At 43.0% G+C, this 121896-nt stretch overlaps 1 protein-coding gene across 1 annotated transcript; it reads left to right on the top strand.

Moving 5' to 3' along the window:
* Window positions 1–6609: 6609 nt before the first annotated feature.
* On the top strand, window positions 6610–111257 carry LOC115478721 (putative serine protease K12H4.7). Its single transcript, XM_030216277.1, has 9 exons — window positions 6610–6804; window positions 10075–10253; window positions 16093–16325; window positions 22898–23033; window positions 71030–71144; window positions 91912–92113; window positions 102492–102582; window positions 105775–105983; window positions 110815–111257. The coding sequence occupies exons 1-9, from the start codon at window positions 6631–6633 to the stop codon at window positions 110919–110921; spliced, it is 1446 nt and encodes a 481-aa protein (XP_030072137.1). The 5' UTR covers window positions 6610–6630; the 3' UTR covers window positions 110922–111257.
* The last annotated feature ends 10639 nt before the right edge of the window (window positions 111258–121896 follow it).

The raw sequence follows: 121896 nt of genomic DNA, 5'->3' as shown, positions 1-121896 counted from the left end.
GTGCTCCGACAGCCTTTTCCTGCTTGTGATGTGGCTCTGGGGTGAGTGTGACACCTTTTCTGTTATTTGCACTGCAGAGTCACATCAGCAATGCATTGTGGTGGGTGTAGGTATTGGTAGTTGGTAGGCTCTACTCCCCTGGTGCTTTCCCCCTGCTTACTGAGTCAAAGTGTGCCCTGTTTTGTTTCCTGTTGTAGTCCATGCGGTAGTGCCATTTTTGTAAGCCAGTTTTAGTTCCCTCTCCTGTGTTACCCACGTTAGAGAACTTAGTTATTACCTTGAATGGTGCTGAAAGAGAGCATTGTACACCATTGTGCCAGCTCTGACCTACTGCTAATCTTAGTACCAGGGAACTCTTTGCCAGTGGGGCACAACCTCTGATCTGCAGTTAACTGTGAGTAAACGTGCATATTTCAAGAAAGGACTTTTTCAGAGAGATTAGTCTTCAGGTGTGAACTGGTGTGCCAAAGTTATACAGCAGCAATAAGTCCTAGAGGCTGTATGCAGGTCCCTGGAGCAGTTTTAGTGGGTGCAGTACATTTGTGGGTAGTGGGTTTTGAGGGGGGGTTGGGGGGCTCAGCTCCCAAAGTAAGGGAGCTATGCATGTGGGAGCTTTTCTGAAGTCCATCGCAGTGACCCCTAGGGAGCCCGGTTGGTGTCCTGGCATGTCAGGGAGGCCAGTGCACTAAAAATGCTGGCTCCTCCCACGGCCAAATGTCTTGAATTTGGCCGGGGTTTGAGATGGCCGACATAACTTTCCATTATCGCTAAAAAACGACGCCGGCCATCTCAAACCCCGGCCAAATCCAAGGCATTTGGCTGGCCAGAACCGTATTATCGAAACAAAAGATGGCCGGCCATCTTTTTCGAAAATACAGGTCTGGCCAGCTGTTTGCGGCACTGCCAAAATACATCTCCAGCCATTTATTTCGCCGGCGCCGTTCAATTATTCCCCTCCACGTCACCTCACTAACTCACTCAATTATGAAAACCTACCATCCTTAACTACCCTAATCACTCTCTTCCTTCTTCCCTATTCCCGTCCTTGATCGCTACACATCACTAACTGTATCTGATATCCTGATATGACAATGTTAACGAATCTATGTAAGCCACATTGAGCCTGCAAATAGGTGGGGGAATGTGGGATACAAATGCAATAAATATATAATATATAAATATATAATAAATATTTCAAAGGAAAGCCTTCTTCTTCAGATCAGAAATTTAGAAACCCTACCACTTCACAACAAGAATGTATAACCCTTGGTATTATGGGGATTTAAAATGAATTATTCATCTTTTTTTTTTTTTTTAAATAAAACCCCCAAGATAGAACTCTCCATTGCTTTCTGATTTTGATGAAACTGAGAGTCCAGCAATAAACACTGTAAAATAACAGTACACTAGCACCACCTTATGGCTAAAAGTGTTGAGTCTAAAAGTCATTATGGCCCTTTTGTAATTTGTGCTCTGTTAGAATGAGTCATTTGACAAGCAGTACTGATGCCCAAGCATGAAGAATTCTTAAGATCAGACAACACTGTTTATAAGCTTTGTGCCCCTGATTACAAAAGAATGATAAGACTGTTAAGATTTAAATACTACTTCATCATATGCATGACTGCAAACATTGATTACAACCTGCAAAACTGCAGTCAAATCTTATACAGATTTTAATCAGAAATAAAGTCCTTCCCTCACCCCCCTCACCCCACAAATAAAAGAAAAAAACCTGTAACTCATAAAGAGAGTCTCTAAGCATTCTGGATATGCAAAACAGGCAGCGTACTCAAAAAAGATGAGTGTTAAAGAGAAAAGTGGAGCGGAGTGGAGGAGTGGCCTAGTGGTTATGGTTAGAGTGGTGGACTTTGGTCTTGGGGAACTGGGTTTGATTCCCACTGCAGGCACAGGCAGCTCCTTGTGACTCTGGGCAAGTCACTTAACCCTCTATTGCCCCAGGTACAAATAAGTAGTACCTAAGCCACATTGAGAAAGCGCGGGGTACAAATTAAAAAAAAAAAGTCATATCATTTAGGACCAAGATTCAGTCACAACATGGAGGGATTTTTATATACCAATAATAACTAATTTATAGGGGCAATTTTCAAAATCATCATGGAGCTTGCAGGAGCTTTAAAAATACCCATGAGCAGCAGCTCATTTTCCAAGGGAATCTCTCCATGGAGACTCTCCCTGAAAATTGGACGTGTTCATATATACCGTATGTTTGGAGTCAATATTCAAAATCTTGCAAAAGAAAATTCAAAACAATTGGAAGGCAAAACTCTAGTATACTACATATTAAAAAAACTGTGTTTACCACGATCCTACTGGGATAAGGTAATACTGAAGATAATAAAAAAAACATTATTAAATAAAGTGAGCCTCAACCATCCAGGGTGAGATTATAATCATAATATCAAGCACCACTTATTGGACTTCTCATCATTGGTTCCCACAGATCAGAAAAACAGCAGTTCTATTCCTCCTCCTGAGTCAGGGTATCGAAATAAGGCAGCCAAAAAATCCGCTCACCACCCCAGGCTGAATATCCACTTCATTTATTGTTAACTGCCTTGAGCCATGATGAGTGAGCAGTCTAAAAAACAGGGTAACTTGCACCTTCTGTTTCTGCAGGTCCTCTGATTTGCTCCTCCCCCAAGAACATCTCTTCCTTCCATGGGTAAAAGAATGTACACTTTTTCACCATGCACACATTTAAACATCAAACATGCGTGGGATAAACATAAAGGAATCCTGTTCAGAAGGAAGGGATCCTCAGAAGCTTAGCCGAGATTGGGTGGCAGAGCCGGTGGTGGGAGGTGGGGCTGTTGGTTGGGAGGCGGGGTTAGTGCTGGGCAAGACTTCAACGGTCTGTGCCCTGAAAATGGCAGATACAAATCAAGGAAAGGTATACACAAAACGTAGCACATATGAGTTTATCTTGTTGGGCAGACTGGATGGACCGTGCAGGTCTTTTTCTGCCGTCATCTACTTTGTTACTATCCAGCTTATTTTTAAAAGAGAAAGACGCCCATATTTCGACCCAAATCGGGAGATGGGCGCCTTTCTCCCTTGGGCACCCAAATCGGTATAATCGAAAGCCGATTTTGGGCGTCTCCAACTGCAATCTGTCACGGGACTGGACAAAGTTGACGGGGGCGTGTCAGAGGCGTGGTGAAGGCGGGACTGGGGCGTGTTTATCGGCCGAGGAGAGATGGGTGCGCTCAGCCGATAATGGAAAAAAGAAGGGCGCCAGAAGTGAGAATTTGGGTCACTTTTTCTGGACCCTTTTTTTTCACGAACAAGTCCCCCAAAAGTGCCCCAACTGCCCAGATGACCACCGGAGGGAATTGGGGATGACCTCCCCTGTCTCCCCCAGTGGTCACTAACCCCCTCCCACCAAAAAAAAAGAACTAAAAAACTTTTTTTTCCAGCCTGTATGCCAGCCTCAAATGTCATACCCAACTCCATCACAGCAGTATGCAGGTCCCTGGAGTAGTTGTTAATGGGTGCAGTGGACTTCAGCCAGGTGGACCCAGGCCCATTCCCCCCTACCTGTTACACTTGTGCTGGTAAATGGGAGCCCTCCAAACCACCGCCAAAACCCACTGTACCCACATCTAGGTGTCCCCCTTCAGCCATAAGTGCTATGGTAATGGTGTAGGGTTGTGGGGAGTGGGTTTTGGGTTTGGGGGGGGGATTTTGGGGGCTCAGCGCCCAAGGGAAGGGAGCTATGGACTTGGGAGGTATTTTATTTTTAAATTGTTACAAGTGCCTCCTAGGGTGCCCGGTTGGTGTACTGGCATGTGAGGGGGACCAGTGCACTACAAATCCTGGCCCCTCCCACGACCAAATGCCTTGGAGTTGTTCGTTTTTGAGCTGGGTGCCTTTGGTTTCCATTATCGCTGAAAACCGATACCGCCCAGCTCAAATCCGCCCAAATCCAATGCATTTGCCTGGCACCAACCGTATTATCGAAACAAAAGATGGACGCCCATCTTTTTTGAAAATACGGTCTCTCCCACCCCTTCGCGTAACCATCCTCGGAGATAGGCGCCCATGGAGATGGGCGTTCGCGTTCGATTATGCCCCTCCATGTATGTTACTATTTACCCACAGTAAGGCTGGGCAGTTTTCAAAAGTCTGTTTTATGTGGGCAAAATATATTTACATTTGTAAACATTTGCCTACCCATACTTTTATATTATTTAACTAAGAGAATTTGTATCTGTTTTATTAATTTTAATAACACTGGGTAGACAAAAAGGACCCACTATTCAAAGTTTTATTTATTTGGATTTTGTTCACACCTTTTTCAGTCATAGCTCAAGGTGAATTACATTCAGGTACAGTGGATATTTCCCTATCCCTGGAGGGTTCACAATCTAAGGGGTCTTTTACTAAGGGTCGCTGGTGTTTTTAGCACACACTATAAATAGGCGCATGCTAAATACTAGAGACACCAATGTATTCCTATGGGCATCTCTAGCATTTAGCGTGCACCTATTTTTAGCGTGTGCTAAAAACGACAGCGCGCCTTAGTAAAAGACCCCCTAAGTTTGTACCTGAGGCAATGGAGGGTTAAGTGACTTGCCCAAAATCACAAGGAGCAGCAGTGGGATTGAACCAGGCATCTCTGTCAAGACCAGTGCTCTAACCACTAGGCCACTCCTCCACTCTAATTTCAATGGGCAGTTGAGTAGAAGCTCCTGCCCCCTTAAATCAAGCACAGCAGTAAAGCTGCAGATATTCAGCGGTACTTAACTGGTCAGTGCCACTGAATATCAGCACTAACCAGCCATTTTAAAAGTGGGCAGGAGCAGAGTGTTCCAGGGTCGGAGTTGAGGAGGAGCCGGGAGTAATGTGGGTGCTGGCAATATTCAGTGCTGGTATACAGCATAGCTAACCAGGCATGTAGGATCGCATAAATAGCAGTTGTAACTTTGCCTGGTTAGCTATGCAGGTGCTGGCACTGAATATCGCCTGGCACCCAAACTGTTGGGCTGCAGCCTGAAGTCGTTCCCTTCCCTCCCATCCACTTGAACAAAGAGTGATACCCCTCCCTCCTGCCCCCGAATTAAGTCAAATCCACCTTCTCTTTTACCCCCTCCCCTGAACAAGTCCAATCCCCCCTTCTGGCCCTTCCCCCTCAGTCATAGCAGGCCCCCTTAGGCCTACCTTTACGATCAAATTCCACTTGTTTCGGTTCCTAATTGAAAATGGCCGCTGCAATCTCTAGTGGCAGTCTTGTAGTACTACTGCTAAGTGTCAGCCTCTAGCGGTACTACTGCAAGCCTTCTGTTAGAGGCCATTTTCCATCAGAAGCTGTGAGGGGCAGGAGTGAGTGGGATTCATGCCTGCCCTGACTACCACTAGACCACAAAGTCTGGAAAAGTAGGCCCAGGGGGACCTGCTGTGATTTTGTGGGAAGGCCGGGATGGGATGCTGGACTTTGTTTGGCAGAGCGAGAGGGAGGGAAGAGAAGATCAAATTTTGTTCAGGGAAGGAGGAAGGGGGATTTGACTTGGTCAGGGGACTGAAGGGGGAGAAATTTGAATTTCTCTTATGTATTACTACTACTACTTAACATTTCTAAAGCGCTACTAGGGTTACGCAGCGCTGTACAATTTAACATAGAAGGACAGTCCCTGCTCAAAGAGCTTACAATCTAAAGGACACGTGAACAGTCAGTCTGATAGGGGCAGTCAAATTGGGGCAGTCTGGATTTCCTGAAAGGTAAGAGTTAGGTGCCGAACACAGCATTGAAGAGGTGGGCTTTAAGCAAAGACTTGAAGATGGGCAGGGAGGGGGCTTGGCGTAAGGGCTCGGGAAAGTTGTTCCAAGCATAGGGTGAGGCGAGGCAGAATGAGCAGAGTAGGACCCAGCCAATATTCAGCCGGGACCCACATAAGTTCTAGTGGCCAGAAGTCTGCTGAGACCTGGATATTCAATGCTGATGCCCTGACATGGCCCGACATTGTATATCAATGTCTAATTTAGCTGGCAATGATCAGCACTTATAAAAACCACTAACCGCGACTGTAAACATTTTTGGTTCATTTTCAGGACATTTTAGATTGTATTCCTAATTTTCAGACATTGTTTTCAGTGTATTTCAAACGTTTTTGTTACTAAAAATCATTTAACGTACATTAGAGCTTTGTAATGTGCAAAAGTTAACTTAATGCTCATTAATTTATAGGCTAAATTGATTTCATGTACAAATTTTTAATGTGTATAACAAACTGAATTCTTGCTAACAAATCCACATACCTATGGGAATCTGACACTCGTGCCTTGGATTTTTAAGTAAGTTATAAAGTTATACAGTAACTTGGCATCAAGTCTCAATAAATACGTGCATCTAAGCATGGAATGAAAACTTTCAAATGGATAAATCATGTTAATCTGCATGAGTGTGGATTTTCTGATAGACAGAAAAGACAAGTGCTCAAGGGCAGCCACTCTAGTAAGGCAGCCTGTGTCAAAACAAAAACACTGTCAGCAACAGACCCCATTGCAGACCTTGAAGCTTTGCTGCCCCTTGATCAGCTGATACTTTTCCTCATCAGCTGAAAAGTCACCTGATCGCACTTCCAGCAGCAGTGTCTGCTTTCTGTAAGCATGGCTTCTACGCTGGCTGCGTTTCTGCTATGTGCAGGGCTGTATTTATCATCGGCATTTCTTTCTCCCAGGCTTCACAGAAAGCCTGCTCCTCTTCTCCCCTCTGTGGAACAGCACTGGTTTGATCAGAAACTTGATCATTTCAATGGCGCAGAAAGCAGAGTTTGGAAGCAGGCAAGTAAACTAAAGGAAGGTTTTGTGCTCTGGCAGTATTGGAGTGCAAACAGATTCTCTTTCCTTTCCTGTACTCAGTCTGCTTTATTTATCTTTCTCTTATTTTGCCTTCCTTTGTGGTAATAATCAGTACTATGATCATGAGGCAGGAATCATGTATTCTGCATCTTTCCTGCATTGTATTTACTGTATCATACCAGACACAAAAAAGCATCCGAGGGAGACAAAATGTTTTGTTTATTAAAATTGCTATTTCAAACTGGGAAAGAATATCAAAGAAACAGCTGTAATTTTTTTTTAATAATAATGTAATCCCCTATTAGATTGGGGATTACTGAGAGAGTAAGTCCTTGTGGAGAATCACTGGGGGGGGGGAGTGACTGGAAGGTCCCTGGGTGAGAGGAAGCCCAGCCCAAAGGGAATAGTTTTGAAATAAAATGCAGAGAGATACTGCCCTGGTACTGAAGAGTGCAGGGGAGGGGGAGGAGTAATTAAACTCTTAAATTTGTTGCCAGAGAATGTGGTAAAGGTGGTTAGCTTAGCGGAGTTTTAAAAAGGTTTGGACAGCTTCCTAAAGGAAAAGTCCATAGACCATTATTAAAACGGACTTGTGGAAAATCCACTGCTTATTTCTGGGATAAGCAGCATAAAATGTTTTGTACTTTTTTGGGATCTTGATAGGTATTAGTGACCTGGATTGGCCACTGTTGGAAACAGGATGCTGGACTTGATAGACTTTTGGTCTGTCCCAGTATGGCAATACTTACGTACTTATGGAAGGAGATAAAGCTAGAGTTTTTCCCTTTTGGGGGGGGGGGGGGAGGTCTTTGGTTACCTGATGGTCCCCTGCCACAGACCTGGAGGAGAGAATGGGAATCCCAACTGGTGGAAGTGTGATTATTGGCTGCAAAGGGATTTGTGACTCAGCAAAGCAGCAATTGAAGAGTAGTGGGGCTACGAGTGGGCCGAGGAGAGACCCAGCCCAGGAGCCAAGGAGTGACCAGGGTGGATCCTCCCGTTGCGAACAATGGTGGCTGAGACCAGGAAAAGTAAAAGACCGAAAGGGTCGATTCTGTGCAAAGAATGTAACATGTTTTTAAAGGAGCATTTATTTAGAGTGAGAAAGTAGTTTGGATTAGCCGTTGGGTAATTGTCGCCGTTGTTTGCACTAGCAAGTGATCAGGAACAGATTCACGACAATGGCAACAGCCATGGTGATGGAGTATATTAATAACTCAGCAGTGAAACTTTGAATGGCTGGTGATAATTTACAGGATTTTTTGAGAGCAAAGCTAATCTGAACAAATCCCAAATGCTCCTACTGGTGGCTTGTGGAACAACTGATGGGTGATTTTTAACATTATAAGAAACATCATATTGGAACTGTTGAAAATAAGTAATTTACAATATGTAATGACTGCTGTATTTGTAAGCTGCATCAGAGGCTGTCACATTAGTTTAGTTAGTGTAGAAGAATACTTAGTTTAGTTTTTATATGTGTATTTTTTTTTTTAGTTTCAAAGTGTTTATTCAGAAAGCAAAAATTACAGATACACCAACATGCAATGATACATAAAAGCTAGAGCCTACAGAACTGGACAATAGTAAAATTCACAGAGAAACATCCCGATTCATCATGAAATCACTTCTTTTTTTTAATATATTTTTGGTTTTTGTCTTGAAACCCCCCATCCCCCCACCCCACCAGACCCTCCAACCAAATTGATTCATTTTCATGAGGGAGATTTGCATGTGCTTCCTCTGTTTTATTCAGATTTCTCTTATGCTTATTCATTAAGGATATCCTGCCCCCCCCCCCACCCAATCACAGTTTGATACCCTTGCTGTATATAATATATAGCTACTGTACATAATATTATGCCAGATCCAATAATTACCAGCCTAGGTCAGAAGGGCTTACAGTGTAACAGATCAACATCATGGAAATGCACATCAAACAGAATTGGTGGCATGTGTGGAGGAGAAGGCAGTTTGGGGTATGTGGAGTTACTGGGAGAGTATGATTTGGACAGGTGAAACATTTTGTCAACATTATCAAGTTTGGCTCTTCCCAACATGCCTTTAGACAAGGGTGGGCAACTACAGTCTTCAAAGGCCACAACCCAGTTGAATTTTCAAGATTTGCACAATGAATATTCATGAGATTGATTTGCATGCACTGCTTCCATTGTGTGCAAATACCCATAGATTTCATGTATATTCTTTGTGGAAACGTTGAAAACCTGATTGGGTTGTGGCCTTTGAGGACTGTGGTTACCCACCCCTGCCTTAGGTGGTTTCTGCAATGAGGAACTGCAAATTGAGGTGGTATTGAATACTGGGCCCTCTTGGGAGGTGGGGGAGGATCATATTGAGAATTTATGCAGTCCTCAGAGCTCGATATGAGAAAACACCCCAATGTATTAAAAAATGAGGGGCAGATATAGGGTAACCAATGGGAGAGGAAAATGGAAATCAACATATAAAATGTTACCTTAAAATTTTACTAGCTAGCAATTTAGTTGAAAATGGTTAAAATGTTGTATTGATGGTGTTATATACCTGAGATGATGATCTATTTGGTGGTGGTGGGCAGGGGTTAATATAAGTTGCTAGTGACAGTGGACAGGGGGCTCTCCTTTAAGCATATTTGGTAGATATGTCCAAAAACAAGGCAATTTTGGGATGAAATAATGGAACTGGTGGAGACAATTAATAAAATTTAAATTACTAAGTTGATGGGCTTTTCTTTGTTAAATTGATCATCCCAGGGGGACCAAAGGACATGGCCATTTTTATTAGGCATGTGCTAACTGCAGCTCAGACATTAATAGAGTATTAGATGCAACCCGGTGCTGAGTAACTTATGTCTGAGCTTACTACACAACATCAAAATAAGATGGAACGGTTCAAGGAAGTGTGGGGAGCTTTTGGGAACTAGAGGCAGTTGACTGATTGAACTGGAGGGAATTATATATTATAATTAGTGTATACGAACTTCCTTGTGGGATAGTGAAAATTTCTTCATCTTGCAATAGAAGGGAATTGGGGTAGCTCTGTAATAGGAGTGGAGGAGAGGAAAATGTTTAAGCCATTCATCTTAGTGCTAGTGGATACCTGTAGGATATGTTATCACATTTAGATGTGCACTGAAGGAACCACAGCACATCTTGTGTACCTGTAAGTTTATGTTGAAAATAGAGAGTTAAATAAGTGACTGTGTATCTTGAAGATTTTATGTTCAGTGACAGCCTGCTCTTCTTTTGGCAGAGATTTTTCATCAATGACACCTTCTATGATGGTGGGCCTGTTTTCCTGATGATTGGGGGAGAAGGACCTGCAAACCCAGCTTGGATGGTGTCAGGAACCTGGTTAACGTATGCTGAGAAGTTGAAGGCTCTCTGTCTGATGCTAGAACATAGATTTTATGGGAAAAGCCATCCCACTAAGTAAGTGTTACTGCAAACAGATGGGGCTAGATTAACACTTTATAAATCTCTGTCTTCCTTCTCCCCAGTGATCTTCCCTCTCCACTCTTCTAAAAATGTTTTCAGATCTGATTCATATTCAAGACCTTTATGAATATCCAGGCCCTATGTTCAGTTCACATTTTCTCCTATGAGGGAATTAATTGGTGCATTTCCAGAAGCTTAGCCGGTGGTGGGAGGCAGGGCTGGTGGTTGGGAGGTGGGATAGTGCTGGGCAGACTTATACGGTCTGTGCCAGAGCCGGTGGTGGGAGGCGGGGTGGGTGGTTGGGGGGGCGGGGTTAGTGCTGGGCAGACTTATACGGTCTGCGTCCTGAAAAAGACAGGTACAAATCAAGGTAAGGTATACACAAAAAGTGGCACATGTGAGTTTATCTTGTTGGGCAGACTGGATGGACCGTGCAGGTCTTTTTCTGCCGTCATCTACTATGTTACTATCAAGCTCATTTTCAAAGCACTTAGCCTCCCAAAGTTCCATAGAAACCTATGGAACTTAGCCTCCCAAAGTGCTTTGAAAATATGCCTCTATGTAACCCTAGTTCTGAATGACAGATTAGGATGATTCTCTAAACTAGTTTTTTTTCAACTCAGTCCTCAGCCAGTCAGGTTTTCAGGATATCTACAATGGATATGTATGAGAAAGTTTTGCATGCACTACTTCCTTTTTATGCAAATCTATTTCTTGCTTATTCGTTGTTATTATCTTGCAAGCCTCACTGGCAAGGAGTATCCCGAGGAGGACTGGATTGAGAACCACAGCTCCAAGCAATGGTATCCTAGCTCTTTGAACTATTTGCTGTAGAAATGATACATTGTGCCATATACCTGAATAATCAAAATGGAGTTCATTTATTGCACGTTGTTACACACCAGCATATAATATTTATTGTGTGGGATAATAGGGAAGGTAATAAAACCTGTTTGACAATTCTTCACAAAGACAATGCATTAAAGTGGTTTACAATACTAAAGGAAAAGAAGAGGGCCCCTAACGGGTCTGGGATGGGAAAACCACATCCAGTCTATTAGCCTGCTGTAAGATCCAGGTTTTAAGTTTGGACCTCAATCTGGCTTGAGAAATTATAGTTCTCAGGGATAGAGGTAGCTGATTTCAAAGTGTTGGGGCCTGGGAGGCAAACACTGCCCAAGGTGTATTTTCTAACTGCACCGAATGTATCGAAGAGATTGACAGAAAATACTGTTGGTAGAACTGAATGAGATGCACTGGAATGTGTGTGTGTGTGTGGGGGTTGAGCCAGTCAGCTAAATAATTTGGTATGAATTGTGTGAAAAATGAGAAGCAGAATTGTAAATATAAAATCACTGGAACCCACTGGGTTGACACCAGAAGTGGAGAGATGTGACGAAACCTACATGCATTGTACAGCAGGTTCATAGTTACAATCTGAACTAGCTGAAGAGCATAAATCCGCTGTTACACACACACTTTAAAGGCTTTTCAACTACACCTGTTACTATACTGAACATCTATATAGCATTACAGGGTGTACACAGGCTCCAGCTTTCATTTTGTGCTATGTCAAGGAAGAGTTCATCTATATCATTACACACCTTATAAAGTCTTTATTGTGCTTAATGAAACATTACTTCCCTCATGCTGCCTTATTTATTTATTTATGTATTGCATTTGTATCCCACATTTTTCCACCTATTTGCAGACTCAATGTGGCTTACAATAATATATCATCATAACAGCGCCAATCAAGAGTAGATAAACAATTGGTTACATAAAGAGCAAGTGAAACATAATGGATATAATCAATACAATAAATCAAAAGGCAGACAGATTATCAAGTAATTGGTGATGTGTTGGAATTCCTATTATTGATTATTATGGGAAGTCTTATTATAAAGGAAATGGATATAATCAATTCAATAAATCAGAACGCACACAGATTATCAGGTAATTAGTGATGTGTTGGATTTCCAATTATTGATTATTATGGTAAGTCTTGTTATAAAGGAAGAAGGCAACTTGTTTAAGAAGGCAACTTTATTAAAGAAATGGGATATAGCTTACATTAAAGCACATTAAAGTGAGTATGAAGGTAGTAAACCTCCAGCAAAACACAAGAAAGCATAGCATACCTTCAATTTTACAACCCTCACTCTGTCTTTGAGCAAGTCATGTAATCTCCTCATTCTTAATTTAGAACTCTTGTCAAAACCTGGCAGGGCAATATTCGAAGCTGCTTTTCTAGGTAACATCCACCATTATCCAGATAAATGACTTAGTTGGACCTATATGTAGATATTCAGTGGTATTATCTGGAGAGTGCCGCTGAATCCTTACAGACCACCTCGGCACTGTCCGGAGAGTTCCACTGAATATCCTTACAGACAGCCTCGGCATCGTCTGGAGAATGCTGCTGAATATCCTTTCAGACCACCTCGGCACCATGCCACTGTATATCCTTACCAACCACCTTGACATTGTCCAGAGAGTGCCACTGAATATATTTACAGACAGCCTTGGCACTGTCCAGAGAGTGTCGCTGTCATAGCTCCACCATGCCCCTCACCCAACTCGCCTTTTTCCAGAGTAGGTCAGCCTTTTCAGGGCTCTTCGGGCCCGCGGCTGCTTTGCAGTGGCACTTCTGACCCTGACCAGCATCAGCGTTGGGTGGATATGCACGCACATGCGCCAGGAGGATTTTGCTCAGCTGTCAGACTAGGATGCGAGTGTTGGCCTGGCTTTCAGTCAGGGCCTTAGCAACAGGTCTCCAGAAGCTGTACCTTGTCTTGTATGTCTCCCATTCATGCCTTACCTACCTTGTTCCAGTTCCTGCCTTGCCAGGTTCCTGTCCATACATTGCCTGCCTAGTATCAGCCCTGTCATTTCTTCAGCTGATGCCTAGTTGCTGTCCATGCCTTGCCGTGTCTCCAAGTTCCAGCCTTGCTTTATTTCCGAGTTCCTGTCCAGTCTTGCCTTGTCTCTGAGTACCAGCCTTTCCTTGTTTCCAAGTTCCAACTTTGCCATATCTCTAGTTCTAGTCGTCTTGTCTCCTGCTCCTGTCCTGCCTTGCCCTTCTTGGTCTTGTCTGGATACAGTTTTTGCCTTGTTTGCCTCGTCTGTCTTGCCTCATGTGGGTCCAGTTCTAGCCTTCTCTGCCTTGTCCTGTCTAGCCTTGTCTTCAGCCAAGCCCTGCCTGTCTTGTCTGTTTCCAAGCTGAGCCTGCCTTGCTAGTGTTGTTCCTAGCCTGAGTGACTCGCCTGCCACTAGTCAATACCCAGCTACGGGCTATAGGCTCATTTACACCGAGTCTATGACAGATTGCTAAGCCCATGAGCTCCAATGAATCGTGTTGGGAATGCAAGGACACCATGAATCTCCTACTGGGAGGGGGGCTTCCCCAGAGTAAGACTTGTTCACTTTCTGCATTCAAGATTCAAGTTTTGGCTAGGAATCTACCTAAGGAATTTCTTCAAGCTTCGTTGTCACGTGCAGTGCCTGAAGAACCGGACCATGGGTAGGTGGTCCAGGACACCTCTGATTCCAGAAGGGCCTATGGTTTCAAGAACAATTAATGGAAGCCTGTTCATCTTGTTCCTGCACTCTTGAGAAGGTTCTATCATTGGTCTCCTGTGACACTCCACCCTGGACCGAGAGGAAGAGGCCCTTTAAGAAGGGGGTACTGTCCTGGTTCTGCCATGTCCCGTGCCCAACTCACCTTTCTCCAATGGTGGTCAGCATTTTTGGGGCTCCTTGGGCCCATGGCCACATCGCAGTGACATTATGGGCCCTGACCTGTGTCAGCATTGGGGTATGTGTGCATGCACATGTGCCAGGAGGACTTTGCTCAGCCACCTGAACTGGAACACAAGATACCACATTTTCCACTTCCAGCCTGGGGAGTAGTTCAGGGGGCTCCTGGCTTTCAATCAGGGTTTTTGCAACAGGTCTCCAGGTCTCCAACAGCTGTGCCTTGCCTCGTGTGTCTTGCCTAGTGTGTTTTCCTTTCAAGCCTTGCCAACCTTGTTCCAGTTCCTTTCTTGCCTGCCTAGTTCCAGCCTCGCCTGTTTCCAGCCCTGCCATGTCTTCAGCTGCTGCCCAGCTTCAGCCTTGCCTTGTCTCTAAGTTCCAGCCATGCCATGTCTTTGAGTTCCTGCCCAGCCTTGCTTTGTCTCTGAGTTTCTGCCCAGTCTTGCCTCATCTCTAAGTTCCAGCCTTGCCATGTCTCCTGCTCTAGTCCTGCCTTGCCCTACTTGGTCTTGGCTGGATCCAGTTCTTGCCTTGTCTTGTGTGGATCCAGTTTTTGCTTGTTTGACATACTTTGCTTTGTCTTGCCTTGTCTGGGTCTAGTTCTAGCCCTGTCTGCCCTTATCCTGCATAGCCTTGTCTCTAGCCAAGCCCTGCCTGCCTTGTCTCTAGTTCAAGCCCTGCTTGCATTGTCTTCTGCAAAGCCTTGCCCGCTTTGCCTGTTTCCAGCCTGAGCCTGCCTTGCCTAGTACTTTGTCTAGTGCTGTGCCTAGCCCAAGTGACTCACCTGCCATAAGCCAGTTCCCAGCTATGATCCAAGGGCTCACTTCCTCTCAGTCCATGACATCTGCTAAATATCCTTACAGACCTTCTTGGCACTATCCAGAGAGTGCCGCTGAATATCCTTACAGACCATCTTGGCAGTATCTGGCTAGTGCCAAAGCAGTGCAGGGGCAGAACTTTGGTGAAATTTGAAGTTTTCTGGTTAGCAGTGATATCTGTCCATGAACCGGGTAACGATCCAGATAAAGTTATGATAGCAAGAAGGCTGTCCTAACTTTAACCAGTTTGCTATCTGGATTGTGATTTCAATATCATTGCTATCCAGACAGTGGCGCTAGACACCACTGAATCCAGATATTTAGCAGCAGACACTACCCACATAGCAGTTCTGAATATATGGATTTCATTCAGCTGTAGTGGCCGGCATTAAGAAAAACAAACAAAATACCTCCTGACTGCCCTGGTTGAATATTGACTCATGAATATGTGAATATCTTAATTCTTAAGAGGCTTTCCTTTGTCAACATGGTAGAAATGTACTTTTCAGCATTTGTAGTTCTTCCATTAGTATAGTATATGTGCTTGTTCCCTTTGATAGATCTGGGCTTGATTGTATCTGATGAGTTTAAGGTGACCATAAGATAGATAAAATGACAGCAAAAGCTTGAAGGATGCTTAGGTGCATGTAGAGAGGAATGGCCAACAGGAAAAAGGAGGTGATAATGCCTCTTATAAGTCTCTGGTGAGACCGCATTTAGAGTACTCTGTGTGGTTCTGGAGATCACACTTTCTAAAGGATTTAAACTAGAAGAAATCATTCCAGAGGATGGTTACTAAAATGGTCAGCCATTTTCTTCATAAAGCATATGTGTGCTTTTGATGAAAGGCAGAAAGGGGAAGCATGTAAATACCTCCAAAATATAAATTCACAGGAGGCAGGCCTCTTTCAGTGGAAATGAGGCTCAGGAATGAGGGAGCATAAGATGAAGGTGAAAGGGGATAGACTCGAGAGTAATGTAAGGAAATACTTCACAGAAAGGGTGGTGGATGCACGGAACAGTTTCCTGTGGATATGGTACAGACAAGGACAGTATCTGAGGTCAGGAAAGCAATGGACAGTCTGAGAGAATCTCTAAGGGAGAGGAAGGGATTGCAGAGCTGAACTGTTGGTGTGGGTGCGTAGACAGGATAGGTCATATGATCTTTTTTCCCCCATTGTGTTCCATATTTCTATGGGTCTTGGTTTTGGATTCTGACAGCACAAGTATGCTGTGACAAAGAATATTTTGTTTTTTAGTGATATGCAAACAGTGAATCTCCGTTACCTCAGTAGCAAGCAGGCCTTGGCGGACCTTGCCCACTTTCAGACGGTGATGACACAGAAGCTGGAACTGAGCAATAGTAAATGGGTTGTCTTTGGTGGTTCTTACCCAGGATCCCTTGCAACTTGGTACAGACTCAAGTATCCCCACTTGGCCCATGCTGCTGTGGCCACTAGTGCACCAGTAAATGCATTAATCAATTTCACAGGTGAGTTTATGGGATCTCCAGAATGGAAGTGAAACACAAACTGTTATTAAGGCTATACTAGGTATTATAAGTTGTTAGAAGCTATCCTCACGATTTCACTGGCCAGGAATGGCACCTGGCCGGTTAAATGGTTCTTATATGGCTAAGCGCTAATATTCAGCGCGAGATAGCCACTTATCTCGGCTGAATATTAGCACTTAGTAGCTAGCTGGATGACCGACTATGTTGCGTGACATAGATGGTCAGCACCGATATTCAAGGTCTGGTCGGCTATGTTTGGCCAAATAGGAGGAATATCTTTGGGTGGTTCCAACTTAACTGGCCAGTGCTGAACATTGGCTTGGCTGGTTAAGTTTAAACCGGCCAAATATAAACCGGATATTCAATGCCGGTCACCAGGAACAGCCCGGCATTGAATATCTGGGTTCAGCACAAACTGTGGGAGTCAGCTGGGCTAAGTCCTACAGCCTGAATATCGGGCTCTATATATTTCCTATTTATGTATCTGATTAGGATGCACATGTGGAGCTTTGATTGGTTAAAGAATGGCCTAGTGGTTACAGCAGTGGGCTAATAGCCAGAGAAAGCAGGGTTCAAATGCCAATTTTTTCCACCAAAATTCCTTTGAGCCGATTTATTCTGAAGTTGTACATTTACTGGCAGCCGATGAAGATATAAGTTGTCTGTCTATAAGATTTTTAAATCTTATATGGATAGTATCATACTGAAAATATATGGATAGTATTGCTTTATTCAGACATAGGAAAGAACAAACAGAAATTTTCCACATAGCGACAATATCCAGCTGCTAAACAAATAAGTTGTTCATTTACATTAAGCCTGCTGAGTAGTGGCGTTCTCAGCAAGCTTAAAGTGAATGGATAGGGACCGACACATTGACAATGTTGTATGTAAATTCAGCAGCACTGCTTATAAAGGCGGAGTGGCATTTTAGAAAGAACATACATTCAGGTCAGGATCCGTCAGGCAAAATGGTAGATACTATTATAAAGAACAAAATTACAGAGCATATTCAAAAGCATGGATTAATGAGACAAAGCCAACATGGATTTAGTGAAGGGAAATCTTGCCTCACCAATCTACTATATTTCTTTGAAAGGGTGAGCAATCATATGGATAAAGGTTAAATGGTCAGCATTCTCAATGGAGAAGGGTAGATAGTGGGGTTCTCCAGGGGTCTGTACTGGGATGGCTGCTTTTTAACATATTTATAAATGATCTAGAGATGGGAGTAACTAGTGAGGTAATTAAATTTGCTGATGACACAAAGTTATTCAAAGTTATTAAATCACAAGAGGATTGTGAAAAATTACAAGAGGACATTACGAGACTGAGAGACTGGGCATCCAAATGACAGATGACGTTTAATGTGAACAAGTGCAAAGTGATGCATGTGGGAAAGAGGAACCTGAACTACAGCTACGTTTCGCCAAGAATCTGCGTCAAAGGCAAAACTGTATCTCCATGACAGATTTGTGCGTTAGCAGGAACTTCTATAGTGTTTTAAAATTTTATTGTGTAAACCACTCTGATATGGCAAATGAAGGACAGTATAACAAATGTTTCAAATAAATAAATGTCGCACACTTACAGTACCTGTGTAACTTACACCCATTCTGCTGCATTTAGGGCAAATGTAACTGTTGGCATCTAAATATAAGGTGCGCCGGATGCAGTGGGGCAGGTTTCTGTGTCATGGTTTCATAAGGCATTAGGGGAATATAGACCACGACGGGATGTTAAGGAGGTGTCCGAGCATTAGAATCAGGAAGTGGGAGGGAGAGTAACAGAGGGGAGAATATTGGCAGCGCTTAAGGGGATCATACGGGTAGTACATAGTGCTGAATTGCAGGAATGCCATTTTAGGACCGTACACAGGGCCTACTTCTCGGCTAAACTGGCATGGTATGCAGGAGTAGTAGAAACAGATGAGTGCCAGAAGTGTGGAATGGGAAGCGCATCGCTTGCTCATGCTGTGTGGCAATGCAGGGACATTCGGGTGTTCTGGTCAGCTCTCTCCCGCTTTCTGTCATGGGTTTTGGGAGGTCGGATTGAACTCTCCTTTGAACGGGTAATGTTTAGTTCGGTGGCAGTATGGGATAGGCAGGGGATCCCAGGAGGAAAAAATTTTTCTTAGTAAATCCTGTATCTTGGGGAAAAAATGTATACTAAACCATTGGATCTCAGACCAGGCCCCATCATACTGGTATTGGAGGAATAGGCTACATGAGCTTATGCTATGGGAATCGCGTGGAGCTCGTCTCACGGCAAAAAGAAGGCAACAATTCATTAGGGTATGGGGAGCTTACTTGAATAGAATTTCACCTAAAGCACGCAGTCAGGTTTTGAATGAGTTGGGATGAATGTTCAAGAGTGAATGGGGTACTGGTGGGGAAACCGAGTTGGAGACTAAAGTGGGGACCACGCATATGATTGTGACATGCTAACCTGAAGGGAAGGGGGTTTGGGGTGGGGGGGAGGATGGAAGGGAAGGGGGATAAGGTAGGATTGATGATGAGAATGTTGATAAACTGTCAACCTACCATGCTTGGTTTAAGCGCACTGTAGTATAAGGGACAGTTTGTTTATTCACTAAGCTAACATTAAAGACAGATTTGTTAACTGGGGAGAGGGAGAACCACTTTAGAGAGACTGATTGTAGCGAGGGGGAGGGAGGCAGGGTATAGTTTATTGAACGGGTTTTAAGTGGTATTGACTACATAATTGTTTAATCAGTGTTTGCATAAGGGGATGTTCATAGCTAAGGGAGGTGACTAATGTACATTGAAGGAAGAGAGGGTAATAGGATGGGAGTGGGGGGGAAGGAATGTGTGGCAGATAAAACTGGGAATCGCACTACTCTGTTGTTGTTGAAATGTTATGCTGTAACAATCAGTGAGATTTCATTGCATATTGTTGAATAATACTTTATGTATAATGGTGTATGTTTCCCAATAAAAAACTGTTCAAGACTAAATATAAGGTGCGCCAATACTGGGTTACACCAGTCTTCTATAACAGAATCTAGTGCCCAGAAGACATTTTAGGAAAGGCTTAAACTGCGCGACATGGGGCCTCCCAGTAATAGAATGACCTCCATGGGCTTTTATGCCAGTCAGTATTTTGTAAGAGCCTGTTTGTGTGTTCTCCTAATTCTATAAAGGGCACCTTGAGATGAATGCACAAATTTGGGAGTGCGCCCAAACTGCATGGGATATCTTAATTGAATAATTAACCAAATTAGCACCAATAATTGGCTTTTTAACAAGCTATTATTGGCACTAATTGGAATCAAGATGTACGTGCATAAATTTAGGTGCATGATCAACTCCTAAATTTTACGTGCCTCCCAAAAAAGGAGGATGCAGAAATGGGAGGGTCATGGGTGGGGTGTAGTTTTTGGTTACGTGTACAATTATAGAATAAGGGGACTCCCCCATGCCTAAATTTGCACCATGTTTTTGTTGGTGCAAATGGACATGCCTAAATTTAAGCGTGACCCCCAGGACTTAAGTGTTGCTCTATAAACCGTGCCTAACTGTAGGCGTGACTTACAGAATAGCGCTCAGCTTTTTTTTAAGCGCTAATTTTTTCAGTGCCATTTATATAATCTAACCCTTTATCTGTAAATATGATTTTTAATATTACTCTCTATATGTAAATGGTGACTTTTGAATACTGAAATTTACACATGTAGAAGCCATGGGATGCACAGATTTAAAGGGGATTGGGCAGTCCAAGCAAATATATGTGTATTTCTATTTGTGAAAGGGAATACACATTTATTTTTAAAAATTGCCCCATTGGCATGTGCCTGCTCCTGAGGCAGGCGTGTCAGCTGCCTGCTTGTTTGGAGCTGGGGTCTTCACCAGTAATTAAGAGGACAATTCTGCTTACCTCCATGGTTTCTAACACCGTTTCCAACATTAGAAAAAAAAAAAGAGTTATTTCACTCAGCTTATTAATTGGCTGTGCTGGCAAATCCACATGTATGTTGTACGATCAATACCTACATCTGTATTTGCCAGTGCTTACACATGTAAATCTCCATGTGATCCTGCTCTTTTTTCCCCCCAATGTGCATCCTTCTAAAATGACTATTCCCAGTGGACATGTCAGTAAATACACAACTATTTTCTGGTGTCCTTATATGTATTTTACAATGTTCAGCAAGAGCTTTTTATAAAATACTAGTAAAAGAGGCCCGTTTCAGAGCAAATGAAATGGGCGCTAGCAAGGTTTTCGTCGCCAACACCCCCCCCCCCCCCTCCCTGGCCAACCCCTTCGTTGTTCTGCCATTGCTCCGCCCCCAACGTCATGACGTTTGACACGAGGGCGGGGCCCGGAGCGATTTCCCACCCACCCCCCCCCCGCCTCCCTGCCTCCCTCCCTGCCAACCCGTTCGTTGTTCTGCCATTGCTCCGCCCTCGAGGGCGGGGCCCGGAGTGGTTTTGGTGGCTTCACCACCACGAACCTTCAAACCTTTTTAAAGGAAGCCAGGGCTTGGCTTCACTGACGTCAGTGTCCTCAGAACGTTGAGGGTGAGTTTTACTATAGTAGATTTGGGGAATTGTAAGCATCCCAGTCTGGATGTCCCAGTTGCTGCCTAGATGTCCTATGCAGAATCAAGCCTCATGACTACTAAAATCTTTGAATGGCTCATGGTATTACCATACAATTTTATAGGGGGTAGCCCAAGGGTTAGAGTAATAGATTTGGAACCAGAAGCAAAAGTGTTCAGTTCTGACTTCAGCCATGGATACTATTATGATCTTGATCAGGTCACTTTGGGGCTTATTTTCAAAACAAAAATGTCCAAAAATCGGCACAAAGTGGCAGATGGACTTTTTTTCTTTTTGCCAAAATGTCTAAATCACTATCTTCAAAACCCTTTTAAGATGTTTTTCTATGCAGTGCATCCAAATTACAAGGGGGTATGTAGAGGGTGGGATTTGGGCATTCCAAAAACTTGGATGTTTTTCTGCCATAATGAAATAAAACAAAAACATCCAGGGCTAAAAGTTAGATGTTTTGGTATAGACCTGTTTCAATCACGACTAAGTCACAAAATGTTGCCCTAAATGACCAAATGACCAATGGAGGGATTAAAGCATGATCCTTCCTTACTCCCTTAGTGGTCAATAACCCCCTCCCACCCCCCTAAAGATGTGAATGAAACAGTACATGCCAGGCTCTATGACAGTGTCAGATGTTATGGCCAGTTCTATTCGAACAGCAAGCAAGGCCCTGGAGTAGCCTATTGGTCGGTGAAGTGCAATGTAGAGAAGGAAACCCAGGCCGATATCCCACTCTAACTATTACACTTATGGTGGAAAGTGTGAGCCATCTAAAACCCACCCAAAAATTCTGTACCCACATATAGGTGACACCTGCAGCCATTAGGGCTATTTCAGTGGTGTACAGTTGGATACAGTGGGTTTTCGGTGGGTTTTGGAGAACTCATCATGCAATATAAGGGGGTAATGGTATGATGTATGCTGGGGACTTTTATGTAAAGTCCAATGCAATGCTCCCTAGGGTGCCCCACTGCTCTGCTGGGATGTCTGTGTGGCCAGTCTACTAAGAATGCTGTGCCCCTCCCCCACACACCCAATGGCTTGTTTTTGTGCATTTTTCCCTTGGACTTTTTTTTTCTTTCAAAAATGGTTCAAAAAAACAGATATACTGAGCAAAAAATATCTAGCAAATGTCCATTTTCGAACCAGAAAAATATCTCTGTTTGCCATTTGATTTTTGGACATTTTCAGCAAAATATCCAAAATCGGATTTAGATGTCATAGCAACATGTCCCTCTTTATCTTCTATTGCCGTGGAACTCTTTTGGATTGTAAACTCATCAAACCTGCGATTTAATTTTATGTAGCCTGAAAAATCATAGGAAGTATACAACGAACACATCACTAACCAGAGTTTTGATGATTTTAAAGTTATCAATAGAAATCAAACAAAATAAAACATGGAAAAGAAAATAAGATGATACCTTTTTTATTGGACATAACTTAATACATTTCTTGATTAGCTTTCGAAGGTTGCCCTTCTTCGTCAGATCGGAAACTTTTTCCAAAAGTTTGTTCATTTGCTTCGAAATGCAACCTTCGAAAGCTAATCAAGAAATGTATTAAGTTATGTCCAATAAAAAAGGTATCATCTTATTTTCTTTTCCATGTTTTATTTTGTTTGATTTCTATTGATAACCTTAAGAGTGGACTAACACGGCTACCACACTCCTCTACTTAAGATAATTTTAAATAATGTGCTTCACAAATATTTTCATAATAGCCACTTTAACAGCTTATTTCCATGGTTTTTAATTAAATTCCTACCTATTTATTTATCACAGAAGGTCTATGGAGCACTAAGCATTTCTGACTCCAACGTTATGAAATGTTACAACCCGCTAGGGATAGAACTGACATTCCTGTGGTTCTCTGTGTGTAAAGGTTGCCTACCCTTGCATTAGACCCATATGTAATGGGTTGCAAAGTGAACTACATAAATTAATGAATTAATGAATATTTTTGTTCCTCTAGAATATTTGGAAGTTGTGCAGACCTCTCTGGCTGACTATAACCCTGAGTGCCCTAAAGCAGTGAAAACTGCTTCAGACACGCTGGTGAAAATGTTGAAGAACAAGGAGAATTATGCTGAAATTACTAAGGACTTCAAGTAAGCAATTTTTCCTTCTTATAGATCATTAAGGGCCCTGTTAGTATTTTTAGCACGCCTACACTTAGCGCATGCGCTACCCATGTAGGCGCTTATAGGGATATTGTAGGCAGTAAAAATGTTAACGCACCTACAACGCTGCTTAGTAAACATGGCCCTAACTCTGCCTTAAAATATGTTGCTGTTATTAATCATTTCTATAGCAGATACGAGAGACAATCTGTACCTCTTGGTGCTTCACCTGCTTTTTTTAAAAAACCCACAGAAAATGGGAGAAAAACAAAATCTTAGCTGAAGGGTCAATTGGGGAAAAATATGTACTCCATTAACCCAAGTCCAATGACTCTATGCAAAAGAAATTGGGTGGATGCAGTGCGTTTTTTCTAGCAAAAAAGGTGACGGTACTCAAATACCAGGCCACCCTTCAGGGGTGGGGTGATCACTGAGGGACCTACCCCACAATAGCCAGGCCCCCTGCAACTAGTCATAGAACCTATGACAAGGCAGAATTGGTGTGTAGAGCCTGAGCTCTTTCATTAAAACTTGGGGACCATGGGTCAATTTTAGCAGACAATGGAAAAGGTGCCGGTACTCAGTACCCCCAAGTACCCCCTCAAAAAAAGCCCTGGGTGGATGTAACATTCATCTGTTAAGACACATAAGATAAGCATAAGTTTCTTTTTTTCTGTGAATGGTCTTTAAAGAATCACTGTAGGAGTTTTTGGTTCATGATGGAGTGATATTTGTTTACAAATTATTTTGAGTGGGATGATTCAAACAATAGTTGAGACGTTCTATCTAGCTTTACATTGTTTGGACAAGGTCTCAACATATATGAACACATGTTTAAAAAAAAAAAAAGAGAAGTTACATGGATTTTTGATTTGTGATGCTGCAGGGTTAATACATATATTTTCTTGATATATTTTTTCCCAATCACCTGTTTTTGGCAATCAATCTAATAATTAATTTTTAGCCAAATGTGTTGATTTAGAAATAAGCAACTACCAACTGTAATTTATCATAGTTATCTCAATGTGTCTGGGCTGTATCTTAATTACTTCATTGCACAATCTGTGCCGCCCGAAGGCAGGTTTTACATATTGTCAAGGTCTACTAATGACTGTTAAAACAGCATGGTAACATGAGCTGTCTGCCTGTTTTAATATTAAGAACATAAGAGTAGCCATTGTATCAGGGTTTAATGCTGGATGTATAACACCTATTGATATGCAGAATGCAGCAGTGTTACCATGACAGTGTGGCAACTACTATACACTATATATCTGGTTTCCCCACACTAACTGGCCCAAAGCAAATGGGCTGGTTAGTACGTTCCTGAAAAAATGGTGTGTCTTAGCCCCCCCTTACCACATTCCTCTAGAACACAGAAACCCATTTCAAATTCAAGGTAGGTGAGCCCTTAGACTACAGCTGGAGCTGTGATAGACAAGTCCCGTGGGCTAGCACAGGGCAGGAGTTAGAACAAGAACCAAGACAAGACTAGGCAGGGCAAGACAAGACTAGCCAAGCCAAGCCTAGAATTAGCCAGGCAAGACAAGACTGGGCTGAGCTAGGCAAAGCTAAACAAAGCAGGGCAGAAATAGCAAGGTGCCAAAGACAAGACAAGGACAAGATCCATACAAGGCAAGGAAAGCTAGACAAAGGGCTAGAACTGGAACCCAGGCAGAACAAGGACTGGATCTGGACAGGACTGGACAAGACAAGGCAAGGCTAGATGCAACAGGAACAAATAGAAGCAAGGCTAGATGCAACAGGAACAAATAGAAGCAAGGCTAGATGCAACAGGAACAAATAGAAGCAAAACTAGGCAAGGCTAGATGCAACAGGAACAAATAGAAGCAAGACTAGGCAAGGCTAGATGCAACAGGAACAAATAGAAGCAAGACTAGAGGACAAAGCAGGAACATGCTGAGGCAAGACTAGAGGACAAAGCAGGAACAGGACTTGGCTGGAGCAGAAACCAGGATCAGAGCTTGGTTGTATCAGGAACAGGGCTTGGCAGCAGCAAGAACCAGGAACAGAGCTTGGCAGCAGCAAGAACCAGGAACAGAGCTTGGCTGTATTAGGAACAGGGCTTGGCTGTAGCAGGAACCAGGAACCAGGAACAGAGCTTGGCTGTAGCAGGAACCAGGAACAAAGGAGCAAGGATTCAGGAACAAGGTTTGCAGGAACAAAGCTTCAGATGCAAGATACACAGGAACAAACCTTCAGGAGTTGGACTCACAGGAACAAGACAGAAACTTGGCAATGTTGGAGCTGGAACTGGAACAAAGCAGGAACACAAAGACAAGGCTAAAAGACCTCTTGCGAAGGCAAAGCATGAAAGACTCAAGATTCCTTATAAAGGTCCTTAGTGATGATGTCACAACTTGGAATGCAGCTTAGAACACACTGATAAACTCAGCAGGGCAACAGAGCGAGGCTAAGATACTGGGACATTAGGCTGAGGCTTGGATAGACTCTGGAGTGAAGCTTGGATGCAGGAACATCAGAGTGAGGCTTGGATAATCTCTGGAATGAGGCTTGAGAAACAGGGACACAGGAAACAGTGGTTTCAATGCAGGGAGAGGCCAGTCTGGAGAAGCCATACAGCTTGACCACCAGAAGAAAAAGGTGAGTCTGGACACAGGGCATGGCTGCAGCCGTGACATGAATATCCCTATATAAAGCCTTGTGAATCAATGTAGCTCATTTGAACTGTATTTGGGCCACAATCGGCAGCCAGTGGAGTTCACAATAAAGAGCAGTCACATTCTCAAATCTAGATACTGCATAAATCAAATGAACAGCAGTATTTTGCACAGTTTGCAGATTTTTCAAAAGAGAGACAGTACAGGCCAAATAAGCTACATTGCAATAATCTAACCTTGGTAAAATCAGTACTTGCACTAAAAGATGAAAACAAAAATGGCCTGAAACCATTTCTTGATATGCCTTAATTTCCACAGTGTTGAAAAGGAATTTCTAATCAGTAAGTTGACCTGATTTTCCATTGTAAACATATTATCTACCTGTTTAATGCAAGGAGGTGCCTTTCAAAATTGCTCCCATAACTGGCAGTCTCTACTTCTTGGAACTTATAATTTAGTCGACAGGCAGATAAAATGCGAATGAGAAACAAATAAAAAGCATTGAGATAAGATAACCAGCCCATGACTGAGAAAAATTGATATGTGGTGATTATAGGCAATGTTAATCAAAAAAAAAAAAAAAGAAAAAGGTATCCTTCACTGAGTAAAGCTGTAAGGAATGAAGCCTCACATGCATCTTCTGTATATATATATAAAAAAAAAAAAAAGAAGGTTGAAAGTAGCCTCTATGTCTGCCTGGGGGGGGGGAAATAGATGTCAGGCAGGGTTATGTAACCTCCTCTTGTGGATTTCTTTGTTTACCTCTTGGGTTCTAATTGGACCCCAAGCCACCACATATGACTCTTCACGCCACACAAATTATACACCGTTGGTTCTATCCTTTCGTTTAGTCAGATTCTCTTCCTAGTAATTGTGGTCAGCAAGGCTGGTGTTAGACATTCAGGGCCCAGGGTAGAAACCAGGGAGGAGGCTCAAAAGCTGGCCTTCAGCCTAGGCCTTCTTTAGCTTGAGGCAGATTTGCCCTGTTTGCCACCCCCTAACGCCGGCCCTGGTGGGCAGTTGCAACATTTCTCCATTTGTTACCAAATAAAGAAAAGAGAAAGTCTCAGTATTACAAACGCATTTCCAGCAGACACCAGTAACCTGATTGTCTGTGCAGCGTTTTCACTGTGCAGTGTAACAGAGGAGGAAATGAACCATCAGCTAGTAGTCATGCTGTGCTTTTTATGGGCTGTTGAAAGAACAGGACGTATTGCAAGACACCACAAAATTATTAAACTAAATGTAATCAGATGTGTTCCACAGTGATTCACTTCCTGAGCAGTAAGTGACACCATCTACATTGGAAAGTAAAAGAACGCGTACCCTTCCCCCACCCAACTACAATGCTTTTCAGTCAGGGCTTTCTGTGTGAGCTTGTTTTTCCTGAATTTTAAGTACTTTCTGGGCCAGAGAATGAATTTCCACACTAATGTGCATGTGGATGGCTCATTTTATGATATAACCAAAATATGGACTGTGATCAGAAAACCACTTCTGCTTGCATGATTACTTACAGGGACATCCATTAACAGAAATAGGAATCCATATTAGGTTTAAAGGTAAGGGGTCGCTGTTGATTCAGAGAGACCACAGTTACATTTACTTTTTGATTGGAACTGGCCTGTGTAGCAGTGTCTCTCACCCAATTATTCAGCTTGTCAAAACTTGAGGTGTTAGATCAGTAAGAATGTTCAGAGTATGACATTTCAGGTGGAACCCTAAAATACATGTTCACTAGATTAACTCGTCCTGAAATTACCATGTTGGGGAAAGAGGAAGGCACTTCAGTGTTTTATAGTCAGGATATACTTTCATTTGAAACTATATACAAAATGTTAATAATATGTCTTAAGTCATTTTTGGGCTCATTTTTGAAAGAGAAGGACGTCCATCTTTCGACATAAATCGGAAGACGGACGTCCTTCTCACAGGGTCGTCCAAATCGGTATAATCAAAAGCAGATTTTGGTTGTCTTTAACTGCTTTCCATCACAGGGCCGGCCATAGTTCAAGGGGGCGTGTTGGAGGCGTAGCGAAGGCGGGACTTGGGTGTGCCTAACACTAGGACGTCCTCGACCCATCGAAAGAAACAAGCCTGACGAACACTTGGACGACTTTACCTGGTCATGTTTTTCTTACGACCAAGGCACAAAACTGTGCCCGAACTGACCAGATGACCACCGGAGAGAATCAGGGATGACCTCCCCTTACTCCCCCAGTGGTCACTAACCCCCCTCCCACCCTCAGAAAACATCTTTTAAAATATTGATTGCCAGCCTCTATGCCAGCCTCAGATGTCATACTCAGGTCCATCACAGCAGTATGCAGGTCCCTGGAGCAGTTTTAGTGGGTGCAGTGCATGTCAGGCAGGTGGACCCAGGCCCACCCCCCCCCCTACCTGTTATGTTTGTGGAGGAAACAGCGAGCCCTCCAAAACCCATCAGAAACCCATTGTACCCACATCTAGGTGCCCCCCTTCACCCGTAAGGGCTATGGTAGTGGTGTACAGTTGTGCGTAGTGGGTTTTTGGGGGGATTTGGGGGGCTCAGCACACACAGTAAGGGAGCTATGTACCTGGGAGCAATTTATGAAGTCCACTTCAGTGCCCCCTAGGTTGCCCGAATGGTGTCCTGGCATGTCAGGGGGACCAGTGCACTACAAATGCTGGCTCCTCCCACGACCAAATGGCTTGCATTTGGTCGTTTCTGAGATGGACGTCCTTGGTTTCGATTATCGCTGAAAATCAGAAACGACCAAGTCTAGGGACGACCAAATTTAAGGATTTGGATGTCCCTGACCATATTATTGAAACGAAAGATGGACCCTGGATCGGGACGTTCTGCGAGGACGTCCAAATCGAAACGAGGATGTCCCTTTCAATCATGCCCCTCTTTATTTCCTTTTCTAAGCAAAATGACAATAAGCCATAACAAATGTGACTGTCTCTGGGAAAAGGTGACTAAAGTCATCAGAAACAAAAAACCGTGTTTCCCCGAAAATAGGACCTACCGGGGTTTTCCTCCAAATTTAAAATATAAGACATCCCCCCAAAAGTAAGACCTACCAAACTTTTTTTTTAAGCAGGGCCGCCGTGAGCCACCCGAGGTCGCCCCCCCCCCCACCTGAGGTCGCCGGGCCCCCCCTCCGTCGCTCCCGGAACTAACTGGAAGCTCCTTTCACCTTCGCAAGTTCGTATTCGAAGCAGCAGTGCAGACCTCTCCTTCCTTCCGTGTCCCGCCCTTGCCTGACGTTACGTTATGTCAGGTGAGGGCGGGACACGGAAGGAAGGAGAGGTCTGCCCTGCTGCTTCGAATCCGAACTTGCGAAGGTGAAAGGAGCTTCAGGTTAGTTCCGGGAGCGACGGTGGGGGGGGGGGCGACCGATGTTTCCCAGAAAATAAGACATCTCCCCGAAAATAAGACCTAGCGCGTTTTGGGGAGGAAAAATAAATATAAGACAGTGTCTTATTTTCGGGGAAACACGGAAGAGCGAACAATTTGTAATACATCAGTCCAAACCACATCCTTGTTTGTGAAAAAAAAAAGCTACAGAAGTTCAAACATGTAACTTTTTCAGACTGCTTATGGACCCATGACATGAAAAATCAGCCATTCTCAACATTTTGGATCCGCTATTTTAGTTATCTTTTCTTAGAGACAGTCACAAATGTCATGCTTTTCTGTGTCATTTCAGTTATAGCCAGCAGCCATTCCCTCACCCCCATGTTGCAAACTTAGAAAGAATTTCTTTCTGGCTTGCCTCTTATCACTGCATCACCACAATTTCCCCTAACTGTTCTGAGCCCAAGGGTTGAAGGGGGGAGAAGGCGTGATCCCTAGTTACTGCTACCCCACTGGTGCTGTATTTCAGAATGGTGCCAGCTAGTCACCTGGCCATTTCAGAGTACTACAGCAGTTGGACAGGAACAGCTGATCACTTTGGTCTACTTTGCATACCAGGGCTTTGTTAAATGCTAGGGGGTAAGGAGCTTGAAGGGGTCATGTTTAATTAGCAGGGTCTGAGCTGGCTGTCATAAGTGCATAAGTAATGCTACACTGGGAAAAGACCAAGGGTCCATCGAGCCCAGCATCCTGTCCATGACCGTGGCCAATCCAGGCCAAGGGCACCTGGCAAGCTTCCGAAACGTACAAACATTCTATACATGTTATTCTTAGAATTGTGGATTTTTCCCAAGTACATAAGCACCGCCATACTGGGAAAAGACCAAGGGTCCATCAAGCCCAGCATCCTGTCTCCGACAGTGGCCAATCCAGGCCTCAAGAACCTGGCAAAAACCCAGCTCTTAGGAGTATGCCACTGGTGAATTGAATGCATAAAAAATGAAAATAAACAAAATTCTGAAAAGTGAGCAGAAAATGTTTCACCTGCATAGCCCTATTTTCTGTCATGTGGACACCAAGCATCTTATCTGGCTTTTCTTATACATCGCTTGTCTTCTTTACTGTTTTTCCTCTGCACCAAAGGCAAATGTTGCCTTTGAGCTCATGTCCTGCTGCTTTGAAACATGAAGTTTGCATTGGTGGAGGAGAGGGAGATGTGGCAGGTCTTCTGTATGTGCATATACTTAAAAGCCTTGTGCTTACTTTATGTTTTTGTCAGGGCTTTTTTTGAGGGGTACTTGGGGGTACTGAGTACTGGCACCTTTTCACTGTCTGCTAAAATTGACCCATGATTCTCATATTTTAATGAAAGAGCTCAGGTTCTACATACAAATTCTGCCTTGTCACAGATTCTGTGTCTGGTTGCAGGGGTACTGGCTATTGTGGGGTGGGTCCCTCAATGATCACTCCATCCCTGAAGGGTGTCCTGGCATTTGAGTACCGGCACCTTTTTTGCTAGACAAAATGCACTGGTTTTAGTGGTGCAGCAGGTACAGGGAGATATAGCAGTGCTGTTATAGAGTGGAGATGCTGCTCCTTGAAGGAAAGTAAGATGGTGTAAAATATTGGATATGGGAGGAGAGATGGAAATTCGGGGGGGGGGGGGAGGGGAGGAAGAAAGGAGAAGATGCTGAACATGGGAGTAAGCTAATAAGCAAATAACTTTTTCCGTTGCACCTCTTCCAAAGATGTTAGAATGGCCCAAATGTTTTTTTGTGGCTATGTGACCCCTTACAAATCCCACCTGGGACTCATCAACCAGGGAAGGGAGGATTTATGCTAGACGATTAACCAGCACCTTTGCCAATAATTTATATTCATAATATATGTTTAAATGTTTTTTATTGAGATTTCAGCATATTGACCATAACAATACATTTCACTGAACATAGCGCACCAGCCAATCAGGCAATATACATCTAACACCTCATGGAACAATATCCAAAACCTTTTTGTTTTTTCCATTTTCTCCCCTGTCCTCTGATCCCCCTCTTTCCCCTCCCCCCTTTATCTATAGACATTCCATTGGAAAACATATTTAACCTTTTACAAACATAATTCAACATGTCATAACCTGTTATGGTCGCCAACTGTCTTATAAACTCTCATACTAATACAATGTATTTCTGTTCCATTTATCCATATTCACAGCTCTCCCATCCCATCCCTGTCCCCCCTCCCTCTCTCCCCCAGCCCCCCATCACCGGAGACATTCATCATTTTCGAAAAAGTGGAAATTCTCTCCTTAGACAATGCAAATCCTGCATCCAGGCTTCAGTCCCTAATTAGGTCTTTGATATTTAAAGTCATCTCTAGTGTTATTATGTTTATGGAAACACATTGGTAAACCAGATAACCAGTTGCTCAACAGTAAACCACCTTATCGTCTCTTCTCTTTATATTCATAATTTAAAAGGGAAATGGGATGATAGGATTGTCTTCAACAGTACTATCATCTCTGCCCACTTTAGAAACTCTGGTAGGACTCTAGTTTGAATGATATGGTTAAAAGGTTTACCAGCATGCGTCCCACTGCATCTGGCAATAACCTGTAAAATTTTGCCTGATAGCTATCAGGACCTGGAGTCTTACCCAATACAATCTGCTGTAATGCTAATGTAATTATGTAAGGATTTTTTGAGTATCGCATTAATGTTCACATCTGAGTGAATCATTTAAGGGGTCCTTTTACTAAGCCACGGCAAAAAGTAGTCTGCAGTAGTGTGGGTGCATGTTTTTGGTGCATGCCGGGCCAGTTTTTACCGCATCTGGGAAAAAAGGGCTTTTTTTCAATGGGCCTGGAAAAGGGTCTGCGGTAAAACTGAAACTAGTGCACGCCTATTTATGGCCTGAGCCTTTAACTCCACCCATTGATCCAGTGGTGAGGGCTTACGTGCTACACGTGTGGTGATCGGTCAGCGTGTGCCAACTGCCAATTAACGCTGGAAACGCCGTAAGCAATAGGAAATAAAAAAATAATTTGTCCTGGCGTTATGGGTTTGCGTCAAATCCGAAATTACTGCCAGGGGGCACACTAGCCTGGCAGTAGGCTCATTTTGACATGCTGCATGTACATAGAGCCTATCGCATCTTTGTAAAAGGGCCCCTTATTCCCCTTGTCCACCATTATACATTTTTGTTGGACCCTTCCAAGTTTTAATCAACTGAACCAAAATACAGCCCCCCCTTATTTCCATTTTATATTTGGGATTTGATTGCCCATTGATGAATGAGTTCATTCAAAGCAACTTGTGAGACCAACAAAGAAACCTTAAGTTGTGGCGTAGGATGTTTCCCATACATAACTTACTCCCTCCTCACCTGTTGCTCTAACCTCAAAAATGCTTTATCCCTCATTTTCTTTTTATGATGACAGTATGCTATAATCTCCCCCCTGAGGGCCACCTTAGCTACTTCCCAGCATATCATAGGTTGATCAACATATGCTTGATTATGCTCTATATAATTAGTCCATTTCACATGCAGAAATTCCAAAACTCTCTGGGGTAAAGGTCCACTGGAAATCTCCATTGGGTCCTCCCCATATACACCCCTCTGACAGACATTTGAACCCAAATCAAGGCATGTTCCAAGACCTCATAAGGTCCAATCTCTGCCAGGGGTATTTTTGAAAATAAATTCTGTGGTATGAAACTGTAATCTATTCGGTCTTGAGTTGAATGTACCATAGACAGATGTGTATAGTCTCTATTAGTAGGGTGGAGGGTTCTCCAAACATCTACCAAATCCAAGATATTATAAAATCAGGGTAGATAGACCCTGTGAAAGATTCAGCCTCTCCCAAGGAGGAGGATGGGACTTGTCAAGAGCTGGGTCATAGACCATATTAAAATCCCCACTAATAATAAGATGTTTCTGGTGGCAAGCAAGCAAGGTATCCATTAACTTAAAAAAAAAACCCTTCTATTCAAGACATTTGGAGCACAGATGTTACAGAGTAAAACTGACTGTCTTTCTAGTGTTACGTGAGCAATAACATACCTCCCCTCTGGTCCCCAAACTACATCGTCCCCAAACTACAGCTCTATGCTGTTCAGCAGGGGTTTCCACTATCCATCCAACCCACCATTTTGAAACTTGTCTATTCAAAGCTTGTAGTATTTGTTGTCTTTTGATAGGCGAGGACACTCCTTCCACATTCCACAAAACAACTTTAAGATTTGCCATACCCATTTTGTATGATGTGCCTATCCATAAAGGTAATTTGAGATAAAGTCAGGGAGGAGGTCATCCCAGTAATAATCATAATTCCTCCTAGCTAACCCTGTTATTACCCATTGAGGAGCATTTTCGAAAGAAACATGTAAGTTGGAATTTGGACGTCTTTGTAAAATGTCCAAATTCGAAGGCGGGGAAAAGGTCATTTTCAAAAAAAAAATGGACGTCCATCTTTGTGTTCAAAAATACCATGGACGTCCTTGGATTTGGACATCTTTGATTTTCGCCAATTTTCAAAACCAAAAACATCCAAGTCTAAAACATCCAAATTCAAGCCATTTGGACATGGGAGGAGCCAGCATTTGTAGTACACTAGTCCCCCTGACATGCCAGGACAGCAATCGGGCACCCTAGGGGGCACTGCAGTGGACTTCATAAAATGCTCCCAGGTACATAGCTCCCTTACATTGTGTGTTGAGCCCCCCAACCCTCCCCCCCAAAACCCACTACCCCCAACTATACACCACTACCATAGCCCTTATGGGTGAAGGGGGGCACCTATATGTGGGTACAGAAGGTTTCTGGTGGGTTTTGGAGGGCTTACTGTTTCCTCCACAAATGTAACAGGTAGGGGGGTATGGACCTGGGTCCACCTGTCTGAAGTGCACTGCACCTACTATGAAACTACTCCAGGGACCTGCATGCACTGTCATGGACCTGAGTATGACATCTGAGGCTGGCATAGAAGCTGGGAAGTAATATTTTTAAAGATATTTTTTGAGAGTGGGAGGGGGTTAGTGACCACTGGGGGAGTAAGGGGAGATCATCCCCGATTCCCTTCAGTGGTCATCTGGTCATTTCAGGCACCTTTTGTGCCTTATTCATAATAAAAATAGGTCCGGGTGAAAACATCCAAGTTTTAGTCATGGATGTCTTTGCTTTTTTCCATTATGGCTCAAAGACGTCCAAGTCTTAGGAACGGCCAAGTCCCGCCTCCACCATGCCTCCGATATGCCTCCTTTGTGATTTGGACGTCCTTCCGACGGACTTCTGAGAAAGACGTCTAAAATCAGGTTTCGATTATACCAATTTGGACGTCTCTGTAAGATGGGCGTCCAAGTGTCAGCTTATGTCACTTTTTGGACATCCATCTCTTTCGAAAATGAGCCTGATTATGTATGTTCTTTGCTAGTTGCCAAAAGTTGGAGATAGAACAAGATAAAAATTTTGTATCCCATGCTGTTTGTGCTCTTCATATGCAAAACTCAGTTTCAGCAGGAACCTTTTAGATCAGCCCTGGTCTTTAGCTTACATCCTCAATGCAGGGTGATATTTGTTGTCCAAATTCTACCCATGTAAATCAGTGCTGCAGGTGTCATAATGCACTCATGGTGAGCTTGACAGAAATCTTACAGGAATTAGATAGGTGGATAGCTATGCAGATACGAGAAGAATGATGTGCCCAATCTTGCTCAGCCATTGGGCTCAATTTTTTAAAGTTTGATCCAGGCAGTGCAGCAGCATCTTTACTAGTTTCAGATGCCGGCTGAACTGGAATTGCCAGCTCTGTGTGCAGATCCATGTGAGAAAATGGGACTTTGCGGGAACAGGTACATATGAGGGACTGCGGGAAAGGGGTAGAAGAGTAGAGAAGAGATGGAAGAGAAGTCTTCAGGAGAAGGAGATAAGAGTACCACACACTTTATCCCACTTACTTTTTTTAGATTTGATTCTTTGTTCTGATGCGCTTCCACCCAACTGAAAACACCATCAGATGTTTTTCTGCAATGTAAAAGAATGAGCCCTGTTTTTATAGGCAGAAATAGTAATTTTCTATGTTTGTGGCAATTACCGTAATAGTGGTGGATATTTTGTTTAAAACAACCTAAAGTGACTCATGGAGATGGGAATAGCTGCAAATTATAATCATACAAATAAACATTTAAAGCAAAATTAAACATATTTACAGTGACTTTCTTTTCGACTCATGATCGTTGACCTTGGGAGCTCTGCTCAGCTCCTGATAATGGCTCCCAAATGATGAGGATATACATAAAACAGGATGGGAAACAGGGCGAACCTCTGTGGAACACCTCATGCTACAGCAGTGGTTCTCAACCCAGACTTCGGGACACACTTAGCCAGTCAAGATTTCAGGATACCCACAATGAGTATACATGAGATACATTTGCATGTACTACCTCCACTGTATGCAAATCTATCTCATGTATGTTCATTGTGGGTATCCTGAAAACCTATCAAAAGATAGCACCTCAAAAGGGTGGAGGTGCACTAGTTTCCTAGGTCAAAGGATGCAGAAAGCAAAAAATAGGAAGAGTAGCTCTTCTGAAATACCGGAGAAGACTTAATGATGGAAATAAAGTCTTTATTGTAAAAAACGACGCAACACAGCAGCCGTTTTTCGGCACGCAAGCGCCTTCTTCAGGACTTTTATGATATATAGCTGATTATGAACAATATGTCTTTAATAAATCGAGGTTCAATGGAATAACACCGGACTATCGAAACAGCTTAATTGAGTCGTGTTGAGTCATTTTTTATCCTGAAAACCTGACTGGCTAGGTGTGTCCCGAGGTCTGGGTTGAGACCTCCTATACTAAGGATCCAGGCTCTGAGGACTGATTATTCCCTGTAGCAGGCTCACCCAAGTTCAATCTACAATGGCCACAAACAGGCAAGATTTTCAGGATTTTCCTAATGAATATGCATAAGATTTGCATAAATACTACTTCCACTGAATGCAAATCTATCTCATGTATATTTGTTATATATTCACTACGTAACCACTTTATATATATAAATAATTTTTTTCTTTTATTATGTATAACTTAAATACGTGTTATCACCCTATATTCCACCTCTTGTTCTATCCTATTTATTTATATATATATAAAGTGGTTACGTAGTGAATATATAACAAAATATAGGGAGTGACCTAATTGAGTTTATAGAGCCTAGAGTTAAAGGTAAATGCATATTTGTTAAGGATATCCTGAAAATATGTACTGTTTGTAGTTTTCAAGGACTGAACTTGGACAAGCCTGTACTGTAATTAACTCTGACCGCCCAGATAAAAAGGATTTAAACCATTTCTTTGAAGGCAAGAATAAACATGTAGATAAAAGTGAGCCAGTTGATGTAGTGTATCTAGATTTTCAGAAACTTTTGACAAAGTTCCTCATGAGAGGCTCCTGAGAAAATTAAAGAGTCATGGCATAGAAGGCAATTATTGGCTTTTTTAACAAGCAATTATTGGCACTAATTAGATTCAATTAACATATACCTGCGTAAATTTAGGTGCCAATTGGAAAAGGGGGTACAGAAATGGAAGGGCCATGGGCAGATCGGGGGTGTGACATAGAGGGAGATAATCAAACAGCGCTGGCCATCTCCGGGGCTGGCTCCGCAAGTGGGTAGAGCCAACCGTATTTTCAAAAAAGATGGCTGGCCATCTTTTGTTTCGATAATACGGTTGGGGCTGCCCAAATGTCAGAGATGGCTGGGTTTGAGATGGCCGGCATTGGTTTTTGCCCAAAATGGAAACTGAAGTCGGCGATCTCAAATCCGGCCAAATCCAAGGCATTTGGTCGTGGAAGGGGCCAGGATTCGTAGTGCACTGGTCCCCCTCACATGCCAGAAGTGCTAGGGGGCACTTCTAAAAAGTAAAAAAAAAAAAAAGCTCCCAGGTGCATAGCTCCTTTACCTTGGGTGCTGAGCCCCCCCCCAACCCACTCCCCACAACTATACACCACTACCATAGCCCTAAGGGGTGAAGGGGGGGCACCTACATGTGGGTACAGTGGGTTTCGGGTGGGTTTTGAGGGGCTCCCATTTTCCACCACAAGTGTAACAGGTAGGGGGGGTGGGCCTGGGTCCGCCTGCCTGAAGTCCACTGCACCCACCACAACTGCTCCAGGGACCTGTATACTGCTGCGATGGACCTGAGTATGACATTTGAGGCTGGCATAGAGGCTGGCAAAAAAAGTTTTTAAAGTTGTATTTTTGAGGGTGGGAGGGGGTTAGTGACCACTGGGGGAGTCAGGGGAGATGATCCCCGATTCCCTCTGGTGGTCATCTGGTCAGTTGGGGCACTTTTTTGGGACTTGGACCTGAAAAAAAAAGGGTCCAAATAAAGTGGACCAAATTCTCGTCAAGGCCGGCTTTCTTTTTTCCATTATCGGGCGAAGCCAGCCATCTCAACGCACGCCCCCATCCCGCCCCCGTCCTGCCTTCGCTACTGTTCTGACACGCCCCCGTGAACTTTTGCCGGCCCCGCGACGGAAAGCAGTTGGAGCCGGCCAAAATCGGCTTTCAAATTTGGACGACTTCAGGAGATCGCCGGCCATCTCCCGATTTGTGTCGGAAGATGGTTGGCAATCTCGTTCGAAAATCAGCTGGATAGTTATGTGCATAATTATTGAATAAGGGGGCTTTGTGTCTAAATAGAGGCGCTGGCATTTGCACCACATTTTCATTGGTACAAATGGCTACGCCTAAATAGAAACTATACAATAAATGGGGGAAAGAATCTAAACAATATATAACCATATATCAGACCGTGGTCACGGTCTGATCTGTGGAACAGCTGGAAGAAAGAGAATAGATAGCTAAGTATTCAGCGCAGTTTTATGATAAGCGTCTGTTTGTTGAATTTGCTATAAGCTTTCTCAGGGTGTTTTTTTCTGCCTATGATGAAGAAGTCCTTTAGTTATTAACTAGGAGCTTCTTGAGGCTTTTCCCTCCCTTTCTTCAATTTTTCTCACTGCTTACTGATTAATAGTCAAGGAATCCTTTTTTGTTTTTTTGTATTTTTATGCCTAAACGTTGACATGTTCCCTGGGCTTAAGCACTATTCTATAAACAGGGCCTAATGTTAGGCATGGTTTAAAGAATACCGCTATGTGCTTTTTTCAGTGCCAATTTGTTTTTTTTTAGAAGTCATTTATAGAATTATCCCCAAGCGCACATCTTTGTTGTACCTACATTTAGACCCCACTTCATAGAATTACCCCATATTTTTTTAGCTGTTGCCTGACATCAGGCTCTATTTAAATAATCTGGAAACTGCCGTGGGGATAGTGAGGCTTTAATATTTAATGTCAATCAGGTCTAACATTATTCTGAATTGCTTCAACAGCCAGGCTCGGCAAGGAGCCAGAAACCCAGGGCCGCTGAGAGGGGGGGCAGGGGGGACAAAATTCCCCGGGCCCGACGCCAGGGTCTCTCTGCTTCTCCTGCTCCCAGGCTGCCGGCACTGCAGTCCCCGGTCTCACCTGCCTGCCCTCGGCTCCATCGATAGCCCCCCCTCTGTCCGCCACCGGGCCCCCTGCATTCAAATCAGCAGCGCCTCTCCTCCGTGTGAAGGAGGCAGATCTCCTCCCTTCGGGGCTTCCCTCACTATGTCCCGCCCTTGTCTGATGTAACTTCCTGTTTCTGCGAGGGCGGGGCACAGCAAGGGAGGGCCCGAAGGGAGGTGATCTTCCGCTTTCACACAGAGGTGAGGCGCTGCCGATTTGAATGCAGGGGGCCCAGTGGCAGATGGAGGGGGGCTGTCAACTGGGCTGGGGGTGGGCAGGTGGAGAGCGGGGACTGCGGCGCCGGCGGCCTGAAAGCAGGAGAGGGGGGCGATTTGGGGGGTGGCGGCGGCAGCAGGAGCCCCAGGCCCGGCTCAGTCTTTCAGCAGCTCTGCAGAAACCAGTTGCCTATCCCCAGGTGGTAAAACAGTTTCCTTACCGTAGTTATACCGTAGCTACTGCTTCAAAAGGATCTAAAATCTCAGATTCTAGAACTTCATCCTTTCCTGTTAACGGACAATGAGACCTCAAATCTGAATTATTCTGTGAAGAACCAGAGAGAAAAGAAAGAAGAAAAGGCAACAGGAGCACTGCAGAGACCATGATTTTAATCTTTTCCAGGCCATAACTAACATTTGAGCCAAATTCCAGTCTTTAATTCTATCTAGAAGTGTTCTAAAAAAGCACAGCGCAGACAGATGTCTGTGTGTTATCTATATCAGTCACTAAAATTTAAAGCTTTTTGTAGTCATATAAACAAGACAGCCTTAGTTCTGTTTTACTGCTATCATTAATTTGTATATGGCTATACGATTTATGCAATCTTGTACAGATACACATAAAAGAGAGCCTCAAGCTAGTCAGAGAAGGCAAATGAGACAAAAAAGTGTTTGGGGAGAACCAGGGAATAGATTTATAATCTCAGAGGGATTAAGTAGGGATTAATTGAAGACAGAGATGACTTTATTTGAGTAGAGCTGGAAAAAACAAACAAACTTGTGGACAATCTATATAAACAGATTAGAAAATAGGGTGAATGGATCTGGAATAGGGAAGTTAGGATTCAGAATAAAATCAAGGTGTTTGTCCACTGCAACAATTTACTTTCTGCCCTATAACATAATCCACTCTCTCGAAAGAATTTAGGAACTGCTGTACTGGATCAGGCACTGTATCCTGTTTGCAATGGCAGAAATCCTGGTCGTAAGTATCTGGCAGGATTCCAAAAAGTACTACTACTACTAACTAGCATTTCTAAAGCGCTACTAGGGTTACGCAGCGCTGTACAATTTAGACATAGAAGGACGGTCCCTGCTCAAAGAGCTTACAATCTAAAAGACAAGAGAACAATCTAAAGACAAGTGAACAATCTAGAGGACGAGTGAACAGTTAATCTGATAGAGTGGATAGATAGGGGCATTCTGTCTATCTAGAGCGGTTAGGCGCCGAAGGCAGCATAGAAGAGGTGAGTTTTAAGCAGAGATTTGAAGTTGGGTAGGGAGGGGGCATGGCGTATGGGTAAAGGAAGATTGTTCCAGGCATAGGGTGAAGCAAGGCAGAATGAGCGGAGCCTGGAGTTGGCAGTGGTGGAGAAGGGTACTGAGAGAAGGGCTTTGTCCTGTGAGCGGAGGTTACGGGCGGGAACATAGGGGGAGATGAGGGTGGAGAGGTAGTGAGGAGCCGCAGACTGAGTGCACTTGTAGGTAAGGAGGAGGAGCTTGAATTGTATGCGATATCTGATTGGAAGCCAATGAAGTGATTTGAGGAGAGGGGTGATATGAGTATATCGGTTTTGGCGGAATATAAGACGTGCAGCAGCGTACTGAACTGATTGAAGGGGGAATAGATGGCTGAGTGGGAGGCCGGTGAGGAGTAAGTTGCAGTAATCAAGGCGAGAGGTAATGAGAGCGTGGACGAGAGTTCTGGTGGTGTGCTCAGAGAGGAAAGGGCGAATTTTGCTGATGTTGAAGAGGAAGAAGCGACAGGTCTTGGCAGTCTGTTGGATATGCGCAGAGAAGGAGAGGGAGGAGTCAAAGATGACTCCGAGGTTGCGGGCAGATGGGACGGGGAGGATGAGGGTGTTATCAACAGAGATAGAGAGTGGAGGAAGAGGAGAAATGGGTTTGGGAGGAAAGACGAGGAGCTCGGTCTTGGACATGTTCAGCTTCAGGTGGCGGTTGGACATCCATGCCGCGATGTCGGATAAACAGGCCGATACCTTGGCCTGGGTCACCGCGGTGATGTCAGGTGTGGAGAGGTATAGCTGAGTGTCATCGGCATAAAGATGATACTGGAAACCATGAGACGAGATCAGCGAGCCCAGGGAAGAGGTGTAGATTGAGAAGAGAAGGGGTCCAAGGACAGATCCCTGGGGAACTCCAACACATAGTGGGATGGGAGTGGAGGAAGATCCATGGGAGTGTACCCTGAAGGTGCGGTGGGAGAGATAAGAGGAGAACCAGGAGAGGACAGGGCCTTGGAATCCAAAAGAGGATAACGTGGCAAGAAGTAAATCATGGTTGACAGTGTCAAACGCGGCGGAAAGATCGAGGAGGATGAGGATGGAGTAATGACCTCTGGATTTGGCCAGGAGCAGGTCATTGCAAACTTTAGAGAGTGCTGTTTCTGTCGAGTGCAGAGGGCGAAAACCGGATTGAAGTGGATCGAGGATGTCATGAGAGGAGAGAAAATCAAGGCAGCGGCTGTGAACGGCGCGCTCAAGTAATTTGGAAAGGAAGGGTAAAAGAGAGATGGGGCGGTAGTTAGAGGGGCAGGTAGGGTCAAGTGAAGGTTTTTTTAGGAGAGGTGTGACAACAGCGTGTTTGAAGGTGTCAGGGACAGTTGCCGTGGAGAGAGAGAGGTTGAGGATGCGACAGATGGCGGGGGTGACAGTATGGGAGATAGTGTTGAGTAGGTTGGTGGGGATGGGATCAGAGGAACAGGTGGTGCATTTCGAGGAGGAAAGAAGGCGGGAAGTTTCATCCTCGGTGATCTCAGGAAAGGAGGAGAAGGAGACCTGGGTAGGTTGGTTGAGGGAGAGGGTTAAAGGTTGAAGGGGAGGTGGAGGTTTGGTCGTGAACTCAAGGTTGATCTTTTGCACAAAAAGTAGCTAGATTTCATGCTACATAAGTACACAACTGTGGAACGCATTGCCTAAAACCGTGAAATCAATTCATAACCATCTTAACTTCAGGAAGTCACTGAAAACCACCTTGTTTAAGAAGGCCTACCCCTCAGACCCAACTTAATTTTCTACTTCCTGTGATACAGCAAAACTATGGACCGTATTGGACTTTTTATCATATCTTTGTTGCCTTATACTCATGTTATTTATAGGTTTACTACTATTTTGTGTATTTGTATTTTACCAAACTGGAGGCTGCCTCTACGGTATTATGTAAGCCACATTGAGCCTGCAACTAAGTGGGGAAATGTGGGGTACAAATGTGTTAAATAAATAAATAAAGGAGAGAAAGAGATGACGGAGAGGGCTGGTCTTAGGCCGAGGCGACCGAGGCGGCCGCATAGGGCCTCGCGCTTAAGGGGGCCCCGCGCGGCGCGCCTTGGTCAGCCTCCTTCGCTCCCGATTCCCGGTGGTATTTAAATTTACCTTGGTTGCAGGCAGCGTCAGTGAAAACGCTGTCTGACGTTCCACCAGCCTTCCCCTCGCTCATTCGTTCCCTCTCAGTGTCCCGCCCCCAAGGAAATGACGTCAGAAGAAGGCGGGGCACTGAGAGAACGAACGAGCAAAGGGAAGGCTGGTGGGATGTCAGACAGTGTTTCACTGACGCTGCCTGCAATGGAGGTAAATTTAAATACTTGAAGATCTGAGCCTGCCATGAGTGGGAAAGCGTGGGGTACAAATGTAACTTTAAAAAAAGAGAAGAGGGGAAGGGAGAGAGAGTTGCTGGCGGTCTGGGAGGAGAGGGAGAGATGCCAGACCAAGTGGGTGGGTAGGGGAGGTCATTAAGAGAGAACTGTGGGAGGGGAGGCAAGACAAGGCACGGCATATTAAAAAGAATGGGTGAAGGCACTGGGGGGGGGGGGGGGTGGGGAGGTTACATGAGAGAGAATGGGTGAAGGAAGACACAGGGGGGCCACATAAGAGAGAGAATGAGTGAAGGCATGGCATGGGGACACATGAGAGAGACAGAATGGGTGAAGGCACAGAGGGCACATGAGAGAGAAACAGAGAATGGGTGAAGGCACAGGGGATACATGAGAGAAAATGGGTGAAGGCATGGAGGGGGGCAGGTGGACATGGGAGCGGGAGGGAAGGGGAGAGAGGAGCATCGATGGACATGGATGGGAGGGCAGAGCCCAGGGAGAGAGGAAAATTGCTGGACATGGAGGGGAGGGAGGAGAATTGCTGGATCTGGATAGATGGAGGAGGGAAGGGGAGAGAGGAGCATCGATGGACATGGATGGGATGGGAGGGCAGGGCCCAGGGAGAGAGGAAAATTGCTGGACATGGATAGGAGGGCAGGGCCCAGGGAGAGGAGGGGAGGGCAGGGGAGAGAGGAGAATTGCTGGATATGGAATGGAGGGAAGGAAAGACAAAGGAAGGAGATGCACATGGATGGAGGGGAAGGGAGAATGGTAGACAGGACTCCAGAGGATGGTGGACATGGTGAGAGAAAAAATATCAAATGGAAAGAAGACACTGGGACCAAAGCGAACAGAAAAACTAAATGATCAGACAACAAAGGTAGAAAAAAGTATTTTATTCAGAATTTATTAATTGGAATATGTCAGCTTTTGGAAATGTGCATCTGTGATATTTTGCATGTAAGTTTCAATTTTTCTAGTATTGCTGCATGCTGAGTCTGACTTCTTGAGGTAACTTTCCAGTTCAGTATTTTGCCTTCATATCTGTTGTGTCATGTGTTTTTCATGTGTGATCAAGGTGCAGTATCCTGCTAGCGTGTAGTATTTGCAGCCCTTTTTGTTTTGTTTTTTTCACGAGGTAGTGTAATGGTGTTTTAGAGCCTGGTGTAATTACAGTTCTGCCTTTCCACGCATAAGGTTGTAGCTCGTCCTGTCCTTGCATTTAGTGCTGTTATGGTTTGGTAAGGTTATGAGTGTGTTTTTGCACAAGTTTGTGTATAGTGTTTTGCAGTGGAGAGATTGTGTGTCTGCATCTCTGACCCCCCCCCCCCCCCCCGGGGTTATGAGAATTGGAACTACTAATTGTAGTGGACTTGAACTGAATAATTTCTGGGGAGCGGGGGTTTCATGATAGCATTGTGCTTATTATTTCAATCAGTTTTTCTGTACAAATTTAGCTTCATTTGTCTTTATTTGAAATTTCAGAAATAAAAAATGTTCTAAAAAGTTAATCATCAATGGGGTGGAGCGGGGGCGGGGCTAGGGTGGGGCCCCACCAAATTGGTCTGCACAGGGCCCCGCACTTGCTAAGACCAGCCCTGCACATAGAGCCTGCAAATATGTGGGAATATGTGGGATACAAATGCAATAAATAAAATAAATAAATAAATATCCCCCGAGTTTCCCAAGTCCATCTTAATATTGGTTTATAGACTTTTATTTCAAGAACTTTTCCAAACTTTTTTTAAACCAAGCTATGCTAATTGCTTTTACCACATCCTTCAAGAATAAATTCCAGAGCTTAACACTTAAACTCTAGAGTTTACATTAGGGCTCTACCAAATATTTGTATTCAATTCAATTCAGCCCCAAATAGTGCCTCAAATGTATTATTCAGCTAAATAGTGATTTAAATTCAAATACGAATAATCCGGGGCTCTACTGTGCTAAATCCTATCAAAATAAACCCTTGATCTCTGATTTCACATTGCTTCTTTTATTATTTGTTATGTTAAAGCTCAGTGTCCATTTTTCATATTTGTATTCGGCCAAATAATATTTTTTATTATTCATATTTGACTGAGTAGTAAAATATGCTATTCGGTTCAGCTCTAATTTACATGATAAACCCGCAAAAGGAAATGATATTAGAAAATAAAAGCAGAAAGACAAAGTAATTTTAGAGGATGTGTTATAGCGTAATAAGGCCATAGAAATCAATTTAGCTTTCATAAATAGCATGAATTGGTTGCTTCCCAGATGACAAAGGAAATTACCGAATGTCCTCGTCCATTCTACTCCGTTTTCAAGATGAATTTGCACGCCTTCAAAATGGTTGACTAAGTACTGGGAGATTATGTTTACAATTATAGATTAATCATTTTAAATGTCCCATGACATTCATCAAAACCGCTATTATTGCTTTGATGCCAACAAGCTAGAGAAAGGTTTATGATCAGTAAAGGTCATGAAGAATTAAAACCAGTCTTGAAACTACAACATAATGTCAGCCATTGCTGTAATAGCAACATCCATGCCAAAAGCAAATCTGCTTTCCTTGGTTTTTCCCCATCTGGGATTTTTAGTTGTATTAGATCTGCTGTCTTTACTTAGTGCTGAAAATTACTTCAGGTCACTCTGTTCCTTGACATGGGAAGTATGAGTAACACTCTACATATCCCCCTTGGGCACTCAAAGGCACCATCTCTCCCTCACAAACACTTCTATCCGTTTCCACTTGGTTTTCACAGCTCAGAGTGTTGCATTTGCAGTTCAAATCAACTTAGAGGACTGTGAAATAGGTACTTTTTACTGATGGTGTGCTCTCATGTGGTGCTTCTCTTATTCTCTCTGTCAAGATTAATTCCATCTGCTTCAGCTGCTTTCACTTTCAGATCAGCTGCTTAACTCTTAACCTGTCAAGTTATTTCTGTGTAGCTCTGAAGGCTGCCCCACAGAAAATTTGTAAAAGCTCAAGCAGGGGGAAGATAATCCAAGATAACTCTGAAAAAAACTCCAACATCACCTTCATGCATTCCAAGGCCATTTTAGGGGATATTTTCCTTAAAAAAATGTCCCCTAAAGTACAAATATCTCTCAAAATAAGATATTTACAAAGTGACACAAAAATAAAAAAAAAGAGGCAAAAGTGGCAGAAATCAATTAGATACATTCCATGACTAGAACATGCTAATTGGCTGGGTTCTCTGTTAATCCTCTGGTAACTCCTTTTTTTTTTTTTCTATCTATATTGACATCTAGCAGGTCCCTTTTTCTGATTTCCTTGACAGATTTCTCTCGTTCTTCTGGAGTCCTTGGGTAGATATGCCATCTTTTTTTTTCTTAATGGGTCTCAGTTTTTCCTCAGTTTTCCTCTTTCTCTGCAAAGAATGTAAATCCCCCAAATCACAAAGTCTTTCCCAGTACTTAAATCATAAGAACATAAGAATAGCCATACTGGGTCAGACCAATGGTCCATCTAGCCCAGTATCCTGCTTCCAGAAGTGTCCAATCCAGGTCACAAGTACCTGGCAGAAATCCAATTAGTAGTACCATACCATGCTACCAATCCTAGGGCAATCAGGGGCTTTTCCTATTCCCATCTCAGTAGCAGACTATGGACTTTCCTCCAGTAACTTGTCCAAAACTTTTTTAAACCCAGATGCGCCAACTGCCATTACCACATCCTCTGGCAATGAGTTCCAGAGCTTAACTTTGAGTGAAAAAATATTTCCTCCTATTTGTTTTAAAAGTATTCCCATGCAGTTTTGTTGAGTGTCTCCAGGTGTTTGTACTTTTTGGATGAGTGAAAAATCGATTCACCTCCACCCGCTCCACAACACTCAGGGTTTTGAAACACCTCAATCATATCTCCCCCTCAACCATCTCTTTTTCAGTCTGAAGAGCCCTAACCTCTTTCCTCATGTGGGAGCTGTTCCATCACCTCTATCATTTTGGTCACAGTTCTTTGAACCTTTTCTAATTCCGCTATATCTTTTTTGAGATATGGCGACCAGAATTGAACACAGTACTCAAGGTGAGGTCACATCATAGAGTGATACAGAGGCATTATAATATATTCAGTTTTATTTTGCATCCCTCTTCTCTTATAATAATTCCTGTTACCCTGTTTGCTTTTTTTGGGCACCACCACATACTGGGCTGAAGATTTCAGTGTATTGTTGACAGTGATACCTAAGTCTTTTTCTTGAGTGCTGACTCCTAAAATGGACCTTAGCATCAGATAACTATGATTCGGATTATTCCTAAGATGCATCACTTTGCATTTGTCAACATTAAATTTCATGTGCCCGGTCTTCCAGTTTCATAAGGTCTTCCTGCAATTTTTCACAATCTGCATGTATTTTGACAACTTTGAATAGTTTCTTGTCATCTGCGCATTTAATCACCTCACTCGTTGTTCCGATTTCCAGATCATTTATAAATATGTTAAATAGTACCAGTCTCAGTACAGATCCCTGGGCACTCCACTATTCACCCTCCTCCATTGAGAAAAATGGCCATTTAACCCTACCCTCTGTTTTCTGTCCAATATCAATTCTTAATCCACAGAAGGACATTGCCTCCTATCCCATGACTCCTTAATTTTCTCAGGAGTCTCTCATGAGCTACTTTGTCAAAAGCATTCTGAAAATCTAGATACACTACATCAACTGGCTCACCTTTATCGACATGTTTATTCATGCCTTCTAAGAAATGAAGCAAATTGGTGAGGCAGGACATCACTTGGCTGAATCCATGCTGACTCTCTTCCATTAGACCATGTTTCTCTATGTGTTCTGTAATTTTATTCTTTAGAATAGTTTCCACTATTTTGCCTGGCACTGAAGTCATGCTTACCGGTCTGTAATTTCCCAGATCAACCAAGGAACCCTTTTTAAAAATCAGCAACACATTGACCACCCTCCAGTCTTCAGGTATTACGGACGATTTTAACGATAGGTTACAGATCACTAGTAGCAGATCAACAAGTTCATATTTGAGCTCTTTCAATACCCTGAGGTGTATACCATCTGGTCCAAGTGATTTATCACTCTTTAACTTGTCAATCTGGCTCAGTATATCTACCAAGTTCACTGAGATTTCTTTCAGTTCCTCTGCATCATCACCCCTTAAAACCATTTCCAGTATAGGTAAATCTCTTACATCTTCTTCTCTAAAGACCAAAGCAAAAATTCATTCAATCTCTCTGCTATGGCCTTGTCTTCCATGAGTGCTCCTTTAGCTCCTTCCTGCCCATGCCCCTCCTAGAGCTACAACTCCTTGCAGTTGTACACTATGGATATTGCACACACAGGGGCCCTTTTACTAAGCTGCGTAAGTGCCTACTCGCGCCCAATGCATGCCAATTCAGAGTTACTGCCTGGCTACCACGTGGCCCGTGCAGTAATTTCATTTTTTACATGCGTCCGCATGCGCGCTGGAAAGTAATTTTTATTTTCTGGCACACAGCGAAAATTGGGCAGTAATTCTGGCTTGACGCGTGTAGACAATTACTGCATGGTTAACGTGAGAGACCTTACCGCTAAGTCAGTGGCTGGTGGTAAGGTCTCAGACCCAAAATGGATGTGCGGAATTTTTTATTTTCGGCAATAATTTAGTAAAACATTTTTTGCAGGCGCGCTGAAACATGGAACTGTGCGTGCCAAAAACATGCGCCAATACTACCACAGGCCATTTTTCAGTGTACCTTAGTAAAAGGGCCCCACAGTTTGTAGAATATCAACTAAGGGCAGTTGCGCATTTAACTACTAATTAGTGCTGTTTTGTGCCAAGTAACACCAATCACAGCCAATAATTGGTTGTTTTTTGCCAATTAGCAGCTAATTATGCAATTAAATTACATGTGTAACTATATTTTCCTTCTAAATGTTTAATTCAGTTGGATTCTAATCAATAACTTTTCTATGATCCCAAATAACTTTTCTTGATAATAGGTGTCCAGCTCCAATCCCAATAACCCAAGGGGTACAGTTATAAAAGAAATCATGATAGTGTAATTTTTTTTGTCAAGATAGTCCAATTGTCCTCTTTTCATTTCATTGCCTTGTTATAACGATAAGTTAATTTGAGCAATTGCCCCTTTTCTTAAAAGGTTTCCCCTCACTTTAATTTTGTGGGCTTACAGGGAGCTTAAGTGCACTAAGGATTGATTTGAATTATTACTTCTTTTCTGTTATGGTTTGAACTGAGCTTTATATCTCATGCAAATTAAAAAAAATTTACTTGTGTATCTAAAAATGTATAGCAGAGGGAAGACTGAAATCATGGCCCAGCATTTCTCCTGAATCATACATTCCTTATTCAGAATAAAAGCTTTCAGATTCCATTCAATGCTTAAAATACTTCTAGAATGGAAGAGGAGCCTAATGGTGTCAGTGCAGTGGGCTGAGAACCTGGGGAACAGGATTCAATTCCCACTGCAGCTCCCTGTGACTCTGGGCAAATCACCTAACCCTCCATTGCCCCAAATACAAAATAAATACCTGTATATAGTATATAAACCGCTTTGATTGTAACCATAGATAGGCAGCATATCAAATCCCATCCCCTCTGGGCTTCCCAAATTTGGTCATGCTGACCTGAGAATCAACCAGGCCTTCAGGACAGCAACATTGAATATGAATGAGATAAATCTGCAAACAATGAAGATCCAGCATATTCAGTTTATCTCATGCATATTTATTGTATGTATCCTGAAAACCTAAATAATTTTGAGGATACTGGAACAAGCAGGATCCTCCTTGAGGGTGTGTGTGGGAGTGTGTGTGTGTGGGGGGGGGGGGGGGGGGGGAACGGAGTAGAGTGGAGTAAATTAGGGTGAGTAGTCCAGACTCTGTTTTGGTAGACTGTGAACCACCATCAGAGGCCTGTTCCTAAGTGCCAGGAAGTCAGTAGTTGTGGTAACCCATGTGATCGCAGCAAAGGCTTCAGTAACAGATCTGCAGAGGTCTTCTTCTGTCCTCCCCCACTCTTCGGTCTCAGACAGGGGCCACTCTGTCAGAATCACCCCACATCCCACAGCTTCCTAGGGTCAGCTCTGATGACAGGTTTGGGAAGGCTGAAATACCAACATTTTGTGTTCTTCACCCTACTGAGTGGAGTATGAGACTGACAAATATCTTATTAATTAATGCCTTAAAGGCCTCCATGCTACTCACACAAAAACATATCATGCACAGCCATAAATATCTCTCAGCACTCTGTACAGGGCTTGTTCTCAGAAACTGTAATAAGTAACACTTACACAGAACAGTCAGCAAACACTTAATCATTTCTTCAGTAAAGTTACTGACAAAATGCTTTGATAATCTCATATCAGAAGTGTGAATGACAGGCTCCACAAGTATATCTCAGAACTGAAAATTTCAGCACAGCAAGAGAAAGATTCAGCAGATTAAATGTAGGTAAAACATTCCCAGAGAGTGACAGATAAAAGCTTGTTTCATAAGATGTTAGCAGCTAGTTCTCAATTGGATATAGCATGTACCATACAGAAGTATAAACAGAGCAGAGTACATACCTGCATCCCTACTAAAAGCCCATGAAGTAATGAACTCAAAGATGTCTCTTCTCTTGAAAGACATCCTGGAAAAGATAGTTCCAATACAGAACAGGAAGGCATGCTTGTTACTATTAATGTACAGTTTCTCTTGCTGGTTTCTTAAAGTGCATTTTCTTCAACATCAGTTGAATAAGCAAAAAATCGTGGCGGTTAGCTGGCAATACCAACGTGATGTCATCCCCCGGCCTACTCTGGCTGAAGGTTTTCCAAACTACAGTGGTGGAAATAAGTATTTGATCCCTTGCTGATTTTGTAAGTTTGCCCACTGACAAAGACATGAGCAGCCCATAATTGAAGGGTAGGTTATTGGTAACAGTGAGAGATAGCACATCACAAATTAAATCCGGAAAATCACATTGTGGAAAGTATATGAATTTATTTGCATTCTGCAGAGGGAAATAAGTATTTGATCCCCCACCAACCAGTAAGAGATCTGGCCCCTACAGACCAGGTAGATGCTCCAAATCAACTCGTTACCTGCATGACAGACAGCTGTCGGCAATGGTCACCTGTATGAAAGGCACCTGTCCACAGACTCAGTGAATCAGTCAGACTCTAACCTCTACAAAATGGCCAAGAGCAAGGAGCTGTCTAAGGATGTCAGGGACAAGATCATACACCTGCACAAGGCTGGAATGGGCTACAAAACCATCAGTAAGACGCTGGGCGAGAAGGAGACAACTGTTGGTGCCATAGTAAGAAAATGGAAGAAGTACAAAATGACTGTCAATCGACAAAGATCCGGGGCTCCACGCAAAATCTCACCTCGTGGGGTATCCTTGATCATGAGGAAGGTTAGAAATCAGCCTACAACTACAAGGGGGGAACTTGTCAATGATCTCAAGGCAGCTGGGACCACTGTCACCACGAAAACCATTGGTAACACATTACGACATAACGGATTGCAATCCTGCAGTGCCCGTAAGGTCCCCCTGCTCCGGAAGGCACATGTGACGGCCCGTCTGAAGTTTGCCAGTGAACACCTGGATGATGCCGAGAGTGATTGGGAGAAGGTGCTGTGGTCAGATGAGACAAAAATTGAGCTCTTTGGCATGAACTCAACTCGCCGTGTTTGGAGGAAGAGAAATGCTGCCTATGACCCAAAGAACACCGTCCCCACTGTCAAGCATGGAGGTGGAAATGTTATGTTTTGGGGGTGTTTCTCTGCTAAGGGCACAGGACTACTTCACCGCATCAATGGGAGAATGGATGGGGCCATGTACCGTACAATTCTGAGTGACAACCTCCTTCCCTCCGCCAGGGCCTTAAAAATGGGTCGTGGCTGGGTCTTCCAGCACGACAATGACCCAAAACATACAGCCAAGGCAACAAAGGAGTGGCTCAGGAAGAAGCACATTAGGGTCATGGAGTGGCCTAGCCAGTCACCAGACCTTAATCCCATTGAAAACTTATGGAGGGAGCTGAAGCTGCGAGTTGCCAAGCGACAGCCCAGAACTCTAAATGATTTAGAGATGATCTGCAAAGAGGAGTGGACCAAAATTCCTCCTGACATGTGTGCAAACCTCATCATCAACTACAGAAGACGTCTGACCGCTGTGCTTGCCAACAAGGGTTTTGCCACCAAGTATTAGGTCTTGTTTGCCAGAGGGATTAAATACTTATTTCCCTCTGCAGAATGCAAATAAATTCATATACTTTCCACAATGTGATTTTCCGGATTTAATTTGTGATGTGCTATCTCTCACTGTTACTAATAACCTACCCTTCAATTATGGGCTGCTCATGTCTTTGTCAGTGGGCAAACTTACAAAATCAGCAAGGGATCAAATACTTATTTCCACCACTGTATACCTAATTGGGGTGAAGTGATGGGGTGGTTTGATCCAAGGTGGGGGAGTATACAGTGACACACAGCAGCAAAAATAAACAAAAAGTGGGCAAGCTAGATGGCCCATCTTCTTTGTTTCAGTGCCTAAGTTTTGGCATTGTTTGTTGAATTGCCTCCATAAGTGCTAGTATTTTGTACATTTACACACACAAGGGGCACATAAATGTGGGCACCCTTTCAATCACCCACCTGCAAAATACACGCCATTGAAGACTGATGCGTATTTACAGAAAAATGGATAGCCAGAATATTGTCATTTATGTGTGTATGTGTTCACATAAATGACTAGAATACCAGCATTTGTGTGTGTACTTGCTGCTTAGGTGGCTGCTTAGAATTATCCCCAAAGCAACTTAATGTGAGAGGAAGGGAGAAGGATCACAGATTGGGTAAGATCTGTGACAGTACTGTAGGATGGCACTGGGTGGACCAAATGATCATTATCTGGCAACTGATGGTAGCTAGACATTCAAATGCAGGTATTCTATAACACTGTACCTAATTTCTGGGAATGCCCCTGACCTTCCCATGCCACGCCCATAGCCACACCCTCTTTAGATTTATGTACTATCAAATTTAGGCACACTGGGTAGTGGAGGAGTGGCCTAGTGGTTAGAGCACCAGTCTTGCAATCCAGAGGTGGCAAATCCCACTGTTGCTCCTTGTGATCTTGGGCAAGTCACTTAACCCTCCATTGCCTCAGGTACAAACTTAGATTGTGAGCCCTCCTGGGACAGAGAAATATTCAGTGTACCTGAATGTAACTCACCTTGAGCTACTACTGAAAAAGGTGTGAGCAAAATCTAATAAATAAAATAGGGTATATTTAACTCCTAATTACTGCCATTTTATTAATGTAGTTGCTTATTGTAAAATGTTTCTGTATGCATTTTTATCACCCTATTCACGCAAGGCTCTGGCCCAAACTGGAGCTTATATTTTTGCTTAGTGTATCATAATGTTAAACAGAGTGTAATATGTTAGAGTTCCAAGAGGTAAAATACTGTCTGTAACTGCAGCTGCTTGGTGGGAAGTGAATTTTTTTTTTATTTTAGGAGAGTACCACAGTTTGTCAGTGCTGCCTAAAGTGATTGGTAAATCTGATAGATCTGTACTGTTAAACGATTTACTATGGGGGGAAATTCTATATATGGCGCCTTAAAATCGGCGATGTAAAACCATGTGGATAGCGTGATTCTATAAACTACACCTAAAGTTACAAGTAGTTTATAGAATATGCTCACACTGTTCTTGTGACTAAAATTTAGGCACACCCTTTTAGGCCACCTAAAACCAAGCCGTAGGCGCAGATCTGGCGTATTCTGTAATAGAGTGCATAGTTTTTTTTGAAACACCCACAATCTGCCTATTCTACGCCAATGGCCATGTCCCCTTTTTGACTGTGCGCATTCGAATTTACGCACACTGCGTTATAGAATATGCCTGTGAGGTGGCTCGCAAGCAGTGTTAGTCCTTTACTGTGGGAGTCAGCAATCTACGGTACTGTGATGCTGAAAGTTGACTCCCGAGGTGAATCAAGGTGCAGTGAAAGCCCACCTTTTTACCACACCTTGATAACTTCCTCCCTAAAGCTGCTATACTCACAGTCAGTCAGGCAGGTGGTATGTTGAGTATGAAAGTCCTGTGTATGCCCATGAACGGCAGGCAGAAAGATGGTGAAGAGAAGCAGTTGGAGATACTGTTTATATCAGCTAGGTGAGGCTTGAGATTGCACACCAGCTGTTATTCATATATAGATCATATATAATATAGATCTCCATATTTTCCCTTTCCCATCTTCTATTCCCCCAGTTATTTAAATTGTAAACCATCTAGATATTTTTTTTTGCTATATGAGGTATAGCAAATAAAAGCGACATGTGAAATGTGAAATGCAATGCATGTTGCAATGAAGCTAATCATGTATTATATATGTTAGACTATGGCCTGGGTTGGGAGTTCAAAAGTAGGTTTATGCAACTTTTCTGAGATACATAGAGCCTCCAAGATACCTTTGATAGTAACATAGGATGTCTTTGCTTTATTTAGCATGTTAGGCAAATATCTTTCTGTAGGACATTTTTTTCTGTCGTGAATTTGAGTGACTTGAATCCGAATAGATTTAAATTAAGTCTCTATGCACATAGGCTTCTCCTTTCATCAATATTTTACATGTTAGTTTTGTTCTGCCCTGGCCAGTTTCCTTCTAACAGCCTCAGAGTTCATAACCTGAATCGCCTACAATTTTAATGGTCTCCAGATGATGGTTTAGCTATCAGAGATAAAGCTGGGATCTTAACATGTTACAGACTGACTCATAAATCCATCTTATTTTTCTTGTGCTGTGTTTGTAAAAACAAGTTTTAGTTAGGTTTAATTTTTTTTCCTTGTGTGTTGGAAGAGCTTAAGCCACTGAGACATTACAGCCTTCATGTGTTAAAATTGTAAAAAGAAATTACATGAAATCAAACCAAAAGATAATTAAAGAGGAAAAATAAACTGAAAGACTGTTTTTCCTCTCAGCCTCTCCCCAAAGTGTTTCTCTTTTCACTCATAAATTCACAGCAGTAAACAGGATAGATATCTTTAATAGTGGGAGAGGAAAGGAAGCAATGTTTGTGCCTTTGCACTGTGTTCACTGAGGTTTTTAAAAGGCTTAGGGACCTGTTTACTAAGGTGCACCAGCGTTTTTAGCGTTCGCTAAAATTAGCACACGCTAAACTCTAGAGATACCTATATATTCCTATGGGTGTCTCTAGCATTAGTGCATGCTAAAAATGCTAGCATACCTGGCAGTTCCTGATGTGAAATATGCCTGGAAATAATTATTTTAAAGAGTACGGGCACAATGCAGATAAAGCAAAAAAAAAAAAAAAGAAATCCCCAAAGCGAAACTTCCTAAACTATTTTCAAATATTATTTCAATTAATTAACCAATGCTGTATTTTTGAATATGTATTTTTAATGGCTTTAATTTGTTCACAAATTTCTTTTGCCTAATAGTAAATGTCTCTGGATGGTAGAAAGCACTGTTCTTGTGGTCATAGTTATTCTTTTTTTAGAATACTTGCTATCTGGTCTTTAAATTGCTCTCTTTTTACTTTGTCTACCTACAGCTTTTCATGTTTGCCTCACCTTGGTTCTCCCCTATGCCCTTCCTCTTATTCTCTAGTCTTTCACCAACTCTATCCTCTCCCCCCCCTTTCTATCCAGTGTCTCCCCTCTTCACTCCCCATCCTTCCATCTAGTGTCTTCCCTCTCTCCTGATCCTTCCATCCAGTGCCCCCTCATAGTTATGCTTCTGGGAGGAATAGATGCTTGGTAAGGGTATACTAGAGTGGACTGAAATACTTTCCTTCCCATCCCTGCTGTCACTGGTGTAAATAAGGTATTTTCTGGAATGGCCGTGGAACTGAGGTGTGTCAGGGGTGGAACCATGTGGTAGAGTAGGCGGGGCCAAGGCAGAGTGGGTCAGGCCCCATTGGCAGCTCTGCTCAGGGTGCTGGTGATAAGCAGCACCAATATCCACAGGCTCTGACGTCATTGCCGGTACTTCACCTGGTCCAAAGGTAAAGCTTTCTCTTCCTCCCTATGAGTCTGGCGTCTCTCCCTCTTTCCCCCTCAGTCCAGTGTTTCTCCCCTTCTTTCTCCACTCCCTAGTCTGGCTTTGCTCCCTCTCCTTTCTCCTTCCTGCCTCCCCCTCTGTCCTGTAAACGTTACTTTGCTTGCTGGTAACAGCAGCATGAACAGGCTACTTTTGGCCAGCCCCTGGGTCTTCTTTCTGCTGCATCCCATCCACATCAGAGGAGGTGGGACGCGGCAGAGGGAAAACCCAGGGGCTGGTCGAAAGCAGCCTGTTATTCATGCTGCTGTTATTAGCAAGCAAGATAATGTTTTCAGGACTGTGGGAACAGGGAGGGAGGAGAGGAATGTGATGCCTGATTCATGGGGAGACTAGCAGCTGAAGAGAGAAAGAGAACATACTGGGGATAGGTAGAAAAGGGAGAGACTCTGGAATCCAGACTGGGGGGGAGGGAGGGCACCACCAAAGTTGGTGCAGGATATGCACCACCAAAGAGGGCACCATAAACCCTTGAGCCAGCCCTGGTTGATCTCAAATGTTTGTCATTATTCCAGAAAGTTCCAGAATCCCCCATGATGTATCACTTCGACCACAAAAACATGCAGTACAGGGCTTCTAAGTCTGCTGTTCACCTTACTGACTTGTTGGACAGCCGGCTATTGAGCCCTTTTACTAAACTGCGATGATCATCTAGTGTGATTTTTACCATATACATTAGCACGGTCCCACTAATGGCTACTGCATATTAAAACCAGCAGCATGGTGATAACACCAGGCCAGCTGCCTAATGCAGGTAGGATAAGGAGCTGGCCATGACATGGGGAGGTCATAGAAGTGGCTGGCTGTGATGACTTCCAATAGCACTGCTGCACTTACCATCACCTCAAGAGGAGGTGCTAAGTGCACTAGCACTACTGGTAGTCTGGTAGCAAGGCCGCAGACATAACAGGTCCTCATCTCCCATCTCCTTTCATCCTTCCAGATATCCTAATCCCTCCCCCGACACTCCCAATGTCATGCCACAACCTCCTGATACTCCTGATGCGATGCTTCAACTCTCCCCCTCCCCCCAGGACTCTCCCAATTGGGGGAGAGTTGAGGCATAGGGTCATGTAGCTTGTGAGATGGCATCGGTAGTGTTGTCAGATTGAGGCACGACACATAGAGTTCAGGGGACTGACGTATAGGATTTAGGGTGTCGGTGGAGTTAGGATATCAGGGGGGATCATGGCTGGATTGTGTGAGGGGAGCACTACAGCAGCAGTTCTTTGTGCTATTATTTACTTCTTTTTGCTTGGGTACACACTGGGTTACCTGCTCTGAAAAATAGTGCAAGCATTGGAGTTACCTGCTTAATGCAGGTAACATGGGCCCATGCAGTACCTGACTGCCTTTTGAGGTAAATGCAGGGAGTGCCTCTCTGTTTCCATGTTTGCGAAAACATACATTGGTAGTAAAAAGTAATCACCATGACAGTTTTATTTCTCTTTTTTTTTACTTTGGAAGTTCTCATGGAATGAATTTAGCAGCTGTGCCGTTCACTCTCTGGGTGGCTGGAAGGAAGGAAGTATTTTTCTGAACTGTCATGAATTGTAAACATGCTTTCTGAATTTGACAGTGTTTCCATCTATGTAAAATATTTTTCTATCCGTGCAAGAAAAATCAAGAGGTAATTTAAATCTGTTAGAAAGCTAGCGTGCACTGAACTTGTAATTGAAAAGGTGAGTAATTAATTCTGACATTAGCAAAACTTATGCCCCTGTTTACTGTGCTGTGTCATAGCAATTACATGTATTATTTGCCAATTAACATGTGTTAATGGGCAATAATGTGCACCTTTTGCCAATAACACAACCTAACATAATATTTTATAATGCAACACACCTTAAATAATAATGAGCTATGAAGCAAGCAAATCCATGCAAAGAAGCACATTATTTTGCAAAATGAATAATGCAGCTTGTGCTAAACTTTGCAATTCAAAGTATTACTTAAAAGCTAACAATGCCTCAAGAGCTTCAGTCTACTAACAGATGAGCTTCAGTCTACTAACAGATGAGTCGATGCTCCCAAGGAGCCAGTTTAAGGGACTGGAACAAAAAGAGGAGATCCTCCCCCTACCCCCGCCCCTAATAATTAAAAAAAAAAATCAGGGAAGCCTTGCAAGCACCCTCACCCAGAATCCCCTTGTGAAATGGTGCTCTGCTCACAATCCCCATCTCCCCACCCTAATCCCTTTTTGAAAAAATAAAGGTGACTCCCTCCAGCACCCCCTTCTAACCAGTGTTGTTGGACATTTTGTGCGCGATCAGGATAACTGGAAATGTTTTATCAAAGTTCAGGGGCTTCCTGTCAGATAGATCCTATTGTGTAAAATTCTTGGGTAATATGTGGTAAAGTTGGTCATTTCCTTCAGTTGGGCCTCGGGGTTCGTCCTTGTCACCAACCCTATTTAATGTTTTGTTGTCATCATTTGGTAGACCATTGGAGAAAGAAGGATATATGAACTATATATATGCAGATGATATTACAATTATATTTCGTTTCAACTGACTTGCAAGAGATGTTTACTGTTATTTCTTGTTGTCTTTCACTTATTTCGAATTGGATGTCCTCTCATTACTTAAACAAAGGCAAAACTAAGTTTTTATTAATAGAAACTAAACAGGCTCAGAAGCCAATAACTAACTTGATTATTGATAGTGAAAATTTTATTTTGGATCAATCTTTAAAGATATTGGGTGTTGTTTTGGACAGTAGACTGACCTTGGAACCTCAGGTAAATTTACTTATTAAGAAGTCTTTTTATATCATGAGAAAATTGAGGGCTATTCGGAAATACTTATCTATTGATCAGTTTTGCCTCATAGTCCAATCACAGATTCTTAGTCAGTTGGACTACTGTAATATTATTTACTTGAGCTTACCAAAATATCCATTGCGTAAACTGCAGACGACTCAGAATGTTGTGATTCGTCTGATTTATTCTTACAGGAAATCTGACAAACTTACAGGTTTCTTTAGAAAGCTTCATTGGCTTCCTATTGAGGCAAGGATAATTTTCAGACTTTGATGTTTTTTGATGGAAAATTGTTTACAGACTGGTTGCTCTCTATCTGACATCTCTGGTATGTTATACGTTAGGTCGCACATCGTATAACAATCGTAAATTTCTTTTGTTTGATTTCTCAAGTCCTAAGGGTATTTCTCATGAAGAAATATTTTATAAGATTATTTTCGTATCAGGCAGCTAAATTCTGGAGAGTTTTACCTGTTAGTTTATGACTTTTATCATCCTATAATGTGTATAAGAAAGGTCTTAAGACTTTATTGTTTTCTGAATATGTGGCTAAAAAGTAGAGGGTGTTAGCTTTGCCAACTTTATTCCTTTTTTCTATTATTGTTACATCCTAGATGTTTTTTATGGTCTAGTGCTCTCTTTATAATCCGCTTTGAACTATGTAAATGGCATTAGTGGAATATAAGAAAACTAAATGTAACTGTAATCCCAAGCAGTGGCACCCTGAAATTACCACTAGGGGCCTGAGGCTACCATTCTTTAAGAGGCAGTTGATGGGCAAGAATGACCAGGGATCCCCACTAACCAACAGGTTCACTGGTTGTGCCACAGGTTATGCAGGAAGTACTGGGTGTGGCCAATAGATCCAAACCTTTCTTAAAAGAAAAAAGGATTTGGGGGTGGGAATATTGAAGGGGGTCACCATCTTTTTTTTTTAATGGATCGGGATGGGGATACAGGAGGGGAAAAGCCACCTGAATTTAAACTGGAATTGGGTAGGAGATGCCAGGAGGGACATCCTGAATTTTTTTCAAGCATCAAGGTTAAAGGGGTGCCGAGGGGAGGCACTTTTCTGTTTGTAATATCAACAAGCTATTTTCTTAAGAACATAAGAATAGCCATACTGGGTCAGACCAATGGTCCATCTAGCCCAGTATCCTGCTTCCTGTGTTAGAACATCCAACATTTACCTTCTCTTACCTCCACCCTCATAAATAATCTAGCATTTACCTTCTCATCTCCCAACCCATATAAATAGTCAGGCATTTACCTTTTCTTTCCCCCATCCTCACAAACAGTCCAGAATTTATCTTTTCTTCCCACACCCTTACAAATAATCTAGCACTTACCTTCTCTTCCCCCACCCCCACCCTCATAAATAGTCCAGCATCTCTCAATCTCCAGCCACTACCAGGCAACTCCTCTTGTCTCTCTTGACCCCTCCACCCCCACCCCCAGTGCACCTTTTAAAAGTTTACTTGTTTCTAGTGGTTGGTGGCAGCAAGCAGCAATTTTACAGCCTGCTCATGCCAACCCTGGATCCTTCTCTCTGACACTTCCTGCCTATGCAGAAGCAGGAAGTTACATCAGAGAGAAGGCTCTGGGGTTGACGCGAACAGGTTGCACGAATCACTGTTCGCTGCTAGCTGCCTCTGCAGCCACCCACTAGAGACAAGAAAACTTTGACCCTCAACCCCCGCAGCACACTTGGAGGGGCATAATCGAACGAAAACATCTATCTCCATGGGCGTTTATCTCCGAGAACGGGTCCGTGAAGGGGCGGACCGAACTGTATTTTCGAAAAAAATAGACGTCCATGTTTTATTCGACAATTTGTGAGCGGGCGTTTTTGTTTTTCAGTGATAATGGAAAATGAAAGCACCCAGCTCAAAAACGAATAAATCCAAGGCATTTGTTCGTGGGAGGGGCCAGGATTCGTAGTGCACTGGTCCCCCTCACATGCCAGGACACCAACCGAGCACCCTAGGGGGCACTTTTGCAAAAACAAAAAAAAAGGTTAAAGAGCTCCCAGGTGCATAGCACCCTTCCCTTGTGTGTTGAGCCCCCCAAATCCCCCTCAAAACCCACTGCCCACAAGTCTACACCATTACTATAGCCCTAAGGGGTGAAGGGGGGCACCTACATGTGGGTACAGTGGGTTTGGGGGGGTTGGGCGACTAAGCATTAAGCAGCACAATTGTAACAGGTAGGGGGGGGATGGGCCTGGGTCCACCTGCCTGAAGTCCACTGCACCCCCTAACAACTGCTCCAGGGACCTGCATACTGCTGCCAGGGAGGTAGGTATGACATTTGAGGGTGAAAATAAAAAGTTGTGAAACATCAGTTTTTGTGGTGGGAGGGGGTTAGTGACCACTGGGGGAGTCAGGGGAGGTCATCCCCGATTCCCTCTGGGGGTAATCTGGTCATTTAGGGCACTTTTTGGGGCCTTATTTGTGAAAAAACAGGGTCCAGGAAAAGTGCCCTAAATTCTAGCTACAAACGCATACTTTTTTTCCATTATTGGCAAAAGGCGCCCATCTCTGTTCGGGTGATAACCATGCCCCAGTCCCGCTTTCACCACACCTCCGACACGCCCCCGTCAACTTTGTACGCTTCTGCGATGGAGTGCAGTTAAAAACATCCAAGTTCGGCTTTCGATTATACCGCATTATTCGTTTTTGTGAGATAAACGACCATCTCCCGATTTAGGTCGGAACTTGGGCGTTTTTCTCGTTCAATTATAAGCAGGATGGTATTGCCTTTTCAAAGTCCAGTGCTATGGCACACTCACTACAAGAGACTGCATGGGCTCTTAGCCATGCTGAGTCCCAGTTTTCAAAGCTATTTATCAGGTGACTTGCTATTTAACTGGCTATGGGGTCCTTTTATCAAGCTGCGCTAAAAAGTGTCTGGCGCTGGTGTCAGTGCATGGATTTTCCATGCACTACAGCCACTTTTAGTGTGGTGGTAAAATGACTACCATGCTATATATATATATTTTTTTTTTAAGTTTATTGCTACAATTCCAAGAATAAATCTTGTTATAGAAAATAAGGACTATCAACACAGTTCTTTTACCTAGCAAATCATAAACTAAGAGAGGAAAAATTTTTATATATTATCCTAAGTTAGTCCACTATTCCAAACCAGGAGCAAAGCACAATACTCAGGCAAATGAAAGTTATCAATCAATAATACACAATTAGGAGATGAAAGGAGAATCACAGGAACAAATTAAATCAGATTATGGTGTAGATGTCAATACCACTTCTGGATTTGGGGATGGTGTTATTACCTTCTTAGATTCTAAAAAAGAACTTAAATGTACAGGATCGAAGAAAACATATTTCACTGAAAGCAGTTTCACTACGCATTTACATGGAAAATTCAACCAAAACAAACTGCCTAGCTGTAAAACAGACGGGCGTAATCAAAGAAAACTTTGACGCCTCTTTTGGGTTATTCTAGATACGTCAGAAAATATTCTGATTTTATAATTCAAAAGGTCTCTTCCCTATGTCGAAAAAATTGTTTTAGTATCCAGTCCCTATCTGGCTTCAATACAAAAGTCACAATAAGTGTTGCTGGTTTTGAACCCAAATTGTCATCCTCAAGTATTTGCGTGAGGTTTAATGTCTCAAAAACAGCTTCAGTTCCTTCAATCACAGGCTGATCAGTCAATTCCTTTTTGTAAGGCTGTAGATAATAAATTTTTGAGATTGGAGGATTAGCTTGTTCCGGTATTTTTAATATTTCAGACAAATATGTTTTGAAAGTCATTAGAGGTGCCACAGACACCTGTCTTGGAAAACGTATTAAATCGTAATGTTTTTGATGTCTGCTGATTCTCTAATATTTTAATTTTACTCTGCATCCACTTGTTTTCCTTAACTATATTTGTTTGAATTTGTTGGAAAGATTTTATATCTTTGCTGTTGGTTTCAATTTTTTCTTCAATTGTGAAGATTTTCTTTTCCAAGATAGAGACCCTCTCATAAGGAATTTGAACTTGTTGTAGAACCGAAACCAGCTTTTGTGAAAAAGATGTCTCTAGTCCCAATAGGGCTTCCCATATAGCTTCCAGTGTTATAACTGAAGGTTTAGACGGTGAAAAAGACTTACTTAGTGACAATGATTCAGTCGAGAAAACTCCAGGAGGTTCCAACTCCTTCCCCAGCATTGTTACAGCAGAGGCGCCACTGCCATGCTGTGTCATGTCCACATCCTTGGCAGTGATTGGCAATCCGCTGCTCGGGTCTGCCCCCGCCGTAGGGAATGCCATGGTCTCTTCGGACCATGGGAAACCCTGTTCAGACGATCCTTGCTCGGTTGCAGGCATTGGTAGTGGCTTCCTAATCTCGGGGCTGAAAGAGATGTCCACTTCAAGCTGTGGGAGCGGTTCACCTCCTATCACTCCCACCCGCAGCAAAGAATCACAGCGTCCAGAAGTTCCTGGAGTAGCGATGCGGTCCATGGGCCCCACTGTCAGCAAGACAGGTACTGCGGGGCTGGAACGCTGTCTGCCTATTCGTTTAGGCATAAGGTAAGCAGGAAAATATTTCAAATTTAGTATGGAGTCAGCATGAGTCTAGGAGCAGCTTCACAGCGCTCCCTTCATACCGCCATCTTCCTCCAACCAAATGATATTGCCATGCTATATTTTATTGTTATGGCCATTACTACTACTATTTAGCATTTCTATAGCGCTACAAGGCATACGCAGCGCTGCACAAACATAGAAGAAAGACAGTCCCTGCTCAAAGAGCTTACAATCTAATGGCCATGTGCTACTTTCCCCATTAGCGCATGCCATTACTGTGGGAGCCCTTACCACTACCTATTTTAGGAAGTAGTAAGGGCTCTCACGCTATTCCCACAGTAATCAGGTAGTGCATGATAATATGCCCGCACTACCTGATTAGTGCAGGCATGCCTACTCTCCACCTATGGGTACACCTACTACTACTTATCATTTCTAAAGCGCTACTAGACGTACGCAGCGCTGTACACTTGAACATGAAGACACAGTCCCTGCTCGACAAAGCTTACAATCTAATTAGGACAGACAGACAGAACAAACAACAGATAAGGGAATATTAAAGTGAGAGTGATAAAATAAGGGTTCTGAACAAAGTGAATAAGGGTTAGGAGTTAAAAGCAGCATCAAAAAGGTGAAAAAAATATTTTCCAGTGTGGGATTAGCAAGCGCTGAATGGGAAATTACCGCAGGATGTGCTGAGGCATCCTATGGTAGTGCTCTTTTAGCACACGGTAGGCCCATGTTAGGCCTATCGTGCCTTAGTGAAAGGGCCTCTATATTTGGCCTTTCTCAGACCAGTTAAAATGGCATGCTGTCTTCTAGCTGGGTTAAACAGGGGAGAGTATTTACTTTGTGGAGTAAAACAGTACAGGTATACTTGATTTTCAAAGATACATATTTTATTTTGTCTTGTTTAGCAACTCAAACAAATAAAAGGTACAAATGAACATTGTGTTTTTAGCATACAGCCATACATTTTGAGTGCTAATTTTCAAAATGAAATAGTTTAGTTGGTTTCCTTTATGAACACTGGCTATAATGTACACAAACGTGGAGGGAATCTGGCCAGGTCAGGGGTGGCCTCAAATAAGGATCCTCTTAAGAAAAAGAGCACAAACCACAGAGCTGTTTCAAGGCAAGTTTAATTTCACTTACCCATAGAAAGACACAGGTTCAATATACGCTGGGCCTAGATGCAATGGGCAAATATTATTTTATTTTATGTATTTACACATATTGTATATTGGTCAGATTATAATCAATGTACAGTAGAAACATACAAATAGACATACAAATCCCATCATTACAAAATTCAATGCATAATTACATAGAATAAACTTCCTCAAAAAATCCAAGCTTCCTACCATTTATAGAAATATTTTATATCAGCTATACATGAAGGGATGAGGGAACAAATTCCATAGCCTGGGACCTGCTACTGAAATGGTCTAATCACAAGTACAGGTTCTTTTTAGATTGTAAGCTCCTTTGAGCAGGGACCGTCCTTCTTTGTTAATTTGTACAGCGCTGTGTAACCCTATAGCGCTCTAGAAATGTTAAGTAGTAGTACTTTTTGTATATTGGTAGAAGGGAACCATTTATATATTTAATTTTAATATAATGATTTCTTATCTGCTTAACCATATACAGGCTCAAAGCAGAATAGAATCATAATTGCCAAAACAAGCAACACAAAATCATATACCATATAAGAAATATAATAATACCCCAAAGGCAGACAGTATGGGCCCCCAAATAATGATATTATCATCTTATCTTTATATCTTAAAGAGCCAGATCTTCAGAGAACATTTGAAGACCATTTATTCTTGGACATTATCTTCAGATATCATGTTACAATAGCACAGAGCCCTATAATTTACAATCCTATCATATGCTCCTTCAGGGGCAGCAGAGCACCTTTTTGGTTAGAGAGGCTGAACAAATCAATCTTCCCCACCCTAGGCTTTCTGATTGCTGTTGCTGTGTTGGGCAAAATATTGATAGGACCATGGCCCCCATGAACCACCCCATTTCCTTACCTATGTGTTTCAAATATGCAAAGATCTTTTGGAGATGGAAATCTCAGTTTGCAGATATTAGTCGATTGCAGTGGTCTCAGTGGAATATCTAAATCCAATATTAAAACCATGTAGCAAGGAGCAATTATTCTAGATTGTAAAGGAAACCAATGCAAATGAATAAAAACAAGGGGTAGCTTTTTCTCATCTACAGCTCCCTTAAAATCAGCTTGGCAGCAGTATTTTGTAAAACTTGTAACATGGCCAAAAGCTTTAGTGATGCACTATATTACAACCATCAAAATTCATTTTTCCATATAAAAATATGAAGCTGAACAGATGTGCGATTGCTCATCTCTGGTATCATTGTGGTACAAAATGTTTTCATATCTCCAGTTGCTAGTATTGTTACTAAAATTCATCTGTGGGAGCTAGTTTCTGCGTTCTGTGTGTTTTGCTTAAGCCGTCTTGAGGCCAGCATTCCAACTCTTCAAGGTGAAGGTTCGGTTGCTCCCAGTTCCCTCTTGATGGCATTAATCAGTAGCTGTGTAACACAGGGAAAAATTGTTTGCCCTGACTCGGTGCCCTGTTTCCCTTCCAATGAATGATCTCTTTTCATTTAATTGGAAATGTGCCATGCTGCAGGTTTTAATTTAAGCATGGCTTTGTCCCACATGTCACATACTTCCACTGAGATTTTGGTTCAGCCTTTTTACAAACTCAGAGGACGTTAATCATAGTCTTTTGAAAGACAAAAGGTATTGAATATTGAGTGTTTGGAATGTGAATCAACCTACTTAGCATTCTGAATTGGTATTGTTTTGGAATGGCAATAGGGACTCTTGGCTGAATCTGGCTTTGCTGTAGAAGCTATGGGCCTGCTGTGGAACTAGGAAAGTGATGTCTTAAGATTACTTTCAAAGTAGCTCTTAAAACAGCACTTCACATAAGTGACCTGAATGATGGCTAGTCTGAAATATAAACTAATGCTATGGCACTGAATTATAGAATGATATGCCTTAAGGAAGTGAAGTCACCAGAAAAGATGGTCTTTTTGTGGTTAGTTACAGCTGATGATTGACCTACAGCAACTTGTGGAGGTACTGAGGGGGAGGAAAGAAGGGCCTAGAGCACAAGCAAGGAGGGACTAGAGACGGTCTCACCCTTCAGGAAAATTCCTCAGATCCAATACTGAGGAAACTCCTCCTGCAAAAGACCTCCATGCCCCAGGCACTGTGGGTTAATCTAGAAAGAGGGAATGGCAAATGCATTTACATTGGTGTGATATACCCGGTCTCCTTCACAGACAGAAGAAATGGGTAGAGATTTAATTGAAGACATTCAAAATATAGCTATGAAAAGGGAAGTATTACTAATAGGTGATTTTAATAAGCCAGATGGGGTTATTGCAGGGTCTTTTAGAAGCAGGGAGATCCTGGATTCTCTACAAGGAGAAGTATTCCAGCAGTTGATAATGGAATCCATGCAGGATGGGGCCATACTGAACGTAATATTTACTAATGGGGAGAGTGTTTCAAAAGTTCATTCAAAGGTGAAGGTTCTAGACTTCAAAAAAACTAACTTTATTCAGGTGGGGGATTACCTCAAGGAATTGCTATGTGGATAGGAATATCTGGAAGAAGTTGGAAAACAGTGGGCAAAATAAACCTTTCTGCAAGGAAAGTAAATAAAAGTAAGAGGAAAAGGAGGTTGATTTGGTTCTCAAAAGTAGTAGCTGAAAAGGTAAGGAAAAAGAGGTTAGCCTTTATAAACTACAAGAGATCATAAAAAGAGGAAGACATGACAATATCTGGAAAAGCGAAGAGAAGCTGGTAGAGTAGTCAGGAAAGCAAATGGAAGAAAATATAGCTCATACAGTAAAATGGGGGGGAGAGGGCCAAGACATTTTTTAGATATGTTAATGATAGAAGGAACTGTAAAAGTGGCATTGTGAGACTCATAGGTGAAGGGGGGGGGGGGGATATGTAGAAACTGATAAAGAGTCCTAAAGTGACTGACTGGGATAGGAACTGGTTGAGTGGAAGGTGACAGAGGGTAGTGTTAAATGGAGCTCATTCTGAAGAAAAGGATGTTACCAGTGTTGTTCCGCAAGGTTCAGTTCTTAAGCTGGTTTTTTAATATTTTTGTAATTGATATTGCTGAAGGGCTGTCTGGTAAGGTTTGCTTCTTTGCAGATGATACCAAAATCTGCAATAGGGTAGACACCCCTGATGGTGTGGAGGGCATGAGGAAGGACTTAGTGAAGCTAGAAGAATAGTCAGAAATTTGGCAGCTTAGATTTAATGCTAAAAAAAAATGCATGGTCATGCATTTGGGCTGCAAAAATCCGAGGGAATGGGTGAAGAACTTTTGTGCACAAAAGAGGAGTCGGACTTGGGTGTGATCGTATGTGATGATCTTAAGGTGGACAAACACATAGAAAAGGCTACGCTGAATGCTAGAAAGATGCTTAGGTGCATAGGGAGAGGAATGGCCAGTAGGAAAAAGGAGGTGATGATGCCCCTGTATAAAAGTCTGGTGAGACCTCATTTAGCATATTGTGTACAATTCTGGAAACCGTACCTTCAAAAGATATAAACAGGCTGCAGTCTTGCGGCACCTTATGCCTGGAACCGACTTCCTGAGCCCATACGTCTAGCTCCATCTCTACCTGTTTTTAAATCTATGCTGAAAACCCACCTTTTCACTACTGCCTTTGGCTCCTAACCCTACTCATTTGCCCTCCTTCTCTCCTGTTCCTCTTTACCAGTAATTCCCTTGCCCGTAAATGTCTTGTCTGTCTGTTTTTACCTAGATTGTAAGCTCTTTGAGCAGGGACTGTCTCTGTGTGTCTCATGTTCAGCTCTGCGTATGCCTGGTAGCGCTATACAAATGTTATTAGTAGTAGTACTAAAATGATCAGTGGTCTTCGTCATAAAGGGTATGGGGACAGACTTAAAGATCTCAGTATGTATACTTTGGAAGAAAGGTGGGAGAGGGGAGAAATGATAGAGAAATTTAAATACTTACGTGGCATAAATGTACTGGAGGTGAGTCTCTTTCAATTGAAAGGAAGTTCTGGAATGAGAAGGCATAGGATGAAGGTGAAAGGGGATAGACTCAGGAGTAACCTGAGGAAATACTTCTCCATGGAAAGGGTGGTGAATTAGTGGAATGGCCTCTCAGTGGAAGTGGTGGAAACGAAAACAGTATCTGAATTCTAGTGAGCTTGGCACAAATACATAGGATCTCTAAGGGAGTAATAGAGAGAATAGATGGCATGGATGGGCAGACTGGATAGACCACATGGTCTTTATCTGCCTAAATGTTTCTCTGTTTCTGTGGCGCAAAGCCCAAGAGTAAAAAGCACAACAGATTTTGCAGCAATGTGGGCAGTTTGCAAATCAACCCCTATTGAGCATCAGAGCACAAGTAGCTTATTTAGAATATTGTATCAATACATAGAAACTCAAGCATATGGAGATAAACTAGCACTAATGATGTGTGATTTGATGGAGAAGAATGCAAAAGAGTCTTCACACCTCTGCCATCCACCCCCACCTCTCCTTAGCATTGGTTGCCAGACACAGTTGGGGGACAGTGGAATCAGCACTAGGTACCTAGAATTTGGAACAGTTCTTAACTGGGCAGTTCTCTGTACCACATTATAGGAGGGGGAACAAAACTGGCACTTGTCCACTGTTTGCCTGATCCTGGAATGTTGATTCATATCGTGTGCTGGGCATCCAGTATTCTTAGTGTGGTTTGTTTCCATCTTCAGCCTTCCTGAGCAGCCAGCATTTCCCTCAGCTGTTGGCTGCTTGGGTTGGGGACAGAGGGAAGAGGAGACTACCTAACCACATTGGGTGCCCCCTGGGATGTACATGGATGTCAGGGAGAGTTGTGATATCTGAGATCCCAAATGAAAAAATATGCAGTTGGATCAGGCATTATTACCAATGTCTATGAAATGTGAGGAAGTCTGTTCCATTCCTGCCTCCAGCCCTCAGGATTGGTGGGTGTGAGTGAGCAAGTGATTTGCATACAACTCTGTGCTTAGCCATCCCAAGTTGTGCCTAGCAAAGCTTTTTACCAGGTTTGTCTAGATTTCCAAGGCTGATGGGGACTTTATGGTACACACCTCCACTAGCTGAATTAGGTGGAGATCCTTCTGCAGTCATCAATCTGGTAGCAAGGGGCTGCTACATTCAGCATGGTGAGAAGTGAAAAGAAGAGGAACAAGGGATGGCATGGTGTGGGCGGATGGTGAAGATGAAGACATCACCACAAGGAAGAGACTAGTGTAACTCATATTTGGGTTTACCAGCTTGTAGATTACATACTCTGTAGATTTCCCAGAATGCGACAGCATGTCTCTTGGCAAGTGTCTCCCAATTCACCCATATTACTTCCATTTTAAAAAAGAGCTGCACTGGTTAGCTATTCAGTGGAGAGTAATGTTTAAAATCTTAATGTTTATCCATGAAGTCCTGAACGATGATGCTCCTTTGGTGATTAACAATTCTTTAAGGATTTATAGACCGGTCCATGAATTACGCTTGGCTGACAAATGTTTGCTTGATGTTTTCTCCTTCCACCAGCTATGGTTGAATAAATATCGTTCCTCTATATTTTATATTGAAGGTTCTGTATTATAGAATGTTCTCCCAATAGGGTTACATAAGACGGCTTCAATTATTCAGTTTAGAATATAGCTAAAAGCATATTTGTTTGCCTGAGCCTTTGCTGCAGTTTAATCTTCTTGGATATTTTGGAGTTTATTTCACTGAGCTTTTGCTGATCATACTTTGTTGCTACAAGTTTCATGCAATTTAAACTTATTTTTATACTTTGTTTTTATGTTGAATTTGTATATTTTAGTATGTATGTTTTATTGTCAACCACCTAGAATTGTCAGATAGTGCGGTCTATACAAATTTAATACATAAATTCTCAGGCAACCACCTTCACTCCAATCTTAGTTGTCTACTGACCTTTGGTTAGCTCTGGCAACACTGCCAGTATATTCAGTGCTTAATGGCAACAGATGCCTAGTAACATGCAGCTCACAATACTATTCTGACAAGCGTCTACAGTGCATCTCGTTGGAAGAGTATTGTGATCATAAAGATCTTTCTAAAGATCAGTCTCATATTCACTAAAGTGAGTCCTCAAGAGTATGTTCTCTTGGATACAACACTTTATGACCCCTGAGGCAGGCACTTAGTTCCAAAACACGGTGCCGTGTCGGGCATTGCATGTTCTTGCATGTATCAGCAATAAAGTGTTTTTATCATTGTTGATCGTCCCACATCCCTGGTTTTCCTCAAGCCTTCTCCAACTTCCCATTCTTGTCTACTAACTAACCTGTTAAGTGCCACAGAATATCAGTGGATAGCCCCACACAAGCAATTTAACCAGCAAGGAGCTGTTTCTGGCCAGTTAAATCATTTTAAATATTGACCTCCACATTTCAATTGGTTTATTTACTATATATGTGGACACAATAAGACAGGGGTATGCAAGCATGCTTCTCGTGAGCCACAGCTCAGTTGGGTTTTCAAGATTTCAATCATGAATATGCATGAGATTGATTTGCATGTACTGCTTCCATTGTATGCAAATCGATCTCATGCATATTCATTGTGGAAACCTTGAAAACCTGACTGGGGTTGTGGCCTTCAAGGACCATGGTTGCCCCCCTCTTCATTAAAAGTAAATACCACCTGGACCTTGTAGCAGGATCTTAGTAAACTCTGTTATATTTAGCACATATAGTACATCTGCCATTGGATGTGCTCAATGTAGCACAGATTTAGTACATAGTTACCTTTATAGGAAGTTCTGCATTTCTATATATATTGTTCTACACTTCTCCTAGTTCTTTGAAGAGGTTGTATGCTTTCGATTTGCGGTAGCTTTCATATATTTAAGATCGTCCCAACTGCCCCCCCCCCCCCCCCCCATTCAGCTAAAATAACCTGCCTGTTTTTATAATTTGAGTTTGCTATTGCAATTATGTAGCAATTAAAGTTCTATGCAAATAAACATTTAACATTGCAATTTTGTATAATGAATCAAATTAACTTTATGATGAAAACATAGACATACGATATCTCATTTAGTAGACTGTTCCATTCTGTAATTAGGTTAAGCTAGATCAGCAGTGCTCATGTGTAATTATCTGAAATGGAATGAACATATAAAATTAAGACATGTTATTTTTTTCGGTTACTTAGGTTGTGTGAAATGCTTCAAATAAACTCAGAAATGGATTCTGCCTATATCTTGGAAACTCTGGCTGGTAACTTCATGGATGTGGTTCAGTACAATAATGACAACAGAGCCTTTGAGGTAGGCAAATGCAAAAGAAATACGGATAGACTCTAATGCAGTGGGTGAAAAAAGAATCAGAAAGAAACTGGAGAAATTAATCAAGGGGCCTTTTTTTACTAAGCTGCGTTAGTTGCTAGAGCGTGCCTAATGCATCTTAAAAGGGCATACCATGGGATGCATTCAGGCGTCCTGCGACTCTAGAGAGCTGCATGTGAACTGGGTTAGCAGGAATCCCCTCCAGGTTTATGGGAATCCCGCAGGGATGGACGCAGGAACTGCGGGGTTCCTGCAAAAGTGTAGTGCCAGGCCAGCCTACCTATCCTTTCCTTGTGTTTCTAAGCTAGCTTAGCAATTGCAATAGCACTAAAAAAAAATAATGGATACGGTTGATAGCATTGAAATCCCCATAAGCACTGAGAGGGGAAGTTGTCAACATGGGCTACTGTTAAGTTGGGTTATTTTACCACAAGTCGGGTTATTTTAGTACAGGGGATGGGCGGGGATGGAAGAGATTACTTGTGGGGGGCGGGTTAGATTCCAGTGGGAATGGGCGGGGATGGGTGAAATTTCTGTTCCCATGCAACTCTCTACTCTAATACAAGCGCTAAAAGGAGGGGGCTTATCAGGAGACAGAGAGTAGGCATTCCTGCACTAAACAGTTGGTTCATCTACATTAGTGCACGCTAACTGGTTAGGGCAGGATTACCACATAAGCCCTTGATGCCTAAAAAATGGATGGTGGTAAATACTCACATGGCACATCGATCATTTTACAGCTGAGAAAGATCCTCACAAGGGCACGCTAAGGCAACTTTTTACCACAGCTTAGTAAATGGGCCCCTAAATTTGCTGATTACACAGGTCCTGATATTCATCCAGCAGTGATCAGCGTTTTTCTGACTGCCACTGGCGTTAAACCTGGAAATTCAATGGCGGGTCATATCCAGACCCCAGTACTGAATTTCCGGATTACGGTTTAAATTTTTTAATCTACCTCCCCCTCCCCTCAAAAAAGCATGTTAGGATCCACCACACTGCCCCTCCCCCAGCTTCCATCTACATCAGAGGTTCTCAACCCAGTCCTCGGGACACACCTAGCTAGTCAGGTTTTCAGGATATCCACATTAAATATACATTAGATAAATTTGCATGCACGACCTCTGTTTGTTTTATGCAGATCATGCATATTCATTGTGGTTATACTGAAAACCTGACTGGCTAGGTGTGTCCCGAGGACTGGGTTGAGAATCCCTTCTCTACAGATATTTCCAAATTAGTGTACCAACAGAGAGATACTGACAGCCCCCAGTATTTTCTGAGAAGAAAAACAAGTAGATTAGATACAGTTCAGTAGGAAAGGGGTCCATATTTTGTTCCATTTACCCAGAGCCATCCTATTCTCTGCTGTCAAAAAGCTCCATTTCACAAACTTACCATAATTTGTGAACCCACTTAGCCACAGGGGGAGCTGTCGCCACCTCACTACATGCTATTTTTAACCAACTTCTGTGCAGAGGCTGAAAGAGGAGAAAGACACTCGTTATAGTTTTTGCCTGTCATCTGTTGTCTCAGTGAAGTCACAAAATCAAATTTAGAAATAGTTGGTTGCATGCCTTGCCAGTATCCACAAATCCTGGAGGCATAGCACTGCCTAATGAAAGGGGGGAAATATAGTCATTGGTGTTTGAACAATATGAATATTCTGAAAGTGTGTTGCTTCTGAGGGGTTCTTAAATGGTTCTGAAAAAGTGAATTAGAATTCAGAGACAGGAAGCTACTTTAGCCTATAGCTCTAGTGTTCTGGAATTCTTAACCTGGGTCCGTGAGTAGATTTCAGGGGCTACATGAACTGGATTGGGGAAAAAAATTACAACTTTAACTTCTGACTGAAATTTAACTTTTCAAAAATTTAACATACCATTAAAAAAAGTAAAACCAGAATACATTTGGTTGTATGAAGTATCTTTTTCTCCAAATGTGTGCCATTGATAAACATATATTTGTTATATTTTAATAATTTGATAACTGTATTTGAGAATAAGTGGTTTCTTTTGTAATACAATCTATATATTTTATTTTATGCCTTTAAATGCATTTACTTCCTCTTGATGCATCCATGTTCCTGAGGTTGCCCCGTGGTGATTCGAAGGAGCCTCCTGGTCACAAGTTCTACTTTTGTCTGCCAGTTTTGAACTTCCTTGTGACTTCCAGTCCAGTGATCTATGTCTGGCTTTTGAGACCCATTAGGAGGTTTCACCATAGTTACCCCTGGACACCTGAACTCCTGCTTGTCCTTCCTGTGGGCTCACTTCCTCTGTGTGTCAAGCCTCTGTTTGGAGGCAAGGAACTTCCTGCTTCTGTCCTGCTGGTGGTGACTCATCAGTGAGTTCCTTTATAAGGAAGGCCTGTGCTTGTAGTCAGGGCCTTGGCATGGTGTCATTGTCTGGTGTCATGCCCAGAGGCCGACAGGTTAGTTAGTGTGTTGCTGCGCTGCTTCTAAGCCTGTCTTCTGTGTGGGCTTGCCCTTCTGCCTAGTACCTGTGGGCTTCTTGCCCTTCTGTGTGGGCTTGCCCTTCTGCTTAGTACCTGTGGGCTTCTTGCCCTTCTGTGTGGGCTTGCCCTTCTGCTTAGTACCTGTGGGCTTCTTGCCCTTCTGTGTGGGCTCGCCTTTCTGCTTAGTACCTGTGGGCTTTTTGCCCTTCTGTGTGGGCTCGCCCTTCTGCTTAGTACCTGTGGGCTTCTTGCCCTTCTGTGTGGGCTAGTGCCCTTCAGTTCCCAGTACCTGTGGGCTGCTTGCCTTTCTGCGTGGGCTGCTAGCCTTCTGCCTTTAGTCTGTGTTTGCAGCCTGCCCTACTCCTTGCTTGTATATTCTGTGTGCACATCCTGAACCTTGTATATCCTGTGTGCACATCCTGGTCCTTGCTTGTTCGTCCTGAGTCCTGGTTTTGGCTAGCTAGTGTTATCCGGCTTTCCGCTCTGCCTAGCTGCCATCTTCCCTGTGTGCACATCCTGATCCTTGTATATCCTGTGTGCACATCCTGGTCCTTGCTTGTTCGTCCTGAGTCCTGGTTTTGGCTAGCTAGTGTTATCCGGCTTTCTGCTCTGCCTAGCTGCCATCTTCCCTGTGTGCACATCCTGATCCTTGTGTATCCTGGGTGCTCATCCTGGTCTTTGCTTGTTGGTCCTGAGTCCTGGTTTTGGCTAGCTAGTGTTATCCGGTTTCCCGCTCTGCCTAGCTACCTTCCGTCCCGTGTGTCTACCTTGTACCTTGCTTGTATATCCTGTGTGCTTATCCGGATCCCTGCTTATGTATCCTGATTCCTGTATCTGTCTAGCTAGCGTGTATCTTCTGGGGGATTTATCCTGTTACCCGCCTCGACCTAGCTAGTGGGTTTGCCCTGTGGGTATTCCCTGTCTCCCCTTCTTCCTTGCTTGCATGTCTGCTCTAGTCCCTGCTCCTGATAAGCTTCTGTCTGTCTAGTCTGTCTGATGTGCCTGGCTTAGCGGCTGCATGCAGCACTTAGTGCAGTCTAGTAATGTTCCCCTGTGTTTCCTAGACCCGAGGTGGGTCCTCTGGATCTTCAGTTCCGGCCTTGCCCTACAAGTCCTGTCGGCCGCCCGCACGCTAGAGCTCAACTCTAGCGGAAAGGTGGCTAAGTACAGGTGAAGCAGTTCCTGTTCTGCCGGTTCAGTTGCCTACTTCCAGTCCAGAGTTCTGGTCCGGTCCTTCCGGACGTCCAGTTCCAAGACGGTCTTGCCTGCCTCTGCCGCTCCACAGCAGGGGCCCAAGGGCTCACAATTCCCAGTGCTGCCTTGAGGACCTGACAGTATGCCAAGGCCCTCGAGAACGCGACACTGTCTACTCACAGATCCATTCAGTGCTTCAAGTCCAGGCTTTACATCCCTCTCTCTCTCTGTAGAGCAGTCCATTCTCCTATACTGAAGATTCCATATAAGAACATAAGAGTAGCTATTCTGGGTCAGACCAATGGTCCATCTAGCCCAGTATCCTCTTTTCCAAACAATGGCCAAGCCAGGTTACAAGTACCTGGCAGAAATCCAAATTGTGGTAACACTCCATACCTCAAATCCCAGGGCAAGCAGTTGCTTCCCATATCTGTCTCAATAACAGACTATGGACTTTTCCTCCAGGAATTTGTCCAAACCTTTTTTAAACCTAGATACGCTAACTGCTGTTACCACTTCCTCTGTCAAAGAGTTTCAGAGCTTAACTATTCTTGAGTGAAAAAATATTTCCTATTTGTTTTAAAAGTATTTCCATGTAATTTCCTCGAGTGTTCCCTAGTCTTTGTACTTTTGGAACGAGTAAAAAATTGATTTTCTTCTACTCGTTCTACACTACTCAGGATTTTGTAGATCTTAGAGCAATGGCTGACTGCTTGTGCAAAGCAGACCTCAGGGTTATGTGCATATGTCTGCTCTGTGACTTACAGTTGATAAATTAAAGCAGGATGCACACTACACAGCTATCTGTTTTTTTTAAAGCTATGACAAACATTACCCCTCCAACTGCAGAACACTGCAAAGTAGCACATACAAACCTTCAAACTAAGAAATTTGTTTAAATAAATTGTAGACATAACAACTGAACCCCCTGACCAAGTTTATAACTAGCCACTTGTCATTTTTAGTAACTGGGGTGTGTGGGGCGGGGGGGGGCAGAGGGGGAAATGTGGGCGTGGTGGAATTAGAAGTCTGTGCCAGGGAACACAGTTAGTTAATGGGATGTCTAGGGTTCTGTTGAATGTTAAATATTGGTGCAGGCCAGAGGGTTTGCCAAGGCTGACAAAGCACTGATTTAAGGGCCAGTTGAATAGCCATCTCTCTGTCTCTAATTAAAACCGCATGGTGTATTTTGTCATGGCAGGAAGTGTAGTTTGAATGTCTTCAGTGTTTATGTAAAGTGGAAAATCTACAGGCACATAAACAGGGTATCAGAAAACCCACAAGAAAATATTTTATGTTCTTGTTTCTGGCAGGGGTCAGATAATCGGTTATAGTCTTTCCTAAAACCCTCTTTCCTTATTTTTTTTTTCAGTGATCCATTAAGCATTCCCAATAAAACTTTTATATTTTTTGCCCAGGGCCTTCTTTCATACGAGGGCCCTGTTTCCTTATCTCTAGTTCTTTCCAGCAAATATTTAGCTGTTCAGCCTTATGCTTTTTCACCTTGTAAATTGGAAGCAAATACCTTTAATTCAGTTGAATCTGTATGCTTTATTTTTCTTTTAGAAAATGCAGTGTTCATGTCAGTTCAGAGGGGATTTGTTTCATCTGTTTCGGCCCAGTTAAATTTGCTCCTAGAACTCAATGATAGTATTGTGCCCTAGAGCAGAAATCCCAGGACACTTCCTTAGTGAAATGGGGAAGAAAACCCAGAGATGCCAAGTTACTCAATTCCAGGGTGGAAATTTTTAGCCACTCCTGGTTTTGAGCTTACATCCCCAAGTGCCTGATCCTGTCCATTGAAAGCAGTACTGCAAGGTCCATAATACACCAGGATGGGGTAGGCAGAAATCCAGGACTGTCATAAAATCTCCAGTCTAGAATTGGGTAACTTGGCATCTCTGTAAACCCAATGTCGCTACTAGTTACTTGTCAGTGTGCTAGGATGCATAAGAAGAATTTATCTCATGACTTGTCTGTTTTTAGGCCAAGACCAAGTTTCTGAATCATGAGCTAAGGTTGGTTTAGTTAGCCTTTCAGCTGACACTGAATACCTATAAAACACTCAGACAGGGGGTGTTTATGCCCTGCCACCCAATCCCCACTGGAGACAGAAAACTGTTGGACAAACTGGGAAGATAATGCCTTCCATGTAAAAAGAGAGGTATTGCAAGCAGGATAAGAGATAATGTTACCTTTGCTTGCTGACAGCTTACCTTAAGTGCTGCATTCAGTTCTAGAAGTTTTACCCATGTAAGAACCTTGAAAACATGGAAGCAATTCAGTACAGGGAGGTTTAAGGACTTCAAAATATACTTGGAGGAAAAAGTATGAACAGAAGACTATGATAGAACTGCAGTAAAATGTGGCCTTAGTATGTGCTTACGCAGGTCATTCCCACATGCCAAGGCTATTTTTTCTGCATGGGTCAAATGGCTGAATTTTTGCTTTTTTCAATTAATGGCCAACACACCAATTTTCCCATTATCGTATCACCATTAGCACATGATCCCCTACTGCCACCTATTTTGTAGGTGGTAAGGGTTCATGAGCTAATTGTTTAGCCTAGAACACACCTACTCTCCCCCAGACCTGCCCTCAGCGTTAAAAAAAAAAAAAAAGAAAAACTATTTTTTACCACATGGGTAGCACGCTTCGATGCCAGAGCATGCCCCACGGTAAGGCATTTTATGCTTTGGGAAGCATGTGTTGGTGCTTACTGCAGCTTAGTAAAAGGGCCCCTCAGTTATTTATTGCGTTTCTAATAGGGATGTGCATAGACACACATTTTGAGGATTGCCATTAGATTTTTCAATTATTTATTCATTCATTATTGTATCCCACATTATCCAAAACCAAGTTTTGGTTCAACGTGGCTTACAGTTATCAGTTAGAAGAAGTTACATTCTTTTGCAATTTATTTGTTACATTTATATCCCACATTTTGCCACCTATTTGTAGGCTCAATGTGGCTTACATAGTACCGGAGAGGCGTTACAGACTCCGGTGTAAACAAATACAAAGTGATGTTGTGGTAAGATAAAGTTCATGTGGCACAGCCACGCTAGGGAATCGTACAACGGAAGAGTTGTGTTATGTCCATTACGTTCTTTAGTTTTGTTGTGTTGCAGAGATTAGGCATTTATGTTGGATCGGTAGGGTATGCCTTTTTAAACTTTGCAATTATCATTACATTACAATCAGTGTTTGCCATTTGTATCATGAGTAATTAACCATAACATTTCTTGAAGGGATACGTTTTTAGGCCTTTCCTGAACATTAGATATTCGTTAATGTGTTACATGTCTTAATTTGTAGGTTTCTGTGCTTAAAATTGATTTTATATGCACTAACATTTAAAGGTGCCTAAATGAAGCTAAAACGTACTAACAAATGCACATCCCTAGTTTCTAATTAAGTACAGGAAGATGACATGTTCCATATAAAAGACATTCAGGGACATGATTTAAAATTGGAGGAAAGGACTCAGAAGAAATAGAAGAAAACATTTTATGAGAGGATGATAGAGAGCCTGAGAAGGTGAGAGGAAATACGAGGAAACATTTTTTGACAGGATGATACATATACACATATCAACAGAGGTTAGTAGTCAAGCAAAGCCATGACTAAACTGAAGTACACAATACAAAAGCATAATAATAAGGATATGGAATAAGTGATAAAAGTATTTAGCTCTATGGTCTAAGCGTTAGGTATGTCTACGGCGGGAAATGCCTCGGGCTTGCACCACTAGCCAGACACTGGGATTGATTATTGCACTTTTTTGCCCTCTCTTTTGGATTTGTTCTATGTCTTATACAACAGAGGACTCCTGAGGAAGGCTTAAGAGCCGAAACACGGCCCATGTTGGGTAAAGTTTTGTCTGGGAATGTGCATTTGTGTGATTGTGAATAAATATTTTATTTGTCATCTTGGATCATCCTGTGGCTTGGTCATTCCCACTCTTAAGTTCCTTTGCTGTGTTTTGTAGTATTGGTTTTCCCTTTCTTTGTGGGCTTCCTACTGACTGCCAGCTGCAACTACTGCCTGGGTAGTATTCACATCCCCTGGGGAGGAGGAATCTCAGTCATCTCATTGGTGACACTTAGTGATAAGATATAGGATCTATATTAAGCCAGGTGATATAGTCATGGTTTATGCCCTCCTGACTGAGGAGTGTCTCTTTGATGGATAGATTGAGTAGGGAGATAAGTATAAAAACATGGGAATATGAACTTATAGCCCAATGATCAAAACTCCGCTGCTGCATGGAACAGCACCAGAGTTTACTGGCACAGCAGTGCCCTAAACTAACTCCCTCATGATGAAAACTAATAGTATGCAAATGATAGACACGCTATTAGCTTCCATCATGAGGGAACAAAGCAGGCGGATGGTGACTGGCACATGCATTCAAAGGTTGTGTGTTAAAGCAAAACTTTTGAACATATGCCAAGACGCGAGCTGTCACTGACAGCCCTTGGGGGTCCAGTGGACCCCTGGACCCCCCCCCCCCCCACATACACAAATACAAAAAACATCCTGGTGGTCCAGTGGGACCCCTGTCCTCCTGCCCCTCACTCCCCCCCAGCTGCCGCAGGTCCAGTGTGACTTGCGACACGGGACCCAACTTGACCCTCCCTCCCTGAAAGCTTTCCCTGGTGGACTAGTAGTTGGGGGGGGGGGTCCTCCTCCTCCTCCTCCCAACTCAACCACCTCCTCAGTACCTTCAAAGTTGGAGGAGGAGGGACTAGTACTACCTCCCCATCAGCAGACACCACCTCAAAATTGTGACACCCTGCCCTGAGCTGGGCTTAACTTCACATATATTTGATGTCTTTTAAATGCCTGAGTTGAATTCCCCCACCTTATCCTAGACAAGAATACATTTTATCATTAAAACAAACTTCTTTGCAAGTGCAGAGGCAAAGTTAATTCCACACTAGCAGACATCAATTACAACAAGAGGGTAACCTAGTGGTTAGAGGAAAGGGATTGGAATTTTAGATTTAAGAATAGTAGCTGAGGGCAAATGTGATAGAGTGAGGAGGTACAAGGCAAGGAGACTTTACAAGCACAGCCAGACTATGGTTTAAAAGTGAACAAAACTCAAATTGTGGAGATCAAAATAACAAAAAACGTACAGAAACATGAACCTCTCATATGTTATTAGCTCACAATTATCATAAAGTTGCCTAGTGTCCAGTAGCAAACAAAAAGGGGTCTGGTTCCTAACAGACCACAGAAGAGGTCCTGTGCTCAGAATTTGCAAGGTAAAAACTTTTCCTACTTCATTGCAAACTCTCTGATCATTCGAACGTGTACCTTGTGGGTGTACTCTGGAGTCTGCTCCAGGCCTCCCAGTCTTTCCTTAACCCCAGTTTTTTATTTTCCTTGGCTGAACTATGACCGCCTGGCTAAGCTTCCTAAGCCAAGGCTTCCTGTGACTCTGGGAGGAAGTGCTCTTAAGGGGGACTAGCATCCTCCTATATACCTCCCTTCCCCACCCCCACCCCCCATCAGCTAATTATATTAAGGTACAATAGTTATTTCCCTGTGTCCAGAGGGTTTATGATTTTAAGTTTGTACCTGGTGCAATGGAGGGTTAAGTGACTTGCCCACAATCACAAGGCACAACAGTAGGATCTGAACCCTGGCTTCCATGGCAGCTACTCTGACCATCAAGCTACTCCTCCCTGCAGTAGCAGTCTGAAATCGAGGATTCAAATCCTAATGAGGCGCCTTTTGACCTCAGGCAAGTAACTTAACCCCCATTTCCTCAGGTACCAGAAAATATCTGGTGTCCCTGAATGTAACTTGTCTTAAACTACTACTGGAAAAGGCTTAAGCTAAATCCAAATAAATAAATGTTAACCATTTTCAGGAGTGTCAACTTCTATGGTAACTAGCTCTCCTTTTTTTTTTTTCCTACTTTGCTCTCCTTCAGTTTTTTTCTTTGGTTATGTCTAAAGCTCTTTTTATTCCCTGTATTTTTGCCTAGTTTTAAATTAACATACTATACCATGACTATACTCTTAAACAATGAAAGAAGAAAACCTAAACAGTTTGAGACACTGGGTTCTCTCTTGAGCTGATTTCACACTGCTTACTTCCAAATGTGGCATTGGCTCAGGTTTCTGATAGTGAATAACAGGTTAGTGCTTTAATTACATCCCTCGTGGTGATAACGGCAAAATAGGGGAGCTTTCAGAAGTAAAAGCCCTCTCATCCATGTTGACCATTTAAGTAATCTGAACTGGCATTTTAATAGTACTTTGACAGCACATTAATATTTTATCAAAAAATTATAGCAAAGTGCCTGCAAAAGATGATCAGAGACCTCCCTGAGGAGCCACAGGACATAAGTGCTGAAAACTGCCTGACTCGTGTTCCTTTAATCTTTGGAGAAATTAGTAGCCTGGAGGCTATTGAAGGGGGGCAGACTCAAGAAAAATGTCAGGAAGTATTTTTTTCACGGAGAGAGTGGTGGATACTTGGAATGCCCTCCCACGGTAGGTGGTGGAGATGAAAACGGTTACGGAATTCAAACATGCGTGGGATAAACATAAAGGAATCCTGTTCAGAAGGAATGGATCTACTACTACTACTATTTGACATTTCTAAAGCGCTACTAGGGTTACGCAGCGCTGTACAATATAACATAGAAGGACAGTCCCTGCTCGAAGAGCTTACAATCTAATGGACAAATGTACAGACAATCAAGTAGTGGCAGTCAACTGGATCCTCAGAAGCTTAGCCGAGATTGGGTGGCAGAGCCGGTGGTGGGAGGTGGGGCTGGTGGTTGGGAGGCGGGGCTAGTGCTGGGCAGACTTCTACGGTCTGTGCCCTGAAAATGACAGATACAAATCAAGGTAAGGTATACACAAAAAGTAGCACATATGAGTTTATCTTGTTGGGCAGACTGGATGGACTATGCAGGTCTTTTAATGTCGTCATCTACTATGTTACCACGTTACTATGATATAGGTTTAGCCATCTTACATCTCTAAATCAGAAGGTGATAGTCCACCACAGGGATTGCATTAAGAAGTAATGGCATCAGATTTTAAATTCTATAGGATTTCCATATACTCCTCAATTATATCATAAGGACCAATCCAAAAAGCAATGCTTTCAGCATCTAGGAAGCACATCAGAACTTTTAAATCTACACTGTACAGGTGGTGCTTGCATTTTTAAGGGGTAAATTTTTAAAAGGCTTTTTGGACTAGATTCTATAAATGACACTGGGAGATGGATACACCCAAAAGCACACACACAAGGGCTGTCATTGGCGGACATTTGACATTTTCAAAGTCCGCTTCAGGTGCCTGGACAGGTTAGGGAGGGGGAAACTGCTCTACACACACAGAGGCTGTTACACAGAAACAGAGTGGAGGGGGTGAAGGGCAGGTGTTTAGTAAACTGGAGAGGCTGTATGATAAAATGGAGCAAAACAGAGTATAAGTGGCCTGTGGGGCTGTAGAGGGTTATGCAAGAGGTTGCTAGTTAGTAAGTGGTCAGGCCTCACTCATCCTTTGAAATGCCAATCAGCATCACCCACCAACTAATACTCCACATCTTCTTCCTTATTTAGCGGGCATTTGCAGCAGGTTTACATGCAGGTCCGTTCTTTTGGTGCCATCCATACACCTGACACATTTGGAGTATGTCATGAACTCGTGGTTTCTGGTTCCACCTAATGCATGCTCATTCTTTGCACTAAACACACCTCTTTTTGTGGTGAATACATATATGTACCATGCTGCACATGACATGTGTGCTCCTCTTTTCCCTTTACGTAATAGTGCTTAGCATGTTACCAGCTTATGGATGCCCAGATGGAGTTTATGGGCATCCTGTTGGCACCTAACATAATGCCTTCTTAATGTGTAGCACTGCTCATGGCATGGGAGCACATTATTTCCAAAACTCTTTCTGTTAGAAGACCTGAGTCATTCTTCTGCTCCTTACTTTTCCAGACTAGTGTTGCTGACAGACCACCTGAAAGGAATGGCTTGTAGGATCTGAATAAAAGGAATTACTCTGTCTATGGAGCCCCTTTACTAAAGTAGTGGAGGAGTGGCGGACTTTGGTCCTGAGGAACTGAGTTCAATTCTCACTTCAGGCACAGACAGCTCCTTGTGACTCTGGGCAAGTCACTTAACCCTCCATTGCCCCAGGTACAAATAAGTACCTGTATACAATATGTAAGCCACATTGAGCCTGCCATGAGTGGGAAAGTGTGGGGTACAAATGTAATAAAAAAAAATAAAAGTGCAATATGTTTCTGCACTTATTGTTTGTTACTTACAAAAACAAGTGCAAAGTCTGAGGCAATTTGCTGTGTTGTGAAGGGCGGGAGGCAGGGGTGTAGCCAGACTTCAACGGTAGGGGGGTCCAGAGCCGAGGTGAGGGGGCACATTTTAGCCCCCCCCCCCTGCCGCCATTGCCAACACCAACAACTTTGACCCCCCCCCCCTGCCGACGACCCTCTCGACCCCCCACCCGCCGCCTGCTACCTTTGCTGGTGGGTGACCCCAACCCCCGCCAGCCGAAGTCTTCTTCCTTCGTTTGGTTTCTCAGTCTGACGTCAGACTCACAGAAACAGAACGAAGCCCTGCAAGGAAGAACACTTCGGCTGGCGGGGGTTGGGGTCCCCCACCAGCAAAGGTAGCAGGCGGCGGGTTGGCGGCGGGTTGGCGGCGGGACGGGGGGGGTCCAGGGCCAAATCTACGGGGGCCCAGGCCCCCGTGGCCCCATAACAGCTACGCCCCTGGTGGGAGGGTTCAGGAAGGAAGTCCTTGTGCAGGCTGCAGGCGGCCTATGAGTGCTGCCACCACTGCCTGGGCGAAGACTGCAGCTGAGAGGATTTTAAGGTATGGGGGGGGGGGGTAGCAAAGGGGGAAGGAGATGAGGGGGGCAGCATAGGGGGTAAAAAAAAGAAATCCTGGCTAAGCTACTGCTCCTGATAACACATTGAACTTACCACTTCCTTTGGTTACAGCCAGCCAGTTCTCCACCTGCCATGTCACATTCATCTCCCACCCCTACCCACACTTGGCAGCTAGTGTAAGATTTCGTACTACAGTTCTGGTTTTAATGCACAGTAGAGGTGGGTCTGTGCTAACATCTACCATGCAATAAAACCTGTGCTAGTTGCATAACGCAGTAAAAGATTCCCTATGACTCTTGTTTGATAAGGGAATATTATTCAGTCCATGGCAGTCAGCAATTTTTAAGCCACGGACAGAACTGAGCCTGGATATTCAGTGCAGGGCCGTGTATGGCTCTAACATTAATATCTGGGTATGTGCGGTTATCCAGAAGTTAACTGGGCACTGGTCCAGTTAGCTTGGCAGGTAAATGTAGGATGCCTTTTTACTATCCTAATTTTATCTGTTTTCTTAGCTGGTTAGCGGACTGAGTATTGCAGCTCCACCCAAGCTCTACCTATAGACCGGACAGTGTAAGGGCAGTTAGTGCTGATATTCAGCTGCACTGAATAGTTAAGTCCCGCAAAATATCGGTAGATAGGTAGGCACAAGCGATTTAACTGGGAAGGAGACTCCCTAAGGGGTTGATATTTAAAGTGATTTAACCAGGCAACTTAACCAGCTCATTTTCGAAAGTGATCGCCGGCCATCTTCAGACATAAATCGGGATATGGCTGGTGATCTCTCAAAAGCAGCAAAATTGGTATAATCGAAAGGTGCTTTTTGGACACCTTTGCCGCTTTCCCATCACCGAGCTGGCGAAAGTTCAAGGGGGCGTGTCGGCGGCGTAGCAAAGGCGAGACATGGGTGGGCATAGGCGTGGCTACCAGATGGCCGGCTGTCACGGATAATGGAAAAAAAAAAGCAGCGTTAATCAGTATTTCATCGGTTTTACTTGGTCCTTTTATTTTCACGACCAAGCCTCAAAAAGGTGCCCCAACTCACCAGATGACCACCGGAGGGAATGGGGGATGACCTCCCTGTACTCCCCCAGTGGTCACCAACTTCCTCCACACTAAAAAAATAAAAATAAAAACCTTTTTTGCCAGCCTGTATGCCAGCCTCAAATGTCATACCCAGCTCCCTGACAGCAGTACGCAGGTCCCTGGAACAGGTTTTGTTGGTTGCAGTGGACTTCAGGCAGGCGGACCCAGGCCCATTCCTCCCCTACCTGTTACACTTGTGGTGGTAAGTGTTGAGCTCTCCAAACCCTCCCCCCCCCCCCCCCCACTGTACCCAAATAAGTACCTGTATATACTATGTAAAGTGCTTTGAATGTAGTTGCAAAAATCCACAGAAAGGCAGTATATCAAGTCCCATTACCCCCTAAAGTTTTAATGTTACATCTCCTAACTGATGTTCCCAATTACATTTGTAAACCTTATGACTGCAGATTCTTGATACCTATACAAAATTAACACAGATGACTGGCTGTAATCTGCAACTCCAGTTTTATTTTGTGAGGAGTTTTTTTTTTTTTTAATTAGTTATCAGCTCTCATGCTTTTCAGAACTTCTTCCCCACCATACAGTTAGGATCTAGACATCCTCTTGGCATGACACCCAGTTGCATGGCAGTCTCCCTCGAACTCTTATGGTGCATTATGAACATGCAAAAATGTATTTTTCTGTGGATTGGATTTTTTTTGTTTTTGTTTTCCCAAGTCTGCCACCTATTCAAAACATCTGTACAACAGCACACTAGAAATAAGATTTTTATACAATATCTGCATTCTCTTTCTCATTAGTTTTAATTTTGTCTGGCCATTCTTGACAATGGCTGTCTATGATATGTATCAAAGTCTTCCAGTGTGTTTTTCTGCCATGTTCTGTAACTCAAGAACACCTTAAATTAGACTGTGTTGCAAGTTCCTGTATGGCTGAAGGCAGAATAGTGACCACTGAGTGCAAAAGTATGAAAACTCCAAAACAACACTGGATTCTGCATGTGATTTAACAGGTTCAAAGGACAGGTACAACAATGACCTTTTGCTTGGCTAGAGCTACAGACACTTTACGCAGCCTCTTCTGTGCTAGTAGTCTGGCTTTCTCAGAATACAGATGTTCAAGTAGTATTCCTTGAATGCTGAACTGCCACTCCTTATGGGTTCTAGACTGATGCTGGTAAATCAGTGGTTTGTGTCAGTGCTTGGCTGGTCTCCTTTTTCCAACACCCCTTCTACCTTGGGATAGGGATTGTTTCTGAGTGTATCAATGATGAAAGTGAAGGTGGAAGATAGTGTTTATGTATTAATAGTAGTAGTAGTATAAGTTTGTAGTTGGTGTTTGGAAAGCAACATCCCCAATTTGCCACATAGCAGAAGTCATGTTAGTAATACTTTGGATGAATTTCAACATGTCTTGCCTGAGATTTCTTAATCCTTGACTGACTTCATAGAAACCTTGTGCAATTGATTAGTTGAGTGTGTGCACATCACCTTGCAGATATCTGATTTGTCTTATAATAGAGCATAGACCATGATGCATTATACTGAAATAGCTCCTCTGATGAACCACAGTTTGTTCTCTTATGCTTCCATATAGTGAGATGTTCAATTCACTTTTCTCAGTGTTTTATGAGTCATCCACTTATTTTGGGAGGCTACATTAGACAAAATTGCCCCAATCCAAACCAGAACATCACATAGGAAAAAATCAAATCCATGGTTCACCGAAGAGCTGAAAAAACTTAAAACACAAGTCAGGAAATTAGAACGCACATGGAACAAAAAGAAAGATGAACAAACACTAAATGCCTGGAAACTACTTTGGAGGAAATACAAATATACCATAAAACAGACTAAAAGACTACATTACAAAACAATGATAGGACCCAACTACAAAGACACACACAAACTCTTCTACCTTGTGAATAAATTGCTAGACACCTCACCAGCTACAAACAACAGCAAAGACATACCAGATGCCGACAACCTTGTGAAATACTTTAAGGAGAAAATTATACAACTACGACTTAAAATACCCGCCAGCACTATTGAATATGCCACACTTCTAGACTGTCTAGACCCAGAAGACAGAATTTACCCAGCAAACAGAACCTGGACTGAATTCGAATTATTATCAGAAGACCTCATCTCTGAAACACTTAAACGATTTGCTAAATCCTACTGCAAACTAGACAAATGCCCAAACAACCTCATGAAATCAGCTCCTCGACAATTTGTAATAGACCTAACGAACCACGTAAACTTCATGCTACAAAACGGACTCTTCCCAAAGGAAAAATCTTACTCACCCCAATACCCAAAGATACAAAGAAAAGCGCAAGCGACATAACCAATTACAGACCAGTAGCATCCATACCACTAATAACCAAAATAACTGAAGGGATGGTAACAAATCAACTTACAAACTATTTAAACAAGCTCTCTATACTGCATGATGCCCAATCAGGATTCCGATCGAACCACAGCACAGAAACAGTACTAATTACCCTAATGACTAAATTCAAACAAATAATCGCAACCGGCAACAACATACCTCTCCTACAATTCGACATGTCAAGTGCCTTTGATATGGTTGACCACGGAATTCTATTGCACATACTTGAATACTTTGGCATTGAAGGAAATGTCCTAAACTGGTTCAAGGGGTTCCTAACCCAGCGTTCATATCAAGCCACATCAAACTCAAATACGTCCGCTTCATGGACACCTGAATGTGGAGTACCGCAAGGATCACCCCTTTCACCAACCATTTTCAACATAATGGTGATCCCATTGGCAAAACTCCTATCAAATTATAACCTCAACCCATATATATACGCCGACGATGTAACAATATACATCCCTTTCAAACAAGATATCAAAGAAATATCCAACGAAATCAACCAAAGTCTACACATCATGAACACCTGGGCAGATGCATTTCGACTGAAACTAAACGCGGAAAAAACTCAATGCCTAATACTCACCTCCCAATACAACACGAATGAATTTACCACCTTAAACACACCAAAACTAAACCTTCCAATCTCAGAAACTTTAAAAATCCTTGGAGTCACTATCGATCGCCATCTAACACTCGAAACCCATGCAAACAACACAACCAAAAAGATGTTCTACTGCATGTGGAAACTGAAAAGAATAAGACCATTCTTCCCAAGATCCATCTTTCGCATCCTAGTGCAATCCCTCGTACTCAGCCATCTGGATTACTGCAATTCACTATACACAGGTTGTAAAGAGCAAATACTGAGGAGACTTCAAACAGCCCAGAACACAGCAGCCAGACTCATCTTCGGAAAACCAAAATACGAAAGTGCAAAACCCTTACGAGAGAAGCTACACTGGCTCCCACTTAAGGAACACATTACTTTTAAAGTATGCACATTAGTCCACAAAATTATTCACGGTGAAGCTCCAGCCTACATGTCTGACTTAATAGACCTACCACCCAGGAACGCTAAAAGATCATTTCAAACTCTCCTTAACCTCCACTTCCCTAATTGCAAAGGCATAAAATACAAGGCGCTGCATGCATCAACCTTTTCTTACGTAAGCACGCAATTCTGGAATATACTACCACGCAACTTGAAAACAATCCACGAACTAACCAACTTCCGCAAATTACTGAAGACTCATCTTTTTGATACAATTTACTGTAAGGATCAATACACATGAAGTCTACACTCACTGTTCCAGAAATACACCAATACATTCTTTTCTGAACTCTCATCCCCCGTAATTTTATCACACTTAAACCTTCACTCACAAAAAATGTTATACCGAATGTTCATTTGCTAAGGTTCTATTACCCTATTAATTTCCCGTTGTCTCTTTCCATTGTTCCATTGTTCTTTTCCTTGTCCTATTCCCTAACGATACTTTGACTCTGCCTTGCTTAAATTCTCACAATGTAATCCATAAATGAATTGTAACAAATCGTATTTCCATTATTTACAATGTATTGTAAGCCACACTGAGCCCGCAAATAGGTGGGAAAATGTGGGATACAAATGCAATAAAATAAATAAATAAATAAATAAATAGTAACACCAGTGCCTTGCAGTCAACTAGATGGCCTTGCATAGGCGCCCGGTATAAGAGGCTTGGAGAGGCTAAGCCTCCCCCCTGCTGCAGCAGAATGGATCAGCTGTGGAGTCCAGCTGTTCTGAGGGGATTACATTGTTGATTTACCTCCATCCTCACAGCAGGAGCTGCAGTGAAAGCCCTCTAGCAGTTGTAGAAATTGGTTTATGGTTTGTTTACCTTACTGCTGGGAAAGCAGGGGGGGTTGGCTGGAGGTGTCCTGGGTTGCCAGGGAGATATTTAACGAGGATGACTTCCTGACCTGCACTGAGGACAGATAGCAGCAGAACGGATACTGGGCCAGCATGATCAGAAAAAGTCACCAGACAACAAAGGTAGAAAAGATCGTTTTATTTTCATTATAGTGTTTGGAATATGTCCACTTTGAGAATCAGGTGCTCAACATTAAAAGTTTATATTTATTTACTTATTTATGGCATTTTATCCCACATTAAATATGAATTAGGGTGTTTTGTGGCTCTACATGAGAATTGTGATGATATGATCCCTTGTTTCATATTGTTGACAGTCTGCATTTTCTGTATGGGTGGTATATTGGTGTATTAGGTCTGCCCAGTGTACTATTTATGGTACAGTAAGGTTCTGAGTGTGTTTTTGGACAAAGTTGTGCATAGTGTTTTGCAGCTGAACGATTGTGGTTAGAATATGCTTTGAGCAACCACTTTATTCTTTGACATATGATACATATCTAATATCTAAATTTAATAAAATGTATTAATTGTGACTTTCATTTTTATTTATTTATTTTTTCTGCGTGTTATCAGACAATTATGGATTTAAGCTCCACCCCTGGCCCCACCCCTAACCACACACCCTTTAGCCTCCCCAAACAGTTGGGCCACCAACCGCCTATGTGGCCTTGATAGTTGGCACTACAGTACCAACAGTCTCTGTCTGCACCATAACCTCTGTGTGCTCATAACACCTGAGATTCTTCCTGTTCTGTGCCCTCCTCTTGCACACTCATTTCATTTGTGGACCTTGTGGTTGAATTTCCAGGTGATGCAATAAGCTGCGGCTGAGCTGCAAAAGTAGATTAAGGAGGAGGGAGCTGAGTGGTGCTACTATCATCAAAACAGATAAAATAACATATAATCTAGACAAAAGACCCTTGTACCTTGTAGTCCCTCTAATGAATTCAACCCTTCTTACAACCCTTCCATTCTGAAATCAACTTAATGCACTTGTCACCCTCCAGAAAACTGTTCCTATAGAATATTCATATCTTCAATAAGACAGCATCTGTGTAGATCGTGGTTTCCTTTTAAAGTGTGTATATATTTTGTAGGATGTTGATGTTTTGCAATTTAGCAGCTGCAATGCTTGATGATGCTCCCATTTTATTTATATTTGTTGGGTGTAGCTGAAATTTTTAAAGAATGTTCTTGAGATATTAGGTTGCAAAACTAAGGTGCGGAAATTAATGAAATGAATGTAGACATTAAAATTAATGAAATGAAAGAACTGTTGGTGGAACTGCTTACTTGCATGTGTGTGCTTTTATTTGCTTTGGGTATTGCTATATCCAGATCTTCAGGAATTACTTCAAACAATTCAGACTCATTGACATTCTGCAGTCTTAACTCAAGGTCAGTGAAATGTACCTGACAAGGCCTCCCTCCTTCTATCTTGCAGCTGGGCCATCTCAGCAACCTTTGGCTTGAGCTTATGCTTCATGTCCCAATATCACTGTTGGCACTGGTTCATGGAACACTTTTCTATTCCAAGGATGCCGATATCTTAAGTGATGCTTTGCCAAATTTTGTTCTTGGCAGCCGTGGTCCTCTTTTTTGACTCGTTTTCTGACAACAGGGAAATATGGGATGACACTTTCCAGTATGAGGACATGCTCCTCCTGGGGTAAGCAGACAAAGCCTGATGAGTTTCCTGAGTGATGGAGATTGTCTGATGGTTCAAAGTTCTTCCAGTTCCCTCCCTGCCTCCTCTATCTTCCTGTTCCAGTGTCTTCCTCCATCCCCTCTCCTTCTCCTCCTCCTGTCTCCAATGCTCCTCCCTTCTTCATTTGGTCCTGGCTTCCTGTTGAGCATCTGCACCACCTCCATTTGTAAAAGGCAGACTAATTAGAACCCACACACAGCAATTTCCTTTGTTTTGTTTTGATTTTTCTTCTTCTACCAGAGCACATAACATGTCTTCTACTTAAGAGCACTAAAAAGGAATAATATTTTGCACAAGCTGCATAAAATGGTAAAGCGTGAGCTTCTAATCATATGCAAAGTTAATACAACTTATTTATCATGCAGTTTAACACCGGTGTTAAAAAGTGTTCTTAATGCATTTTACTGAAAAGGATTATTCAATTCTACCTACAGTGGTGGTGCAGTATCACTATAGTATCTGAACTGGGACTAGAACCAGCAACCTTCTGGCCTACTTGAAGAGATTCCACCAATCAGCTGAAAAGAACCCCTTCTTGTTGCTTGAGCTGTAGAAGTTATACAAGTGTTCCTCATCAATAGTTCCTACAGTTTATCAGAACAACAATCCATTGCATAAGCCTCCCTCTTTTAAACCAGGCACACAAATATAAGCAAATTTTAACATACAATTTCAATTTACACTTATTTACTGCAATTACAACACACACATAGATAATCTGACAGTTCCAGGAAATGAAATCCATAGTTGGGCATTACTATGAGAAAATGTCCAAGCCAGGCCTAGAAACAGAATCGTTGTTGTTTTACATCAGGAGCTCAACTCATCATTCAGAGGTTTAGTTGCAATAGGTTATCTTTCTTCAGCTGTGGTTCTCTCACCATTGGTTTACAATGTGAGCTATCATGTTATACACTACAGACTAGGGTACCATTCTGTATTCATTAATAAAAGACAACTATAAATGAAATTGAAGGGTAAAGTTTGAAGATAGATTTTTTTTCAGAGATAATTATGCTGCTGGATGTTTCACTATGGGGCTCATTTTCAAAGCACTGTGCTTTGAAAATACGCCTCAATATATGGGCTATGTCATGAAAAGTTAGAATAATTAATGTCTCTTCCTACCTAGGGCGTGAAAGCCACCAATATCACAATCCAGGTGCTGTGTGATATAATGACTGATTCCTCTCTTGGGACACCATATGACAGATATGCAGCAGTGGTTCAATTGATGGTGAAAGCTCTGGAGATGAAATGTATGGACACAAGCTACAAGAAATATGTTCAAGAGATGGCTAACACCACATGGGAAAGCACCGCTGCAGATGGAGGTGAAAACAGTGTTTGGATAAACAGTGACTGTAAATTTCAAACAGCTTGTTCAATGACAATACTCCCCTCCCCCCACCCAAAAGGTCAGAGATCATGATGGGATAAGTGGAGGGAGGGGAATAAACTTTTCTCCACCTTTCTGTAGGGGTGCAGACCCATCTCCAGTCTTTTTCATGCTAATGAGTCTTATTTCCCTACAGCTCCTCCCCACAGCCCATTCTCACAGACTCTCTACTTCTTTCAAACTATTGCCAAAGTCTCTCAGTTTCTTTTTCCCCTCCCTATCACTTTCCCTTGTTACCACAGCCAGTCTCATTTGATCTCTCCCTATTCAGTAGGGGGAAAAACAGGGGATCCCATAAGTTGCCATGATTAGAGTGTAAGACAATAGTGAGAAGGTGAATGTGGATTGGTAGGTAGGAGAAGTATACTGAGAGAATGGCTATGAGATGGATTAAGAGAAAAGTGTGTGTGTTGGGGGGGGGGGGGGGAAGCACTGTTCCCTCTATGCTAAGCGGGAGTCCTCCACCTCTAGTCTTGCCAGTGGGCGGTGCTGTTTCATTATCCATAGGACTCCAGGGCATCTGCCTGTCTCTAGCCATTAAAAACACAATATTGAAACACTATCCCCCACTGGCAGTAATGCTCAGTTCAGAGGGAACAGGGAGGTAGGATAGTTATGGGGGTCTTTTACTTAGGCGCGCTGGCGTTTTTAGCGTGCGTTAAAAATAGGCACGCACTAAACGCTAAAGATGCCAATGTATTCCTATGGGCGTCTTTAGTGTTTAGTGAGAAGAGGGCTTACAAATGAGAAAATACCCACTGAAAATTCCTGCACCCCCTCAATGTGGGTAAAAAGTATCCACAGCCATGAAGGAACAGCCTAGGTGTGGAAGGGAAGAGCATTTCATGCTGAAAGCTAGTGCATGCTTTTCCAAGAGTATCTTTGCATCTGCTTCCAGTGTAAGCCCTGCTCTTGCAGCTAGGCACATTTTCAAAGGAAAGCCCTGTGCACGGTTTCTCTTTTGAAAATGAGCTTGTAATCCCATAGCACAATTTAGGCATCTTAGTTCTTGGGGATTTTATCCTGATATCAGAAAAGTGCTCCCAGACAATAAAAACATAAAACCAAATGTGCAAGGATAAGTGAGTGTATCTTTATTCTATATAGTGATGAGCACTAAAACCACAACAGTTTTCAGAACCCAAAAAGCAAAAGTGTGTCCTTTTCTCACCAGATCCTATTTGTAGGGCAGGAAATCTCTCTATATAAAAGGCAACACCAACGTTCTATGAAGCCTCCAGCCGGAAGTGTGAAGGGGGCGAGATATCCGGTTTCCCTATGAGTGTCTGCCCCGCCCTCTCTGTAACACAGTCAGTGAAGGAAAACAGCAGAGCACGAAATCAAATCGCTGGCTCTGTAACAGTGAAGGATTCAGAGGGGGGAGGGGACAGCAAAGCACGAAATCAAATCGCTGGCTCTGTAACAGTTAAGGACTCAGAGGGGGGAGGGGAGAGAGGCCAGAGGGCAGGGACAAACACACTCCCACATGCACACAGAAGAAAACATTGCTAGCCCCCGTTTCATTTGCATCAGAAATGGGGCTTTTTTACTAGTATAACATAAATGGCCAACTCAGTGCTGCTCTTAACCCTGTCCTGACTCCTGGATGTTAGTGGTGATGATCTCCTATCTTTGGTTTTCCCCTTCTTTACTTACTTTCCACGGCAGCCATGTTTTTGTTCCATTTTGATGTCATATTTACTTTCTCCTATAGTTGGCAATTTGCTAACTCTGGTTACTTCCATATCTTTACAATATTCCCTAAAGTTTATTTGTTGTTATTATATTTTGTTACAAATATTATTTTTTTCTAGACTGAATATAGCTGTTTTAGTCTTAGGAATGCGCTTCCTTTTCTCCTACCATGCAAGGCCTCAGTATTTCTGGCCTAATCACCCTTCAGTTTTTAAGTTTATTCAGTTCTTGATATACCACCCATTGCAATATACATCTGAGCGGTTTACATGATTAAAAGTGATTTTCAGTAAAGAATCCTGTTAATCTAATAAAAAGAAGAACACACAGTAACTTAATCAAAAGAGAGAAGTTGAAAATGGTAGAAAGAATAATATGTTGCCTAGGTCTCAGATCCAGCCCATCATGAGAATCAAAGTGCGTGCAGCGAAGGGCGACAAAAATGATAGCGGGGATGGGACGACTTCCCTATGAAGAAAGACTAAGGAGGCTAGAGCTTTTCAGCTGGGAGAAGAGACGGCTGAGGGGAGACATGATAGAGGTATATAAAATAATGAGTGGAGTGGAACAGGTGGATGTGAAGCATCTGTTCATGCTTTCCAAAAATACTAGGACTAGGGGGCATGTGATGAAACTACAGTGTAGTAAATTTAAAACAAATCGGAGAAAATGTTTCTTCACCCAACGCATAATTAAACTCTGGAATTCGTTGCCGGAGAAGGTGGTGAAGGCAGTTAGCTTAGCAGAGTTTAAAAAGGGGTTAGACGGTTTCCTAAAGAACAAGTCCATAAAACACTACTAAATGGACTTGGAAGAAATCCACAATTCCAGGAATAATATGTATAGAATGTTTGTACGTTTGGGAAGCTCGCCAGGTGCCCTTGGCCTGGATTGGCCGCTGTCGTGGACAGGATGCTGGGCTCGATGGACCCTTGGTCTTTTCCCAGTGTGGCATTACTTATGTACTTTTGTAAAGTGCCACATATTAGTCCAAGGAGTAATCTTTACAAGTCTAATACTCTAATAGCAATGAATATGTAGGACAGAAATTTGCGTACAATGGTGCTGCTGCATGCAAACTTATACAGCAAAACAAAAGTAAGGAGTGGCCTAATGGTTAGTGCTGTGATAACCTGGGGAACTGGGTTTGATTCCCACTGCAGCTCTTTATGACTCTGGGCAAGTCACTTAGGGGTGCTTTTACTAAGGCGCAAGTTTGAAGTACCGCGTGGCCTGGGTGGTAATTGCATTTTTTACACACACCTGCTATGCGGGCTGGAAAATTTTCCAGTGCACGGCGCTAACCGGGCGGTAATCGGCATTCTACGCACACTGACGATTACTGCCCGGTTAACACGTGAGAATGGGTGGTAGTAAGGTCTCAGGTCCAAAATGGACATGTGCCAATTTTCATTTTGCCGCACATCCATTTTCGGCCCCCCAAAATGGCCTTTTTAGCAGGTGTGAGGAAAAATGGACCTGCACGCGTCTAATACACGCGTCTACACCAGTGCAGGACATTTTTCGGCACACCTTAGTAAAAGAACCCCTTAACACTCCATTGCCCCAGGTACAAAATAAGTACCTGAATATAATATGTAAACTGTTTTGATTGTAACCACAGAAAGGCAGTATATCAAATCCCACCCCCTTTCCCATATAAATTTTCCACGGTATGATAATATGCAAAGCTCATTCAATCACAAAAGAATGGAAGGAAAAAGCTTCATTAAGCTCTAGCACATTGACTGTTTTTATTCGTTTGGATCCACAGAGCCCTGCAGCAGCTCTGCGAAAAGTTGGCCAACGTCAGCCGTGGGCTTGGAGTTGGAAGCTCAGAAAATGAGAGCTTGCTGGAGTTATAAAGATGTGCCATTTTTGAAAAACATTTTGAAATAATTTTTGTGAGACTTGGAATGGAAGATTGGATATATACATGCATAAAAAAGAGTGAGAGGAGTGGAAGGTTGTTTGTGTCGATGATGACGATTTAGTAAGCGTAACAGACAATAATGTTAGAGCTTAATGAGGCTTTCTCCTTCCATTCTTTTGTGATTGTATGAGCTTTGCATATTATCATATAGTCAAAAATTCCCTTTTGAGATTTTGTGTAGTGCATCCAAATTTATCTCATGCTTATTCATTGTGGGTATCCTGAAAACCCGGCTGGGTGTGTCCTGAGGACTCTAAAGTGTATTGGCAAACCATTTTAAAGGGTTGGAGCTGTTGCACAAAAAAATTGAGGGCCCTGTTTACTAAAGCATGTTAGCATTTTTAAGGTGCCTACAGTTAGCGCATGTACTAACCGTGTAGGTGCCTATAGAAATATTGTAGGTTTGTACACAGTTAACACGCGCTAAAATGTTAACGTGCCTATAACGCAGCTTAGTAAACAGGGCCCTGAATTTCTTATAGAATCGAGATGAATTAATTTGAATGAAAGAATCATCAAAATGTTCTGTTGAATGTATCTAAGAGTCCAAGCAGAGGCTTGTTGAAGTAACAAACAGGATAAAAACAACAGCAAGCCTGAATAATATATTTTCACATGTACTAACTTCAATACCTTAAATGGAATACGAAATGATATAGGCAACTGTTCTTCCAATAGAAGAGGGGTGACATCATCAAACCGCTTTGAATCCTTAAGGAGTTTGATGGCCAAATTCTGAATTATCTGAATACACCTTATATCAGTTTTCCACAGACCTTGAAATAAAGCATTACGATAATTGTAAGCATTAAGTAGTAAGGCATGTAAGAGTACTGTGATTGACTTCTTATCAAAAAAGGGCTCAGATGGAGTGAGTTAGTCTCAGTACAAAGAAACTTTGTCAGCTGTGAAATATGAGAGTGAAAATTCATCTTATATAATGATGTCTAGAACTGCCATATAGAGTGTGGAAGAAAGTACTAATTTTTCTTTCCTCCAGAATATAAGCACCTTAGTTTTCTCTGTGTTAAGCGTGAATTTGATAGACCATAACCACTGTGATATTAGAGACAGCTTTTGATTAATTTATAGTTAATTAATAGTTAATAATTAATAGTTTGTTTTGTAAATTTGTGGGATCAAACTTAGGATCTGAATATCAGCAGCATAGATATAAGGCAAGGTTTGAATCACACTAACCAGAGGGGCCATAAAGATTTTTTTTAAAGAGTTTGTGCAGTTGAAACACATCTACTACCAACCCTCAGACACCAAGGTTTGAGAGATTTTCATCTCTTTCTGGGGACTTTGTTTTCTCGCTGAACTCTGAGAATCTACAATACACAAAACCATTTTGAGTTATTGTTTGCATAGGATTCTGGGAATTTTTATGTCTTTTAGTAAAGGATTCTGGGATTCAGGTGTGCTATTTTGAGAAAGTAATTTTCAGAGCTTTTTCTATGGTTAAACAGATGTGTACTCAGTGGTGTGCTGGAGCCGGCTCGCTCCGGCTCGCAAGAGCCGCTTGTTAAATTTTGACAGCTCTTGCGAGCCGGTTGTTGTTGGGGGCGAGCCAGCTCCATTAGGGGAGGTAAGAATGGCAGGAGGGCGCCATCACAGGCCATGCTTACCTCCCCTCCTGCTCCCAAACACGTCCAACGATGTCCTTCGCCCCCACCCTCCCCTCTCGCTCCGAATCCGTCAGTTTCAGGGTTGCCAGGTGGAAAATTTTTTTCTAGCCCAATCCAGCCCAAAAACCAGCCCAAAACCCGCCCAAACACAAACCCCGCCCCTGACACCCCCACCCCCGCGTCATCACCCCCGCCCCCGCCGTCACCGGCCCCGCCCCCGCCGTCACCGGCCCCGCCTCCCACGTCACCGGCCCCGCCTCCCCCATCATCGGCCCCGCCTCCCCATCATCAACCCCGCCTCCCCGTCATCGGCCCCGCCTCCCACGTCATCGGCCCCGCCTCCTACGTCATCGGCCCCGCCTCCCACGTCGTCGGCCCGCCCAAAACGTCACTAACCCCGCCCAAAAAACGTCACTAACCCCGCCCCCCCGTGGCCGAAAAAGGCAAAAATCCGCCCGAAAAACCGCACAGAAACCCAAAAAGCCGCCCAAAAAACCGCAACCCGCCACGGGCAAAAATTTCCCGCGGCGGGTCGCGGAAAACCGCCCAATTGGGCGGTAAAACCGCCCACCTGGCAACACTGGTCAGTTTCTCTTACCGCCCCCAAAGCGCCGCTTATTTAAAGTGCTGCTGCCCGTCTTCAGCCTTCCCTGCTTGTTTCGGATAAGCTGTTCCCTCGGTCCCGCCTTCGTGGAAAAAGGAAATGACGTCAGAAGGCGGGACTGAGGGAAGAACTCATCCGAAACAAGCAGGGAAGGCTGAAGTCGGGCAGCAGCACTTTAAATAAACGGCGCTTTGAGGGCGGTAAGAGAAACTGACGGATAGGAGCGAGAGGGGAGGGTGGGGGCGAAGGACATCGTTGGACGTGTTTGGGAGCGGGAGGGCAGGGGAGGGAAGAGAATTGCTGGGCATGGATGAGTAGAGGGGGCAGGGGAGAGAAATGCTGGGCATGGAAGGGCAGAGGGGGGCAGGGGAGAGAATTGCTGGGCATGGATGGGCAGAGGGGGCAGGGGAAAGAAATGCTGGGCATGGATGAGTAGAGGGGGGCAGGGGAGAGAAATGCTGGGCATGGATGGGTAGAGGGGGGCAGGGGAGAGAATTGCTGAGCATGGATGGGCAGAGGGGGGCAGGGGAGAGAAATGCTGGGCATGGAAGGGCAGAGGGGGGCAGGGGAGAGAATTGCTGGGCATGGATGGGCAGAGGGGGCAGGGGAAAGAAATGCTGGGCATGGATGAGTAGAGGGGGGCAGGGGAGAGAAATGCTGGGCATGGATGGGCAGAGGGGGCCAGGGGACAGAATTGGGGGGCAGGGGAGAGAAATGCTGGGCATGGATGGGTAGAGGGGGGCAGGGGAGAGAATTGCTGAGCATGGATGGGCAGAGGGGGGCAGGGGAGAGAAATGCTGGGCATGGAAGGGCAGAGGGGGGCAGGGGAGAGAAATGCTGGGCATGGATGGGCAGAGGGGGGCAGGGGACAGAATTGGGGGGCAGGGGAGAGAATTGCTGAGCATGGATGGGCAGAGGAGGGCAGGGGAGAGAAATGCTGGGCATGGTAGGGCAGAGGGGGCAGGGGAGAGAATTGCTGGGCATGGATGGGCAGAGGGGGGCAGGGGAGAGAATTGCTGGGCATGGATGGGCAGAGGGGGCAGGGGAAAGAAATGCTGGGCATGGATGAGTAGAGGGGGCAGGGGAGAGAAATGCTGGGCATGGATGGGCAGAGGGGGGCAGGGGAAAGAAATGCTGGGCATGGATGAGTAGAGGGGGGCAGGGGAGAGAAATGCTGGGCATGGATGGGCAGAGGGGGCAGGGGACAGAATTGGGGGGCAGGGGAGAGAAATGCTGGGCATGGATGAGTAGAGGGGGGCAGGGGAGAGAATTGCTGAGCATGGATGGGCAGAGGGGGGCAGGGGAGAGCAATGCTGGGCATGGAAGGGCAGAGGGGGGCAGGGGAGAGAAATGCTGGGCATGGATGGGCAGAGGGGGGCAGGGGACAGAATTGGGGGGCAGGGGAGAGAATTGCTGAGCATGGATGGGCAGAGGGGGGCAGGGGAGAGAAATGCTGGGCATGGAAGGGCAGAGGGGGGCAGAGGAGAGAAATGCTGGGCATGGAAGGGCAGAGGGGGCAGGGGAGAGAATTGCTGGGCATGGATGGGCAGAGGGGGGCAGGGGAGAGAATTGCTGGGCATGGATGGGCAGAGGGGGCAGGGGAAAGAAATGCTGGGCATGGATGAGTAGAGGGGGGCAGGGGAGAGAAATGCTGAGCATGGATGGGCAGAGGAGGGCAGGGGAGAGAAATGCTGGGCATGGAAGGGCAGAGGGGGCAGGGGAGAGAATTGTTGGGCATGGATGGGCAGAGGGGGGCAGGGGAGAGAATTGCTGAGCATGGATGGGCAGAGGGGGGCAGGGGAGAGCAATGCTGGGCACGGAAGGGCAGAGGGGGGCAGGGAGAGAAATGCTGGGCATGGATGGGCAGAGGGGGGCAGGGGACAGAATTGGGGGGCAGGGGAGAGAATTGCTGAGCATGGATGGGCAGAGGGGGGCAGGGGACAGAATTGGGGGGCAGGGGAGAGAAATGCTGGGCATGGAAGGGCAGAGGGGGCAGGGGAGAGAATTGCTGGGCATGGATGGGCAGAGGGGGGCAGGGGAGAGAATTGCTGGGCATGGATGGGCAGAGGGGGCAGGGGAAAGAAATGCTGGGCATGGATGAGTAGAGGGGGGCAGGGGAGAGAAATGCTGGGCATGGATGGGCAGAGGGGGGCAGGGGACAGAATTGGGGGGCAGGGGAGAGAAATGCTGGGCATGGATGGGTAGAGGGGGGCAGGGGAGAGAATTGCTGAGCATGGATGGGCAGAGGGGGGCAGGGGAGAGAATTGCTGGGCATGGATGAGTAGAGGGGGGCAGGGGAGAGAAATGCTGGGCATGGAAGGGCAGAGGGGGGCAGGGGAAAGAAATGCTGGACATGGATGGGTAGAGAGGAGCAGGGGAGAGAGGAGAGTTTCAGGACATGGATGGAAGGAAGGGCAAGAGAAATTCTGGACATGGATGGAGGGAAGGGAGAGAGAAGAAATGCTGGACATGGAGGGAAGATAGAGGAAGGAGATTAGATGAGGGAAAAGGAAGTGAGGAGAGAAACTGCACATGGATGGAGAAAATAGGCAGAAGCTGGGTCCACTGTACAGTCAAGTCTGCGGAGGACCAGAAATGAAGAAGAAAGGAGGAAAGAAAAGAAATAAATGGAAAGGAAGCCCTGGAAACGGAGTTAAGAGGACAGATAGCAGCAGAATCAGATACTGGGCCAGCATGATCAGAGAAACAAAGTCACCAGACAACAAAGGTAGAAAAAAAAATTTTATTTTCATTATAGTGTTTGGAATATGTCCACTTTGAGAATCAGGTGCTGATCATTAAAAGTTTATATTTATTTACTTATTTATGGCATTTTATCCCATATTAAACATGAATTAGATTGGAACCTGGGATCATTTAACTTTTTTTTCCTGGAGAGAGTAATGCATTGCCCCCCCCACCCCCCCGGCTATAGCCAGCTCTGCAATTTTAGGGGGGCACAGAGGTGGATGGGGGGGGGGCGCAGTGGTGGACGGGGGGGGGGGGGGGGCGCCGAGGTGGACCGGGGAGACAGCCTGTTGTTAAAAATTTACCAGCACACCACTGTGTGTACTCATATTAAAAACAATCTCTGAAAATTCTCTTCTCAACACTGGAAAAGAAAGTACTGATGACCAAAAAGAGGAGGAACAGTATACATGGGAATTTCATTTCAAGCCCTGTCATATTTTCCCACAGGTGCATCTGCTTCAATGCAGGTGCAAATGTACATGCCAAGAAGCAAGTCCCATTCCCAAGGCCAGTTACATTTTCAAAGGGAAACCTTGTGTAGGGTTTCTCTTTGAATATGAGCTTGCAATTCTGTTGGTACAATATGGGGCTCATTTTCGAATGAGAAAAAAGTTTAAAAGTTGATATAAAGCAGCATTTGGACATTTTGTTTGCCAAAACGTTCAAATTGCTATTTTCAAAACTTGTTTTCTAAATGTTTTTTTATGCTGTTCATGCTTAGTGTGTTCAAATTACATAGGGGTACATCATGGGTGTGTTAAAGTCAGGGTTTGGGCATTCCTAACACTTGAATGTTTTTCTGTCATAATGGAACAAAACAAAAATGTCCAGGACTAAAACTAGGACATTTTGAGCTAGACCTATTTTAATAACAGCTAAGCCACAAAAAAGTGCCCTAAATGGCCAGATGACAACTGGAGGAATAAAGGAATGGCCCCCCATTACTCCCCCAGTGGTCACTGATCCCCTCCAACTCTCCTCCTCGCCCCAAAGATGTGAAAAATGCAGTACACACCAGCCTCTATGACAGCCTCAGATGTTATGGCCAGTCCTATTAGAGCAGGTCACTGGAGTAGCCTAGTGGTCAATGCAGTGCACTGTGGAGAAGGGTCCCAGGCCAATGATCCACTCTAATACTTACACTTGTGGTGGAAAGTGTCAGCGCCCCAAAACCCACCAAAAATCTACTGTACCTACACATAGGTGACACTGCAGCCATAGGGGCTATTGGAGTAGTGTATAGTTGGGTACAGTAAGTTTTTGGTGGGTTTTGGAGGGCTCACCATACAATATAAGGGGGTAATAGTGAGATGTGTACCTGGGACCTTTTATGTGAAGTTCCCTGCAGTGACCCCTAGGGTGCCTCACTATTCTGCTGGGATGTCTGTATGGCCAGTCTACTAAGAATGTTGGCTCCTTCTACATACATCCCAATGGTTTGATTTTGTGTTTTTCACTTGGACGTTTTTTTTTTTCCCCAAAAATATCAATGCACTAAGTATAGCAACATCTAGCAAATGATCATTTTCGAAACAAAAAGATAAATTTGAATTTTGAACATTTTGAGCAAAATGTCCAAAGTTGGATTTAACCGTCATATTGAAAATGCCCCTCCACATGAACTTGCAGACCTGTGGAATTTCAAAATTACCTATTGTTGCTAACAGTAATTATCATCTACTGCATCTTCCCCATACAGGCAGGCAGTGGGTATATCAGACCTGCACAGAATTTGGATTTTTCCAGAGCACTGACTCTCCCAATCAGCCATTCTCCGGCTTCCCTTTGAGGTACGGTAATTTACCACTGGCCTGATGCATAAGTGTTATTGTAGTCAACTTCAGCTGTAGATTGAGGGTAAAGTTTGAAACACTTAGGGGCCCTTTTACCAAGCTGTGGGGAAAGGGCCCTGCTCTGGCAACAGAGGCCATTTTCCCATACGCCAGGGTTCTTTTTACCACAGCAGGTAAAAAAGCCCCCAGCATACATGGTCATGCGGTAAGAGAACTCTTACCGCATGGCCATGCGAAGGGGAGCCCTTACCGCCACCCATTGATAAGGGCTCCTGCACTAACCCGGCGGTAACTGGTAGCGCGTGGCGATGCCCGATTACTGCCGCACAAGCCGTTTCCGGTGGTTTTCTTTTTCCTCTGGGAATGGTGCGTGCATGGGGTGGGACTACCGCCGGCAGCCACGTTGGGCCAGCGGTAGTCCTGAAAGAGCAAGCGGTAAGCCCGCATTGGGCTTACTGCCGCTTTGTAAAAGGGCCCCTTAATGCCTTTTAATGTGGGTAAAAATAACATTGACTTTCCTAATTTAGTTATATTTTGCTTACAAAGCTGCAGTAAAAAGTGGCCTGCAGTAGTGTGGGCGTGTCTTTTGGGCGTGTGCTGGGCCACTTTTTACCGTGGCTAGGAAAAAGGTCATTTTTTAATGGGCTGGGAAATGGCTGTGAGCAAGACTTAAAACTAGCACACACCTATTCACGGCCTGAGCCCTTACCTCCAGCCATTGACTTAGCAGTAAGGGCTCACGCACAACCTGTGTGGTAACCATGCAGCATGTGCTAATGTGGCCACGCTGCTGCCAGGAATGTCCCCCCACTGTGGAAAATAGAAAAATGCTTTCTACCGCAGGATACGCAGCATGACAAACTTGTAATTACTACCAGACACACACGCTATCCTTCCCGTGGCTTTGTAAAAGGGTCCCTAAGTATTTTGTACCTGGGGCAATGGAGGGTTAAGTGACTAACCATTAGGATACTCCTGCCATTGGTGTGGTAGGCTGGATGATGTTCTGCCACTGTCTGGGTAAAATTATTCAGATGAGGTGGCCAGAGATATTGTAGGCCTAAAATGTCTAAATACTGTTAGCCAGATAATTTTAGACAAATATGCACAACAGTGCTGACTTACGGGATGGGATTTTGCATATACCTTGTCAATAAAACCTCAAGGGAAGTTAAATTGAGGTACAGTAAGTGTTTCCCTGTCCACAGAGGGCTTACAATCTAGGTTTCTACGTGAGGCAACAGAAGGTTAAGTGACTTGCCCAAGATCACAAAGAAGAGAAGCAATATTTTAACCTGGATTCACTAGTTCTCAGCCCAGTGCTCTAACCATTAGGCTACTTATCTGGCTAGGTTTCAAATATATACAGTAGTTAAGTATATCTTTCAGCTATTAGCCCCACTGTTTTTTTTCCAGGCAAATATTTACATTGTTCTGTTAGGATGATGTTTATAGGTTTCCTATTAAATGACAGTGTTTCAGTTAATTAGACATTCTAATGTTTTTATATAATTTTCTAGTTTTTTTTATTGCATTTCCAAAAATTACATCAAAACAAAAAAATGAAAACCCCCGGAAATGGTTTGTGTGGCAAAAATCAGGCATCACCGCAGGCTGCCTGGTTACTACTAGGTTAGTGTGGGAGCCTTTATCACCACCTCTGGGTGGCAGTAAGGGCTCCCTGCAGTTCTCTTACTGCATGGCCATGTGTGTCTGGGGGCATGCGTGCGGGAAACACAGCTCCCGCCGCTAGCGCAGGGCCCCTTTTATAACTTAATTCTAGACCACACAAAAGAAAATAAATTCAAAAAATAAGTAAATTAGCTTTATATAGTCCACAAATAGAGAGGAAGAATGAATCAGAATTCTCAGAGGAAGAGGGGAAAAAAAAAGAAAAGATTCTAAACAAAAGCAAGTGAACAATCCAATATCGTAAATGGCTCAGGGAGTTAAAGATGTCTCAATCTTATCTGTGGCAGTGCCTTTCCCTTCAAGGAAAAATTGCAAATGGGAAGCATCATAGAAAACATAGGTGTGGTATTCCAAACAAACTATACATTTACTTCGATATCTAAGCTGAAACTTAGCACTCCCATCCAATATTCTTTGATGAAGGGTCAGGAACTGCCTCCATCTGGCTTGGGTAGATTTAGTCCCATCAGGAAAAATGGAAACTTTAGCCCCAAAAAGTTCAAGTTTTTAATTTTAAAGTACAATCGCATTAAAGCTTCTGTATCCTGATTAAAGACAAAAGCCACCAGCAAGGTAGATATTAGCAATACCTTTTCTTGTGATTTCTCCAAAATATCAGTTTTTACTTGTTTTATGTTTATGTAAGTTTCGGATACTGACAGTGGGAAGTGTGCCAATGACTCAAGAGACCAGGACAACAGACAGATATCTGAAGCGATTTATCAAAGACTTGATGGTTACCTTAAGATGTTGTAGTACATAGTTGGTCTTAAAAAAAGACCTTTAGTAAGAATCAGTGAGGGAGGTAACCATCTTTTGGAGATTTACCCATTCACGCATCTACCAAGACTCCTGAGGCAGGACCACAGATATGTGTCGAGTCTTCAATAAATCGCTTCAGATATTTGTCTGTTGTCCTGGTCTCTTGAGTCATTGGCCTACTTCCCACTGTCTTTTTACTGTTGATTTCTCATGGGAGTTTGGTGTTTGTCCACCTCTGGTGGACTCTACCTTATCCTAGATTAGGATACTGATCCATCTAGGTATTATAGGCAATTTTACTCTTTTTTTTTGTTTGTTTTTTGGTTTTGCAATATCACTTTGCTTAATATTATCTGTACTCTATTGTAAGCTCTTTGAGCAGGGACGGTTCTTCTGTGTTAAATTGTACAGTGCTGCATAACCCTAGTAGCACTTTAGAAATGTCAAATAGTAGTAGTAGTAGTACTACTCTGCTCTGTGCTGATTCTGGTAAAGCAGAATATCAAATCACAGGTGTGGCAACTCTGTAATACCAAGGTCAAGTAGTTCACAAATTCCCCACTTTCTCTAACTTGTTTGTGAGATTTACCATCAGTGGTATGCAACAGCTTATTATGGACTACTCTTACATTATCCTTATACTGACATGAGTGTTGGATGTTATTGGATACAGCCATGATTTTGCTGTTCGCTCAAAAAGTGCCATGTTTCATTTGCTTTATTTCTTGCTTACAGTTATTTTGTTCAGCAGTGTTCAGATATATATGGCTCAGAATTTAATTTCACCAACATCAACAGTGCAGTGCAGCAAACCAATGAAATCTATGGAGGCTTCAACATTCAGAGCAGCCGAATCATCTTCCCAAACGGCTGTGTTGATCCATGGCATGCACTCGGGATCATTGAGGATCTCAGTGAGGAGCTAATCTCTGTTTACATCAAAGGTAATTTTTTTTCTGGATTTTGGCTTCATATTTCCCAAACTGAAACTTTGTACTTTCACCTTGAGCTATTTCTAGAATTGTTTTCTATCATGGTTGAGAAAAATCAGTCGGTATGAATTTTGTCACATTGCTGCAGCTTAAAATATGCAAGGAAGCCTTTTATGCATTATAAATACATCATGAGTCATTAATCAATGGACATATGGTTTTAGTCATGTTTGGTGAAATCAACATGCTCTAATCTCAGAGGCCCTATTTTCCGGCGCGCATCAGGTATGTGTGCCAAGTGGCATTTGGCGCACATAGGTCATTACCGCCTGGTTACCATGTGAGACTTTGCCGCTAGGTCTATGGCTGGTGGTAAGGTCTCAGACCCAAAATGGATGCGCGGCAATTTTCATTTTGCCGCACATCCATTTTTGGCAAAAATTTTTAAAAGGCATTTTTTGCAGGTGCGCTGAAAAATGATTCTGCACGCGCCCAAAACACGCGTCTACACTACCGCAGGCCATTTTTCAGCGCACCTTAGTAAAAGGACCCCTCAGTGAGGTTTCAGCTAAGAAAGGGAACACACATATAAATAAGGCATATTTTGGTCCCAGAACATTTTATAAATGCATTAATAAACTCGCAGTTATACAGACAGACTCAACTTTTATAATAAACAAATTCCATTGTTTCGCACTTATGCCATAGCTACATAGTAACATAGTAAATGTCGGTAGATAAAGACCTGCCCGGCCCATCCAGTCTGCCCAACAAGGTGACCAGAATTGTATCTAGCACAGGTTCCACTTCTTCATGATTAAACACTGGCATACTTCATCTCTATCTCTCTCTCTGCCTTTTCTGGAGCACAGTCCACAGAAGTCTGCCCAGCACTGGTCCTACTTCCAACTACAGGAGTTGCCTTCAAAGCCCGCTCCAGCCTTGATCCTGATCTGTCTTTGCTATTTACAGGACCCAAATCGTATAAGTCTGCCCTGCATTGGCCTTTCTTCCCAACCTCCTAAGCTGCCTTCAAAGCTCACTCCAGCTATGAGAACATTTAACTTTTGCTTTAATTGGATTCCATCCTTTTTCTACATAGAGGTCTTCTGTTTATCCCATGCATGCTTGAATTCTGTCACCATTTTTGTTTTTACAACCTCCCCTGAGGGCAATCCAGATATCTACCAACCTTTTTGTGAAAAAGTATTTCCTGATGTTGCTCCTGTCTCCCACCCTGCAACTTCAACTCATGACCTACCACTCTGAAAAAAAGATTAGTTTGCATATTAAGACCTTTTAACTATTGAAATATCTGTATCATGTCCCCCCCTATTCCTCCTTTCCTCTAGGGTATACATATTCCGATCAATTCTCTTCTAATATGTCTTTTGGCCCAAGACCCAAATCATTTTTGTCACTTCCCTCTGAACCACCTCAAGTCTTTAGATGTCCTTAGAAAGATTACGGCCTCCAAAATTAAACACAATACTCCAAAGGAGGCCTCACCAATGACTTGTACAGGGGCATTAACACCTCCATTCTTCTACTAGATTTGTCTCTCTCTATATGCAGCCTAGCATCCTTCTGCCTATGGTCACCGCCTTGTCATATTGTTTTATTGCCTTCAGATCCTACAACAATATCACCCCGAACAAATCATTTTCACAAATTACTTTTGGGTGCACTTTTTATGCTGCCTGCCTGCATTGTTGCAAATGTTTGGACACTTTTTACCTTGGTCTTTGCACCCGATTTCAAAATGAAAGTATTTTCACCTTGAAATTTTCCTAAATTGAAAAATACTTGTGCCTACCCTTTCTGCAGTACTTTTTCAGTCTAATACAATGCACCTAGTTTTGGAGGTACAAAAACTGTTATCCCCATCTGTGCAAGGTGAGGGTGATTTTCAAGGAGCCTGTTTCTATGGATGAAAACACTGTTTTACCTTCAGAAATGGCTTTAAAAATTGTCCACCCATGATGAAACTTCGCTGTAGCCCAAGTTCCTTAAAATGAGATTTGTTGGATAAAGTAAGTAGATATGTGTCATATTAGGATTTATTATTCTATGCCTCATCTCTATCACCACCTTACTCCCACCTCCTTGTTATTTGTGACTGTCTCTGGGAAAAGGTGACTAAAATCTCAAATCCAAAATGTTGAAAATGGCCGATTTTTCAAGTCATGGACCCATAAACAGAATGAAAATGTTACGTTTGAACTTCTGAACTTTTTTTTAAATATTTTTTCACATAAAGGGATGGGGTTTTGACTGTTGTATTAGAAATTATTTGTTCTAACAGAATTCAATAAAACTTCATTTGTTGTTTCTGGAGACTTTAGTCACCTTTTCCCAAAGATGGTCACATTTATTGTGAATCTAATACACAAAGTCTAATTTCACCAAAAATGTTTTGACTGGGTAGAACAACTACCTCAAAGCTTTATTTAAATGAAAAGAAAGCCTCCAAGTCTTAAAAAAAAAAATAAAACTCTGGAGTTTATGCTAATGTGGCATTTGTAAAAGTCATCACCATGGTTTCCGGGCTACAAGCCCTACAGATCCCTGCAACTTCCTCAGTGACAAGTTTGACTCATAGACATCCAGCATCTGTACTTTTCTTGATGCACAACTAATGAACAGGCAAGGGTCTTCCCAGAAAAAAAAAGAGTTTCAGCAACAAAAAACTGTGTTTAAAGAAAAATCACTGTACATTGTATGTGTGCCAGTAACTCAATGTGAATATCTTCATGCACAAGCCAAGAAGCAGACACCCTCCAGCATTTGTCAAACAGCAGGGACGAAAGTGAATTCCTCAAAGGAAGTCAAGCATGGGAGGAAAAGCATTTTCAACCCTGGAGATAATATGCAAAAACATTATTTGATGTTTTTTAAATGTTAAAAAACCCCCACCAAAACTAAAACAAGCATTATGTTGGAGGAGTTACAGTTTGCTAAGGTAGAACACTGGCCCATGAAACTAATGATAGTGCTCAATTTATATTTATTTTAGATTTACCTCACACCTTTTCAGTAGTAGCTCAAGGTGAATTACATTCAGGTACACTGTGTAGTTCTCTATCCCCAGAATGCTTACAATCTAATGGGGCAACTCAATAAATAGGTGCCCCTTAGTCTAAGCGTCCTAATCCCATTCTATAACGGCCATTATAACATCTATAATGCCAATTCTATAACAGCATCTTAGTGCCAAGATTCTATTATAGAATACTAGTGTAAATTGGTATTGGTGTGCCCGTGCTTAGGTGCATCCTCTTACATCATATCAATGGCTGGTGCAAGTTGGCGTTCCTAAGTGTGCCAAATGATGCTTATAATTTAAAGCATTCTGTAAGCTACACTCATAGAGGTAAATTCTATAAGTGGTACCTAAAAAGCGGCGCTGAAAATTTTACATGCTGAGTGCTATTCTATAAAGGATGTGCATCCTTTATAGAAGACCACTTAGAGCATAAACCACACCTAACTTTAGGCACTGACAATTATGCCTGCCTAAATTAGGCGCGGTTCAGCTGAATTCTATATTTGCATATGTAAAATTTTAGAACACCCCCGGAACGCCCCCAAAATGCCCCAGCCACACCCCCCAAAATTTACATGTAATAGGGATTGTATTCAAATCATTATAGAATACAATCTGAGTGTAAATCCTAATTAAGGCTAATTAAAGCCAGTAATTAGTTGTTGAAACACCATCAGTCCCAGGCACCTAGTCCTCTAAATATTCTATATTGGCAGAGTGGGCATTGAAACAATATCGTGTCTATTAACTATTTAGTCATGCTCACAAAATTCTTTAATCTTATATCAGTTTGAATATTTTTAAGAAGGATCATCAGAATTCACTGCAACAACGCTGCTTGTAGCACTTTCATATAGCAGCAGAGTGGAAATCGTCATTGACCCACATGTTTTCTAAAAAGAAATTTTTTGAAGGAAAATATGTATTCCAATTATTTCAAAAACTTTTGTAGTAACAGCATTTAAACTCAATCTAGCATTTCTATATATGGTACTCCATTGTGGATAAAAGAAATTACTTTCTGGAGCTCTGATTATTCCAACGTGAGACCACAATTAAAGGCGAGGCTCCAGTGAAGACCGTCTTCAAAATCAGAGGTATGACCACATGCAGCATACAAAAGTAGAATAGTCCTATATGAAACAGAAGTGCTGGATATCATTTGAAGAAGCAATAATCAAAATGAGCTAACAAGACCCTAAAGATTGATTGTTCAGAGTTTCTCCCCTTTTTAAACATTTTTCATTGGCTGCCCATTTGGTTCACGATAAATTTTAAGAATCTTAATATAGCACGTGGCTATCTTGTAAGTGCCTACTAGGCCTTTTCAGTCTTTATAAGACCATAGAATGGTTGTGCCCCACCTTTCTCAACACCATTGGGAAACAACCCAGGGAGAAAAGTTTCTTTTGTTTAGCCCCAACGTTATGGAATTGTCTTCCGAGAATGACCTGTGCTGAACTAAACTTTATAAGGTGCCATTAGAAACCTATTTTTTAGGCAGGCCTTTGAATGGGAGAGGAAAGGGAGAGTGTATTAGCATTACTGAGAGACACATGTTGTCGATAAATAGGTTTCAAAGTTTTGTTTGATATCTTTCTGTGTGAATGTATTAGGTCTTTCCTGTCAGCTTTTAGGGAGTTCCTTTCACATATGTGTGTTTATTTTGATTTTATGATTGTAAACCTCTATGGTCTAACGAAGTTTAGCAGTATAGCAAATTTTAATAAACTTAAGCATTATATATAAATATACAGAAATGTAACTAGGTTTAATAGCTTGATTTTAATATTTCAGGTGCAGCACATTGCGCAAATATGTACCCAGAACGAGCTGAAGATCCTCCCCAGCTAGTCACTGCAAGGCGTTACATCTTCGCACTGCTGGAGAAGTGGTTAAATTAAGAAATTCTCGGATTGGTCAAAATTTGATGGGTCCTCTACCATGGTATAGCCCATACTGGTAGCAATATAGGTGTTTATAAAATTGGGGGAGGGAGAGAGGGAAGGATATAATTTGCCTTCTGCATTGCTGCTAAGTTCTACATTCTACTGTCCAGATGTTTGCTTTCAACTCTACAGTGAAGGAACAATAATTTGAATATCCTATGGCATACAGAGTACTTCAGTTCTTCTGGATTTCTGTTAACAAGCTGATTTGATTTCAGAGGGCTTTGTAATCTGATATTGTTTACAGCTATTTGTTTGTAGAATTTACTAACTAATAAAAGGTGAGCCTGTTTTGATACCATCTTATGTGACCATGAGGGATAATTTTATAATAGTATGGGACTTATCTTTGAAGCATATGGATGTCTCAAAATGCTGAAATATGATTGAAACGTCCAAATCTCAATTTTGCAAAGGCAGGAAATGGACGTCCCAAACTGTAGTACGTTAAAATAGCAAGGGGTGTGTTGTGAGCATGCTTTGGGCGGGACTAGAGAGGGCCCTAAATCAGAATGTCCAACAGTGAAAAGGTGTTCTGATTGAGCAACTGACGACTGGAGGGATTAAAGCACAACACCTCCTTAATCCCCTAGTGGCTGCTGTCCCCCTTCTTTTCCCCTGAAAATGAAATTAAAAAGAGATACCAGGAGGTCTATAAAATAATTAGTGGAGTGGAACGGGTAGACCTGAATCGCTTTTTTTACTCTTTCTAAAAATACTAGGACCAGGGGGAATGAAGCTACAAAGTAGCAAATTTAAAATGAATTGGAGAAAATATTTCTTCACTCAACATTTAATTAAACTCTGGAATTCATTGCCAGAGAATGTAGTAAAAGAGGTTAGCTTAGCGGGGTTTTAAAATGTTTTGGATGGTTTTCTAAAGGACAGGTCAATAGACAATATTAAGATGGACTTGGGCAAAATCCACTGCTTATTTCTAGGATGCATTGTACTGTTTTGGAATCTTTCCAGGTACTTGTAACCTGGATTGGCCACTGTTGGAAACAGGATGCTGGGCATGATGGACCTTCGGTCTGTCCCAGTATGGCAATGCTTATGTTCTTATGCTCTATGACAGCTTCAGATATTATGGGCATTGTTAACAAAGCAGGAAGCAAGTCTGAAGAGTAGTTTAGTGGTTAGTGCAGTGAACTGTAAATGCTGTGTTTTTTTTCTATTGTGAGCTGTCCAAAAATAAAAAAATATCTACTGTACCTAAATCTTTAAGCCAACTGCAAGCCTGAAGGCTATTGAAGTAGTGTACATTCAGGTACAGTAAGTATTTTTCTGTTCCTGAAGGGCTCACCATAGAAATAACACAACATTTACAATCCACTTCACTAAGCACTAGGCTGCCCCTCTGCGCTCTATGGACATCTGTGTCCATGTCCCTTGTTTCCCACCGTTCATAATTTGGATGTTCCAATTTGTAAAATGGCTGTTCATTTTGGATGTCTCCAGCGCAAGGACATCTCACGTATTTTCAAACAGGAAATCTTGACTTTCTTCCGGTACGAAAATACCTGTGAGATGGACGTCCATTTGGGATTGTTGACAATGGATGTCTTTATTCTGACTTGGATGCTCTTTCGAAAGTACCCTTTATGTCCTGGATAAGAAGGTAAGAAGGCGCCTGCTTAGCTTTATAAAATTCTAGCATTAACTTGCAGATACAGACATTTACCTGCACCAGTAGTTGTCATATATGTGCATAAATTATAGTATTTTATAATCTGTATGCATATTTACACACTCTCCCAATGCTTCACCCAAACTCTGCCCTTGTGCATGGCCACTGGCAAAGATGCGCTGTCATTTCAAAGATGTGATGAATCGCACACTGATGGAAAAATGTGATCCAAATAAGCTAATGCTTACAGTTGTTTTCCCATCCTTTTTTCATTGGGCAAAAGGGGATGCAATGCACTGCTATCACACAGACCACCAGGACCCTAGCTGAACAAAAACTAAAGTTTGGTTGCTTAATAGATGATTACTCTTTTACTGAATTTTGTTGCAATTAAATAAAGGATTTTTCAGTGATTAATTCCATAGTATTTCTTTAAATCACTTTTAAACATTCCTTCTGCACAGTTACAATGGCACTGTGCCATTTGGGCAATGTACTTCAAACTAAAGAAACAATATAGGAACTATTTTTCAAGCTGAGATATTCAAAGATGAGCCTGAAGAGGCTACTCCTGTTCCATTTCATGCATGGAGATGTTCTATATTTCTTCCATTAATCAGAAATAAAACTCCCTTCATGCGACAGGACAAAGCTAGAACTGAACCAGCTTCTTCAGGTGACCTGGGTGAAGCAGCAACACTATCTCCAGTGCTGGAGTTACTGTTTCCACCAGTGATTTAGATACTTTTAAGTGATCCTGGCAAAAAGCCAGGGACAGCTTGTTGATGGGACCATGAACACCGAGAGGACTGCACTTAAGACTGTATCAAAATTTGAAGGTTGGTACAGTGGTGGGGACAATGTGCTGGGAGGTCAGTGCAGCGGATACTACTTACTTCTATCAGTGCTTATGCATTGCCTCCAGTCCCATTCAATCCCTGAAACAGTTTGGTAATAGGAGAAGGGCTGAAGTCCCTCATCTCCTACTGCTGCAAGGTCAAGTCTCATGATGTCATGTGATAAAATAAAGACTTGACCCCTGCAGAAGCAGATGAGGCCCTTAAGCATTTCTTCAGGTGCCTGGACACATAAGGAATTGATAGATGGGATTGGAGGCATCACAGTAATACTGCTGAAAATAAGTATAGTGTCTGCCATGCTAACCTACTCCCAGTACACTAGGCTGAAAGGTTCTATCTGCCTATGGGGGATGGGGGAAAAGGGAAAGTGGAGGAAGGGAGGCTATTCCTCTGAACATTCCACTGCATCCCTGACACTGTCCCTGGAAACTCACATCAGACACTCCCTCTGCATCGTTGCCCCCCCCAAAAAAAAAAATTTCCTAGACCAGACTCCCCCACTCACACCTTTGCTTTGCAGCTGACACCACTGTCCTTAGTTTGTGACATACACACCCATCCATCCACAGACACCCCTGCAGCACCCTGCTCCATACATCACACCCTCACTGCACCTCCAGCATACACAAGCCCCCGCATCCTCACCTCAGAATTTTGTCTACAGCAGAAACACCCCATACTCCTCACTGTCCCAGATACCCTCTACACACCCCACATACATATCCCTGCCCCAATATCCGTTCCTGTCCCAGATCCCCAATCACACACTACACCATCCATCACTCCTTGAAAAGTTGTGAGGCAGCCACCCATCGCATCATGGTGGTATAGAGGCCCATCTTAATTTCTTCCCCAGGGGTCCATTCAGTCTAGCTACACCACTTGCTATCATGTTACATTTGACTATGTCTATAGATGTTATGATTTCTTATAGGGCAGTAGTATACACTCCCAGTCTTCAAGGGCAGCCAATGGGCCGGGTTTTCAGACTATCCCTAATGAATATGCATGAGAGAGATGCAATAGAGATAGGCATACAAATCTCTCTCATGCATATTATTCTTTAAGAACAACATGAAAAATGACCTATTGGCAGACTTCAAAGACTGAGAGTAAATACCAAGGCCTTAGTGTTACAAGTAAGCCCCCTTCATGAGAAACAGACTAAGGGAGAAAGTTATCAAGGTACAATAATAGGCAGGCTTTTACCGCACCTTGATTTCCCACAGGAGTCACCAAACTGTGGTACCTAAGTAGCTAACTCCTGTGGAAAAAGATAAATACTGCTTGTGAGCTACCTCACAATCAGCATTGGTCCACCAGCCCGGAGACATCAGGCCACCAAGCTACAGCATGATGCTTCTGGGCTATCTCTTAAAGAGGCCAGCAACATGTTAAATTTCAGACTCCCGCACCCCCCTCCCCATACAGAAAGCCCCTGGGTTGCAGCTCCCCAATCAAGTCCCCCCCCCCCAAGATTACCCTACAACCATCCACTCCCACCCAAAGAGTCCCCTAAGGTGCAACTCATCCCATTCCCAAGGACCCCTCTCACACCCATCCTTTAAAAATTCCTGGGGTCAAATGGGCAGGCAGGAACAAGCCTCACTCACTCCTGTTTTGCCGGAGCTGGGATCCACAATGGAACTGGCAATCCCTAGTAAGTAGTCTTGTGGTACTGTCTCTAGAGGTCATCTTTCCATATAAGGGCAGTAAAATAACCCCAGCCTTTAGCTGGGAGGGGCATGGGTGGGTCAGGGGAATTCTCAGAAATTAGGGGCGATGTTATAGAACACTTGGATTTAAGGGACAATTGCCAATAGTTGGAAGTGAGGATTTACACCAGGTTTCAGCAAGCATAAGTCCTCGTGCCCAAAGTTCAGCACAGGAATTCATGCCAAGCCCTATTCTATAAAGTTTGCTTAGCAATAAGTGACCTTTATAGAATTGGCACTTAGTGTGAATCTTAAGGGCACCTAATTTTGTGCAGCATTTACTGAACCTGGCCCTATATGTTAAGAAAAGCCTAGAGTCAAGCAGGTAAAAAGTTCTGCAGGAAACACACTGCACTCTGGAGTCTTTACAGATAGAAATCCCATGCAAGATAGGGAAGATTATAACAGTGGGGGTATACTGCCATTCACTTGATCAGAACAATGAACAGATTGTGAATTAGTAACAGGCTTCTAAAATATGAAACATAATACTAATTGGAGTTCAAGATTTCAAAATCAATTGAATGGATGCCACTTGCTGGCATGCTATAGTAGTAATATTTCATGAAGCAGCTGGTTCTAGAACTGAGCGACTTTAGATGTTCTCAGTGGAATGCAGAACTGGTGTATGGAGTCATGGTGGTGGAACTTCTTGGCAATAGTAATCATAATGCATTTAAATTTAATAAAATCACCTAGAGAAAGAATAAAAAATAAAATCACTGCTGTAACATTTAATTCTAAGAAAGGAAGACTATGATAAAATGAGGAAATCAGAAGGAAATGAAAAGGTTGTGGGGTTTGAAAGTCTATATGAGGCATAGTGATAATATTTTTACGTCAACTAAAACCTGGTGTAAATTCTGACGCCTTAGTTATGCACAAAATGGGCATATTCTATAACACTGTGCATAAATGCTAAGAGCGTCCATGACCCACCCATGGCCCTCCCATGGCCACACCCCTTTTCAGACCTGAATCTTAGAATTTACGTGTGTCACTTTATAGAATATGCTTAGCAAGTTGTGCGCGTAAATTCTAATTAAAACCAATTGGTTACAATAATTGCTTGTTTAGTGGCAATTATCAGTGCTGATTGGCTTAAGCCAATTAAGTTGCACTCACAAAACAGAATATGACCAGATTTGCGTGCACAACTTAGGTCATACTATATAGAATTTAGGGGATAGAGCCTGAGAAAAAAAGACTTTATCTTGGAAGGCAGCATCAAATATATCTATAACTGCTGAGAGAACAGCAGCAGCATTTGGGTCTTCCTGGGCCTGGACTCCGGCAGCTCTGCCATTCCCCAGCTGTTTCAGGGTGCTGAAAGCAGGAAAATCTCCTGTATGCTGAGTGCTGGGAATTTCCCTGTGTTCTGCTACTTTTTTTTTCTTAAAGGGGCAGTAGCATAATCTTTTTAAGCGCTTTTTAGTCACTTAAACAGGGAACAGGGAACAGGGAAAAAGCTAACCAGGCCAGGTTGAATTTGTTTTCAATTTTTGTTTTTTGTTCAGTTTGGGAGCTGCAGGGGAATTAACTCTCAAACAGGTATCCGGACAAGAGGGGTGGGGGGATAAGGTCTCGCAGGACAGAGCCAAAGCCTCACACAGAGGGCAGCAGAGCAAAGTTCTGTGCTCAAGTAGGAATGGACTCAAGCCATGAACCTGGGCGGCTATTAAGCTCGACCACGCTGTGCAGCCATAGCCAGCAGAGCGGGGAGCTAGGCCAGGGACCAGGAGCACCATCAGCACAACCTACCACCTGCTAGAGGTAAAGAAAATACTGGATTGTTACAGGGAACACTACAGATTTTACTGGTAATGTCACTGGTAGAATTCAGGTTTCCTTACCTCCACCTGCTGGCAGGAATGGATAACACCCATTGGTTCAGAACAGTGGAGCTGATGCTAAGAAAACTCTGTTGAGCGGGAATCGCTTCATGTGTATTTTTGTATAGCACTGAGTACATATAGTAGTGCTATAGAAATAAGCAATAGTAGTAGTAGTATCCAATGAAGATTATCCATGTTAATTTTTTCCTACTTCATTTTCTAAAGATTTCTGGAACATATTTTTTACTTGGCTGTTTTGGACTAAAATGTGTAGATACATGGACCAAATACTGTTTTAATTCATTTTACCTCCCGACTACAAGTTTTAAAAAGGTGAACGTTTTAGCCATATATTCATAAGTGGCCTTTCCCCTTAATCTGGTTTAAAATGCTAGCTCAATGCACTGCAGCAATAGCCAACTTTGTAGTACAGTGAAAAATACTTCTCAATCCCAAATAAAACTATTACTATATAAGAACCTAAAAATAGCCATATTGGGCCAGAACAATGGGTCTATCTAGCCCTGTATCCTGCTTCCATCAGTGGCCAATCCAGGTCACAAGTACCTGGCAAAACCCCAATTAGTAGCAACATTCCATGTTACAAATCCCAGGGCATGCAGTGGCTTCCCCTGTGTCTATCACAATAACAGACTATGGATTTTTCTCCAGGAACTTGTGCAATCCTTTTATAAACACAGATAAGCTAACCACTGTTACCACATCCTCCAGCAACGAGTTCCAGAGCTTAACTTTTCTTTGAGAGAAAAAATATTTCTTTCTATTTTGTTTTAAAAGTACTTCCAAGTAATTTCACCAACGGGCTCATTTTTGAAAGAGAAGGACGTCCATCTTTCAACATAAAACGGAAGATGGACGTCCTTCTCACAGAGACGTCCAAATCGGTATAATCGAAACCTGATTTTGACATCTCCAACTGCAGTCTGTCACAAGGACGTCCAAATTTCAAGGGGGCTTGTCGAGGCATAGCGAAGGTGGGACTTGGGACTTTGACCCATAATCGAAAAGAGCAAGGACGTCCCTGATGAACACTTGGACATTTTCACCCAGATGTGTTTTTTTTAATGAATAAGGCACAAAAAGGTGCCCGAAATGACCAGATGACCACCAGAGGGAATCGGGGATGACCTCCCATTACTCCCCCAGTGGTCACTAACCCCCTCCCACAGTCAAAAAACATCTTTAAAAGTACTTCGTGCCAGCCTCTATGCTAGCCGCAGATGTCATACTCAGGTCCATGACAGCGCATGCAGGTCCCTGGAGCAGTTTTAGTGAGTACTGCAGTGCACTTCAGACAGGTGGACCCAGGCCCATACCCCCCCCCCCCCCCACACACACACCTGTTGCATTTGTAAAGGAAACAGTGAGCTCTCCAAAACCCACCACAAACCCACTGTACCCATATATAGGTGCCCCCCTTCACCCGTAAGGGCTATGGTAGTGGTGTACAGCTCTGGGTAGTGGGTTTTGAGGGGCTCAGCACACAAGGTAAGGGAGCTATGTTCCTGGGAGCAATTTATGAAGTCCATTGCAGTGCCCCCTAGGGTGCCCGGTTGGTGTCCTGGCAGGTTAGGGGGACCAATGTACTACAAATGTTGGCTCCTCCCACGTCCAAATGGCTTGCATTTGGACGTTTTTGACATGGACGTCTTTGGTTTTGAAAATCGCTGAAAGTCAGAAACGTCCAAATCTAGGGACATCCAAATTTAAGGATTTGGATGTCTCTGACGGTATTTTTGAAACAAAAGATGGACGTCTATCTTTTTTCAGAAATACGGTTTTCCCCGCCCCTGGATTTTGACGTTTTGCAAAGACATCCAAATCGCAATTTGGATGTTTCTTTCGAAAATGCCCCTCCACGTGTCCCTTGGTCTTTGTACATTTTTTTACCCATGTAATTTCATTGAGTGTCCCTTGCTCTCTGTACTTTTTGAAAGAGTGAAAAATTGATTCACTTTTACCCATTCTATACCACTCAGGATTTTGTAGACCTCAATCATATCCCCCCTCAGCCATCTCTTTTCCGAGCTGAAGAGCCCTAACCTCTTTAGCCTTTTCTCATATGAGAGGAGTTCCATCCCCTTTATAAATCACTGGATTGATAATGCCAGATACAACTGTGTAGGTTCTGGTTTGCCTTTATTCTATGTAGGTACTATAGAAAGCAGAAGGAAACAGAAAGAGACCCACTTTGTTGCTAGCTGCTGGAAAGCATCATCAGTTTGTACAGTAATTTCCGGAATGAAATGTGTACTTGAAAATGCTGAGAAACATCTTCTTTTGCCTATCATTCATAACTTCAATCAGAAAGATATATATCATATGTCTTTATGCCTTCTTATCGCCCTCTAAGCTCCCATTGTTTCCTCCCAATGTTTCAATGTTTGTGCTCCATTGTTACACTCCCAAGGACACTCCAATTGTTTCGCATAATTATGCAAAATGTAATCCATAACCAATCTGTAACAAATTGTATTTCCAATATTTAACTCATATTGTAAGCCACACTGAACCCGCAAAAAGGTGGGAAAATGTGGGATACAAAAGCAATAAATAAATAAATAAATAAATAGATATGTCATCTCCATCATCTCATTCTCCTCCTTCCCCTCCCCATCTTCTCTAGTCTTCAATGAGTCTGTCTGTTCTTTTCTTTCCACATTAGCATTTTGGCCACTCCTCCCTTTTCTCAAAACTAAAGTAAGAATTGTGGCTGTGCTCAGTGGTGCTGCCTAATGCTCTTTCCCCATGTCTCTACCCCTTTGCTCTCTTTCTCTCCTTTTTTAATTGTCTCATTCTATCTCCCCATCCTGCCCTCGTTCTCTCTCATTCTAATTCCTTTTCTTCCCTCCACTTACCCCTTTTCTCCACTATACCCATCCTCTCTTTTTCTTTCTCTTACATCCCCATTTGTGTGGGATTCCCCCCCCCCCCCCCCCCCACACACACACACTCTCTCCCTTTATCCCATACTGAGACCATAGTAATATTACCATGGTATTAGTAAAATAGTGCAAGGTGCTGTAGGTAAGAGCACAAAGTACTGTGTGATTTCTATCCTTTCATTCCTGCCTCTTTCTGTCACCTATCAATTAGCGCATGCCAGCTGAGAACCAAGAAGCTTTTCCTGCCCTGTGTGTCCTAAGAGGAGAGTAAAGGGAGGGTAATTTCCCCCACCACCTGGATTTTAATGATGAATTGTTTTTGTAACTAGTTGTGATCTGGTTTTCATAATATCCTTATTTATTTTGTTATCCTCCTCTGGAAAATATTCTGTGGGCACCCGTGTCCTGCTGTCTCCCGCAGCTGCTAATGCTGTGCTTCAGGAGTCCCATAGCGCCACTGAGTACCTGATACAAGAATACGCACTAGTGTTCACCAAAATACCAGCGCTCCTTTATGTTGATGATGGCACTTTTTTGATTTAAGCTGTAAGCTGATGTCACTGTCCTCTTCTAGTGCATATCATTGTATCAGGTACCACGTATATAAGGCTTCAGAAATGTTGTTTGTGACACCTGAAGCAGGCAGCCAGACAGCCGAAACATAGACCCATGTTGGGTCTTGCTTTGATGCCTCAAAGTGTTTCATCCATTACTCCCATCTTAAGAGTCATGTGTCGCCCTCCACTTTGTGTTACACCTTGAATCTTCGTACAGGCTGTCTCCTGTTTTCCTGTGGATATTGCCAGTGAGACATCAGCAGCAGCAAGGAGTTTGGAGAACCTGGGAGACTGCCCAGACACTCAAGAGTATTCCAAGATACATTAGCCCACCAGGAAAATGTCACAATCGCCCAGAGTAGTAATCAAAGCTTGGTGACTCTTTTTTCCAAACTTTGGGCAAGCCAAATATTCCATATTCATAACAAATATTCATGAGGTTTATTTTGTAGGTATTGAACTTATGATCAGATTTGTTGTTTTAGGTTTTGTAAGACCAGATGCAGAAACCTCTATAACATACTTTACTGAATACCCCAAAATAATTTCTTCATGATAAACTTGAGCAAACATTGAACAAAATGGATTTCATTTATTGGTACGAGAAGCAAATAAATGATGACAAGGTTTTGCTTCATTTTGTGACAGCATTCAAACTGTGGCAGAGTTTATTAATAAACAATGGGAACCACATTTAACAGTGCAATAAACTGAAGTTAATAAAACAAAATTCCCAGCCAAGCAGTAATGTTTACAGAAATGTATGTTTATGTGGTTTTAGGACCATTGCACAAGATGTTGGCTGGAAAAGAAGCTGAAATCATCAGAGTGAGCAATAAACAATAAAACATTCAGGAGTAAGGCAGCAGCAAGATGTTGGGTCCTTGCTGGTATGTGCAGTGTGGAGAATGGCAGCAGGGAACAAAGCTGTCTTCCTTCTGCTTTATAAAGACTCATATCAAGCTACAGTTGGATGGGTGCCAATTCTGGACATCCACATCCAAAAGGCTATCCAAATATTTAAAAAGTACAAACACTCCTTACTGTCCCCTCCCCCAACACACCACTAAACTAATATGAGATGCTGAAAAGACTGATCAAACTGAGGCTAGTCTGCTTAGGGAAGAGACCACTGCACAGAATAACCTTTACAGAATACTAGCATACACACATTTCAGGGTAGATTCTGTATATGGTGACCGTAAAATCCATGTGGCAAAAAAATACGCCTAGGCATATTCTCTAAAGTACACCTTAGTTTTCAATTAATTTCTGATATATATTGTTTCAAGCCCACTATTATGATAGCTCCCCCCCCTTATTGACAAGCTTAATCACAATATCAGTATAAGATCATTTAAAAATATGTTAAAAAGCACCAGTCCCTGTACAGATCTTTGAAACTCAGTGCATTGTGTTATTACAAA

The sequence above is a fragment of the Microcaecilia unicolor genome, chromosome 10 (assembly GCF_901765095.1).
Source record: "Microcaecilia unicolor chromosome 10, aMicUni1.1, whole genome shotgun sequence".
NCBI classification, from domain to species: domain Eukaryota; kingdom Metazoa; phylum Chordata; class Amphibia; order Gymnophiona; family Siphonopidae; genus Microcaecilia; species Microcaecilia unicolor.
The sequence above is the reverse complement of the archived record's forward strand: the minus strand, read 5'-3'. Positions and strand labels throughout refer to the sequence as shown.

Coding starts and splice junctions, on each gene's coding strand:
- LOC115478721 (XM_030216277.1), top strand. CDS start 6,631: ATGGCTTCTACGCTGGCTGCGTTTCTGCTATGTGCAGGGCTGTATTTA. Junction 6,805..10,074: donor AAAGCAGAGTTTGGAAGCAG/GCAAGTAAACTA, acceptor TTCTTTTGGCAG/AGATTTTTCATCAATGACAC. Junction 16,326..22,897: donor TGCATTAATCAATTTCACAG/GTGAGTTTATGG, acceptor TTGTTCCTCTAG/AATATTTGGAAGTTGTGCAG.